Source organism: Rhinichthys klamathensis, unplaced genomic scaffold, assembly GCF_029890125.1.
Source record: "Rhinichthys klamathensis goyatoka isolate OS25496 unplaced genomic scaffold, OSU_Roscu_1.1 h1tg000069l_1, whole genome shotgun sequence".
Classification (NCBI taxonomy): domain Eukaryota; kingdom Metazoa; phylum Chordata; class Actinopteri; order Cypriniformes; family Leuciscidae; genus Rhinichthys; species Rhinichthys klamathensis.
Genome location: NW_026606612.1, coordinates 1,937,961 through 2,082,139, shown reverse-complemented (window position 1 = coordinate 2,082,139; position 144,179 = coordinate 1,937,961). Strand labels below are relative to the sequence as shown.

General features: G+C 38.2%; 2 protein-coding genes across 4 annotated transcripts; one reads left to right on the top strand and one right to left on the bottom strand.

The window, feature by feature from the left end:
• Positions 1 to 13,691: 13,691 nt before the first annotated feature.
• On the top strand, positions 13,692 to 52,050 carry rnf24 (ring finger protein 24). 3 transcript variants are annotated; one of them, XM_056250506.1, is made up of 7 exons: positions 13,692 to 14,087; positions 16,696 to 16,749; positions 37,479 to 37,628; positions 42,932 to 42,974; positions 43,171 to 43,212; positions 48,699 to 48,778; positions 51,579 to 52,050. In XM_056250506.1, exons 2-7 carry the CDS (start codon positions 16,733 to 16,735, stop codon positions 51,718 to 51,720), a joined length of 474 nt encoding a protein of 157 aa, XP_056106481.1. In that variant the 5' UTR covers positions 13,692 to 14,087; positions 16,696 to 16,732; the 3' UTR covers positions 51,721 to 52,050. The 3 variants fall into 3 exon arrangements, with proteins under 3 accessions (XP_056106481.1, XP_056106482.1, XP_056106483.1); XM_056250507.1 differs by lacking the exon at positions 16,696 to 16,749; XM_056250508.1 differs by lacking the exons at positions 13,692 to 14,087; positions 16,696 to 16,749 and adding an exon at positions 21,321 to 21,500.
• A 25,124-nt stretch (positions 52,051 to 77,174) lies between these two features.
• On the bottom strand, positions 77,175 to 143,597 carry fbxo41 (F-box protein 41). The gene is made up of 13 exons (XM_056250505.1): positions 143,473 to 143,597; positions 129,369 to 130,356; positions 117,900 to 118,107; positions 114,250 to 114,323; positions 108,172 to 108,527; positions 91,041 to 91,276; positions 89,497 to 89,612; positions 88,249 to 88,401; positions 87,038 to 87,133; positions 86,705 to 86,823; positions 84,993 to 85,151; positions 82,806 to 82,921; positions 77,175 to 78,014 (listed from the first exon to the last, which is right to left on the bottom strand). The coding sequence occupies exons 2-13, from the start codon at positions 130,085 to 130,087 to the stop codon at positions 77,952 to 77,954; spliced, it is 2,415 nt and encodes an 804-aa protein (XP_056106480.1). The 5' UTR covers positions 130,088 to 130,356; positions 143,473 to 143,597; the 3' UTR covers positions 77,175 to 77,951.
• Positions 143,598 to 144,179: the final 582 nt, after the last annotated feature.

Genomic DNA, 144,179 nt, shown 5'->3' with positions numbered 1-144,179 from the left:
CAATTCAGAGGCTGCATCCTTCCAAGGTATTGGACTTCAAAGGCATTGGACTTCAAAGGCCACGCCTTCGAAGGTCAGACCGAGTGTTGTTAAATGCTCTAGCATACAAAAGATTGTTCTTGTTGCGTAGCAACTGTGACAGCTGCTGTTGATGAGTTACAGTAACGTTTGTTCGGGACTTTTTTGAAAGTTATATCAAACTAAAACAAAACAGGGTTCACAAACTGTCTAAATATGTTCACCATGGTCCATTTCTGTATATAATAAAGAGCATAAACTATAATCTCATCTTAGTAGGATACTGTATGTCAACATTTGTACCACTTTAAAGTTTTTATTTTTACATTTGTATCATTAGATATTTGAGTAAGCTGAAACTCAATACTTGCGTTTAAAAGTGTAATTCAGCAATTTCTCTGAAAAAAATCCTGTCGTCACTGGCATGAATTCTGGAGTAGGCAAGGATCCGCATTTGAAGGAGCCTTCGAATTGGGACAGCCTTCGTCGCGCACGGTGACGCAAACTGCCTTCGAATGCGGCCTTCGTAAGATGCAGCCTCTGAATTGGAACGCGGCTACGTCACAATAGGGAAGAAAAGACTCTCTCAACTTCCGTTTCATGCTGACTTTAAAGGAAATTTGTGTAATTCTTAATGTTAAAATATGTATACACATTTTAGCTTTAATGGGTTAGTTCACCCAAAAGTGAATCATTATTCAACTATTTTTGTCTGTATAGCTACATTAAAAGTCAATGGTTTTAAAAATAACAGTAACACTTTACAATAAGGTATAATTTGTTAACATTAGAGAATGTATTATACCTAATAATGAGCAAATCATTTGTTACAGTATTTATTAATCTTTGTTAATAAAAATGCAATTGTTCTTTGTTTGTTTATGATAGTTCACAGTGCATTAACTAATGTTAACAAAGACAACTTGATTTTAATAATGTATATTAAGTAGATGTTGAAATTAACATCAACTAAGATTAATAAATTCTGTAGAAGTATTGTTCATTCTTAGTTCATGTTACCTAAAGTAGGTAACTAATGTTAACTAATGAAACCTTATTGTAAAGTGATACCAAAATAACATTGGACTCCAATAATTTCCCTAAAAAAAAAAAAAAAAAAACTTATTTTTTCTTCTACAGAATAGAGAAAGATTTGGAGTCACATGAGGTTGAGATCATGACAGAATTTGTAAACTATCTAGGCTCTAAAGAACACAAACAGAGTCTGGATTTAGTGGATTCATGTTTAAAGAACATTTTCTCTGGGAGATTTTACTCATTCTTTTTTCATTATATGTATAATCTTACAAAAGAGTGAAAATACATTGGCCAAATTCCAGTGGGTTTCATTTTAATTCCAGTTTTTCAAAGAAGAAAACCATATAAGTTCCATAGTTTTTGGTGGTGTTTTCGCGGAGATATTAGCAGAAAACCATCGGGCGCGCTGCAAAATTGCGGACGCCGGTGACGTCACGATCTCAGAAGAAAATCGCTCGTATCTCTGGAACGCAAAGACCCAGAGAGCTCAAATTCGGGGGAGGAGGTCCCAGGGGAACCCTTGCCCGAACGCTAGAGTGCCGGGCCTCGGGGATGCCCCCTACCGGATCGCCGTTCGCTGGGACCCCCGATTTCGAACGGCTATAACTCGGGGAGCCGGGCGAGTTGGACCTCGGGGGTGAGCTCGTTCGAAAGGCCCCGTCCAGCACTACGAACGATTAGAGTCTTGGGAATATTGATCAAAGATTGACTGAGATATAAGCCGAAAAACGTGCGCCTTTAACCGGACGTAACTCCCTGACCGTCTACAATAGACTGTATATAAGGAGAGAGGCTCGGGAGCGCGCATGCACTAGTCCACTAAATCCGTTGGATTTCGCGGTAAATCCGACCCGGAGACTTCACATAGAAATAGGAATACTGGCCTTCAGAGGTAATAGCAAAACTCGACAAGTGGATCATTTTAATGTGTGATTACAACCCCTTCACACACAGGCAATAAAAAAAGGATTCATTTTAGTAGAAAAGTTACATAGAGCACCTTTAATTTTAAAACATTATCCCTAAAATAGCCAGTGTTATCCACATAAAATAGCCTAATACAAAATAATTTTACCAGTGTGTCAGTGTGACCATATTATTTTAGATTTGATGGTGGGACCCCCTGCATTTACTTATTATGATCTAAGACAAAAACCTACTGGTCCTTTTTCCAGTAATGAATTTCAGTGTGTTTGGTTTTGGTGGGGCTGGTCTCAGACCAGTGCATATTAACCACACATAATGACTTCACATTGTCATTCATATTTTCCTAACAGACCTCTCTGTCACACAGCAGATGGGTCAACAGCTGTGCATCTCACAGATAACGTGCTGTTATTCTCCCGCCAGCCAAGATTTACAAACAGTTTAGATGACAGAGGAAAGAACACTGCAGATGTACAGGTTATAATTCACTGGAACTTATTTTCAGTCCCAAAGTTCGAGTGAATTTTGAAAGAAAAGAAAAAACAAGCAGGGCGGCAAGCAGGGCGGCAAGCAGGGCGTGGCCGAAAGCTGTGGGAATGGAGCGAGGCCGGTGTTGTGTAATATTCAGTTCCTGCGAAAAACCGTTCTGGGTGCAGTATACTGTACAAATAATATTCATGATATTTCCCCCTATTGTTGGCATGTCCTTGAGACAACGCACAAACGTGTGGAACTGAAAACTTTTAGTGCACGCTCCTCAAAACGCAACTTGTTTTAATGTATTATTTCAAATTTCAATGTTAAGCAGTCCACATACATATTCAAAACAATGCATAGTTTGTGTAATAAATAAATTATCTGAGCTGTTTTGCCCGATTGATTACAGACATTCAGATAGACACAGCAGAGCAAACAATGAGCGGATAATAGTTGTCAATACAGATGACTACTGCAGTGTGTCAACAACAATGCCTGAAATAAACCTCTGCAAATGTATATGTAGCCTAATACACAGTATATACTGTAGCCTGGTGCGAGTATTCTGTGCCATTCTTAATTTTTGATTATTTTGCATGTAGCCAGTGTTTTCCAGCCTCCAAAGCCCCATCAGTAATGGTCAAGTTCCTTTTATCAGCACCAAACCTCACGTTTTTCTGTTTTCTCATATTATATCATATAAATGTGCCGTAAATGCACATTTTGTTTCTGTCACAAATTTTTGTTTAATTTGTTTAAAGCTTTAACAAAGCAACATCAAAATCTACATACACCTGTTTGGGAATCAATATAGTCTCCAAGAATGAATAGATGCTGTATTTTGCTCATATATATATATATATATATATATATATATATATATATATATATATATATATATATATATATATATATATATATATACACACACATTCACTGAAGTCAGTTGGCACCAAAATTGGTTGTACTGGTACCTATATGTTCTTCAGAATATCTTGTTTTTGTGTTCCACAAAAGAAAATCAGTAATACTGGTTTTGAATGGGTGAGTAAATGATGACTGGGTTTTTTTGGGTTGGACTATCCCTTTAATCTATTATAATCAATTAGTACTTGGAGACCAGCCACACGCAAGGACCCTCTACTTTCATTTTGTTTTATGGGTTTATTTGTGGATTAAAGTTACGTTGAACGTTCGCTGGGTTCGCCCTCCTCCTTGCCTGAATTTTAAACCTTGTTACACAAAATTTATGCTAAACATTTTTGGTTTGTATATTAAATATTCTGCTTAGCCTATATTGTGAAGTCATATTTAATATCATATAGTTGTATGGAAATTTTAAACCAAAAGAAACAATAGTAAATGATGATGGAATTGCATTAAATAGGCTACTTTATAGACTAGAACACAATAGAACAACAGTGGATTTAACATCAAAATTCTATATAAAAATGTATGTTAAAATTTATGTTTTTAATGTAACCTTCTCACTTTAAATACTTTGGTCAGTAGGCTACAAGAATAATTTATGCAATTTTACATTATTTATTTGAAATAGTTAAAAGAGCAGTTTCATGTCTTGTATTGTTCAACTGGTCGAGGCTGATATGGGATTTAGAGAGTAATAAGTAATGTGATACTTTTAAAAGAGTCATTAGTACAGTAATCTAATTACACTGTTGAAGATGTCATTAGTAGCTATAATTAATTACTAGTAACTTACCCAAAATAATTATGTAATCAGATTCCAAAAATTAAGCACTTGTAATTAGATTGTATTATGTTTTAAAATTATCCTAATTACATTTTAATTGATATGATTACATACAGTATGTTGATTGATTGTCCCCAAATCTTTTTTATCTTTTTCATTTTACTTTAAAGAAAGCCTAGTCAAACTTGTCAAGTGGCTAATTTCATGGATTCATAAGGTACTGTAAGTTGATGGCCTAAGACACGAAACGAGCAGTTTGTGTGAGAAACTGAGAAAAAATTGGTGTTCCCTCAAATAGTGCCCTATTTAAAGTCTCTATGAAAAGTTTTTTGGCTTTTAGTATGAATATGTTAGCCTTACTGTTATCTATAAGCTAGTGTCCTCCAAAACAATAACAAAATTAGCATTTAGAAGAACAAACCCAACGTTGAAAATGAAAATCAGGTTGATGTCAGAATCCAACATCAGATTGAAGTCAATCTCCAACGTTGGACAGACGTGTTAAGGCGAGACACTACAGATGAATAGGGTCATTTTTTTAACTAGCAGATATCACCATGAAACTTTCCCAGTTGATTATCTACATTAAGATGAGAAAAAAATGTATTACAAGTTTTCTGTAATTTAATGTTTAAATATGCGAATTACGCATTATCTAATTAAATATGCACTAATTTGCATATATTTCAAAAAATGAAATCTGAGTAGGCTATTGAAAAAAGCCAGGTTCAAAAAATTTTTTTCATTGTGTTCACATATTAGATGGGAAAAAATTACAGTGGGATTTATGGATATCTACTTTTGTTATCCTGTAAATCAGAATATACTGTCAATAGCCTTAAAACAATTATTTTTGCCATGTTTTTTGGAATAATTTGTTATATAAATCAGGCTAGGAATAATATATTTACAAATCCCTCAGTAAATGTCTTCATAATATAACTAGGTACAAGACTGGAAAGTTTGCTGTATATAGGGTGAATTGCCCTAATGTGGGACACTGCCTAATGTGGGACACCTAATGTCTAGTGTTTGTAGGTCCCCCATAAATACATGAATGACAGTGAAACTATGGGTTAGACAAAGCTGTGGTGTCATGTGATCAAAATCACATGACCTATCAAATGTCCAATCATATTTGAGGGTGGAGCAATCATCAAACAGGAGACACCTTGTGTGAAAACCATCCAAAGGTTAATGACATAGAGTTTTAACAAATTTGATGTTAAGGAGTTAAATAGATTTTAAACAAAGCAATCCTGCTACTTTCTAGCCTAATATGCTTATGAAATGTTTGTCCATCAAAAAATAGTGTAACTTTATTTGTATAAACTCTATATTTTATATTTTTTTTATCAAATTTCCCAGTGTCCCACATTAGGAAATGTGGTTTCCAAATCCGGGACAGCATGATCAGCCTAATGTGGGACAGTACTTCAATGAGTCAAAAATGTGTGGTGGGGCGTGGTTTAAAATTTTTTTTTTTAATGTAATACAAATATTAATAATGTTTATATTAGACAAGTCTTAACTAAAGAAAAAAATGTTTCACCTAAGGCATTGATGAAATGGAAACAGGATTTTCATGACCTTTTTTCAGAATCTGTGGTCAGATATTAATAAATATGTAATTCCTAATAAATAAGTCAAAGAAACTCACTTTAAAATAATAAATAGATATTATCCATGTAATGATTTTATCAGTAAGTTTAAAGAAGGGGTTTCTATGCTGTTTTTGTAAAGAGGAAACAGAAACAATTGTACATTTATTTTTTAGTTGTAATTATACCAAATTATTTTGGTCCAAAGTTTCTCTGTTTATTTTTTAGGTGTTTTACAAATTCATCACGATAACTGATATAATGGTCTTGTTTATGGATTGTGATACTGGTTTACTGGAAATGGATAAAACAACTAAAAAAAATGTTATTTTACATGTTTCATCCATTCATAACCAAGAAAATTAATAACTAAGATTTAAGAGAGAATCTAAAATAAAATAAGATTTTACTATTCTACATGTATCAGTATCAATGTGATTTGTTTGGTCTTTTATCATAGATTTTTCAGTGTCCCATATTGGGGAAACAACTGTCCCACATTAGGAAGCTGCAGATTATTTCAGACAACTTGCAATAAGAGCACTAATATGTCTATAATATCTCTTATGAATGGGTTATCAGAATTTTCTCTTTTGATTTGATTAGGACATATACTGGGGTTTTTAAAATGGTAGGCTATTGGGTGTGGATTTAATGTTTTGGTTAGGCTACACATCGCAATATGTCACAGAAGTCTGAAGTGCAAAAAATGTCCCACATTAGGGCAATTCACCCTAGGTGCTACCGAAGTGGAGATTTCGGACTTGGAGTATGAGAGAAAGGTCATTTTGAGAAAACGGGCTTTAAGATTTAGCATCAGCCCATGAGATTGCCCTTTTACTTTCACGATTGGTTGCTGATAAAAAGGAAATTACCATATTTGGATCCGACAACATTATACAGGCGAGAGAGAGCTTTAACGGTGTTTGATGACAGGGTGCAGATCGCGATTGCGGATCAGAGGGATCATTTAGATCGCCAACTTTTAAAGAATTTATGAGAAATCTACAGACGCAAACAGACAAAGTGTCGTAAAATAAAGACCTAAATGTCTGAAAGAAGACATGTTATTGAAGACAAATATCCCAAAATCTCAAAATTGACCAGTGAAAAAAAAAAACTATGTTTTTGCCTGCCGTGTCTCGCCTTAAAATGAAAATCAGGTTGACGTCAGAAACCAACATGAGACGGGTTCTGACGTCAACACGAAATGCAACCATTGCAACCAAAATCATCCACTGACTGACGTTACTAGGACCTTGACAGAAATGTAGTGGAGTAAAAAGTATGATATTTGTCTTTTAAATGTAGTGAAGTTAAAGTAAAAATTTTCCAGAAAAAAATAATACTTAAGTAAAGTACAGATACTCAAAAAGTGTACTTAAGTACAGTAGCTACTCAAGTGACTGTACTTTGTTACTGTCCACCTCTGCCTGACTGTAGGCTAATAATGCAATGTAGGCCTACACGCAAACTCTGTGAATTATAGAAAGATTGACAGCAGTTAACACTGTTGTAGAAGTCAAAGAGCTCAGTGTTCACATCTCTTCATTAGCAAAAGAGGCCATGATGATGTGTTATGCAACTGTTCTCTAGCTGTAAGTAATGCCACGGGCTCGACTGTGAGAAGTCTGGAGTGAAGTGTACTCTAACTGCTATTACTTGAGGGTTATTAAAATGGCATCTTCTTTTAACGGTGCATTGAAAAGGACCCCGTCTTTGCATGCATTCCACAGAGTGCTTTAGCATTGCCTGTGACTAACGAAGTGAAAATGACAGCTGTCTGTGCACCTGTTTAACCACAATGAGTATTCGTTATAGTAATTTCATTTTTCAGCCATACTTTTTTGCAACACCAACAGATTTTTCAAGTAAAGATCAAAAAAAAAAAAAAAAAGCATACCTATAGAGAGAACCAATAAAATAAAGTTTGAGGCAACTGAAGTATAATTTTGGCTTTTATGATTTTCAAATAGGGTAAAATAATTTAGTGGTTTAACCTAATACTATCACATTTGAGAATTACTACAAATATAAGTTTCTTATTTTACCATGGTGTTCTATGAAAAGTGCTTAGAATAATTTTTCTCCAATAGATGGTTGAGCATGTAGAAAGTATCCTTGCAACTGTTAAAAGAGTAAAATCTCCTCTAGTCATTGCAGTTATGAAGACATCTGCTGCCTGTGATTGCTTGTGTAGGAACATGTGAATAATGTCTGTTTTATTTTCTACAGAAACCATGGAAACTTCATACATCTTCTCTAGCTCCTGAAAGAGAAATTCAGACTTTCTCGGGTGGATCATTACCATCAGTGCAGCTCCCAATGAGATGAAAATGGACAGTGTGTGTGTTATCTGTCAAGACATTACCATTATAGGCAAAACACTACCCAGTTATATCAAATATTATGGGGATCCCATCTTGTATAGAATTCATAGCCACGAAGTGTATTTTGCTGCCACCTAGAGGATACATAGATGTAGAACAGAAATGAGAAAGCATGTAACGGAGACAGTTCTTTATTGGTGATATATATATTCAACAAACAGATGACTTTAGTCTAAAAATATTTTATTAACAGATGAAGTACTGTATAGGATACAGGTCTTTTATCACAATGAAGGCATTTATTGTACCACATTAATCAACTTATTTTAAGACTGTTACTTACCAAATAAATCTATAAAAAGATGTGAAGTTACATATTATTCTGTGTAACAAGAAAGAGACTGCAGAGTGATACGAGAGACAAATTTAGAGATTCAGCCAAAAAGAAAAATTCTTTCATCATTTACTCACCCTCATGTTTGTTTGTTTTGTTGTTTTTTGACAACGTAAGTCAATGGTCACCTAAACTGTTTGGTTACCAGCAGGGGCGTCACTAGGATTTTCATTTTAGGGGGGCTAAGCCCCCAATATGATTTTTAAACAAATTATAAAAAAAGGTAACACTTTAGTTTAGGATCTAAAGATCACTATTAACCATTTTCATTACGATGCAAAGGCACGGTTTTATAATAACTGTGGTCCCAAATGTGAGGCAGGGCAAATAGGGGGGTTCGGGGTCTCCCCGAGAAAATTTTGATTTCTCTGATCTACATATGTGCATTTTAAGATGTTCTGAAGGCCAAAAAACTTGGATAGTGGGCAGCTGACAATTTTTCTCTCCTCATCAGCAGCATCACTTTTTTTCTCTTTGTTTTTCTCTTGCCCTGTCTCTTCCCCTCCTAAAGCTGAGCTTTGACTGATATAGGCTTTTCATTTTTGTCTGTCAGTGAAGAAAGTAAACATAGGGTCAACTGATAGGTTGATTTTGCCTATGAATCATTTTCTCAGACGCGTTTATTTACTGAAAGCTACTAAAGGTAATTAAGTTTATTAAATGCATTCACAATATGTAGGCTACACATTTATTATTGATCTTATGCCTAATACAGGGCCGTAGACAGGGCTTTATAATCACAGAGGTCCTAAATTTGAGATTGGTAGGGGGGTAAAAAATTTTATTTCTGATATGTGCATTTCAAGACGTTTGAAGACCAAAAAAAAGGATAAGAAATAGCTTTAAAACCATGTCAGTGGGCAGATTATTTGTCAATACCTGCTCTCTTCTCATCTCCATCACTCTTCCTTTTTTTCTCAGTCACTTTAAGTTCCTCCCTTTCTCTTCCCCTCCTAAAGCTGAGCTTTTTTAATTTACTAAAGGCTACAATTTGTATTATATTCTCAATATGTACACATTCATTATTAATCTTGTGCCTAACATGATGAAACTAATTTGTTAATGTTTCTTGTAAACTAATTATTACATTACATGAGTTACATGAGTGTATAGGCCTATTTTCAGTTCAAAATGGCGAAATTAGACAAAACTATATTAGTTTGCCTGATTATTTTTTGTCATTCGTTTAACATTTATGACCTAAAAAAAGTAAAATATGAAATGTTAAGTTTAGCTACTTACATCTTATTTCGCACTTGACCGTACGCGTCGAGTCCATAGACTGTAAAAAATGGTCGTGTCGCACTGTTAAAATTCGCGCTCAGCAGCGTCTGTGAACATAAAGCCCGCCTACTTTGATTTGATTGGTTGTCTCTGACATTGACGAGCAGTGACAGACCAATGAGGCTCAGATGAACACACAAATGAACACACACACCCTGTCCTCTGTTTCTGACGTGCTCTCTGCACGGCGCAGCTGTGGATTGAGAACGTGCTGAATCTGATTATATCAAGACTGAAGCGAACACGAATTTGTGTAGCCTACATTAATCTCACATTTTTAGGGGGGCTTGGCAGAAGTTTAGGGGGGCTGAAGCCCCCCTAAAAAGGGCCTAGTGACGCCCCTGGTTACCAGCATTCTTTAAAATATTTGTGTTCCACAGAAGATAGACATTTTGTAAACAGTTGACAGTAAAGGGCGAGTAAATTCAACTGGAATCGGTAAATGTTCACTGTCCTCACCCTGCAGCACTGGTGTTCCACAGGGATCAGTGTTTGGACCCCTGTTGTTCTCCATCTGCAACTCCGTTAACCATTTTCTTAAGATTCTAACAACACTATTAGAATTTCTGAGTGTCTATCTGACAAATCAAACTGGATTATCTTCCTCAAGCTTCATTTTGACTTGATTGTGCTTCATTTCGTCTCAGCCATGACCTCTGTCAAGTCTCATCTTGGTTAAAGTTCAGTTATTGCCTTCAGGTGGTAAATCACATTCACAATAACTGTTAGAACAGCTGATGCTCAAAACAACAAACAAAAATTACACTGGGGTGTGTTTGTTGTGTCAATTTATCTTTAGATAATCATATTTAGCAAATAAACACAGTGATTAGAACTTTAACCCATTGATGCTAAGATTTTTTCCAGAGATTCCTTAATTAGAATGGCATCTTTCATTTAAAATGTTATGCTGTTCAGTGTATTTTTCTTGAAAGATGATATAAATATGGCAACTTTAGTTTGACACAATCTGTTGGTTACACTACTGTTCAAAAAAGGTTTAGTTTTTTGAGAAATTAATACTTTTATTCAGCAAAAATGATCAAAAGTGACAGTAAAGACGTAAAAAATGCTAAAAAAGATTTCTGTAAAAAAAAATCCGTTTTTTTAACTTTCTATTTATCAAAGATTCTTGAAAAAACTGTATCATGGTCTCCACAAAAATATTAAGCAGCACACCTCTTCAATATTGATAATAATAAGAAATATTTACTGAGCACCAAATATGCACCAGCATAATAACGATTAAAGGATCACATGACAAGGAAGACTACAGTAATAGCTGCTAAAAATTCAACTTTGTCATTATGAGAATCAATAACTCTCAAAAATAGAAAACAGGTATTTTAAATTGTAATAATATTTCACATTATTACGGTTATACTTTATTTTTTGATCAAATAAATGCAGCCTTGGTGAGCAGAAGATAATTTTTTTCAAAAACATTTAAAAATATTTCCAACCCCAAACATTTGAATGGTAGTAAAAACCTATACAAATTTCAAACCTCCTGCATAGATTGAGATGGTGTTTTGTCTTTAATGATTATGTGATGTGCGTAAAATAGCATGGACATTTAGTTCTTAATCTGAAGGCTACACTAAGAGTTGTGGCAGATACTATGTTATCCAACAACAACAAAAAAGATTTTGGAATAAACTTTTAGACAAAATCAAGTTTTGTCACTGAGGTGGTACCATTTCCAAAGGTACAAGTTTTGTACCTTATTTAAAGAGTGTAAATTAGAGTGCAAATACCTAATACACACCATTTAAGGTGTAAGGGTGTATATACCTTCCTAAAGTGTACACATTAGGCTACCAAATTGGGAACTGCCCTAGTGAGCGCTTTTGTGCTCAGTGTAATAGCAACTTGCAAACACGAGAGGGCGTTCACATACAAATCAGCATGCTGAACTTTGATTACAGCTTCTTCTATGGTGACCATGGAAATAGACTATAGATAAAGCTCCCTGTTGTCTCACAATAATGTCCTGCTGTCTGTTCATTTGCCCAAAAAATTATTCATAGAACTTTACACATCCTTTATATAAAAAAATCAAGAGGACGAGTTCATCATGCAGTGGCCTCTTTACACGATTCAGCTTCACAAATGTGGATTGCATAAGTGGATGTTTCAAAGGATTCCTAGAATTCCGATCACAAGGTTCAATGGATCCTTTTTCTGTAAACTTAATCATCAGTCTTTGACTGACACTCTACTGTGTTTGCTGTGTTGCAAATCACAAGCTATGAAAAAAGAACGCCACAGCAAGTGCTTGAACATTTTGTAATTTGAATCGCATTGTGAAATCAGCACTTATGTGTAAAATCACGAGACATTGCGGCTTTATGCAATTAATCTCTACACACTGAATGGAGATGTTAATTAACAGATCAAATAAGGAAATCAATGTGCACTTTTGACTATTGGGATGACTCAAAACATCTTAATAATCTCAATGGAAAGAGAAACACCCAACAAACCTCATATGTACGCCTCTTTTTAAATATTAAAAGACAAGCATATAAAATGATTTTGAGCACTGCGTGTTAAGGGGACATAAATGCTTTTAGAACATGCTTAAGCATTGTGGTATCAGAATGTTTTGGACAATGAATAGGATCACGAAAACAGTTAAGATGATAAAAGCTTAAAATTACTCAGAGATGATAGCTGTTTAGAGTAAGGATTGAATATGGGGCATAAAGATTTGGTTTGTTTACATGCCTGTGGTTGTCAAAGGTTAAAATCACTTTAAGTCATTCCAGAGGTCTGTATACCATAGGCCTATACTGTAATACTTCATTGGTTTATACCATGGATAATGCTTCCTGCCTCCTTGCGCCCTTTATACCCCACATGTCACTTGATTCAGTGCCAGTCTAGCGCCCGGTGTGTCATCCTCAATAGGGCTTTGTAAGCGCTGCCACCCTGGTCTCTCGACCCATCCCCAGGCAGCTATTCATGGGTTCCCATGATTCCGCTCAGTTGGCTCTAGTACAATATGTGTCTGTCAGTGGCACCTCATCGGCATGCACTGGCACACACACACACACACACACACACACACACACACACACACACACACACACACACACACACACACACACACACACACACGCTGTCTCAACCAAGTGTGCCCACTCACTGTGCTTTTAGAGACGGTTGAGTCCAAAACGGTTTGCACATGGGCACTGTTTTGAACTCTCTCTGCCCTAGATTCATCAAATATTTTCTATTGCTATATATTCATATCTAAATGCCAATTCATATATGAAACATTTTCATGTTAATTATAAATACAGAGAAAAAGAAAAAAGATTATATATTATACACCTAATATATTATATTATAACATATCATATCATATCATATCAAATGATATGAAATTATATGATATTATTATCTATTCTTCAAACTGCTTATCCGATAGGGTTGCGACACGATAATATTGTATTGTATTGGATTGTATTATATTATATTATGTTATATTATATTATATTACATTATATTATATTGTATTGTATATTGTATTATTATTATATTATATTATTGTATTTTATTATTATATTTTATTATATTATTATATTAAATTATATTATTAAATTATATTATATTATTATATTATATTATCCATTTTCCAAAATGCTTATCGGGTGAATGTAGGGTCTAGCCTATTATATATTTTATATTATAAGCAGTATAAACACACTACACTGGACAAAAAGGAATAGCTGGATCTCAGGAGGATATAATGTCCATACAGTCTATGTAAGGAGGTTCAGCAATCAGCAGGCAGGAGCTACGTATGCATCTGCCCCTCCCTCTCTGAAAGCATCCGCATCGCTCCCCACGCACACACACACACACACACACACACACACTGCCCCTCTCTCTCTCTCTCTGTGATGAAGGAGGAGGAGGGACCTGCTCGTGTCGTGAGCTACGTGCTGCTGAATTCACATCCACCACTAAAAATCTCAATCTACCACCCCATGCAGACGCATTTCAGGAGCGCACACACTTCACTACAGCCTCAAGCCACCTGGGAAGAGATTCGAGTTTTACAAGCATCTGTGAACTTACAGCCTACGATGCTAGTGTTTATATGATTACTGATTTGTTAATATCGCGCTCGAATTACTGCAGATTAAAAGACGTGGTTGGTTTATTTATGGTCGGTTGTTAGAAAAAGGTTGGAGCTGTAGCTATTACATTGAGGAGGCGCTGAATTTGAGCTCTTTGCTCATCTGTTTGGGATTGTGATCGAGCAGGAGGGAGGAGTGGCGGAGAAACGGCTGGTAAGTCTATACTACACCACATGAACAAATATGTTATGCATTATCATAAACAGACATTCTTCCTTGGCATTATTTATTCCTCGAGTGCACTGATTAAAGCGCGAGACCTAAACTGAAGATTGCAATACATAAACTGATGTCCTGTAACGTTATATGTCCGGTTCCTTAACGATTTGTTCTATTGAGTCGGATCCTTATAATGATTCGGTTGAGCCGTTTCACAATCGTTCTGAACGGTCCGTGCGGCTCACTCTTGAATCAACTCGCCGACTCATTGAAGCGCGAAACGCCTCTTTCGAACATGTCAGATTCGTAATCCGATATAGTAGCCTATGTTAAAGAATTTGGGAGAAAGCGACAACTATGAAAGTTACTTTTAAAGTTGAATATTACATTTGAATTGTACTGGATATATTTTACCAAGCAACAAGAGTCGACTTTAATAAAAAATCACTTTATCTAAGAATGAATAAACCTATCAGTTAAGAGATTAAATTATATTAGACACTAAAATTAGTAGTTTAATGGAATGCAAATCGCATTTAAATTCAACATGAAATGTATGTTAGGTTAATTACTATGGAACCCTAGGGCGTACTAAATTACAAGCCTGCCTACTAGTTTAAGTAGGCTAGTTGGCTATTAATAAAATGTAACAGCAATAAACGGTAATATGTGTTTACACAATACTTTACTGAAACATAGCCTACATGTTAGGGACCATGGGATGACTGACTACGTCATAACGTAAAGAACGCTGAATCCCTTTTAACTGATTCTTTGAAACGAACCGTTTGAACGAATCGATTCGCAGAAATGATTAGGACTTGCCATTAATGTTGCAGAATGGCTTGTGAGCTAATGTAAGTTTTTTTTAGTGTTTAATGGAGGTTATAGACGTATAATGTTTATGTTAATTACAATTAGACATGTGGTTTCGCTTCTACTTTCATTTCTCTGTATCTCAGATGGCAGAGACACCGCCTACTATCAGACGAATACAATTAACCGGAGGAATAGCCTACATCCTGAAATGGTTTAACTAATCGAATGCAATTCAAAACCACTCTGCCTCTGAATTTCAGCAGCACTTTCTTGAGGCCTTTTATCGGCTGTGTGTCTGTCTGACACTGCGGCGAGCGCTTTTCTGCTGAATGCTCGTTCATTCATTTGTGTTGTCAAACTTCTCGACGTCATAATGATAACAGAAAGCGCGTGGCGTGAGCAGAATGTTCTAGGCGCGTGCTGGCCTGACCCCAGCTGTTTGTTGTCCTCCACGTGCTGCTGTTACACAATGTAAACACAATAGTAATCGGTGCACTTTATCATGAACTCCAGCGCTGGAGAATTTTTAGTTATGCTGCATTGACACTTTATTTCATTTTGCCTCGAGATATTTTAAATGACAAATAGGCCAAGATAAAAAAAGTAGCCTAAATTAAAAAAATGCATAGGCTACGTCTATCCGACGTTAAACCTGTATTTTGGGGTTTACTTTCTTTTAACTTAGTTTTAGTAGTTTTTTAGGGATGAACTTATGTCCATATTATATTTGTCCTATAGTCATGGAAAATTATTGCATGTTATTATTTGTATTTAACATTAATTTATTTCAAACGTCCATGACCCTATCAGAACAGACCTGCAACCCATTTTGGGTTGTGGACCACCACAATTTTGGATTGTGAACTACTTATTTTCCACTTATTTTTAAACTTTAGATGAACCTAAGAGCTCCAAGGAACAGAATTCTTCTTAATTTGTCATGACGAGAAGACATTCATTTACTTTAATTGCATCTCACATCATCAAGCAGACAGGTCTGGTCTCTGGTGTAATACTGAGCTTTGCATGCTGTTTTTCAGTCTAGCAAGGCTGAACGAAATGTACGGCATGTAATAAGAACTAATCAGGAACTTGTTTTTGTGCACAATGTCTAGAGATGTCAATTTGCCTTATGCCATCCTGGCTGCTTGGTACTAGACAATGAAAATAACAGCCCCCTATGGTGAAGAGGTCAACAGTGTGGCCTTATGTGGAGCAGTACTACAAAACTATAAACATTTGCCCACAGCTCACTGTTAAAAACAGTTTATTCAAGGGCAACTGACCCTTTTCACTCTGTCTGTGTTCAGATACAAGTTTATTCATATTTCAACATGCTGATGTTTAAAACCAAATTGATAATTTCTGATGTTTTTGCTTTGTACAATGCTTGTATGTTACTATATGCTTATATGACTAACAAATATTCAGCTTTGCTAATATAACTTTGAGGTTACTTAACATGCAAATGAGCTGCTGAACTGATATTAGCCTGTCTTCGAGTCGTACATGAATCTTATGAATAGTTTTACACATGCCAGACATGACTCATGGGTCATTTGTGGGAACTGTAGTTAATTCCAAGTCTAATTATTGCTTTCTAATGATAAGTCTGGAAATTGCTTTATTCAGGTAGAATATGTGGAAAGTAAACGCATCATAATGAAGCGATTCGTCATCAGCTGGATTTGCATGTTTGTTCCCCTCAATACTCTTTTATGTAAAAAAAAAGATTACATAACTTTCAAAGACACCGATGTGAATTAGTCATCATGTTTTACAGGCTCCTGAATTCTGAATCCTGCCTAAAATCCACAAAGATGATATATCTGCCAGTGTAAGTGTAAACATAATGCTTTACAACATATTTGATAGCTGAGTTGTCTGGTCATCTAAGGTTAATTGATTCTAAAGGAAATAAAACTGTCTCTCATATGAATGATCACTTATAGCTGAGATCGCTCGCCTACGTAATGTCTTATATCAAAAGTCTTTTTAATGAACAGTTGCTCCAGTATTTCCGGTATGTTTTTGTAGATCTTTGAAAGAAAATCACTCTCTGGTGATTTAGAAATGCTGATTTTGTAGCAAAAGATACTTGTGTAATAATAACACTGTACCTGTGTGCTTATTTGTGTATACATGACCACATGATGAACAGAAGATAAGAAATAAGACCAAAAGGAAGACTAGGGCAAAACAAAATTGTTTATGAGAAAGCCCTGTGGGGAATGTCATCTGAGAGGGTAAATTAGGGGCAACAGCTGCTGGTGTCACTTCTACAACTTGTTTGTACCATCTCATGTTACCATTTAAGCTCACAAGACAGGACACTTGCCCTCTTAGTTCATTTAAGGATCATCAGATCCCTCATAAAAGCAAATTCAGATCTGTTCTCATTCTCAAGTCAGTAGAACAAGCCAGATTGCACTTTCAGCACAGCAGAGCATTAGAGAGAATTATTGCAAGATAAGCTATTTGTTTGCATGTACAGTTTTAATTCTGGACATATAAATCTTCTCTCTTCTAGTGCTTAGTCAACTCGGCAATACATATTACCTTTCACCCTGAAATGAAAATTATGTCATCGTTTACTCACCCTCATATTGTTTCCACACCCATATGACATTTTTTATCTGTGGAGCCGATACCGACATTGTTTTTCCTTTTGTGCTGGTTGACATAAAGTCATGTGGGTTTGGTTTTTCGGTAACACTTTACTTGAAGGGGTGTGCATAAGACTGACATGACACCTTCATAATTCACATGACACCTGTATTGGTTTATGTCAAGTTGTCAAAACATTTTCAATTATAATGACATAATTGAGTGAATGACACTTAATGACAGTTGTCACAAACATGCATAAAACCTCCTTCATATTAATGATATGTGTCATGTCATGATTATGAATGTCATGTCAGTCTTATGCACACCCCTTCAAGTAAAGTGTTACCGGTTTTTCTACTCTGTCCTGTCTAATCCCTCACCTGCAGCTCTGCTTCTGCCTAAAGTGGATTAATTAGTTGTTGGACTAACACCATTGCCCTGGATTAAACACTGTATCAGGGGGCTTTCACACTGGTCCAAATGTGATTGTTCCCAGTGTTGTGCTGAATTCTGACCCCCACCAGGTTATAACCCCCCTGACTGAGGGTACGTTTACATGACAACAATGTACTAAAAACGTAAAAGGTTTTCATTTGCTTTTTCGCGTACTGCGAAAATGACAGGCCAGTTTTGTAAAGAAAAATCTACACGCCTATTAGACCTTATTCAAAGTAGCGCCATGACATGTATAAAGCGAGGCTGTGCGGGATAGACTTACCGTGTTTTCAAGGACATCCACTGAAAAAAGCTGTTTAAAACTCCATCACTTTTAATTTTCTACTTTTTGTCAACTGAAATTCCTAGGAAAGATATTTTTGCAGTATTAATTGTCAGCAGAACAACCCAAAATCAACCCTCATTAAATAACAGTACAACTCACTGAAGAGATGTATGTCCATCTCTCGTAGCCTCGCTTTCATTCCCGTTAAAAATCAAAGATGGCGCTGCTGTGAATAAGGTCTATAGACTGAACATGTAATACGCATTCGCATGACGTCACTGTTTTCACAAATTCACGCTTTTGTAGATTACATGGAGACGATAACGGTATCGTTTTCAAAAACTTGCATTTTATACCCAGTTTTCAAAAGATTGTTTTTTCAGGCCCCCAAAACGCCATTGTCTAGTAAATGAACAGCCTAAATGCATAAAAAGTTTTCCTTTTCAGTTAAGAACGGTGTCATGTAAACAGCCCCTCGGTCCCTATAGGTTGGTTTAGGATTAGGTGTGGGGCTGGCTACTAGGGTATGGATTAGGCAACCAGGTAGCAGCCTCAACGAGGGGGGTAATAATTGACAGGTAGCTAGTTAAAATTCGACACAACACCGAAAGCCCCCGCAGCGTTGGTCTGGTTTCACGCTCACTTGATTCTATTGAACCCTGGTGCATTTGCGTTCATCCTACGTCATCACAAAAGTGCATGGCGCATGATATAAAACAGAACACATGTGAGAGGAGTTAATCTGTTCAGTGACAGTTTATCAGCATCCCTCCACCACCCCATCTCCTCACTTCTAGTTCTAACAACCGGGGGGAGTACTCAGGGTTCGGGCCAAATTCCGAACTCGGAGCCCTCCCACCGCACAGCCCTCTAAATACACACAAGCTTTACTATAATCTAATTATATGTAAGTGTGAACTCGTGAAATGCATTTTGTTGAAGTAATGATGTCGCCATCGTCTAAAACTTACAAGCAGGTTACTTTACTTCCTGAACAAGTGTGCACCAGAGTCCCATTGCTTTCACAACATTCACGCGAATCCCACCACAGATCCAGTGCATCCGAGCTCAAACCACCTCCTACTTTTGGGTCCGGTACCACGGTGCGCTCCCAGGTCCGCATGACAGCTTACACATTACCAATTTCTCATGCGAACCGTTTTGAACTAGACTGCCAGTGTGAAAGTAATCTCACTGTCCACAAATACTGCTTAATATTTGTTTTTGTGAAAACCATGATTCGTCTCTTTAGGATTCTTTGATGAATACAAAGTTTAAAAGGACTGCCACTTTTGATTCATTTAATGTGTCCTTTGCTGATATAAAAGTAAAATATACAAATAAAAGTATTAATTCCTTAAAATCTCTCTTATACCAAAATATTGAATGGTATTATATTCTGTGTAACTTTGTGGCAAAGGTTTCTTTTACAAGCAATGTCCACATTAATAGGATGACATGTACATGTACATACATTCTGTATGTGTTGTGTGGTTAATTTTTGTTAGTAACAAATTGCAAGGTATCTTGATTAATCTCAAGCTTTGTGAGTTTTCAACTCTGTAAGTTAGAGTTGCTCAAAGGCCCTGTTTACAACTTGTATTAAGATGTGTTTTGGTCGATCAAATCACAAGTGGACGGCGCTAAATACACGTATAAACGGGGTCTAAAACTTCACGAGTTCTCACTTACATCAAATTAAACAGAGTAAGGAATATGCGTATTTCGCGGGCTGTCCGGGGGGAGGGCTCCGAGCTCGGAATATTTGCCCGAACCCTGAGTACTCCCCCCGGATGTTGCAAGAGTTGTTAAGACTAGAAGTGAGGAGATGCTGTTAAACTGTCAATGTACGGAGGTAAGTCTGCTGTATACCTCTTAAGTCGTTCATTGGGTTGATTAACTAAATGTGCTCCACTCGTGTCTAATTAGCTTTGATTATCTGATTGTGCTCCACATGTGTTTAATTAGGTTTAATTATCTGAACGTGCTCCTCCTGAACTTTGTTAATAAAACATCATGTTTTGAGCTTGTCCACTTTCGACCACTTTGAGGTAGTCGAAAATGCATTAGACCGGATTGCTTTCGTAGTGCGTTCGAACAGCCGCAAAAGAGCGCCTACTCTCCACCTTCTGACCTAATGCACAAATGTCATGGGAAGCGCTGGCCAGAATTTAAACTTTGTCGGCTGAAGATATTTGATTTGAAGATTAAAAAAAAACATATCAAGCACAATGTTCTCTCACCATTCCTGATTTCTAACTTGCAATCTCGGCGTTCGCCATATTATTGCGCCTATCAGAGCAGGAGCGAAAGCTGCTGTTCTCCATTTGTTTTTCCGTCATCTCCAGTTGCATTCATATGTAAATTGAGTGAGATTATTTCGACCGAAAGATCTGTTAAAGCCCATACATTTAACCGCCAATAGACCCTCCCCTCAAACGAAATCAGGACAGAAGTGGTTGAAAGTGGACAAAAGATACAGATTAAAAAACACCAGATGTGAACGGAAATGTGTCTGTCTCGTCTTGTAGTTGTAGTTGTGATCCGATCGACAAAAAATGCATCTTAATACCAGGTTTAAACATGGCCAAAGAAGCGCCATCATTTTGGAAAGGGAAAAATAGTTAAAGAGTAGATTTATAGAAAAGTGTTTGTTTATGCTGATGTTAGAAGTCACCGTCTGACTATCTATTATTTTCCTGAGCTGAAGCCTTTTGAAAACAAGCTTTGTAATTTCAAGGTTTTTTGTTTTTGTTTTTTTGGGCCATAATTGTGATTTTGACTGCTACTTTTGACAGTTCTGCAAGACCATCAAATCTTGTTAGGTACTATATGTAAGAAGAGATGCTAAACTCATGACCACATAATATCTCACTAACCTGGCACAGACACTGTCAGGACCCACACCACTCCCCTTACGAAGCTGGAGGCCTTCTAGTTTTGTTGTAATATTAAGTTTCAAATGTGCAACTGGGATAGCCAGGGCTCAAGGCTCAGTGGAAATTTCCACTTCAGATTCAGACAGCAGCCTTTGTTCTGGTGCAGGGGCTTGCCACAAGCTGCTGGAAATTGGCTTGGGACTTTGTTGTGAAAGAGTGCAAACAGAGCTTTTTCCAGACACGAAAAATAGACAAATGATGATAAAAAAGAAAACAATCTAAAAATTGGTCTCAACTTCTGGCAAAGCATGTTCCTGTTTTATAGGTCTCCAGTGAATAGAAGGATATTGAGCAATTCAACTTTCTCAGCCCTTAACGGTCAGTAGACTATACTTTTTTTTCATTCTTTTTTTTACGCAGAATCATGTGCATTGCATAATAATTTTGCTTTCCAACGCCCCTTTTTACTGGGATCACTGGGATGATGGGATCAGGGATTTTAATTATCCAAAACAATATTCCTAATATAGCCCTCACCATGTTTGGAGTCCAGGTGTTTGTTAAAAGGGAACGATTACCCAATTCTGCTCAGTAGGGGCATGTTGACAGGAAAAAAAAACACTGTTTTACAGTTCTGAAGCCTTGAGATATTGAGCTCCTTCTTTGATGGTGGGGGGTAACAACCACCCTCCCTATGATGGAAGATTACCAGAAGTACTCTGTGTGGAGTCGTCTTTCAGCTTGAGCGTGTTCCCATGAGGAAATAGGAGTTTTAGCTATAGGCATAGGTGGGTTATAAAAGCAAGTATTCATGAGTGTGGCATATCGATTTTTATGGGAGTTACACAAGTTTGTCATGTTGTCGAAGGGTGGTGTCATTATGAGTAGTAGAGTTATATTTGTCTTGTTTTGTTAAATGGATTTTACTGTCTTAAACAGTTTACGTAGCGGAAAAATTATATAGTTATATATTTTTGTTACAAAAGTAATCTAATATCTGTCTTCCTAATAGTTTAGGAAATTATAGGTACACTCTTGGTTTGATGCAAAAAAAAGCTAGATGGCCACAGTATACTGATTTTTGCCCAAATCTAAGATTCACAAGTATCCTACATAGAAGGCAATACCAAAATGCACTTTGAAAAGGAAACTTTTCTAGAAAGTTCGCTTTGGCAGGCTTTTTCGAAATCCCAAAATTTACTCCAGACGAACTTCGTTTTGGTCTGATTTGGTTTGAAATGACGTCACATCAGTTCTTTCTTGGATTTATCTTGAAGTATGTATCCAGTATGTCCAATATTTGTCTTGAGCTATGCATACGCATGAGTATTGCACTATTAGCTTAGTGACATGCTGATGTCAAACTCTATTGGAATCAATTGTGAGTTGAGTGTTTCCTGTGAATAACATGTGAAGAGCGCTATTGGTGTGACATGCAAAGCACTTATTTTGATCTTGCAAGGCAGTTAGGATGCTGCCTTAGGTTTAAATGTTGACATTTTAATGTGATTTATATATAATACGTTTGGGCCACTCAATGGATGTGTGAAATATCTGCATTAAAGTATGCCACTGGGTCCTTAGCTACCAGACAACGTAAGAGAGGTCATTATAAAGGTGTGTACTGATGGTCTGCTTCACTAGGTTTCTCTGCATCACTGGCTATGCAAACACTAGCAATCAGTAGTGTGCATAGAGTGTGTAATTATAGTTCTCTTTACAGCAATAAATGCTTTCTTTTGCGTCTGTGTTAAGCGTCAAAGTGAGATATGACTCATGAGCACATTTGAAAGTAAAGTTAAAATCAGGAAGTTGCATATCCTTAGAGTGTATGGAGAATTGGCTTGGTAGCTTAAAGACAGAGAAAGAGAAAGTATCTTATATTCTATTCCCAAAATACCCTGGGCTTTTTTTTTACTCTCTTACTGGTAACAAACATGGAAATTTACTTAGGTTTTGTAAAAAGTAAAAATTTGCAGCTTTTATATTTAGGATGACCTTGAGCATAGTGAAGACTTTTCCAGAAAACAGTTATATGATTGTGGTCAAACATATATATATATATATATATATATATATATATATATATATATTTATATATATATATATTTAATGGAATTGGAATTGATGTTTTCTAGTATTCAGGCCGTTGACTGCACAATATATTTTTAATCTTCGTACATAAAACTCATGGATCAAATTCTAAACCCCGTATTACATTTAAAGTTAGAAGCCTCCTCAACTTTTCTCTTTTTACAGAACTCTGAAACGAAACTGTATATTTAATGCTAGATTATTTAAAACCACTGCTGCCTTGAGTGAACCTTACATACATTTTCCCCAGACATATGTCATGGGTGCACTGAAAGTGTCACTATGTCGATTTAGCATTGGATAAATACCAGTTGTGACCTACAGATGTGAATGAGGACCAGACAGATACTTTGACTTTGACACAAGGCCTGCATTGACTTCAGCTGGGAGAATTCAATGTATGCGATGAACGCATTTTTTCCCACTCTGCTGGTGGGTTGTGCTCGCTTGGACAGATTGGTTGGTGGTTAAGCAGGCTTTTCCTCTGCTGTCTGGCATACTGTATTGTATCTGTATCTCCTCTCCTGTGAAAGTCAGGAAGAGTGGTAGACAAAAAGCACCTTGGAGAAACTTAACAGCCGTGCAAAATATGAAAAGACAATGCAGAAAAACAGAGCGCATGTGGCGGAAGACCAAACTTGTAGTCCATTATAACATCTACAAAGACACCATCCATGCTTTCAATATGGAACTAGGCAAAGCTAGACAGACTTTCTTCTCAAATATTATAAACAGCAACTTAAACAACACACGCACTCTTTTTGCTACTGTAGAGAGACTGACAAACCCCCCAAGCCAGATTCCCAGTGAAATGCTCTCAGACAGCAAGTGCAGTGAGTTTGCTTCGTTCTTCTCTGAGAAAATCAATAATATCAGAAAGGTGATCAGCACATCATTGAGCTGCACTGGGGTCAGACAGATCAGACCACAACCTGAGAAAGCAGCTACTATGGCTGATTTTGATGAAATTGATGGCAAAATTTTAAAAGAAACCGTACAGCACCTTAAAACATCAACCTGCGCCCTTGACGCACTTCCCACATCTTTCTTCAAAAGTGTGTTAAACTGTTTAGAAGCTGATCTCCTAGAAGTGGTAAATGCCTCACTTATCTCTGGGAATTTTCCAAACTCCCTGAAAACTGCAGTTGTCAAGCCCCTCCTGAAAAAGAGCAATCTGGATAAGACCATATTAAGCAACTATAGACCGATCTCAAATCTTCCTTTCATAGGCAAGATCATTGAAAAAGTTGTCTTCAATCAGCTGAACAAATTCTTAATCTCGAATGGATACTTTGACAATTTTCAATCTGGTTTCAGATCGCATCACAGCAAAGAGACAGCGCTCATAAAGATAATAAATGATATTCGCTTAAACACTGATAACAGCAAATTATCAGTGCTGGTACTACTCGACCTCAGTGCTGCATTTGACACTGTCGATCACGACATACTTCTTGACAGGCTGGAAAACTGGGTGGGGCTTTCTGGGATAGTCCTAAAATGGTTCAGGTCATACTTAGAAGGGAGAGGTTATTATGTGAGTATAGGAGACCATAAGTCTGAGTGGACATCCATGACATGCGGAGTCCCTCAAGGCTCAATTCTTGGGCCACTTCAACCTGTACATGCTCCCAATGAGCCAAATAATGAGAAAGAACCGAATCTCTTACCACAGCTATGCAGACGACACACAGCTCTACTTAGCCCTATCGCCTAACGACTACAGCCCCATTGACTCCCTGTGCCAATGCATTGAGGAAGTAAACAATTGGATGTGCCAAAACTTTCTTCAGTTAAACAAAGACAAAACTGAAGTCATTGCGTTTGGCAACAAAGATGAAGTTCTCAAGGTGAATGCATACCTTGACGCTAGGGGTCTAACAACTAAACATCAAGTGAGGAATCTGGGTGTGTCTCTAGAGTCAGACCTTAGTTTCAGTAGTCATATCAAATCAATAACTAAATCAGCATACTATCATCTGAAAAATATTGCAAGAATTAGATGCTTTGTTTCCAGTCAAGACTTAGAGAAACTTGTGCATGCTTTCATCACTAGCAGGGTGGATTATTGTAATGGACTCCTCACTGGCCTCCCTAAAAAGACCATAAGACAGTTGCAGCTCATACAGAACGCTGCTGCCAGGATTCTGAGCAGAACCAGAAAATATGAACACATCACACCAGTCCTCAGGTCTTTACACTGGCTCCCAGTTACATTTAGGATTGATTTTAAAGTATTATTACTGGTATATAAATCATTTAATGGCCTAGGACCTAAATACATTGCAGATATGCTCACTGAATATAAACCTAACAGATCACTCAGATCATTAGGATCACATCAGCTAGAAATACCAAGGGTTCGCTCTAAGCATGGTGAGTCTGCTTTTAGCTACTATGCCAGCCGCAGCTGGAACCAGCTTCCAGAAGAGATCAGATGTGCTCCTACAGTAGTCACATTCAAATCCAGACTCAAAACACATCTGTTTAGCTATGCATTTACTGAATGAGCACTGTGCCACTGTGTCCGACTGTTTGTACTGTATTTTATTTAATTTTTATTCTAAACTGCTTTAATTATTCTTATTTCTTTTGATTATTTTAATCTCTTTATTCTTAACTGTTTTAATTATTCCTATTTCTTTTGATTTTTTTTATGTAAAGCACTTTGAATTGCCATTGTGTATGAAATGTGCTATATAAATAAACTTGCCTTGCCTTGCCTTGCCTATTGTTCACATCGGGGCACAGTAGGTTTGGAATTACGATTAGAGCTTAGCAATGCACATCAATTGGAATGTGACATTTTGCCCTATGATCTTATGTAATAATGATAAAGTGGAATATAAAGTCCTATAATATAAAAATAAAGTGGATATCCTTTATCATTTAATTCTCTCTTCTGGCAATATTATTTTACTCAGAGATATTTGGTTAAAGACTTGTTCATTGTTACGTTGTTTACAATTAAATTATTACTTACAAATTGTTCAATTGTTCTATTATTTGTATTATTCATTTTATTTTTTACTTATAAATAAAATAATTTTGATTCATCACTTCTCCGTCTGACTGGATCTCACTGCATTACTCTCCAATATTGTTTTCGAGTAGCAATCATAAATATATTTACCAATGTTGTGAGAAAGTCATCTTGTGGCTTCCGGTTAAATTCAGGATTGATTTTAAAGTTCTCTTGTTTGTCTACAAGGCCCTATCAGGCCTTGCCCCCCAGTACATCAGTGATCTTATTATTCCCTACTCTCCTTCTAGAGTTCTCAGGTCCTCCAATCAACGGCTTTTAAAGGTCCCTCATTGTCATTTAAAATCAAAAGGAGATTGTGCTTTTTCCGTGGTAGGTCCCAAACTCTGGAATAGTCTCCCAACCACGTGAGGTCAGCTCCATCAATTGCCACTTTTTAAAAACTTATTTATTTTCTCTAGCTTTTGAATAAGTTATGTTTGTTTTGTTGTATGATTTTAATGTTATCATTTTTGTAAAGCACTTTGGGGCAACGTCTGTTGTTTGAAAATGTGCTATATAAATAAAGTAGCTTGCTTGCTTGCTTGTGGGAATAGTTTTTGTTTTTCTTTAACAAGGGTCCTTTAAGTACTTTGTTATAGTTCAAGTGTTATAGTTTGTTATAGTTTACTAATTCCAGACTATTGAGCCTCTTTTGATACTTCTCACTCCTTGGTTTACCCTGAAGCTGAAAGGAAATAAAGTAGATGGCGAATAGGGCCCTATAGAGTAGGTTTTGTTGCTTTGTTTTATTAAAACCAAAAAGTGCTTTACTTCTTAAGTGCACATGGTTCACTGTAAGTGAATCATTGTGTATAGTCAGAACCCTCTTTTAAGCTTAAGAGCCTTCTTTTTATAACCCATCTCAGTATATCAAGGATTGTAAAACGCAACAAATTTCGAATAAGTAAGGGCCACTCCAGTTTTACTCTGCACTTCCTCTCAGCTCTGAGAGTGACTCAATGCGCTATTGAAATGCTTTTCCTCCTCAGTGGAGGTAAAAATACCATTTGGCAGTGTTGTAACGGCAAGCTGAGCATTGCAGAATGACCTTGTCGGGTCAGTTTGGTGACATAATGGGAAGTAGGGGTGAAAAGGGACTTGATATTGCACCCTGTGGTATAGAAGATCAAAAAAAGAAGCTGTTAAGTTTTACTTCCCTTCTTTTTGGATGGTTGCAATGGCCTGACAGACACTTCAAAAAACCCCTTTGAATTTTGGGTTGTTTTCCACAGCAGGACAGTGGCTCCGGGATAACATTTGGTGTCTGAGACTCTCTTGCCCAGCAGAAGTTGGTGTGTGAAACTGTCACTCCGGTATACAAGGAGGTTTCCTTCACGGTGTCCCTGTTGCGACCTCTGCAAGCTTTCCCTCTTCTCACTTTTGAGAAGTTGACATGCTTTTAAACCATCTGACCGGCTCACTATTGGAGATTCCCTTTGCAGACAAGGGTTCATGAAAGTTACAAAACCTTCTTACTTTGGCCATCGAGAATGAGACAGGAAGGAAAGATGTCTACTGCTCATTTAAGAAACATTTTCTTTGAATCACAGGATCACATTTGGGGAAAAGCTGTGTGCGAGAGCCAGTTTTGTTTTGAATGGGTTTTTCTTTTTTCTTGCTGGAACAAACTCATACCAAAGCAAAATTGGACAAGGAAAGCAGCAGCGCAGACAATACGTGCAGAAATTAGTTTGAAACCCTGTCGGATGAAAAAAATACTGTAACTACATTCATTAAATTGTTTTATTACCTCAGTTTGCAACGTAAAAAAGTAACTGTGTGTTTGAAACAGCAGCAGATATTTGCATTTACTGGATAAATCATATTTATTTATACTGATGACAAAAATGGAATTACAGTATTTGAACTCATAAATTGCTTATTTTGCTTTTCAGTGTCTCAGTGATGAGACGTTTTCAACAATACATGACAAACGACTGTCTGATCTGTATGATGCTTTTACCAATTCCCAATTGATTATTATGATCATATTTCAAGTAAAGTAAAAGTATCGGCCATTTAATCGGTCACAACGAGCTGTTGATTATTGGTTATTATTGATATTGGCCCAGAATTTCAACATCAGTTCATACCTAATGATTGTGGTGGATTTTTTTAACCTATCCAAAACCATTTGTGTCCTCAGTTTGCCCTCATTATGGTTGATAAACACAAATTTAACTTGGAATGCTGTGATTGTTAACTGGGGTGAAATTGATGTTTTAACAAATGCATACTTTGTCTCCTTGTCTCTGAGCAGCTCACTGTAGCCCGACTTTGACCCTTCTTTAAATTTGAGGCAAACCAATTAGAAGTAGTTGAAACCGTTTTTGCTCACTTATTATCAGCAATGAATACCTTAGCTGATACTGAGAATCTTCATTTTTAGCTCTCTATTTGTTTGTCCAGGTTAATGTTTCACCAGTCAAAACAGATACGTTGGTGCAAATTTTCACTACAGTTCTGTAAGATATTTTATCAGAAATATCCTGGAGACCTCAAACATTTCAACAGTAGTGTATACTTTTTCTCATGGTACTAGATACTTTGCCCAGTTGGGCTGTATAATGACTGCAGTGTTTTGTTGAATATGTTACAGAGGCTGCTGTTTTGGGTTATTTGGATGTTTAAAAAAAAAAAAAATTATTGGAAGAGCTGGTTAAAAGTTATATTCTTTTTGTTTGTTTAAAAAAAGTGAAAATTTGTGTTAGCAAGTAATCATTCAGCAACATTAAAATGAATAAATTCCTTCTTTTCCCAAATGACACTTAGTGCCAAGTGACACTTAAAAGAAAGAAAAGTAATTGCCTGCAGCCAGCGGAGCCTCTCCCAGTCTTGAACCCAACCCCCTCATTCTTTTAATATATAGGTCCTTCCAGATTCTTTTCCGTGTCCTGAACTTGTGGAGTTTTCCAAAGGACATGTATCATTGTGTTTGAGGCATTAAAATGTCAATAAGCCTGTATGTTTGGGTTATGTGACATAAACCGGGCCACTATAGCTGAGACGATTAATGCTTGTAAAGCAAGATAAGAGCAGTGAACCGTATTTTGCCACAGAGGCAAAATGGCATCATGGACTCGACAGATTCAAACCTCCAACCTAGCCAATAAAACAGTACTGTTTACTATTAGGCCTACTTACTGGTAAGAGTGAGGGATGTTGTTATTGAAATAACAGAGTTTGTGTTAAGCCAGCTGATCATTGATTTTCTGTTTGGATATTTACCCTCATCTGTCAAAAAGCTTTGCATGCTGTAATGGACACAGACAGGAAAGTAAACTTTCTGTTTGTGGTCAGCAAGAATCTGGGTGAAAGTGGGAGCGCTTCTGAATGTGTCAAAGGCCCTCACATTCAGACAGGTTCAGGACATCAAATGTTTATAGGGAGAGTAAAGCTCCAAGTATGTCTGTGAGAACAAAGTATGATGGATAACACCCAGCTGTGTTGTGCTGTTAGGTCACACAGTGGTTCTCTACCCCCTCCCCTCCCCCTCCCCTCCCCTCCCCCTCCCCCCCCCCCCCCCCCCCCCTTGTTTATACACACAGTCTCACATGTGGCATTACTTGAGTTTTATCCTAAAAGGCATGCCCAGACATGCCCGTATTAGGGGGAGTAACATCCTGAATGCCCAGTGAAATCTCTTACTCTATAAACAAAGACCCATGCACACACTACACACATTTTTGTTCTTAAATAGTGGTGGCGATCTGCTATTGAGCCCAGTTGTTCTTAAATCAAGATTTTATTTAGTAAGTAGTATCATATTATCTATTATCCATTATTTAGTTCCCATACTTTGAGCAGTTTGCTACTTTCAATTCTATTAAAGTGGTAATTTTTTTTTTTACTTGTAGGCCATGCTTGTTGTTTTATACTGAGTTTATGATATTTTCTTCTGTATCTCCTAACCCTACCCCTAAAGCTCACAAAACCCATTTGCCAATTTAATTTTAAGGGAAGGCAGTGTAATACTAATACTAAAAAACGAATACTAATACTCCATTACTTAACTAATACTAATACTTAATAGATATTACTAGAACCCCCTGTTGATCAATACATTAAAACAATTGTTCTCTTACGAGAGTATCTCTCGTACTGCGTAATAGCTTACGCTAGGGGAAAACCTCTTTTCCACGAGATATTGAAGCCAAAAATTATGCTTAATTTTTTATTAATGTAAAACGCTTTGCAGCAGCAAGCAGACACAGGCGATACAGCTCGCGCGCCTATTGGCTGCTCTTGCGGCAAATGCAGCAGCCTATCGAGAGAGACTCTGCGTGACGTAATGACCAATGGGGGCAACTCGCGCCCATATCGTCACGTCCCGCCAGAAAGGGCGTGGTCTCACTCTATAAATATGCTCGTTAGGCTGGTACAAGCTGATTTTCATCTCTTCAGCGAAGCACACGCATCGCTGGATCCGGAGTGAGAAGCCGCGCCGTCGAAGCAAGCTTTTCAGCGGGACGAGCTCTGGAGTCGCTGGCCTCGCCGCCTTCAACTGCCGTACCTGCTGCGCTTTCCGGCGTTCTATATCCTTTTATATCACTTTGTATCCTTACTCTGCTGAGAGTGTTTGCTTGCTTACTTGACGCGACTCACACTTCTCATCACAAAAGAGCTGCGTCTTTTTAAAGATGCCATCCTGTGGCTCGTGCCGCGCCCCACTCAGCGACGGGGACCGTCACGTCATCTGTGTGTCCTGCCTGGGTGATGATCACGCGGCCATCGCGCTCGCTGACGGCGGATGCCCTCATTGCGAGCTTTTGCCTATGGTGACTCTGAGGACTCGCCTGGCATCATTCTCCGAGCCTTCACCACAGCCCGCCGTGGTGCCGCGCCGCAAGAAGCGCCGCGCCCAGCGCGCTCCCGAACTCTCTCCAGCCCGCCAAAGCTCGCCGGTTCGCCCGCCAGCTTCGCCGGCTTCGCTCGAGTCGCTCACTGACGGACAACGGCCGCCGCCTGCCGCCGCGTCCGTCCACGAGTTCGACGAACCCACCGAGGCTTGTTCTCTTCTGGCATCTGATAGCGAGGATTGGGCGAGCTCCGTGGACCTCCCCTCCGCTAGCGTTTCCTGCCAAACCACTGGTAAGAGAGCCGGCATTGAGACTGAGCTGATGCGTCTGCTCTCTCAGGCCGTGGAAAGCATCGGCCTCGACTGGGAGGCGCCCGCGCAACCGCCGCGCGAGTCGTCAGGGAAACGGGCCAGCATCAAGACCGCGAGCCCTAAAACCGCGGCTAGCTTTCTTTACGTTATAAGAAATCTACCCCGCCCCCCATGGGCGTGCGTCACCGGCAAATGAGAAAAGAGTGTGTTTTAGTCCCCGCCGAGGCCGGACTAATCTCCATTTCTCAAACATTTCTCAGCTCCTAGTTTGAGCGGCTGAAAATGTCTTTATTGCAGCAATGAGCCTGTTGTATAACACGCACACCTGCATACAAACGCCGACACACAGAAAACTGTGATGACGCTCTCTTATCTGCTTGCGCTAATGTAGTTCTCCCTGTGGCCCAGTGGCAGAACCCGAAGCCTTCGCGCGAGAGACCCGTGTTTGATCCCGGCTCTCGCAGCAGATAAAAATTTAGTCTCGCCGTGGCCAGACTTCCACTGAAACTTTTCGATCGTTCAGTTCCAGAAAATGCGACTGTTCCAGTGTATTTTGCAGTAAACAAGCTGGTTCCACGGCCCGCTTGCCTGCACATAAAGGCCGTTTCCACGGCGACCCAGAAAAATCATGTAATCATTGTATTTCTGGTTTTCCGGCCACAGCCGATGGTGTTATAAGTGTAATAAAATGCTCACAGCCCAGTGTTCATTTCTACACACAAACACAGCCCGCCACGGTACAGGGCTTGCACAAATGAAATCGACGCATGTCAATTGTGCATTAAATGTAGTGAATGTGCCCACAACCCAGTGGCCACAAACACTACCACGGTTTCTGTAAAACGAAACCAACACAAGTTTTCCTAGCCTCCTAGGAAATCGACGGTGTTTCAGTCTCGCCGTGGCCAGACTTCCACTGAAATTTTCGCTCGTTCAGTTCCAGAAAATGTGACTGTTCCAGTGTATTTTGCAGTAAGCAAGCCAGTACCATGCCCGCTTGCCTGCACACAAATGCTGTTTCCACGGCGACCCAGATAAATCACATAAACGGTGTATTTTCTGGTATTCCGGCCACAGCCGATGGTGTTATGAGTGTATTGAAAATGCCCACAACCCAGGGCTCATTTCTACACACAAACACAGCCCGCAAAGTTGCAGGGCTCGCACAAACAAAATCGCCTCATGTCGATTGTGCACTAAATGTAGTGAATGTGCCTACGTCTCAGTGCCCACAAACACTACACACCACATGTCCCACGGGTTCTGTAAAAACGAAACCAAGACGCATTCAGTCAGCTCAGGCCGACGGTGTTTTTCAGTGCAGTAAATGTGCCCGCTGTCCTGCGCCCACATTCACTCACAGACATGTTAAGCCCCACGGGGCTCACCCCGCTCTCTCTCCCTCAGCAAACTGCTATAAGGGTTTTGAGCGCGATCGGCGCGCCCCCGCCTCACACACTGTAAACACAGTGTCTGCGTTACAGCACGCCGGAGCTCCCTTGCCGTCACTATGTCTCGGCCAGAGCCCAGATCTCATTCTACCCCTAGCTATTCACGCGAAAGTGTGGGCACAGCTTCCTGGGGTATCAGAATGGGTGCTGAACACTATAAAAAGAGGCTATTCGCTACAGTTCGCTCGACGTCCCCGCCGTTATACGGCGCGCGTCGAGACGACGGTGAAAACGAAGTATCTCATCTACTTCGAGCCGAGATAGCGAAACTACTGAGCAAAGGTGCTATAGAACCTTTATCTCAAGCTCAGAGCAAAGGGGGCCTACACAGCAGATATTTTCTGGTACCGAAAAAAGATGGAGGTCTCAGACCCATTTTAGATCTGCGACAGCTGAACAGAGCGCTTGTGAAACGCCAGTTCAGAATGCTTACGACCAGGAAAATCCTCGCGCAAGTGCGCCACGGGGACTGGTTTATGTCAATAGATCTGAAAGACGCCTATTTCCAAATACAAATAGCGTCCCATCACAGGCGATTCTTGAGATTCGCTTTCGAGGGCCAGGCATATCAATACACAGTCCTGCCGTTCGGCCTGTCCTTAGCACCTCGTACATTCACGAAGTGCATGGACGCGGCGCTCGCACCCCTGAGAATTCAGGGCATGCGAGTCCTGAACTACTTGGACGATTGGCCGATTCTAGCTCGATCACGATCGGAGCTCATAGAACACAGGGCCACATTACTCGAGCACCTCGAGGAGCTGGGCCTCACAGTCAATTGGGCGAAGAGCTCACTGTATCCCAGTCAGAAAATTTCCTTTCTGGGAACAGTGTTAGACTCGCTATCCATGACGGCACGCCTGTCACCAGAGCGCGGACTAAATATTCAGCGCGTCGCAAAATCCTTCCGCCACGGCTCGATAGTTCCGCTCAAAAGGTTTCAGAAAATGCTGGGGCTGATGGCCTCAGCGGCCTCTGTACTCCAGTTGGGCTTGCTTCACATGCGCCCACTGCAGATGTGACTGAAAGCGCGGGTTCCACCCAGGGCATGGACAGCGGGTCTGTTTCGCCTCAGGGTCGACCTACAGTGTGTTTCAGCTCTGGAACCTTGGAAAATAACCGACTGGTATCAGTCAGGTGTGAGTCTGGGGACCGCTTCGAGTGTGAAGGTGGTGTCTACGGACGCCTCCACCTCGGGGTGGGGAGCGCTGCTCGAGGGCAGACCGCTAGCTGGCCTGTGGTCAGAACGGGAAAAGCTCCTTCACATAAACTGCTTGGAGATGATAGCAGTCGACAAAGCGCTACGGCGTTTTTGTCCCCAGGTAACAGGCCACCACGTCTTGGTCCGGTCGGACAACATGTCAGTGGTGGCATACATAAATCGCCAGGGCGGCGTCAGGTCACGAAACCTTCACAGGCTGACGGAACGCCTCCTGGTCTGGGCTCAGCACAACCTGCTCTCACTGAGAGCAGCGCACGTGCCTGGTCACCTGAACAATGTTCCAGCAGGGGAGTGGTCGCTGCACCCGCAGACGGTCCAGCTGCTGTGGAAAACATTCGGCAGAGCACAGGTGGACCTTTTCGCGTCCCACGAAAACGCTCATTGCCCGAAGTCTTTCTCGAAAAGCAAGGACGCGCTGGCTCATGTTTGGCCCCGCTGCCCCCTATATGCTTTTCCTCCTGTCTCGCTCCTGCCTCAGGTGTTGGAACGAATCAGGGAAAACGGATGCCCAGTGCTGCTCGTAGCTTCGCTCTGGACAAACCAGACGTGGTTCCCTGCCCTGATGCAGCTGACCAGCACTGCCCCATGGCCTGTACCATTGAGGAGAGACCTCCTCTCTCAGGCGGAGGGCTCGATTTGGCACCCTCGCCCGGAGCTGTGGTCCCTGCACGCATGGGCCATTAACGGGTACCCGCTAGCCTCCCAGAAGGAGTGTTAAACACGATCGCGCAGGCTAGAGCTCCGTGTACCAGGCGGCTCTACTCCTCGAAATGGTCTGTTTTCTCTGCATGGTGTCAAGCCCAGAGTTTTTCACCTGTGGAATGTGGGGTTTCGGAAGTGCTTTCCTTCCTTCAAGAGCTACTGGATAAGGGCAGGACCCCATCCACGCTCAAAGTATATGTGGCGGCCATAGCAACATTTGCAAAACCGGTGTCTGGCCAGTCGCTGGGGAAGAACGACTTAGTTGTGCGTTTCCTTAGGGGAGCTCGGAGGCTAAACCCTCCCAGGCCCCCTTCAGTCCCGACGTGGGACCTTTCCATGGTCCTGGAGGCCATGAAAGGCGCCCCGTTCGAGCCAATCCAGCTGGTGGACATGAAACACCTGTCGTTCGAAACAGTGTTTCTCATGGCTCTCGCTTCAGTGAAGCGCATAGGGGACTTGCAGGCGCTTTCAGTAAGCGCGTCATGTATGGAGTTTGGGACTAATGACTCAAAGGTCATTCTCAAACCTAAGCACGGGTATGTGCTGAAATCCCTCAATACACCGTTTAGGGCCCAGGCAATTTCCCTGTCCGCCCTTCCGGTTCTCAATGAGGAGGAGGACGCGAGTCTCCTTTGCCCCGTCAGGGCATTAAGAGCTTATGTGTCGCGCTCGTCTGTTTTCAGACAGACTGAGCAGCTTTTCGTTTTGTTTGGCGGGCGCTCCAAGGGACTTGCCGCCTCAAAACAGAGCCTATCCAGATGGATAGTGGATGCCATTGCGCTCGCTTACACTGCAAAGGGCCTGCAGTGCCCCTTGGGTGTCAGAGCGCACTCCACGAGAGGTGTGGCCTCTTCGTGGGCATGGTCTAGCGGGGTTTCCCTGCAAGATATCTGTACGGCTGCGGGCTGGGCCTCGCCGTCTACATTTATGAAATACTATAACCTGGAGGTACCCGCCTTACAAGCTAAGCTTTTGGCGGTCAAAAAATTCAGTGCTATCTGCCCCGCTGTGCGGCCCAGATGCTGAGTTTACTGCATGAGTGTTGACACACGTATGGCCACCCAGATCAGGCTGAAAGCTTTCACCCTGGCTGCGCGTTTTATTGTCATATGATAGCCCCGCTGGGTGCTATTTTATAAGGAATGACGCTTCCAGCCTCTCTTCCTCCACTCTATGTGAGTTTATGGTGATTATGCACTATATGAGCCCTGGGCTTCGGCCCCTGGGACTTTGGTGTTGGATCCCTGTACGCACGGCGTGTTGCATTGTGTTCCCCTAGCGTAAGCTATTACGCAGTACGAGAGATACTCTCGTAAGAGAACGTACTCGGTTACTAACGTAACCTCGGTTCTCTCTAGAGAGGGAACGAGTACTGCTTATCTTGCCGTGCTTGGAATACGCTCTGGTTCGCTTCGGCGATGAAAACCAGCTTGTACCAGCCTAACGAGCATATTTATAGAGTGAGACCACGCCCTTTCTGGCGGGACGTGACGATATGGGCGCGAGTTGCCCCCATTGGTCATTACGTCACGCAGAGTCTCTCTCGATAGGCTGCTGCATTTGCCGCAAGAGCAGCCAATAGGCGCGCGAGCTGTATCGCCTGTGTCTGCTTGCTGCTGCAAAGCGTTTTACATTAATAAAAAATTAAGGATAATTTTTGGCTTCAATATCTCGTGGAAAAGAGGTTTTCCCCTAGCGTAAGCTATTACGCAGTACTCGTTCCCTCTCTAGAGAGAACCGAGGTTACGTTAGTAACCGAGTACGTTTTGTATTGCAATTTGTCTGGAATTTAATTAGATAATGAAATTAGTCATTGTCTAATTAAATACATGCACTAATTTGCATACATTTTCAGAACAGAAATCTAAACATGGAAAAATGCAAGCTCAAAATTCTTGATTATTATTATTATTTAATTTTTTTTTTATTGTAATATTTTACTGATGGGATTTTGAATAGCTCCTTTTATCACTCCATACATAATGAAACTACTGTTAACAGCCAGAAAAAAAAAAATTAGGAATAAAATTTGAAAAATAATTCAGGTGTATTATCTGTTTTTTAAATAATGTTGGAAAAAAGCAGTGGCATTCTGTTTTGTTTTACTTTCGTTTAATGTAATGTCATTTTGTTTCGTTTTTTTTAATAAATTTAAATTAAAATTCTAATTTTCCAAAATCCTTTCTAGTGTGACTGCACCCACGCCATTTCTGAATTTAAGTTTTGGCAAGAAAAGTTGTTCATCTTTCTGTTAGCAATTTTAAGGGTTTATTTTGAGTTATTTTTCCAGTCAGAAAATGAATGTATTAAATATAAAAAACATGCTCGTAACAGACCAAATCAAAGCTGAGCTGACTCTCAGTAGATTAGTTAACACTAATTTCCCACAGATAGACAGTGTGGGTATTGCTTAATGGCTCCTGCAGGACCAATGTTCTCAAGCTCTCTCACTGGAAAATTACATGCACTGCCCAATGCACAATTTAAGGCATTAATGAATTTATTCATTGGTTTGTTGTTGGGTATAATATGCAGTTGTTGTGTAAACAGTTTAGAAATCAAGAGAATTTGATGAGAACATACGTATGAGAACATATGCTTATACGTGCATCGGCAGAAAGGGTGATTATTTTCCTTTGCGATTTGAGGTGGACTAATGGTCTGCTAGCATTTACACTAGCATTTAGTGTTGTGATCAATGAGCCACTCTCTGATGTTTCTTTGTCTCTCTTCCCTTTCGTTCTCTGACCAGGTTATCCATGACCTCAGATTTACAGCATTACACTTTCAGGATGCCGAATATAGGGTTTCAGAACCTTCCCCTCAATATCTACATTGTTGTCTTTGGGACTGCCATTTTCGTCTTCATCCTCAGTCTACTCTTCTGCTGCTACCTGATTCGGTAAGACCACCTGGCTCTTCTATGTGTGCGACAGCAGAATGTGTTTGAACAAGCCTCAGAATGCCATACATTTGCTTATTTATCCTCTTCAGTCGGTTACAGGGTTTGAACGTCTTGATCTAATCCCTAAACATTCAGGCTACAAAACGGAACTGTTGTAATTAAACACCTAACACAATTAAGTGTAATTTGCATCATGATTTGTTAGGAAATTCTTGAAAAACGCAATCAACCCAGAATGTGCAAGTGGGTGTTGTTGGAACCATGGTGCACTGATGTTTATCTAGACAACTGTTGAATGCACCAATGCCCAAAGGTAAAATGGAAAATGGAAGGGAGTTTAAGAGACTTCTATGAGAGGATAGAGGAGGGCTGACAGATGATGGTGGAACAGAGAAGTTCCCTTTCATCTTCACACCGTATCCATTCCATGTGGGGCAGCTTTTATCATGCTCACTTTGAAGGCTGAACCAACTCTGAATTTCAGAGCCATGCTTTAATTATTAGTGGCTGCCCAATAAAGAGGTAGGGATAAATGAGCAACTTCATTGAATTCCTCAATATATAATAGGGATGTTCAATTTTTGTCTTAGCCTTGTTAAGCCATGGGTTCCCTCAGGAAATTTGGATTTAGTTTTGGATTTATGAGTAAAATAAGGTCTCCGGTTAACATTTGCTTGAAGAGACTTTCCTGATTTGATTTACGACATAAATTACACACAGTCATACTGTAATGGAAATTTGTTTAAACTATAAATTCCATTGGGAGCCCTCGGAAAATTAGCCTTCAAGGTTGGTCTGCAAACCATGTCTTTATGACGTGCATGAACAGCTCCACTGCAATGCAGCATTCCTTAAAAAAACAATTTATCAGGACAACAAGGCGACTGTATGGCATTTTGAAGAAAGATCCTGATTACTTGTGCCTGAAATGGTTTTTATGTGCGTGTTCGATGCACTAACAAAGCTTTTAATGAAGAGTGAGAAGGTCAAACAGCACAGTTTGGAGAAGCTAAGAGAGCTACTGACTTGATAATCTGAATTGAAAATAAAAGCTCCCCTGTGTGGATTTGGCTTGTAGTTTCCATGTAAATGGATGTAAAGCTTTTTATTTGCACATTAACTGAATCTAAAGCTGCTTAGCTGCACAATCCCGAATCAATGCATTTTCGACATCTACCGTACTTTGTCTCTCAAACTTCCCTTATGGTTTGAGTGAACTTTACAGGAGCTGCTCAATAACTTGAAGGACATTGGTTAACTTTTCTAGTGAGAATGAACCTGGTAATGATAAAACAACCAAACTGACCACTGATGCTTTAAGAAACTCTCCATTCTCCATGAGCTACAGAGCTGCTGTTGTCCAGTCAAATTTGCTATGTGGACATTCTTAGCAGCAGAGATACTGTAGCTTTAACGTGCAATCTGTTAGGATTGAATTAAGAATCTGTTACTTAAGACAGTGAGAACCAGCAGCTCTCATCCAAATTCAGCCTAACCAGTGGGGGAGATGGACCCCCTTACTGTATTTTCAAATGTGTATATGTATTGGTAGCCTTTTATAGTCTTATATTATTAATCTCAACAATGAAAACACTGGATTCTTGAATGAAAAACTGAGAAAAAAAGAGTTTGTATTTAGCCCAGATTCCAGACTTCTGAAGTCTCCCTTGCATTAGATCACAAATATTCATAACTTCCTCATTGAATTAACCAGCAAGCATTTGTTATGCCCCCATTACAAAAACACGCATACAATTGCCCTGAAAACTATTTGGACACTTTAGGCACACTTAAAATTCATTAACATCATTGCATTAAATAACAAAACGTCAAAATAACTTGCATTTGTTTTAGATGACTGCACAAGCACGTTTTTCACAAAGATATGTTTGTTAGGTACAGTAGGGCCACTGTACATCTGAAAACCAGCAGACGAGAATGGAAATGACAACAATTGCAATTTCAGCAAGTACCAAAATAGTAGGCTACCATTCTACCTAGCTGCATTTTTCATTATATTTTTAGCAAGCTATTTTTCACCTCGACATATACCTTCAGCATCATTGAAACAATAGGCAAGAGGCTGGAGTGCTTGTTCTCAGTATTTTACATTTAACAATTGCTTTTGACAGGATGGAGACGTCCCTACTGAGACCAATATATGCTGTGTTTTGAATGCTGGTCTCCAGCATTGGATATCTGTGAGCTTGTGTAACCAACAGGCTTCTTACTGGACTAGTTCAGCCAAAAAATGGAAATGAAATAAAATTCTGTCATTTATTCAAACTTTTGTTGACAAATACTCAGGCTGATCGGGTCAGTCTGACCTGGCCGACTATATAGACTTAAATGTCAGCCTTATCTACTAAACGGGCTTTAAAAGATTTGGAATATAATTGTATGGACCACAAGTAAGATACTTTTTGGAACACTTTACAATAAGGTTTAATTTGTTAACATTAGTTAACGCACTGTAAACTAACATGAACCATTTTTATTAACTAACATTAATAAAGGTTAATAAATGCTGTAATAATATACAGTATTGCTCATTGTTAGTTCAAATGAGTTAATGCATTAACAAATTAAACCTTATTGTTAAGTGTTACCATACTTTTATAGTTTGAAAACTCGAACGCTCCAGTCCCATGTCATTTTAAATGCATGCAATGAAAAAGACGACCAGCACATTATTCAAAAACTTTTCCTTGTGTTCCATGTGGAGAAAAAAGTAAGTTGTATGGGTTATGAAATTATAATAGGGAGTAAATAATGACAGAATTTTCCCTTATGGGTGAAACTATTCCTTCAGCTAACTTAACCAACTAGTTTTGGCTACACCAGTCCACCAGCTAGACAAGCACGAAGTTGGTCTTCCCAGCAGGGATTTTAGTGTAAAACATGCTTTCGTTTTAAAATCGTGATGAAATGATTGAGATCTGTGCAGATGGTCTCTTGACCTCTTTAGTTGTCGATTTAAACCGCTATTTTATCATGAACATCAAAGACTTGAATCAAGGACCACCAGATTGTAGAGTCGTGCGACTGTGGATTTTCAATGTGAAAGATGTGGGAGTCGTGAGCTCAAGTGGACCTGTGAAGGACGTCGTGATTCTGAGCAAACACACGCAGTCGCACGTAGCAGCCATGCACCAGCTCCGACACACAAATGTGAAATGCCCCTGTGACTGGCAAACACACACTTAGAGAAGAAAAGGGGTGGGTGGGTGGGTGTTTGTCTGGCACATGGGAAGAAAATCGAAATTCACACACACACGTCTGAGATTGAGCACGTTAATAGCTGTACCAGTTATATTACAATGCAGGGAAATGGTCACAAGGTGGTTTTCAACCTGATGAATTGTAACGCCTGCCTAATGGTGCGTTATAAATCATGACTGCCTGTAGTTTGTCAAACAACAGTTCATCTTGACCTAGCCCACCTCAGGTCAGGAACTAGACTCAAAGATGACTACACGAATTTAGCAACATAAATATCTTGATATTTTGCAATCCTTTCCGGTTTTGATCATACTTTTGCTTTGAAGAATGAATAGTCCACGATGACTTCTTTCATCCAGCCACGACAGACTTTAGGGGCCGTTCACACAGAACACATTTTTTTTTGCATTCCACTGCGCTTGATGGACGTGTTGCACTTGTGTAGTTAGCAATATCTTCAGCATGACACAGCATTCTAAAAACGCAGCGCTTAAGTTAAAAAATTCAACTTAAAAAAAAAAAAAGTCTCTCTAGACCTTTTAAACACAAACACTGTTCTGTGATAATGGCCTTTTAGACATGAACATTAGTGGTTTGTTTTTGCATTTTGATGAGTATAAATCACAAAAATGCCCTGAAGTACCCATAAATCACTCTTCCTCACCTCTAAATTCCTCCAAAGGGAGTATCTGCTCCTTTACCTGCTGGTCTCTTTCGGAATGTCAGTTTCTCTATTTTTTTTTTCACATCCAACTCTCTTTTCCCTTGAGACTTTTCTGAATAAATCTTATCTTTAATGAACTATATTAATTTCTGGATGTGATTGTAAGATACTGCAGTATTGTATGTTGTGTTCACTTGTGCCTTTCCTTTGTACAGGAAGTAATATTGGTCAGGTCTGAAATGTTGTTTGTTGTTGTTGCTAAATTAATTGTCATAGCTTCCACTGAATTTAAATATGAAGGGTTTCAGAAAAACAAACAATCATAAAAGGCCTAGATGAATGTCTTTTAAAGCTACTATTACTGGACTATTACTAATGTTCTAACAACCCTACGGACATAAAATAAACTTGAGGCTAAACATAGTGTATAGCGTTTGCTGGTTTTCCTTAAATAGCTTTTTTCTTACACTAGAGACTCTTCCATCATGCCTGACACATTCCAGTTATTTTCCATCAAGGTTCCTCTCTCTCTCTCTCTCTCTCTCTCTCTCTCTCTCTCTCTCTCTCTCTCTCTCTCTCTCTCTCTCTCTCTCTCTCTCTCTCTCTCTGTGTCACACACACTTGCTCAAGATCAAAATAGTGTTAAATGTAGACTGTCTAATGCTTGGCTGCCTCCATTTCTTGAGTTCATGCCAGGAGTATCTGTATATAGTTCTTTTAAAGGGTCTGGCACCGGTCTGACAGTCACACTCGGTAAAGCATTGCAGCGGTGTGAGTGGGTAATGCCTGGGCAGTTTGGTTCAGACAGGCTGTTAAAGTCTGGTCAAGCTTAATGAGACAATACAAGACCTAAATCACCCTGAAAGACTCTAAAGATAGTTTAAACATACCCAAGGCAGCTCAAAGCACCGCTAGAACTGGACGCAGACAATGTCAAAGGAAGAGGAAGTTATTTTTTTAATAAAAAGCAGGTTGATTTTGTGATTAAGATCAAATGTAGTGGATAAAATGTATACTTTGGTGGCATCCAGTGAAAAATGAAACTTAGCAACACATCAAAATACACGTTATATGAAATATGTGGTGAATCATTTTTTTTAATTCAAAGCTTTTTAAATGATCAGCACAGCTAAAGTTATGCCTTATTGGGACTGAAAGCTACAATTTGTCAAATTGTGACTGAAAAAAAAGATTCAGGCATGGATTGACCATATACAAACCCAGAAGCACAATGCATTTTTCACACCCAACAAAACCCATTGGAATTTAAAATGGTCTGTGTTTAGTATCATGGTTTAACTCAATGACTTTGGCCTTTGTTTGTATATAGTTTGGTATCATGATTGTCTCTCCAACACAGGTTTTTGAAAATGTTGTCACCCTCTGAACTAAAACAAAGATGTCTTTTGCCTAGGTTACGGCACCAGGCACACAAAGAGCTCTATGCATACAAGCAGGTAAGCTGCTATTCAAACACTTTACTCTATTGTATAAATGTACATTATTTACTGCATGATTCAAAGTGGGTGTGAACGTGAGGGTTTCGGTTACTTTTTCATGCAATTTCAAACGTTTCGGCTATAGTCTCCAAATTGTGATTGAGTCTTACTCCAAGTATATCAATTACTAATTAAGTTATTTTTTCGTTTACAGGTTATTCAAAAGGAAAAAGTCAAAGAATTAAACTTGCATGAGGTAGGAGTTCCCCCTTTTATCCAGCTGTGCAGAATTTTTTTCTATAATATATATTTTTTTGTGGCCAATCATTTACTAGATGTTTCAGGCAAGAGGTTAAATATGTGCTGATATGTGGCATATGAGATTTAAAGGACGTCTTTGAGTTTCACTCTCTTCATGTTTAATAATAGCATGAGCGTATGACGTTTAACCTTCACCAGTTCGTACATGACCACTATCATTTTGCTAGTGCTAATAGGACAGACTGACTTCATATGTGAGTGCTAATGAAATGGTAGCGACAATATTGAGGTGTAAGGACACCAATGCTCTTGTTGAAAGCTCAAACTCTCCTGGAATTTGCTGAAGCCCTTCTTTCCCCCTTTCGGTCTCTTATAAGAGCTCATTATCAAAGAACAGTTTCTACTTTTAGGTTATATTTTTAGCATCCTGGCTAAAGCTGGATATTCAAGCAGCTATTTTAACCAAACAGTAATATTTCTCTTCTGGCTGTGGATGTGCATGGATACCATGTAATCTTTAAGCAAAACAATGACAGCATTGTGTTGTGCTGAACTGAGTTATGTTTTGTTGGAAGGATCATCCTCGTGTCACGTCTGGCTTTTTTTTTCTTTTTTTTTTTTCTTTTTGCATTTGATACAACAGCACAGCAATTGCAAGTTGTATGCATGGTGCAAGTTTGTTCAACAACAACTCTGTTCAACATTTTATCTGGGTAAAGAACACAAAGTTCTCTCAGCCACTGTATTTTTATCCAAAGAAGTGCTAGAAATGTCATTAATATTAACAGCGCTGTCAGTGATTTAATATTAGTAATTTCTTTTTAAATGTTGCCTGAAAATTGTTAGCACTGCCCAAGAAGTGCCAAGCAAATGTCATCCACACTTGTAAGCACAGGTTTTTTTTAATGGTATTCTACATGTTTTTTTGTTTTTTGTTTTTTACTTTCTGTGCCAGCAGTCATGACACTCATTTGTCAGACTCAATGTTTTATAGTTGATATTGACTTTTTTCACGAATAGCTTTTGGGAAACACTTTCATCCATGAGTCTGATACTTGCTTTTCCCGCCCCCCAAAGATGTTACCATTTCCACATTTGCAGGTGTTTCCATCTAGGGCTGAAAGATATATAGAAATGATCGAAAAATCGCAAATGTACAGTACATAACCCGATATAGGTAACACTGTAGTTTAGAGTCCAATTTCACTATTAACTAGTTGCTTATTAGCATTCATATTTCTAGGATCTTGGCTGTTTATAAGTACTAATAAAGCACATATCCATGCCTTATTCTACATCCCTTAATCCTACCTAATTCCTACCCAATACCTAAACTTAACAACTACCTTACTAACTATTATTAAGCAGTAATTAGGAATTTATTGTGGCAAGATGTAGTTAATAGTTAGTTAATAGTGAGAATTGGACCCTAATCTAAAGTGTGACCGCAATATGCAACTAATTTTATTTAAAATAAAATATAAAATACAGGCATAAAATACATTTCAGGCATTATGTCTCAGTTTCAGTTTTTTATATTGATGATGAAAATAAAAATATTAACAGTAATAACACTGAGCCTTCCTGTAGCTCAAACAGTAGAGCATTACAAGTACCAAGGTCATGGGTTCGATTCCCAACAAGAACTGATAAGAATGTAAATGTGTTCCTTGAAATGGATAAAAGTAAATGTAAATGAGATTTGTCAACCAATCTTGCAATGTTTCATAGGGCATTTGTGAAACTGAAAATACATTTCTATAACTTTCCCCACGTATGTACTGGTAATTCGGGATTGTACTTGCATATGTGCTCAGACAGGAAGGGGTGGGGGCTACAAGCTGATTGGTCTCTCCATTCTGTGCACACAAAAACAATGTTATGATTGTATGCCACAGGCATGGGAGTTTTTCTCTAGCATAGTTAGAGGTTACAAACATTTAGCATAGCATTTCACAATTAGTGTTTACCCCTGAGCAACATGAAATAATTGGTTCTGAAATATCATAAACTGACATATTACTGTGTTTAAAGACAAAAATGAGAATTCTGCCTTAATTTTTTTCACCCTCGTGTTGTTCCAAACCTGCTAAGTCATACTTTATTTTAGGTGGCCTTAACTATCTACTAACATTAAAAAATACCTACAAGACTATGGTTTTACTGTGTAACTAACTACATGTTGTTCTGGAAAATTCCCACATTTACTGCTAATGAGTTTGAGGTATGGTTAGGTTTAGGGATAAGTGTAAGGATCATGGGGGTTAGAGTTAGGTTCTGGGGTAAGGGTTTGGGTGTTAATGTAATGTTAAAAGCTAATTAAATGTACTTTACCATATGTAAATAATACGGATATCGGGTAACCCTTTATTTTACAGTGTCCTTGTTACATATGTTACATGTACTTACCATAGTAATAACAGTAAATTATGCATAATTACATGCAACTAACCCTCAACCAAATCCTAATCCTACCCTAACCCTTTAGTAAGTACATGTTGTTTATTAATATTACTCAGTACTTAAATGTATAGTTACACTGTAACAATGACACCTTAAAATAAAATGGAACCGTATATTGTATAAAATGGTTAAGTACAGTACATAGTTGTTAAAGGCTTTAGTTCATCCAAAAATGACAGCTCATTTTTTTAAACAACGTCTTTACTACCTTTGCAATAACGTTGCTGTCTATGGGGGATCAGAAAAAGCTCTCGGATTTCATCAAAAATATATTAATTTGTGTTCCGAAGATGAACGAAGGTCTTACAGGTTTGGAACGACATGAGGGTGAGTAAATAATGACAGAATTTTCATTTTTGGCCCACCGACAAATAAATACACTTTCTTCTTGATGGTGAGAAAATGATGACAGAATAACATTTTTTGGCTGAACAATCCCTTTAACTAGATTCACTTCACTAGATCCTACATTGAATTAAGGAGTGTCCGGCCACAGCATGTGGCGTCGGCTTTTAAGTTCAAGCCCCCATGAGTTAGAAAGGTGATCTGTCTGACTTCATGAGCAGAATTATACACCCTCACACTCTATCAACTGTCCTTGATCTTACATAAGATACAGGGAACTTCAGCGTGAGACGAGTGAATATAATCTCATCTCTCGAAACATTAAGTACTCTGATAATATACAGACAGACAAATTGTACGGTAGAGCTTATGCACTGATGATTGATATGCAAACACGCTGGTGCAGAAAACTAGCATATGCGCCAGACAGTTGCCAAGATATGGATCCTCAGATGGCAACCAGTGAGAACAGCATGGACATAAATATCACAGCGTCAGTGAGAAAGATATATTGTGCGTAATTCCACCGCAGTGAAACAGTCGTATATAAAACTTGTTTTATAATACTTGCTCGTAGATGCAGCTCTCTAGGTGAGAGATCAAACAGACGAGAGCGGCAGCGTGAAACGGACTGAGCAATGCTTATGAAGGTTTATTTCTGTTCGTTAAAAAAGACACCGGGGAGTCACGTTTGAACTGCAGAGGTGGTCCTTTCAATTCAGAAGCCTAGCAGAGGGAAGAAAATAGAGGGCCAGGATGTTAATAAAATAAAAAGACATTATGGTTCAATGGCATACCATCACTGTAATGCACTATTCTGATAGGAAGGACACTGGCCTGGTTGGATGATCGATTATAAACAGATTGGCCTTGCTTGGAGTATAAAACAGTAGGGAAGTAAAGGCAGTGTTTGTTTTGTTTTTTTGTTGAATGCAGCTACATGTTTTGTGTTATGAAGAGACATTCACACATGGGCGTATTCTGTCCCTTGCTGGCCCCGTTAATGCCATTCTTTCCTGACAAAACCCAACAGTGTGTATTCAACAGACAATTTCTTATTCTCGCAGTCTCGCTCATCTCAAACACAGAACCATTGTGTCTCGATAATTCGCTGACCACCCCCTGGTCAGGGTCAATGACACCTAAAGCACTAGGACTCTATCTTGTTTTATGATACACACACAGAACAGTAAATATCTGTTGTGACAGACACCCATGTGCCCAGGCACATTTGTCCGAAACCCCTTTTGTTCTCTTACAATTACTAGTTGTGCATTTCCCTGCTCCCTTATTTGCTGTCAGCAAGGTTAATGAAATATTTAATTTGTGCAGAGTTCTGAAAAGATGTCCTAGATAATCTGTTTTAACTTTCACTAGCATTATGAATTATTCCAACAAGGTATTATAACGCATTTAAATTGTGAATAATATCGGATGTTAATTTAGTTTTATGATATAATTTGTTACTTGAAGTGTCTTAACCCTGTAGTCAGGATTTTATTTTATTGGTAACACTTAACAACAAGGTTTATTAGTTAATGTATTAACTAACATGAACTAACAACGAGCAATACATTTGTTATTTGTTATTTATTAATCTTTGTTAATGTTAGTTGTAATACTTTGTTTATTGAGATACAACAGCTTATGCCAGTATAATACAACAATAACGTAAATTAAAAGGTTGGATCTCTTTTACATAATAAAAAATAATAATAATAATGAAAATAAACAAATAGTAATAATAAATAACAAAAAAAACAAAAAAATAAAATAAAAAAGAATATGTTTACATGTATTTGTTAATGTTAGTTAATAAAAACACAGCTGTTCATTGTTTGTTCATGTTAGTTCACAGTGCATTAACTAATGTTAACTAATGTTTGTTTTTTTAGTAAAATGTCACACCATTTTGAGAATACTTAAAACGTTTTTTTTTTTTAAATACTTAGGTTATATTGTTTTATTTTTAGGTTATATTATTGGTTTCTAAAGCATTTTTTTAATATACTGCTTTGTTACCTGACTGCAACGCAATGTTGTAAAATGTTGTGACTTCATATATTTTATGCTTTTTTGGAATCCATAACATAATTTTTATGCACATTTCCAGCATTGTTTGCATCAGTTAAGCACTGGTTTAATCTGTTTACCCTGAATCTCCCTGCCTCGCCTTTTCGGCTTTACCTCATTTCACTTTGTTATTTTCTTTAATTTTAATGACTACTTTATCAAACTAGCTAGTAGCCCTCAGCTTTATATCTTTTGCCTACCTCTAGATTACATCACCATTTGATTACGTCCAATTGTTCACAGAATTCAACTGTCTGATGTGACAGGTCGTTTATCAAAGTGTTTAGCTTGGCTTTTACAGAACCAGGTCTAGATTTTTTTCCCCCCCTAGATGAAATGCCATATCTGCACCCCGACCTGGCAAACGTCACTGCTAGATTACAAAGGAAACTTCTTGAGTGTAGACCATTTCCTGAATAAATACAGCATTGCAACATGTCTTCCTGTCTCACTGATCTTTGAAGGTGATAACATCCATTACTTGTCATGGCATGTTGAGACAAGTGTATTTTATGGAAGTGTTGTCTTCTTTGAAGACAAAATGTTTATATTTAAACATTTTATCTGTGTTCATTGGAATTTATTGTTTTCTCTCTCCAGATTTGTGCGGTGTGTTTGGAGGAATTCAAGCAGAAAGATGAGTTGGGAATCTGCCCGTGTAAACATGCCTTTCACAGAAAGTGAGTGCCCTGGCATATGTTGCTTTCTAAAACAGGAAAATGTCCGCACCACTGGCAGCTCCAAACAAAGTTTTGCAGTCTGATTCTATTCTAATAACATTATAATTGGATTACCTGTTTGACGAACAGTGGCAGACAGGTCGTTTTGGACACTTGAAAAAGCCATTCTGATTCTGCTAGTGGCATAGATGACATCAATTACGCCCTTAAAACATTACCCTAAATACAAATTTGCAATGTTACATGCCATGGTTTCAAGAGTGCTGGATAACTGTGCTCTGAAATTGATCTAGTTGAAATGTGTCTGATTCACCCATCTTCTCATTCGCCCCTTTGTGAAACATTTGCACTGGGCTGTATGTCAGTAAATGCCAAAGTAAATGTCAGAGTAATGCTTGGACACTTATCAGAGGGGTTGGGAGCTCTTTGTTCTTTTTAAACATTTCAACATTTTAGTTTGCCTCTCTAGGAACCCAGACAAATTTTAGAGCATAAATGGTTCATTGAAGTGAAGTCAACTCGTATATGAAATGCTTGTATGTATATATTTATGTAAAATTGATGCACCTCTTGATGGAAATAACATCACAACATTTATCCATACATTTTTGGTCACGATCTTGTATTGAGTCAAGCACTCTGTAAAGTCTCCTCCAGCACAACCCAAAGACTTTCAATGAATATAAGGTCTGGACTCAAGAGTTGGCAATTCTTGTGTGAAAATGATTCTTCATGCTCCGTCCAACTTGAGCCTGATGAATCTTGACATTGTCATCGTGGAATCTGGCCATGATGTGTTTTCCTACATGGTTGTTAAGAAATGAAAAGATACACACTCCATCAATTAGGGTCAGAAGAACTGTTGCCATACATATGGGCCTACAGTAACATGCTAGAAACATCATAATCACTGCAATAATGATCCAGTCATAGACTCTTAAAGTCCCTGTAAAGGCAATTTCAAAAAAAAATTCTAAACACATTATAAATGTTAGAAATGTATTGCTAAAACATATTACAGAGACTGTGAACTGTGAAGTACTGAATTGTGGAGTTAGACCGTTAAACAGTTTTTCACCATTGCTATTTTCCGGATTTTCTGGGCGGGGCTAAAACAGGGCTCGATGACGCACTGGAGCCCTTGAGCTCCTGGACACGCCCCTACTTGATGACGCACTGGAGTAGCTGAGGCTTGCCGCTCCTAACAATATTATAGAGCACATTCACATCAGTTTGCCGCTCAATCGCGAGTTACTGTCAGTACTATTATTAGTAACACAGCCTACAGATTGCTGGCTACTAGCTATGCCTTCGTCACGGAAATGCGTACTACCTGGATACGATCACCGGATCACGTACAAAACAGATCGGTGTCCTTGTTTAAATTTCCGAAAAACGATTACATCAAGAAGAAGTGGATTAATTTTGTGAAGAGCCACCTTGATGGAGAGCTGAGGATCACCGCCAAAACCCGGTGATCATTTTACACGGGATAGTTTTATAAACTTTCGTCAGAGATAACTGTCTGGGATTCACTGATAATCCGCTGTTACTGGTGAATGGGGCCGAACCGCCTCCCGCCTCAGCCTTCATCCTCCCGTCGCGCCGACAACTGGTGCCATCATCGGCAGTGCGTGCCCACCGTGCGAGCATCCATTCCGGCTGTAGAGTTGAGTGTGGCGACGGCAGCTTTCCCGCGAGTGGGCGTGGTTTCAGCGCAGCCAGTGGACACGCCCCCAGCGTTTGAGAGCAGAGATTACTGCTCATTTTTTCAAGATTTTGATAGCTTATTTTATGTACTTGCTGGCTTTTTTTATCATTCAAATTTGGCTGGGTGACTAATAACAAATTTTTCTGTGGTGTGACAAACTCAAAACACATACTTAATTTTGACTTTACAGGGACTTTAATTATTTGCCTATTTAAATCCAAACTGCGACTTTTTTTTTTCCGGGCAGTGTAATATAAACATGTTTACACCTATACCAGCAAAATGATCTGCCATTTAAAAAGAAAATTGTATTACTTAGTCTGTACCAAATGATGCGAACGCACAAAGATATAAAGCCACAACATTCTGCTTCGAGGAATGAATACACAGTGTCGGACTTATAGTGAAGTTTAAAAGCCTTTCCTTTCGACTCACGAAGATATCGCCAGTTTTTTCTGCTTCAATGTTAAGAATTCCAAGAGCTGACAACCTTGGTTCACTCATGGTTGTATAGTCTATACAATATGTATGTGTGTGTGTATATATATATATATAAAATGCTATATTGTTATATGTATTATTATTATTTAGGCTACTGTTAATAATTAATATTAATAATGTTAATAGTTAATCATTTTATGCATTAGAAGCTCGTAGTGTCATAGTTATGCCACAAGGGTGTTGTGATCAAATCAAATCCCTAAAAATCCCTGCTGTCAGTGGTTAAATGTAGACTTCTGTATCATAGATCTGTTTGTGTACCTAATGGGACCAACACGGCCTAAAATAGAACTGTGCTTACAGTGAATAATTCATCAGAAAAATGCCAACATCTCACTCAGACAAACCCTAGATTCAGTCTCACATTCCACATGGGCTTCCTGCAAGGAGACGCCCAGCTTCGCCAACACAGCCAGCCATGAGATATCAAATGAGATCACTTTTGACTTGCTACCAGTATTAGTTCGGGTTAGTGGAGCCTGTTTGTAGTGGGCAGTTTCACATACTCTGCTGTGATCTGGGAAATTTTAAGCATAATGTTATCTAGTTTGCCTTTCATCTTCCGCATTGTCTCTGTGTCTCTCTCAGGTGCCTTATCAAATGGTTGGAGGTGAGGAAGGTATGCCCGCTGTGCAACATGCCAGTCTTGCAGCTGGCGCAGCAGCAGAGCATGTCCGAGCCTGTGCCCCCAACACAGCAGCCTCTGCCCGGGGTGGAGAACCTGGTGTAGCCCCTCCTCTTTATCCTAAAAATATGACCACCACTACCTTCACACTCCCTCCTGTACAGGTACACGCTCATATCCAAGGACAGACCGCAGGATCTGTGCCCGGAGCCACAGTGACCTCTGACCTGCATATGTTCCTTTCCTGCCTTGGTGGCTTTATAACGGATTTTTTTCCAAATTACAATAATAGATGATTTACTCCATCCGTCTTATTTGGGTTTAGCTTTCTTTCCTGTGGGATAATGAAGAAGAGTTTTACATGGCCAAGTCATGTTTAATGTAACCGTTCCACACCAAAGCACTTTTTTTGAGGACACCAGTGAGAGGCAAAAAGTACAAGGACTAAAAAAAAAATAACATTAAAAACAAAAAACTACTTTTTTAACCGTTTTTTTTTTAACAAGCACTTTACACAAAACTCAAACTTAGTTGCTTGTGGTAGTAGCAAGATCTTGTTTTATATTTTATGATTTAAAACATTTTTTAGTTGATGTACACAGAGCCACAGAGCAAACCATTGGTATTATTTTCATTAGAGAGGGTTATGTTTATACTGTATATTAAAGGGACAGCAGCTCTCCAATGTGTATATGTTTGTTTGTTTGTGTTGTGACGGTCAGTAGAATGGCTGTATTGGTAGATATGGTTCGCTGCGACCTTTAGCTGGTGCCCAAAACAAATGTGAATGCAGTTTGTGTTATAATGGTTGGGATGTGACCCAGCAGTATTTGATCTGTGTTCTGTGGACGCCTTTATATTTGACATGCTTTTTTAACTGAGGACTGTGTTAAATACACACAAACACACACACACACACACTTCTGTAGCTTTGAGTTCAAGGCTGTATTTGATGAGAATATTAAAGTAACTAAAAAGTGCAAAAGAAAAAAACACTATTGTCACTCTTAGGGTGTGTTCACAGTCACACTTGGCATGTTTGGTTCGATTAAAATGAACCCTGGTGCGATTGCTCTGTTAGTGCGGTCCATTTGAATAAGTGTCATCTGGACCCTGGTGCGCACCAAAAAAGCAGACCGAGACCGCTGAAAAGATGGGTATCGGTCTGCTTCCAAACCAACTCTGGTGCGGTTCGAATGAAATATGAACACAGCACAGACCAGACATGTAAACGAACCAAAAACGGGACATGATGTCACAAGATAAATGCTTAAAGGGATACTCCACCCAAAAATGAAAATTCTGTCATCATTTACTCACCCTCAAGTTGTTGCAAACCTGTATGAGTTTCTTTCTTCTGCTGAACAAAAAGGAAGATATTTTGAAGAACGATTGGAACCAAACGGTTGTTTGGCACCATTGACTTCCATAGTAGAAAAAAAAAATACTATGGAAGTCAATGGTGCCAAAGTTCCAATCGTTCTTCAAAATATCTTCCTTTGTGTTCAGCAGAAGAATTTTTGGGTGGAGGATCCCTTTAAGCATACCTATTTTTTCAGGTAAATATACGCAATAAAAGCCTACCAATCAGGTTGTGAACGTATCGCTTTGCCTTTAGGTTCGGTGTTTAAATGCCAATGTGAATGCTAAACGGACCAGGACTAAATGTTTTCTGTTGGAAATGTTGGTCCGGACCAAACAAACCAAGCGAACACCCTTAAACGTGATCAGATATTCTAAATAATTAAGATTTTCCCACCCAGTCTAAATAACGTGACAATTATATACAGTAAATAATACCTTTAATTTTGTAAGTAGCTTGCAGACCCCCTGCAATATGTATGATGTCGGCCCACACTTTGGGAACTGCTGCCATAAACCCCTCCTGTTTCCACTAACTGTTCATAGTTGAAGCATTAGTCAGTTTCTGGCTTCAGTTTCCCCATCCAGTCTTTTTTCAGCTGCAGAGTTCTGCAGATGTGTTATAGAGTTAATGAAAATAGTTGCAAATTTAAACTCAACAAAATGTCCCAAAGATAGTGTTTTGTCTTTCATGATTTATGATTGCATAAATCGCCCAGGTTTTATTCCCCAGGATGTATTATTTTTTCTTAGTTATCACGTGTCTCCCAGGAAAGCTGTGGCTCTATGCAAAGCAGCAAGTGTGTGTGTGTGTGTGTGCGTGCGTACGCACTTGGCTTCAAGCCCTAAATCTGTCTCCAACGAATATTAATAAACGTAATGACGCTCTTGTGAGGCAAATCAAACTAGACATGCTACAGAAACAAACTTAGATCTGACCAGAAGTCACTGAAATTGGAGAATGTCCTCAGTACAGACCCAGCTGATATACACAGTCTAGTTTAGTATCATTCCAGCATCTTTCAGCATGTCAGTGAATCAGTCCAACACTTTGTAACACAGAATCCTTAGCCATTAAGATCAATGAGTAGCAGGGTCGATACAGTCAGCAGGATGGGGCGTTCTTTGGAAGCTCTGGCTCTATCTTGCTCTATAGTACTTTTTTTCTTCTTCTTCTTTTTCATCCCACTAACCTCATTGGGTCAGCTGTGCCCTCCATGTTAAGGCAGTCTAGAAAAATATGTATAATATTACATACGGACTGGCCACAACTCTAGAAATGATGCCAAATGTAGAAACATTTTGTTGCTGAGTAGAATTACATACGGACTGGCCACAACTCTAGAAATGATGCCAAATGTAGAAACATTTTGTTGCTGAGTAGAATTATATGACACAAGTAATGTTTTATATAAACCCAAACTAAATCTGCATTGGTTTTATTTAACGTGCTATCTGGTCATGGATTGAATGTTGTAATTCATTGCCAAGCAAAATGCCCAACATGTTCTGCGGTGTGTATTTGTGTTTTTGAAAGGCTAGATTCAGACTGTGAATTAAGTTAAGTTTATTTAATAAGATTTTATTTTTTATTTATTTCTTTCAATTTTTTTCCTGCATTTGCTGAGTGTGTGAAGAATCTCTTGTGCATATTATCTAAAAAGAAAAAAATATAACAAAAAAAAAAATAAGGCTTTTTTTATATATATATACTTCTTTTGGTTTGCTCTGATACTTTGTCTTAACTTAAGGTAAAACACTGAGGATTTCCTTTAGATTTGTAATTCCTTATCGACAAATAGCATTCAATTGTGAGTCCTAAATTAGGATCTCTCCTTCATCTCTTTGGCGTTTGTAACACGGCAGGTCTTAAAGTGTCACTCTGATCACTAATGTATACATATAGAGAGCTGTGGTTCAACTGTGTCATTATAATGTGAAAGTAGTTGATTGTGTCTAAAAATCGAGTTGCGTCGCTGCACTTTTCATATTCTTCCATTTTGGTGGTATTGGTGCCTCTCCATTGAGGCAGAACTGAAATGGGGCAAAACAATATTCGTATTTATTGTGTGCTAAGGTTTAAAACCCATAACAGCTAAATAGTATGTTCTAACAGCTCTAATTTAGTGATAATGCAGATTAGGCAAAGAAAGGCTTTGTTGACATTGTTTAAAGCAATTTCGAAATCCAAAATCGCTCTGAAAACATATCTAGAAAGTCAAATTAGCACGTTTATTCAGGAGGTAGTCCTCAAGCAGATTGGGAATGTTAAGTGATGGGCTACATTTTTGCTCAGCATATTCAAACTAATGTTTGTTTGTTTTTTACTGATCATTACTGAGAGTGCCATATCTGGTTGACCAATTGTATTTTGAAAAGACAAAATTAGGATTTCAGTTGCAACTTTACAACTTGTGTTTGTTCCCGGCAGGCTTTTTAGACTAGATGACATTATATTGTGAGAAAAGATTGTTGAAAAGAGATTGACAGTTTTCTGTTGCAAAGTAGCAGTTTTTTCATAGAATGTGGTCAAGAGTTGCTAACTTGCTAAGGCACATAATGTAATTCAAACATTGTATTAAATTCTTTTTAGATACATGATTATTATTCAAACTTAACTGCCAATTTATCAACCCTTCCAAAGTCATTGTGAACCACCATGGAACTTCCTCCTTCCCCACACCACTCTTTTGCTTCATTCTGAGATGACCTATATGGCCCCACCCCTCACCATTGTGACCTCACAGATGTAAGCATAAGCCCCGCCCCTTCCCAACACAGTCTTGTTTTAACACTGCTAATGTTTGTGAATCTCACAAACATGTTTGTATAAGTAAGAATTCTGCAGCAGAATATTTTCTGTATAGTATTTGTAAACTATATTTTTGTATATTTAATCAACATTTTGAAGAAAATAAAAAAATGCAAAGATGCTTTTTTGTGCTAATTTTGTGTTATATTCATTAAAATATGTTGCATGTGACTGACTTGAATTGTAAATAAAGTTGCCAAGTTTTTGAAATAAAGAATATTTGTTGTCTTTTAAGTTTGAAAAACATATTTCTTCAAGATCTGCACTGTAGCATTACAATACATGTAGATTGGGGGATAGTGGGGTAAGCTGTGCCACCTTTTTACCAATTTTATTTCTTGGTAAATGTATTCTTACCAATTTATTTCAACGCACCCTTCTCTCTGAAGTCTAGCCAACAGGATATATATATATATATAGTGCTGGGAAGTAATCAGATTACAAAAATGAAGTACTTGTAATTAAATATTACGGTTTGAAATACTCGTAATCAGATTAGTTACTTTTTGTATTGATTACATGATTACATGTTATTCTCACAATGGCAGTAAATTATTCATAATTCTCATAATTCATGATTCTCCCTATTACTACTTTATCTTTTCAATTTTCCTTTCTAATAAAGCCTACTGCTTATAAACGTTTAGAAGGACTTCCAGGTTTGTGGAATCGCACACACAGATCAGCCACTAGTCATGTGCCTATCGCTGAAAACTGAGACCCACACAGCAAATGATCACTGGATTTACAGAAATCATTTCACTTTTAAGAAGTGTTTTTTTCAACATTGCATATCTAATCAGCTCCCGACGAACACATTCATTATTTGAATTATCATTCAGTGAGTCATTACTGTCTTTGGAAGGCTTTTGTCTTTCAAACAATGTACAAATTCATATTTACATGGAATGCAGGAATTCCTCAACTTTTTTGTAAGCTGACCCTCTTTGACCTGAAGTAGGCTACCCCTTAGATTTTAAGTTAAATAAGTTAGGTCAAATATAAAATTAAGTCAATAATAATAAGTTCACGGTTCTCTGAGGTCGGTTAATGGTCAAGACATGCAGGTAAACAAATAAAAGATTTTATCTTGTTTTGGAAATTGTTTTATTTTGATGGTTTTTATTTTAAAATTATTTATTTAAAGGTGCATTGCGCTAGTCTCTGAGTTTTTGCAGAACTATGCCCCCTCTGGCGACAAGCGAAACTGCAACCAGAGGTGTGCACGCTCATGGACCACACGAACACGCACGCTTGCACGAGCTGTTCATACCCAAAGGAGCATCAGCCGCACAAATCTTTTGTTTAGTCATAATGTCTTCAGAGGTAATAAAGTTATAAATCTGCAAGTCATTTTAAATATATGAAAGGAAAGGCATTTGAGTAAATTATACACTTATGTGTGAGGGGAAAACGGGGGTAGTAGAAAACTTCGGTTTTGGTTTCCATCTATCTCCATGTTGAACTGTTTTATGTGTTTACTGTATCCACTTATGATTGTATTATTATGGAAACACGTTCATGAACCCTTTTATCAAGAAAAAAGCCAACTGAGGATCCCATTTGAGCCCTAGAGCAGACCGGAGATCTCTCCATTTGTTGAAAGCCTTCCCGATGTTGACTCTCGTCTTATTCCGACGCCTGTCTGACTTTTGGTGGCACTAGACAAACGTTTTCTTTTCTTTGTCTTACGTGGAGTTTGCGTTGGGGTTCGGAATGAACTACAAGCCGGTCTCTTTGAATCCATCTTCTACTTTTGTCGAAAGTTGACTAAAGTTTTGTCGCTCAAGTTGTCTTCGCTGATATGGAGAATGGCGGCGCCGGCGAATACACAAACCTGCCAGACATAGCCAGTTGAGCGTGAACGCGCGTGACGTCACGCCCAGTCTCAAATTCCATCCCGAATCCCTCTTATTTATTTTCCTGTACAGGATTAGAGGCAATCGCAGTGATCAGAGAAGGGCTCATTCAGCCCATCAGGCAATTGTTTAAGCATGGGTTAGAAAAACGGGTATTTTTAACATGAAATTTAATTAAAAGCTTTTTATTTCCATTTCTTTTCATTCACCCTCTGCAGTTTCATCACGATCCACAGTCTGGGAAACCCTGACACAATGTAATATTTAATGCAATTCATGTTTTTGATAATAAAGCATTGAATATATGTTCTTTCTCTTTGTATCTTTATATCAACATGACAATATGTACAATATTATCCTATTCAAATCTAAACGAGTTACAGTAGGTCAAAAGTAGGCCTAATCTAAAAGTACAGTAATCAACAAGTAGGCCAATTATATACCTTAAGTGTGTAATGTAATGGATTATGTTAGTAATTACAATTTTTGTCATGTAATTTGGAATCAGTAACCGACTACAATTTGTAAGTAATCTACTCAGCACTATATACATCTCTGGGACGCACACGTTCACACATGCACTTAAGGATATGCAAGAAACATCTGGTCCTATTCTGTGTTCTGAAGCTCTATGTGCAGTAGCTACCTTATATAATCATTCTCTTGCATCAAATTTAATAGGGGGGTTAGAAAATAATTAGATTTTAGGCCTATTCCTCACCCCAATAGCCTATTGTTACAAAAAGACCCCTTGCTATGTGGTTGCAACTTTTGCACTGGCAAGTACCCCTCACATTTTATTCTGAAAATGTAAGTAGACCTATCTAGTTACTAAATTGAGTAAACTTTGTCCAAAAGGCCAATAACTTGGTATGTTTATTCTGCACTCCAGCCATACTGACCCACTAACTTCACTCTTCAGGGTGTTTAGCAAGTGCTCATCAAACACAACAATTCCCTCAGATAAAGAGCTTGTCTACTGTACACAAATAAATACATGCAGTATCAGTTTCTTTTCTAAGTGGAAATTCCTCCTTAGAACTTGTATTTGTATCACACACAAAACTCAACCCCGTTGTGAGTGATAAAACAAGGTTTATATGTAAACAGTTATGTAGCTATATTACACTAGGTGTAACTAATAACCCTGAATCATTTACTAAAGCAATTCGAAATGACACTGAAGTCTACAGACCACGTTATTTTCTGCTCGCCTAAACTGTGCACTACTGGCCTCTGGTGGACACTGATAAGAATGCACATAAAAACAGGACAATACACAATGATGCTCAGTACACGACAAAATGTGAAACATTTGTTGACAATGAGCTGGTCCAAATATAATAATAGTACTTAACCTCTTGTCGCACTTAATCTCTTGTTGCATGTTATTTACATTTATACTTTAACACTCAATGAAAAATCATACGTATTCGTTTTTTTACCCTTGTATGTTGGGAGTGAATTTACAAAGTCTGTACTTGTAACAACTGAAAATTGGCACCAAAAGTAAATTAATAAATAAAAATCAAATTTTAAAAATAATTGGTAACACTTTGAGGTTTCAATTGGTAACACTAGTTAACTACTTTAGATAGCTAACACAAAATAACAATGAAACACATCTTATTAGAAGTTAATGCTCATTTCAAAATTGACTAATTAGGCCTACGTAAAATTTAAATCAAAAGTTATATCTGTTAAATGGATCTGACTCACTGAGCTAACATGAACAAACAATAAACTGTTATATTTTGATTGACTAACGTTCACCATGATTCATATAGCCTACGGTAACAAACGTTACACATTTTTAAACTTAAAACATGTTCGACCTAAAACATGTAAACAATTTGGATATGGACTAAAAGCACCTTCATCTAACAATAAAAAAAAACTTTCTTCTAGCCTGGTCATCCCACACCCCTTCCCGTAGATATAGGCCTCCCAGAGAGCAACATAGTGTCGGCCCAGATGTGGGTGTCTGGGCTATTAATTCTTGTTAATGAGGGCCCTGACACTCCAGAGATCATTGATCATTGATCAGGATCAGATCACTGCTCAAGGTATCAAGGTACTGGAGCGCCCCTCACCTTGAAGATGTGATGCCTTTTTTGGATCGTCACGAAGACACCTACAGTGAGGACATAGTGCAGCTTTCTGCAGGCAACGCACTATAATTATTATTAAATATTATGCAATATTTTCTCTTCTCTAGGCATTCTTGTCGTTACATATAGTTTTGAAAGTTTTTAAGTATAGACAGATTAGTTGTTAATAAAAACCTGTCGCATCACACCTGGTTTGGAAATGTCAACACTGAGTCCTAAATTGAAGCCCAATTGTTTTGAATAAAATACCACCAAATATGTTTTTGCATGCTAATGGATACATTGAAAACATGCAGTAGTATTTCAACTCTGCTTTTCTATCAGGCACAGAAGATTACTGCCCCCCTGAGGTCATAACTGAGGGCAGGACCATGGGAAATCTGCAACTGTGGTAACTGGGAATTCTCCTATTCACAATGGTGTGTGGACGCTTTCCAGAAAGCAATGAGAATGTGTTACCTGTTGTGTTTACTAGAGCTCCGTTCATCAAAAATATTTGAACCTACACATGCACTTCAATTATTGAAGACTAGGGGTCATTAAAGGTCCAGTGTGTGATTTTTGGCGACATCTAGCGGTTCGGTTGCGAGTTTACACTAAGGGCTCAGCCCCAGCCCACCGCTCACCCCTCCCTTTCGAAGAAGCTACGGTGGCTAAAACGGGACAAACATCGTCGACTGAAGCCCCGTTCACACTACACGCGACCAAGCGACGCGATACCATTCATTTCAATGGGGAGCTGGCGATTTCCGGCGACACGCGCGACAGCGACCGTTGGCGACCGGATGGGGCGTGTCTGGCGACGCGACAAAGTTGAGATCTGTTTAACTTTATGCAAATGAGGAGCGACTTTCGGGAGCGACAACCAATAGGAGCGGAGCGCGTATGATCCTTCTCCACATCATTGGATGTCATTCATAAAGGCAACCCGTAGTGGGAACTCCCACTAGCGACCTCATCGCCAGCCACTGGCGACATGCAGCGACAAAGTCGCTTGTAGTGTGAACGGGGCTGACAGCAGAGAATAGCCAGCATAAACCAAGTTTCTGTACCACAGTCCATTATAAACCACATCATGGATAAAGTTTCAGGTGAGGATCAAGGGTCTCGTCTTAATACATAATATAATGATAGTAATCAGCTGATTGTCTCACGAACGTAACCAGCACATTCTCCCCACATAGCAAACCCATAATACAGCGAGGGAGAAGAACCACATGAAAATATGCAACTATATATTTTTTATACATCAAAAACTCAATTGATGGAGGCTCAATGAACCCTGTTGGTGGTGTACCATTGAGCCTAATCAAAAATGCCCCTAACTGAAGAATCATCATAATGTGAGTATGTAGTATTTAATTATTACTTGATTGAATCATGTTTTTGGTTAATATTTCCTTTTTTAGATCAAAATGTAGTGGAACATTATCTTCAGCAGAGCCTCATTCAAGTGGCCTTTAAGTCCAGCCATCTGCAACTCTTAAGCGGTATCAGTTCAGCAGAATACTTGGCCAGGGAGGACTAACAACCTCCAACTAACAATCATAAAAATGATCTTCTAGCCTGGTCATCCCGCATCCCATCCATTAGAGGTTGGCCTGTTAATCCTGGTAAATGGGGACCCTAAAGTTCCAGCTGCTGACTACTACATGATAGTCTTGGAGCTCCCCAGACAGCAACATAGTGTTGGCCCAGATCCGGCCCGCATCTGGAACATTTGGATTCCACACGCACCAGAGGTCTCATTTATAAAGCGTGCGTACGCACAAAACGGGGCTGGAAACGTACGTACGCCAGTTTCCACGCAAAGGTTGTGATCTATAAAAAACAAACTTGACGGGAGAATGTGCGCACCTTTAAGCACCCTGCTGAAAAAAACAATAGAAACCATTACAGAATTCCTAATGGTTTTAATGGTTATAAAGAGAACTGTATTGGTTTTAATGGAAACTGTAATGGTCCTAGTGGGTCTCTATTGGTAATTTACTTTTTTCTATTGGTGGCATATTTTGTCTATTTGTCTGTATTGGTTTTAATGGAAACTGTAATGGTCCTAGTAGGTCTCTATTGGTGATTTCCTTTCTTCTATTGGTGGCATGTTTTTTCTATTGGATACCATTAAGGACCAATAGAACACCTTTGGCAACTTATAGGTTGCATGTTGGTATCTACTGGACACCAGTATGAACCATTAAGTCTCCAACAAATTGTGTGTTTTCTTTGGTTTTATGATATTAATATATAATTTGTTTGTCACTGATTTCCTGGACTGTTCCTGTTTAAGTGACAACTTTCGCAGTAGAACTGAAATTCTATTTCCTCACAACTGTTTTTAAACACTGTTAAAAACAGTGTTAAAAACACTGTTAAAAAAGATACTTGGATCGAGGTACAACCTCTTGCCCAAACAAATTATTGATCAACTGCAGTAAATCATGAAACTCAACCAGTTATTTTATGCTTTGCTGCATGGCTCATAATCATTAGCATGGCCTAAGCTTTTGTGGTAGTTCCTGTGGCAGTCAAAGCAGTGTCCATGTCAGGCTGTAGGTCAATCACTGACAGGGAATCAGTAGTGTTCTGCTTCATGCTGCCTGTCCTATGGTCTCTCTCAGACTCTGACTCTGTTCCACTGCATGCCTTTAAAAAAGCAACATCTCTGTTTAAGGTATGGTTGTGTGTAGGTCTGCTCATACACATATTCACGTAGGTTCTAGTTATATATATATATATATATATATATATATATATATAGGATAATGTCACAAATAATGTATTTTATAATATTTAAATGTATCTTTGTTTGAACACTACTGTTTAACAACAGTACACAATATGTAGCACACTGCTACAAGCTATTCAAAATGCTTTTCTTAAAGTCTTTAAATAACCTTTTAAAAATAGGCTCTACAAAAAATAAAATGACAAAGAAATATGAAACTTATGACCACTGTCTCACCTGTTTCACTGTAATACTTTTATTTAACAGGTATATGTTGTGTGAAGACTTTTATTTTGATATCCGATGAGAATTCTTCTCCTTTTCTCTGGGTTTTAATTTATTTATTTATTTATTTATTTGTCTATTAAAAATCAAAAGTTATTCTTCAATAAGTATGTCAGACTTTGCTGGATCACCTCCGCCGTATGTAGGCTACTAAAGTTTTTCTTTTTCTTTTTTAATAATCAAATTTATTCAAATAATCGGGACAATCCTACTGGATAATAAACTTGATAGCCTCACGTTACCGTTTACATTGGCTGTTTGGCTCTCTTCCTCGTCAACATCAACACCTGGCCTCCCTGCTGAAAAATCCAGCTAAAACCAACCTAAGCTGGTTGGCTGGTTTAAGATGGAAGTAGCTGGTTTTAGTTGGTCTCCCAGCCTGGCCAAGCTGATGAACATCATATATATATATTAGGGCTGTCAAATGATTAATCGTGATTAATCACATCCAAAATAAAAGTTTTTTTTTACATAATATATGTGGGTGCACTGTGTATAATTATTATATATATATATATATATATATATATATATATATATATATATATATATATATATATATATATATATATATATATATAAATACACACACATGCTTGTATATATTTAATAAATATTTTCATGTATATACTGTATATAGATTTATATATAATTTATATTATATATAAATATAAATATTTTATATATACAAAATAATTATACACAGTGCACCCACATATATTATGTAAAAAAAAAACTTTTATTTTGGATGTGATTAATCGTGATTAATCATTTGACAGCCCTAATATATATATATATAATAATTATTGGAACCCAGATTTTTTTGTTGTTGTTGCCATTTAGTTATATAATATAACGCAATTATTAGTATTGTAACAAAACCTGGCATATAAACTGGGTTCTGGCATTTTGCACATGAATGGGTCATAGAATTACACAATGAGTTTAAAATTCATGATTTAATATTAATGGTATTTTAAATGATGTTATATATTTTAATTCTAGATGTTTATTTAAGTTCTGCGTGACTTTTAAGTGTTTTAATGCGCGTGCGCGTAAACATTCGAGTCGCATTCAAACACTGGAGCGAGCGCGCTGCGCGAGAGCAGATGGAAACGGGGAAGAAACGTCATCAACTGACAAACAGCAAAACTCGCGTCTCTCGCTTTTGTTTTCACTGCTTTCAGGTGAGTTTAGTCAACAAATTCACACAAATAATACATACAAACATCCCTGACACCTTTATTACGTGTAATTGACACGCTTCTGTTGAACATTTACTTTATAGAAATGGTTTTGTGTCTTCAAAAAAGTCCGTTAGCATCTCAACCGTTTTCAGAAGAGTTAACGTTAGGCCTAACGTTAATTTACGTTAAGTTAAGGCTAATTGGTGCTTTTGTTTATGAAAATTTGTGGTTTTAACCACATCTTTGTGTAGATAAGAATTTTTGATAGTTTTGTTTTGCTGGTAATTTGTCAATGGGTGATTGTTAGTATGCTAATTTATTTAACCTAATAGTATGCACATACTGTTAATCAGTGACGTCACTTACAAATAGTGATAAAAAAAAAAAGTGATTTCAGGAGCATCAGAAAAAAAACCTCTACAACAAAGGGTAAATTATTGATTAATCATGATACTTATTTCATATGCATTTATTTCACAATACATTATCTTAAGAATTATATATATATATATAATATAAATTCTTTTATTTTATTTTTTTATTTATATCCCCAATGCAATATCAGGGGGTAAAGATACCATTAGAGTTCTTAAACTTATCGCTATGCTCTTGTTATCAGATGAGACATAATCCCCAGCGTTTGGCCCTGTGATTCTTCAGGACAAGACCTTGATCCCATCTACACTCAGTACATGAAGAAGGTGAGTTTCACAATAGCTGCCACTATCACAAATCAAGAGACCGAACACAACAGGCTTTCATCCATATGAACACACCCATATGTAGGCATGGGTACTGAAACCCGGTATTAAATGGGTCCTGGGGCCAAATTATGGAAGACCGCAGTACAGTGGCGTAGGCAGAAATTGTATTTTGGGTGGGCCAGTGAAAATGTGAGTGGGCCTATAGTTTTTCATAGAAAAAAATGACTTCAGTAATAATTAACCTTAGAGAGTAGAAAAATTAATAGACAAACTGCAAAAACAGTTACACCTTTATATTCGGCAAATCATCATGTTCAACCAACAGAGTTTAATAAAGGTTGGACAAACCAGTGTAGACAATAACCTGTCTATTTTATTCAGGCTAGTCAGCAGTGCAAAGACAGTTCACCCGAAAATAAAGTAAGCTAAAATAATAATATCACAGTTAGATCGGCGGGTAAACCCGCGTCAGGCTGATCGGGAGAGAGGGAGCAAGAAGCAGCCGCCACCAGCACCTGACTAGCCTTCTTGTGGGTTAATGAGTCTGAAGAACTGGGCTGTGTGGACTCGGTAGATGAAGGCAGTGGCGTGTCTTCTTCTGTGAGTTTTCCTGTCGGAACCCCCAGCAACCATAGCAACCAATAACGTTCCGGAGAGAGGCTTTCTACAACTTGCTTCGACAGTTCCATTTTATTCGGAAAACAAATTAAACACACACAGCAGTCAACAATAAATCAGGTATATATTAATATATTTTCTTAAATACATTTGAATAAAAATAAACTAAAAATGTATTTTTATCAAACTTGCCTGGGCGGGCCAGTGAGTAATGTGGGCGGGCCAGTGCCGCCCTGGCCCAATACTGGCTACGCCCCTGCCGCAGTATCGATAAGCTTGGACATTATCAGTTCTGCTGACGGTACTGAAGAAATTACACGCACTATTTATTAAATATATTGTCTCAATTTTCCTTCATGATTTATTTTCAGACATCATGAGAATTATGTTATACTTGGTATTTTAACGTGACATGTTATAACAAGAATATCTATGGCAAGAGCTCTATTCAGTCGCTGCTTTCTTTTCCTCGTGATCCTTTTCTTTTCTTTTTTCCCCTTTGCAATCTGCTGTAAGAGTATGAAAAAGGACAACATATGCTGCACATTTGTGGTCTGTTCTCCCGAATTTAATTTACGATATATTCCTTGGAGCTTGGAGAGTATTCACTTAAACACAGTTTATGTCTTAAGTTTAAGCTTGTTGAATAATATGTCAAAAGAAATGCAATGGTCAGGATTATTGAGGGCATTTTTCTATGACAGCAGACACATGAGATGATGGCTGAAGTGAGTCAGTGAAGGAGAAGATCAAGATCTGGAGGAGGACATGCAGTTTACACTTCAGGAGAAAGACACAGATGAGCTCCAGGGCAGATTCAGCAATCATAAAGGTGAGTTCAGTGTTTCCATGCTTAAGTGACAAAGCAGGTACATTATGTGTTATTTACAGTGATGATTTTACTTGTTTTATTATTATAAGGTAATATTAAAGGTTAAAAATGACCCACGGTAAAAGACCTGCACGATATTGAAAAAAACTGATATTGCAATATTTAATTTTTTCTGCAATATATATAGTGCAATATTTCAATAAAAACTATTTCACCAAATGATTAAATAGCTCTATTTGAAAATTAGTGGTGTGATTTTGTAGGGGTTTGCATCTGCATAGAAAATAATAAATTGCAAGCATAGGTAAAAAAAAATTAACAAAGATGTGAAATAAATATGCCTCATATATAGGGCTGCAACTAACGATTATTTTGATAATCGATTAATTGGGCGATTATTTCTTCGATTAATCGGATAAAAATTTCAATCTGATTTTTTGTTTATTATAACTAAATAAAACCCTAAATCAGGGTTGTGGCGAGCAGGACGAGGCCGAGGGACGTGAGAGATGCGAGACCGGTGCGTCTCACAGGTGTCGTTCATCATCACTCACGCCACCGGCCTCATGCCGCTCTCTCACGTCCCTCGGCCTCGTCCTGCTCGCCACAAGGGTATTTATGTGTAAAAGTGTACTTTAAAAAGTGCAAAAGCCACACATTGAGTTTTACTAAAATCAATATTTGCTTTGTTTTTAATGATAATTACTGATGGCAAGTTGACAACCATGATTAATGTAAAATTAATTAAATTATATCCAACATATGTTTTAACACAATTTTTGTTAAAACAAATGTACACAAACATGTTGTTCAGATGTGAAGAAATAAACTAAAAACATCTCAAATATATAATTCATTTAAGTTTTATTTAAAATTAATTGAATTATAAGAATAATTGATAAAATAAATATAGAAAGACTGAAAACAAGCGTGTGAACGTAGAGCCGCAGTAGATCGCCTTTGAAAAACAATTAAAACTTAATAGTAGACAAATGCTATAAAAAGAGAACGGAATGGTACGCAGCAAGCTAACAGGCTTGATTAAAAGGACAGGAAAAATTATGCATTAGTGCACAAGCATTCGCTGAAAACCACTGAGTACAGTGACTAAAACAATCTTTTACTGCTGCTGTTATTAACTGCCTTTAATTTAGTGCTTCACGTTGTAAACACAGTTTTAATTTAAAGGGATACTCCACTTTTTTTGGAAATAGGCTCATTTTACAACTCCCCCAGAGTTAAACTGTTGAGTTTTACCGTTTTTGAATCCATTCAGCCGATCTCCGGTTCTGACGGTACCACTTTTAGCATAGCTTAGCATACGTTATTGAAGTGGACAAGACCATTAGAATTTCTCATTAAAAAATTACCAAAGTGTTTCGATATTTTTCCTATTTAAAACTTGACTCTTCTGTAGTTACATCGTGCACTAAGACCGACGGAAAATGTAAAGTTGCGATTTTCTAGGCTGATATGGCTAGGAACTATACTCTCATTCCTGCGTAATAATCAAGAAACTTCACTGCCGTACCATGAGTGCAGCAGGCGTAATGATATGACGCAGCGCCTGAAAATAGGCTACCTTCCGTCAACACAACGGAACTATTTTCAGGCGCTGCGTCATATCATTACGCCTGCTGCACTCATGGTACGGCAGTGAAGTTTCTTGATTATTACGCAGGAATGAGAGTATAGTTCCTAGCCATATCAGCCTAGAAAATCGCAACTTTACATTTTCCGTCGGTCTTAGTGCACGATGTAACTACAGAAGAGTCAAGTTTTAAATAGGAAAAATATCGAAACACTTTGGTCATTTTTTAATGAGAAATGCTAATGGTCTTGTCCACTTCAATAACGTATGCTAAGCTATGCTAAAAGTGGTACCGTCAGAACCGGAGATCGGCTGAATGGATTCAAAAACGGTAAAACTCAACAGTTTAACTCTGGGGGAGTTGTAAAATGAGCCTATTTCCAAAAAAAGTGGAGTATCCCTTTAACCTATTTCTGCGGTAGCACTATTTTAATCCATCACTTATGTTGCGAGCGAACTGATTGCGCAACCTGATGCTCGAGGCAAAATACACACATCCCAAGTCTCCCGGAAGTTCCGGGAGTCTCCCGCATATTGATAGCGGCTCCCTGATGCCCGCAAATTAGTTCAAACTCCCGGAATCTAGAGTGCGCAAGAGCGCGCATGCGAGACAGAAGACACTGTGCTCCAAACATATAGACTGTAAAAAATATCTCGGTCTCTGCGCGCACAGCAGATCGGCGAAGGGAGAGAGACCTTGCGTGAAGCGCAAGCGCACATGAAGCGCAGCGCATGTAAGACAGAGAGCATCATGATTGGCCTGTTTCAACCAATCACCAGTAAACGCACCCCGTGACGTAAGTAGACCAACTAATCGATAATGACACATTCGTTGACAACTATTTTAATAATCGATTTTAATCGATTAAATCGATTAGTTGTTTCAGCCCTACTCATATATTCCAGGTAAGTATAACAGCATTACAGAAATTGAGTAATCAACTGTAAAATAACACGGCATAGTCTTTACATAGCCTGACTTCACAGAGGCCTATACTGCAATATCACTACCACAGATGGGTATGAATGATAAAACTATGTTCATGGCTTTAATGCATCACATAATATGCATGTTTATTATGTCAGGTTGTGTGTGTCTTACACCCGTTTTATGAGGACACAGTTTTATGGGGACATCATAAGAACATGTTCCTGATGTTTAACTTGACTAGAGAATCTCAGTGTGTTGTGTTAGTTTGACAGAATCCTGGTCTATGAGGACACCGTTTTACGGGGACACACATATGGAATATTAGGAGGATCGATACTGATAACCAATGTTCCCTCTAATTTTTTTTCTTGCTGAGCAAAACTTTTTTCTTTTGGGCGGACATTTTTCGCCACCTGAGCAAAAATATTCTTTATACCTGACCTGTACAGCATACGTAAACACAATGGTTTCAACATTCAGTTGTAACTTTTAACTTGAATGTGCCATTTCTATTTTATTTGACCCTTGATGTAACTTATTGGTATTAAATCATATTTTCGAAAAACAAGCTTCTTAACAAATTAAGAAGTCACTAAATGAAGCACATTTTAGGTTACCTGATATTTTTTTACAGTGCTGTTAACTGTACAGTCTTTACCAAGAAATCCTATGAAAAATAATTTACAAAATCTTCTGAAGGACAGTTCAATTCTTTACAATAATAGAATATAGTATAAAAGAAAAGTAAGCTGTTACACCGAGATGGTTTGGGAAAACCATAAAGTGTTTTTGACAGTCAATTAATTGTGTACAGGAAGCATTAAACCATCAAAGTTAAATGATTGTTTATTGCTTATGAATTTCCAATATATTTTTTAGCAGGGGGTTTCAAACTTTTCAATGGCAAGGAGCCCTAAACAATACCCTTGTGAGATTCTTTATTTAGGCTTATAATATAATAAAATATAGGCATAATATAAAAAAAACGAATTGAAGTATTTGAAGTGATATAATATATCAGTTTAAATGCTTAAATTTGTTAACATATTATATTATTATGAAAACAAAGCATTTAAATAGATCTAATAGCTAAATATTTTCAAGAAAAATGAATATAATATAATCTTTTATAATCTAACCATCCCAGAAACTCCCCCACAGACAAAAACATCTATTTAAACTATGTATTTTGAATTTGCACGCGGGTGGGTGTGTAATTGTTACCGTTCTGTGTCCATAACCGTTATTTCCACCACTTTAATCAAACCACTCTTCTTTAAAACATTATGATTTTATTTTATTTCACATGTCTATGCGTTTCTCGTTGCCTCACGTATTGAGCTATTTGGTCCGCACACACGACTCACTGCCAATCACACGTGCTCACATCATTCTCTTTCTATGAAACCTGTAAACTGCATTCACCAGTTTTCTCTCTATAGCGGTTGACCAGAGCACTGCAATTATTTCTCACTTAAACTACAATCAAATGGATTTCCCCACACGTTTCGCGTCAGTCCTCTGTGTGTCATTTTATTATTTTCTGCGCGGCCGCCGCTTAGAAGTGCGCGGCCGAGGCATCAGAAGTGCGCGGCCGCGCACGCGCGCAGCTTAGAGGGAACATTGCTGATAACCCATAATTTACAGCTCATTGTGGCTAATACCAATATCGAAAACTATTTTTGCTTGTTAGATTAAATATAATCATTGAAGTTGGTAAAAAATAGTAACCTCTGTTGAAATTGGCTTTCAATTTGACTAAAATTAGTATTTATTTGTCTTTTTTATTTATATTTTTATTTGCTGCTCTTTTTTTTTCAGATGATAACTGAGAATAATCAGATGAAACCTGAACAAGATACAGCAACTCTAAAGGTATCTAAGAAGTTAATGTAATAATTGAGTTATTCCTTAAAGAATAGCAGATTTCAGTGTTCCTCAGAAACAGATTATTTGCCACAGTTATCAGTCACTGAATTATGAATTAGGATTGTGTGTGTAAGTCAGTGAGTCACAATCACTTACTGTACATCTAGCACAGGCACAATGTCTCGTATCACTCTAATACATACACACACTTGAACTCAGAGTGCCGTCCAAATGTATCTAGTTACCAGTGTCCCAGTAAAACAGTGTCCTCATAGACCAGGATTCTGTCAAACTAACACAACACACTGATAAAACAGTTGATAATTCCGTGAATAACTGCAATTGCAGATTTCGAACAGAGATGGCGACAAATAGGAAAAACTGCAGGCTGCAGCTTTAAAGAGTAACCCTTAAACCAACTTTGTTTAGTTAAAGGGATAGTTCGGCCAAAAATGATATTTAACACATGCATTACTCACCCTGAAGCCGTTCGAGATTCATATGTCAATCTTGTTTCAGACGAACACATTTTCAGTTATTTTAGAAAATGTCTTAGACCCTTCAGTGGATATAATGTGAAGCAATGGGGTCCACCTCCTTCAAGTCCCAAAATGTGCATACATCCTTCACAAAAGTAATCAATCCGGCTCCAGGGGGATAAACGAAGGCCTTCTGAGGGTAATCCGTGCGGTTTTGTCGTAAAAATATACATATTTAAAACTTTATTAATGAAAATATCTGACTTCCGGCAACGATCGACGCGCGTTCACGGGTGATGGAACTCTTCACGGAAATCCTGAGTGTAGTTTTGTTTTGCTCTGCACTCTGGCTGCGCAGGCGCGTTCTTTCTAGGTCACGACGGTTCCTACGCTACGTCCTACCTCGTACGCCGACTTCCTTCACCCGTGAATGCGCGTCGATCGTTGCCGGAAGTCAGATATTTCCATTTATAAAGTTTTAAATATGTATATTTTTACGACAAAACCGCACGGATTACCCTCAGAAGGCCAATTTTACACCAATGTCTTATTCTACATATTAATGTTTTTTTTTTTTTTTTTTTTTTTTTTTGGGATCTATGACATGGAGTCATGATACTCACAGAAAAATGGGTATCAAAGTATGCCCAAACATGTTGGATGAATATATTTAAATATATAATGTATGGATAATCTTATGTACTGGTAATGTGGTTTAAGAGGTACATTGTCCTAATGAATTCTCCTTCTTTTTGCAGGTCTAATCAGTCAGCCCAAGTGAAGCCACACAATGTAAAAGAATAACTGAATCAAATAATAAAAATGTAATATTAATGTTTTGTGTCAATGTTTATTTCCAGCTGGGTTGAGTAAAAAAGCAGGTCTTAATACTATCATTTTTATTTCAGGTGCAAATTCTTCATTCTTTGCAAAACAAAACCTGAGCTGTAAGCTATTGAAAAGTTGGTGTGAAGTTTATATCAATTGTGTTTAATAGTAGTTATAATTCAAATTAATTTATTAAAATCTATAATTAATGTCCTAATTATTAACAGCTAAAAGCATTAAACCTACAAATCTTAACCAATACAAAACTGTAATGGAAACCATTAAATATGTGCAAATCAAGACCAATATAAATTTGTATTGAAACCATCAGAACCAATACAAAACTGTAATGGAAACCATTAAATATGTGCAATTCAAGACCAATACAAATTTGTAATGAAACCATCAGAACCAATACAAAACTGTAATGGAAACCATTAAAATACAGACCCAATACAAATTTGTAATGGAAACCCTTAAAACCAATAAATCCTAATGGAATATGGCCCAAAACACACTACGTAATGGACTCCACTTGGTAATGGTTTTAATGGTTAACGGCTGGTGGTTTGTAATGGTTTTGTAGTGGAAACCATTAGGAATTCTGTAATGGTTTCTATTGTTTTTTTCAGCAGGGCAAACTTTGAGCACGTTTTGGAGACGGAGCAGTTTGGCGACACCGATGGTGAGCTGGAGCTAAATGTCTTTTTGGTCACTTTTAGACCGACATTCTAAAGAAAATCATACATACAGTATACAGAAAGATAATAAAAATATAATTTCACTCACCATTACAATCTTCATTCTAATCATAAATACAGTGTTCTGTGAAAAATGTTCACAATAACAGTTTAAATAAATAAAACTATGTTTTACTTCTGATATAAACATTTAGATTAAATATGCCATTCTGATGAATGGAGTTAGACACTTAAATTACATGAAATCATTACTGAGAAGTTACAACATTTTTTTATATTCAATGAATAGAAATATTTGTTGTGGATGCAATGCTTTCAAACACTTTCCCTCTGTCATGCTGTGTTTTAATGTGTTAACTACAGAGATAATTGCTTGTCATGATAGTAGCAGATTGTCTGAGAAAATAGTTTCGTGCAAATAATGCACAACAAGGTCTATCTGTTTCCATTAAAAATATAAATCAATTAAAAATACTCTTTGGCCAGTGGAAAAGATTGAGAAAAACTTTCTCTGAAATGTATTTTACACTATTTGATTTATTTATTCAAAAACAAGGCAAGGATATGGGCTACTAAATTATTTTTTATTAATGTAACTAATGTGACGGCACATCCGTATTTCATATTTTCCAAATGTCTTGTACCGTTAAACATATGTTATCACGTGGATGAATAATCATATGCAAATGATATGCAGATGAGGATATGCATAGTAAAACTAGGCGTTGTAAGCTCCATATATGGTTATTTCGGGGAGGAGACGCAAGTGCGCACATTCTTCCGCTGACTGGGATTTATAAAGTGAATTCTGCGCAGGTTCTGGCGTACGCACGGTTTTATAAGTCAGAATATTTGTTTGCGTACGTCATTTTTGGCTTTCGGATGCACGTACACTTTTAGTAAGGATTCTACGCACAGTTTTATAAATGAGACCCCAGATGTGGACCGAGACTATGTTGCTGTCTGGGGCAGATCTGGGGAACTATGTTAGGCGCTTTGGAGGAACCCTCGATGAGTTTGTTGTATATATACACAACATTAAACTGACAGGTGAAGTGAAAAACATTGATTATATCGTTACAACAGCACCTGTCAAAGGGTGGGTTATATTAGGCATCAAGAGAACAGCTCTTGAGATCCATGTGTTAGAAGCAAAAAAATGGGCAAGCGAGATCTGAGGGACTTTGACGGGGTCAGATCATCTCCAAAACAGCAAGTCATGTGGGGTGTTCCTAGTATGCAGTGGTTAGTAATACAAAGACCTCTTCACACATTATGAGTATATGTATCAGGTTTTTATTATAACTTATAGAATATGCCTGGAACAAAATGGCATGAACTTTGGAATGTAAACAATTCCATCACACTCTTATAATCAGCTTTTCGCAAACTGGGATAACCCGTCGAAAAGACAATAATGCTATTAAGCAGGCCACAACAATACAACAAATAAATAAAAAAAATAATAAAAAAAAGGTCTGCAGTTGGTTGTTCCCACAGTCAAGAAAAGAGTTTTTCAATAAATATTCAACTTTGGGTGATGAATTGCCTTTTTGTGCAACAGCAGAGGATGTGCAGGGTATTCATTAAAAAACATCAATGCAATCTGTTGGTATAAAAAAAAGCAACACAATTTAATTAATGTTGCCAGAAGATGTTTGAGGTAATACATGAAAGCAGTTTAGACAGATGGGCATAAAATACAATCATTCAAACGAGAGCCTAAGAGGTAATGACAATGACTAAAGAACACGACGGCACAAAGCTGAACATCGAAGAAGCCATATATCAGTATCACCAAATCAAGGAATGAAGTCCACATTAATGGATAGAGAAGCAGAAATAAAATGAAACAGGCATTAAGATGTAGCCTATATAAATTGTTATGTATTCATTCCAGGGCTGTGGAGTTTGAATATGGCTATTTAGACTGTGAATGCCGTTTTTGTCTCACACCATGTCGTTATTTTACTGCAGACGATTCCGCAAAACGTAATGGAACAAAAATGCTGATAATACTCCTCTAATAAATGATCTGTTTGTAGATTTGTCCTTTTTTGACAAACTTTTAATAGGTAATTGATTTGATGGTTACAATTACAGCTACACATGAATTGTCACAACATCTGGAACCTAACAATAGCTAACACCACTATAACTGATTCTTTCAAGTACTGTAGTTCTGTTCAGGGGTACAAAAACAATGGTTATGCTTACATAAAAGTTATATTAATCTTTCTGGCTGCTTTATTTTCTGATAAAGTGGCATTCTGTGATCGATCCCATTTTCTTCCCTCCAAGTAACAATCATTTTCTAAATCTGTTAGTATGAATTCCAGTTTCGGGTTGGTCATATGGTTTAGAATATTTCAAATTTCAAATTCAAAGTGCTCACACTATTAACCCGGCACGTCATCACTTTCACCACTTACTGAAATCAAAGCAAATCAATTAGAAATAAAAACATGATTGAATGTTTTTACATGACCAAGCATTGATATTTATATATATATATATATTAATATTAATATTTATTTTTTACTGTATATTGCAGGTTAATGCTATGCATTAAATAAGACCACTGCAAGGGTTTCATAAAAAGTCACTAAAACTATTTAACTGACCGATCACATGATGAATGGAAAGCTGATAGTCTTCCAGTGCAAAGCTTAGGAAAAGAGGAATTGCACATGATTAATATGAAACCAACCAACACAGAGCACTGGAAGTGCTCTGATAAAAAAAAAGTGCATTACATATGTCAGATTCTTTAAAAAGGCTTGACGTTAAACAAAATAGAACATCAACAGCTTAATACTAAACATTAGCGGTTACTTTTTTATCATAATAATGGTGCAACGGTTGCTCAGTCTAAAAATGAAAGGCAGCAAGCAGTAATCCAGAGCACTCAGATCTAATAACATCTACAGCAGAACAGTTGAAAAGGCAACATGATATATAATGCTTTAGCACAAACATGCCATCATCATAGACATCTCTTTTTATAGAAATAAATAGTTGAAATAAACTGTACTCTGTGTTTAAATTATATTTCCATCTCTATAGGACTCTGATACACATTCAATATAAAGCATCTATCATACACAGCATACTGCAAATTCGATACCTTTGAACTCTGGAAGTCACCACACGGGAAACCATTTGCAGGCGGATACCCGTTAAACGCTTCAGGTTATCTCTTTCTTGGTTATATTTCAAATATGTACACCGTTTTGTAATTCCTTTCCTATAGAAACAACATATACACACAGTTTTTTTTTTTAAGTCTTTAGAAGACAAGAGTGCCAGCACACTCGAAAAGTCATTGTGTGGGGTTGTGGGTAGGTTGCCCTATCCCACCTCAGAAACTTCTTTCTTGAAGATGGTCTTGCAGTTTCCATTGCCTCTTTTTGAACAGCCACCCTGAAGTAACCTTAGGCAGTTCATGTGAATACTCCTCTCATGCTAATTCAAGCCCTGTAATGCGTTTTAAGACAGGAAGTAGAACGCTGCACCGTAGAAGTGCTCGCCTTGACTAAAGCACTTAGAGTAGACCGTTTAGACCGTGTGATTTCAGCTCGGAGGCTGGCCAAGGGGAGCAGAAATGCCTGATGGGTAAGTGGTACAGCACCGAGAGCGGTCAAGACCATTACTTGCATCAGTATTATTGCATCAGCATGTTTAAAAAAAAAAAAAGAAACTTGATGAGAATGGCATATTCTAGTTTCTTTGTATGATTGACTTCTAGCTAAAACCATTTAAGTGCTCTAACATTCATTTCCAGACTTTCCTAACCATTGAGATGAATGTTCCAACAGAAAGCAAAACCTGACATGTCATGCGATCTACTCAAAAGTGCACAAAAACATAACTGGAAATAAACCTTTTCTCTTTGAAAAACTAAAATGTTAACTTCTCAATGCTGGCCTTGACAAAACACGGCTATGAATATTAAATTCAATCTCAGCTGTGCAGAATCATTTAACATTTTCTAGTCTGACTGCACCAGCCTTATATGGCTATTGTTAAATTACTTTTACATTTTAAAGGTCAAAGCCAAAACCTAACCCACACACTTCCGAAGTCCAGTTCTTATAGATTCTTTGAAGAACCTAAAGTGACACCTGTATATATTTGTTTTCACCCCTTCTATACAATTGTGCAGTGTGTACATTCAGAACTCAGAATCCAAATTCTCCATTCAGTGGTGTCTACCTTTAGAACATGGACAGTACCATCTGAAATCAACAGAGCAGATGGGGAAGTGATCTATTCAGCCCCACCAGCCTGAGTTCCATAAAATTTCATCAGAAGTTTGAACGGTAAGAGATGGAGACGTTGATATCTGAGGTGAAACAGTAGGTGTAGATTGGGGCGACAGCACCATGAGCATGTCTCTATCCCTTACTACGTGAATTTGCTCTTCAATTCCCTTTAGATAAGTGCACACCTTGTAGGGTATGACTTAAGACCTTTTAGGCTCCACTGATTCACTAATGGCACATTGGGAATGACCAAAATTCAACCTCGAAAACAAAATGTCGAAGCTATGGATGGCACATTATGGAGAAGGCATTGGAAATCAGTCTGGAACAACAGATCCAATGATGAGAAATAATCTCTTGCCAGAGAGACCCTGGTCATGGAAATACGGCTAAAGGACTGGAGGGTCTGACACGAATGAGGCAGCGGAGCTTGCGTTTATTGGCTTCTTCGTTTGGTCTGAACTCGTACTTATGGACACAAGATAGCTGCAAGTAATAGTAGTTTCTATGGAGACATCCCCTAGATCCCCTAAAGAAGGGTCTCGGTAAGCCATGTTTGAAGCTGGTGATCATGTTATGTTGAAACTGTCCAAGAAATATGGCTGGCCGAAGCATCCAGACGACTAATGAACTAATGCGTCTCTTTGCTGAACATCGGGGAAGCAATTGAGCTGATCACACAAACACACACTCCCCCATTAATAACTTACCCATGTGCATTTTAAATTTGTGCTGTTTGGATTTCACATTGATTGTATGTTTCAGGTCAATCTGGAATATGAGACTGTTCCCTCCTGCAGCTCTGTGCTCTGAAGAGAGACGTCATGTTCTCCGAGATCTCATTAAAGTTTAGTGCGTTTGGCAAGTAGGAGAAAAATCCTTAGTCTGTAATCGTAACTGGTTTTGAATTGGGTCTGACTGTTGGAACGGGATCCAAGGCAAGTAATCATGCCTTCTCGTAGAGTTTGTTACGTATTATCTTTATAATCTCCACTATTTAGTTGCGTCGTGTCAAAGCTAACAGATGGCGCCCGTCTTGGTGTGGTAGACTGGTGTTTAGAGTTCAAACTGAAGCGGAAGTGTTTGATTCTTCCTCGTTTCATCAAGGAGAGAGTGACTCGATCAGGTTGAATTATTCGGTGAACCTTCGTGTGGCTCTGGCCTCGACACAGCAGAGTTAGCATAAGCCATCTGCTTTCACATGGAGGATTTTGGAGAACCCAGGTCTTTTCTTGAGTGCCTGAGAGAAGGCAGCAGAAAGGATATGAATGAACAGGTGTTATATTTCTGGAAATATGAATGTTGTAAAAATTGTAATGGTTCAAAACGTCTAGGGCTATGAACGTAACCCTGGTTCCTTGAGAGGGAAAGAGATGCTGGGTCATGATGTCATGACGCTTTGGGAATGCCCCCAGCGTGACCAGTGCCTGAAGCACGTGTGCAAACATGCCAATTTAAATTGGCCACGGTAGAGGATGAGCGTCCATAAAATACGTCATCAGCTTCAGGTTGTCTGAAGTAAGACGCAGTAGGTATGCCTGGAGTAAGGCAGGGAGATGCAGCATCTCGTAGTACATCTTGGTATTCAAGCACAACAGACAAATGGTCTTACTGAAGGCCGCAAAAGCTGATGACTTATTGTATGGGCGCTCCTTTTATAGCCCATACCAGTGCACCAAGTGACGTCATCCTCTACTGTGGCCAATTAAATTGGCGTGTTTGCACACGTGCTTCAGGCACCGGTCACACTGGGTGTGTTCCCAAAGTGTCATGACATCATGACGCAGAGTTCAAAGTTCACTACAGAAGATGGTAAAAATTAACAAAATTACAAAGAGTATTAGTTGGTTTGATTTTGCGGGACATTTCAGGATATCAACTAACATAAAAAACAACAACAACGATAGTGTTGTTATTGTTAATAGAACGTCTCGGTTATGTATGTAACCCTCGTTCCCTGAGTAGGGAACGGAGACGTTCCGTCGAATGATGACGAAATGGGGTTTCGCTTAGAAAGCCTATCAACTTCGGGTATATTACAAAACGAGCCAATGGCAAAGAAATTAATTTTGAATAGAGTGACTTCGCCCCACCTCGTGGGTATATAAGGAAGTACGCTGGCAATATGCAGATATGCTACTTGCTGAGGAGCCAAGACTGAACTCAGGCTGTTCCAGCGGTACAGCGAAAGTGGCAGGGACACGTAACGTCTCCGTTCCCTACTCAGGGAACGAGGGTTACATACGTAACCGAGACGTTCCCTTTCGTAGTCACTTCGAGTTACGTCGAATGACGACGAAATGGGGTTCCCAGTCTTATCACGCCACCCCGGCTGTCTTCCAGTGCCCTGCGTAAGTCTGAGCTCCCTGTCGTGAGACTAGCACGGACGAAGGACTCCTACTTAACACAGGAATACCAAGGTACACTGGGAGCATATCTCAGTGGAAATATGCAATTATTGCCTGCCCGAAGGGAGGGGACTTACAGAATACACATATGACCCAGAGGGGCTGCGAGAAACACTGGGGTGTCCAGCCAGCAGGGTAGAATGTTTCAACCCCAGGAGTGGCAAGGTGGCTTGCCAAGGGAAAGACACATGCTCGGAGAGGCTTACAGTGGAAATACACATGTGGGGGTCACCAGTGGGGAACCAAGCACACGGAGGCACCTAGCCAATGCGAAAAAGGCTAGCTCACCGGGAAAGCTCACCTGAGGAATATATCGCAAGTATCCAGTCCCTAGAGTGGAATGGCGAGCAAGCGAAGACACCTAAGCGGGTCCTAGCACCGGCTGGTTGAAGCGAGTACATGGGAGGACACTGGCTCCACCCGGAGATTGTAGAATCTGGCGAATGTGTTGAGTGTCGCCCAGCCTGCAGCTCTGCAGATGTCTGTTAGCGAGGCACCATGCGCTAGATCCCAAGAGGAAGCCACACTCCGGGTGGAGTGAGCTTTCACGCCAAGGGGGCACGGTCGACCTTGCTGCTGGTATGCCAAAGCAATGGCGTCCACTATCCAGTGAGACAGCCTCTGCTTGGAGAGAGCCTTTCCCTTCAGCTTCCCACCATAACAAACAAAGAGCTGGTCTGAGGTCCTGAAACACTGCGTTCTGTCTACGCAAGCACGGAGGTCGCGTACTGGATAGAGCAATGCCAAGGCTGGGTCTGCCTCCTCCAGGGGGAGCACTTGCAGGTTCACCACCTGATCTCGAAAGGGAGTGGTGGGAACCTTGGGCACACAGAGATGTTCTTGAGTCAGTTCTTTGGAGAAGAGGTTCTCCCCCGGCCCTCCACCGGGGGAAGGAGTGGCCCTGCAACCACTTCCTGAAAGAACTGCAACCCATCTCTGAGCTGCCCGTAACGGGAGCGCCACATCGCCTGGCGTTTGGCAGACTGCGGGACTGGTACGGGCTGGGGCGCCTTCCTGCGACCACCTCCACGGTGCGGCGCGGTGCTGCTGGGGGCGGAAGTCGCAGGAGGGCGCGTTCGGCGGCAAGCGGACCGATGCGTCTGAGCCGGCGGCTGGGTGGCAGCAGCTGGCCGCGGGGTCAGAACATGTTTGGTAGCCTCAGTCTGCTTCTGGGCGGCCGAGAACTGTTGGGCAGAGTCCTCGACCGCGCCGCCGAAGAGGCCAGCCTGGGATATGGGGGAGTTGAGGAAGCGGGTTCGCTCAGCCTCGCGCATATCAACCAGGTTAACGTGACACAGGGAGCGTGCGGTCACCTTCGTCGCGGTGGAAGAGGCCGCTGAGCAGTCGCAAAAAGTCAAAGGAGACTCCCACGATCTCATGACCTCTTCATGCACATCCCGGTAGAAAGGATTTGGGCTCGCCTCCCCCAAAAACCAATCATCAGCCTTGAGTGCTCGGGACATGGGACAAGCCCGATACTCGCGGCGGCCCGGGAAAGCATAGCTGTCAACTCTGGATCAGACTCGTTATGCTAGCACACCCAAGAGTGGCAGCACAGATGAGCCCTCATCTCCAGAGGACTCCAGCTCACCTTGTGATGCGGCGATAGACATGATTTCATCAGCCGGGGAACCGAATGAGATGCCGGGCCTCGAGGATATTTTGTCGGTTTAGTTCCACACCAGACGCCTCAGGTCACCCTGGCCACCAGCCAAAGTATTCTCTCGCGAGGAGAAAATAGATCGGGGTGTGGATGAGGGGACTCTCGCTCTATTGAGCTCATCGAGTCTTGACCGTTACATTGCGATGGTCATGTTCACGCTGGGAGAACATGACGCATCAACGAATGCTGTCTGAGCGTGATCGAAGCCCAAACACGTCAAAACAGCGTTCGTGCCCATCAGCTGACTCTATCAGACTACCGCACTCAAAAATACACGGGCAGATCGTCTTTAAAAAGACGTGCCGTGTGCACGTCTTTTTGTGAGAGAAAAGCTCGCAGCAGTGCTGAAGCGCCCAGGGAGAAACACACACGCTGTTCAGTTCAGCTCGCTGGAACTCGCCAAGAGGAGTTCTTGGCTCCGAAGCAAAAACATATCTGCATTTTGCCAGCGTACTTCCTTATATACCCACGAGGTGGGGCGGAGTCACGCTATGCAAAATCCGCAGACCCATGGCATTTCTTTGCCATTGGCTCGTTTTGTAATACTCGAAGTTGATAGGCTTTCTAAGCGAAACCCCATTTCGTCGTCATTCAACGTAACTCGAAGTGACTACGAAAGGGAACTAAAGCTACTAAAAATTTATTTCGGTAATTGAAATAACCTGAAAAATTTGTAAATGTAATTCATTTGTAAATGGAAATGATGCTGAAATAAAATAAAATACAAACATTAGATAAAATACTTCAACTTGAAATATTTAACTAATAAAGAGGACACAAATGTATTAAATAAAAAGAAAATATAAAGATAAAAGCTTATTCAAAATATGATTAAATACTACAATAGTAAATAAACAACACAAAAACAACACTGAACAATGCGAAAGTAACTTGCAATTTTATGTTTCAACCACAGCTGGCGATAGAGAGGCCAAAGTTCCATAGTGCATTGTTAAATTTAAATTACAATTACAATTCCACATTATGCTGCAACATCAATACAAATCAAACTGAACTGGAATTTAAAAGACATTCGAAAACGGATGACGAAAGCGGCTTGTAAATGTACTATTCTATTTTATTTTCGTTGACGTCTGTAATGAACTGCTTGCTTTGTTTCTAAATTTAACAATGCACTATGGAACGTTGGCCTCTCTATATGTGGTTGAACAATGTGAAAGTAACTTGCAATTTTGTTTCAGTGTTATTGTAAGTATCTTTGGATAAAAAGAGGTAACATGCATGTCAACGAAGCATTTAAGAGACATAATTTGATATTTTAAAATATCTCTGGATGATCATAATCTGAGCTTGAATTTTGATGGGTTCAACTGATCATCTGTTAAAGGGTACTTTGATTTTATTTATTTTTATTTTAAATGAACAAACCACATGGAGGAGCCAAATCACTGAGATGATATTGATCTGAACATTTATGGACACTATAAATCTGCTTCCACACTGAGGTGGAAATAAACCGTGGGCAGAATCTGAACAAGTACAAAATATTTTTGAGCCTCTTATGAAAATGATATACGATGAGCAATGCCCTCTGTCATCTACAGCAGCCCGTTTCGGCACAGCTTGTGTAAGATATCCTGCAAGTAACTTAAACAGGAGTTTTAATGTGGGTGGGTGTAACCCCACTTCCACTTCCTCTCCCAGCTTATCTAGAGTCAGAACAGAGAAGAGGCAGCTTCCTGCATCCTCAAAGCAGGCAAATGGATGAGATGAATCACTTGCATTTGACTCATGGTTCTTCAACACGGCAGCTGTGAGAGGTTCTTCTGCTTTCACTTACTCATCTTAAACGCTGTCTCAGACACAGGAAACCCCATGGCCTAAGACTGAATTACTACTGAACAGCTTTTGCTGGTAATTTTAGTCTGGCAGATGGATGGGTCAAATTTTTGATGTCCTCAGATGTCTCAAAGACTTATTTATGGCGATGATTCCATACCTGCAGCTTGTTCACCATTTCGTCAAAGAGTTTTCTGGCCTCAGGGCTGTTGGGGTCTTCAAAGTAATCTTCTATACCGATCTGGACTACAATAGATTTCAGGTTACGACACACACCTGTGAAGAGGGCGAAGCAGGCAGTGAGTAAGGGAGCGAGGTTAGAGGGCCATTTTACAGGAAGTGTGGGAGTATTGCATCTCATTCATAGCTCCAAATCTAAAGATACTACCAAATCGGAATTTACGATCATGGAGTTTTCCTACAACTTTATGGACACTTTATAAGTCTCATTTGAAGTTAATTTCAAATACAGGAGAATATTCATTAGTATCTTGATTTTATTTAAGTGCCCCTATTATACTTTTTCGAATATTACCTTTCAATGTGAAGTGTAATATAGCGGTTTGTGAATGTAAAAGGTCTGCAAAGTTTTAAAGATCGAAGTGCGAACTTTGACCCGCCCTCAAACACCGTAGTTGTAGCTGAGGCCTGGAAGAGTTTGGTTGGTGTTGTCGACATGTTGGGAAGGCGCTATTTTCAGCGCTGCGAATCCACTTCCAAAGGATGAGGACTCGCGCTGGAATTGATATGGAGAAACCGAGGCCAACGTTCATATCACTGTGTATCAAGCACTGAAGAAGCTCCGGAGCTGCGTTTCGTTTCTGACAATTGACCAATCACAACAGACTGGGCCATCTGACCAATCACAGCAGAGTAGGGTCATGGGAAGGAGGGGTTTAGAGAAATTCTTCAAACAAACCATTTTCAGACTCAGGGTTCCAGACTGCGACCAAATTGGTCGCATATGCGACGATTTTTTGAGAATGTGCGAGTTAAAATGTTATGTGGTCGCATTTGTGCGAGTGGACGCTTGAGCAACAGAACGCCGTTGTATCAGCTGCTGCAGTCCGTAACTTATGTTCAAAATGAACGAGTAGGCTACATCATGAATCCATTTTCCAAACCGTGTTTTTGACTTATTCTGAATCACTACGGTACGCCTATAATAAGTGTTTATATTCGGACTATTTTATCCTGGGGTCGTCTCGGCTGCGGAGTAGCCCAGTGCCTGCGTGACTCGCCTTAGACATTAACGGAGAGAAGTTCCGTCTACAATGTTCTTCCGCAAGACACGTGCAGTTTCTGGTTTATTTATTGACGAACGTAGATGTCACGCGCATTGCACACTGATGGTTAAACGCGCCAATTACAAATTCACGAATTAAAGCATATAAAAATAGTCTCACGAAACACAGAGCCCCTTCCTCCTACGTCTTTTCAGCGGTTATATTTTAAAAGGAAATTATTATAAAATGCAGAAGGTAAGGAGTGTGAGATTTCTGCTTTTTGTTACAACTATAAACTTTGATAACGAAAAATATGTATCAGTTTATTATAATACTCTAATCTTTTAAAATGTAATGCATACATTTGAATGTTTAATGATTTTTAAAATATAGAAAGATGATAATAGACAGAAAGATAGATAGATAGATAGATAGATAGATAGATAGATAGATAGATAGATAGATAGATAGATAGATAGATAGATAGATAGATAGATAGAATATGATTCAAATGTAAATAGATAGATTGTATATAATTCAAATGTAAAATGCTTAAAATTACAGATTAAAATTACTGTCCAAAATCCATGAAAATCCTGAAATTTGCCAATGATAATTAATATATTACAGGTATTTATGCTGCAACCCAGAAAGCCTTTGCTAGCCTTGGTCCATTAAAACCACTATTCATCAGCATGCATTGATTAATCCCATGGCATGTAGCAAAAAAAAAAAAAAAAAAGGTGCGACCAAATCATATGCTGGTGCGACCAACTGAGAAAGTTGATAGCACCAGTGCAACCAGTGGAGAAGTTAGTCTGGAGCCCTGAGACTCTTTGAGAAATTAGGTGATTCTGCAATGTGTATTATGAGAAAATTAAAGTGTTTTTTTTTACCTTGGATGCATGTGAATCTGTTGTACGAGACCTCCAAATCCAAATTAGGAACCTTAATAATAGGGGCACTTTAAATGCATGATTTAATAGCTCTTCTTTTGACATCAGGCTTTCATTTGGTTGATACTTGGTTTAGATGTAACCATGCACAAATAGAACTACTGTTCACTAAAATACTAAACAATAATAATGAATCAGAATCTGAATCAGTGAGTGTGGACTCACTATTGAAGTGAAGCAGGGCTTTAGGAGTAACAGGTGTGGAGGTGAGCACCAGCATCTCCAGACCCTTCAGTCCCTCTCGGCACATCTCAGCAGCCACTTCCTGATTTATCTCACTGACGTGGTCCAACTCAAGCACCTGCAGCCGCATGCAGTTCCTTGCTGAAGATATACACACACAAAGATAGTTATTACAGTCTTTGTGGAGAACGCACACAACAAAGAATGTCTATTGCCACACTGGTAGACGGCTGCATTACTGATGATGTTTAAGGAATAGTTCACCCAAAATGATGAATATTCTATTCACCATAAAAAAGGCTACATACTACATGAGAATTATGTTTAGGTGGGCACGAGAAGAGAAAAACATGCCTAATATAGTGCACATGTAATATGAACACATTGCATGCGTTTAAAGTGCTTTGTCATTTTGAAATAACTGTAAGATGGTTTGAGAAAAACAAGTAAAATTACAAATTCAAAAACCATTCTGTTTTTCTTCCTGATTCAGTCTTCTGAGTGCTCTATGTAAAGTTCATATGAAACCTTGTGATTTAGAAAGGTCAAAACCATTATATGTAGATGAAATGGTACAGTAAAGTGGGTTAAAAACAGAACGCATAACATAAAATGTCTCTTTCCTTCTTCAAAACATTTATTTATAGTACAATATGCCTCCAGAAGCATGTTAAAAGTGTCATTCCCGGTGTCACTTTGTCCCAGTTTTCAATGTGAATAACAAGTTCTTGTCTATGCTAGATAGATAATAGGGTTGAGTGATGTTGCCTCGCAATGCTGATCTGATCTGTAATGCTGATCTGTATGGTTAGTATAATAATTATTTTTTAGGGATCAGAGCAGAGCCCTAAATCCAAAGCATAAGTATTTTACAAAGATATACGTTTAAAATGACTATATATACATGCAGTATGTGAATATATATATACTCTATATGGCTACATTTGATCAAAAATACAGTAAAAACAGTTTCATTGTGTATAACTGTATTCTATTTTCATATATTTTTTACATGTATTCCTGTGATCAAAGCTGAATTTTCTGCATCATTACTCCAGTCTTCAGTATCACAAGATCCTTCAGAAATCATTCTATTATGCTAAACATTTCTTATTATTAATATCAATGTTGAAAGCAGTTGCTCTGCTTAATATTTTTGTGGAAACTGTGATGTATTTTTTCATGATTCTTAATGAATAGAAAGTTTTACCAAATTCTGACGTTTATCTATGTTATTTACTGCACTAAAGCATAAAAATACCATAAAATGTTTGCAGACATGTAGGAAAAATGCTATATTCAAATTATTGCCCCCTGCCAATTTACCCAATAGTAGTTCGACACCCTGGGTTGCCAGTTCTTGGAAAACACAGTGATGGTAACCAGCAAACGAACTGGGTCTGAGATCACAAATTCTACCAGACGGGAATAAAAACATTGCAAATGTATACATTAGCGGATCAACTTATACTGTAAGACTTTCCATTGTCAATTATGCTCGTTTCTGTCAAGTGTCCTCAATATGGCGACCCGCGTAAGCGTCCAGTCTGAGGAGGTGGAGCGGGGAAAAATTTGGACTACAGAACCCAGTTCAACCGCTAGTTTTCAATATTACACCTTTAGTGCACTTTTAATCAATTTAATGTGTCCTTGCTGAATTAAAGTATTAATTAAGAAAAATAATTCTCGCTCACCCAAAGAAGCCAATCCCTGTATGCCACAGCCAGCCCCGCCCACACCCAAAGCTCGCAGGTGTGGCCAGCATCTGCCAATGGTCTGCAAGCACCTGTTACTGAAGCGTGCTGGCTGCTGACTGCACAAAGACAATTTACATTTGAAATTATTTACATTAAACTTTAAAAAAGAAATTCTAATGCCAAATACTTAAATGAAATACTCAAAAAATGAAAGTAAATGCTGCATTTAAATGTATATCATATTTAAGCTATCAAGCCATGTAGAACAACTACTTGTAACAAAAATCTACAAATTTCTTTGAAACAAATTACGGTGCATTTCGATCTTACCATGGATGCAAAGGCGCCACCTGTAGTGAGATGATGTCTCTGCAACCAGCTCCTAATGCCCAGATAACCTCCTGTCCAACAGGGTCAGTCGCACTCCTAAAACATCAGCAATATCTGAGTTTTTTTCTCTCTGCCTATGCAAAGCCTGTTTTGACCTGCCAACAGGAACTAAGCAACCAAATACATTAATTAACATGTTTATTTCTACTCTTGCCTGCACTGCCCTTTGGAGATAATTATAAAAGCTTTCTGGCTAATATATGTATGAATTTTATTGGCTCGAAGTCAAAACCACGAAAGTACGGGGAGAAAAAAATATGAGATGCACGGAAAATTTCGATTTCAATGCATTTATGTTTGCTCACAAAACTACGGTGTTCCTCGAGAAACTCCGCATTCACCCACAAAACTTCTGTGATGGAAATAATATGAGGTGGGAGGAAAAGCTATATTTCAGTGCTTCTGCAAGTGAGAGAATACAAATGCTTTGCAAGTGAACACTATTTTTTTTGTGAGCAAATGCAAAAGTTTGTTGGAGGAACGCAATACTTTTGCGAGAGAACCCAAACATTTTGTGAGCAAATTGAAATACCATTTTTCCTCCCATCTCATATTTTTGTCCTATCACCATGTCCCCCCATGTACTTTTGTGGTTTTGACTGTGTGTGTGCTTATAAAAGTCGTACATATGTTAGCCAGAAAACTTTTTTAATTATCTCCAAGGGCAGTACAGGTCAGAGTAAAAATAAACATGTTAATTCATGTATTTGGTTGCTTAGTTCAAGAACACAAAAGCATTGAAATATAATTGTTCCTCCCATCTATTTGTTTTAAGATCACCATATCCCTTTAGGGGTTCTGTACAAAAGTGAGTATCGTATAAGAGAAAACTCATTGTTGTGACCTTATGCCCTTAGTTAAGCTCAATTATATGCAAGTGAAGTCTACAGGTCATTGCAAAATAAAAGAATTTTTGCATCCTTAATACATCATCCAATTAACGACAGCCATGATATGATTATGCTGATTACTGAATAACTATAATAACAATAGACTCTAATGAATAACAAAATAAATATTTGAATTTTTCATTACAGGTGGGCCTATGTAGTAAATGTGTCTCCTATGTACAGTGGTCATTTATACAGTTAAATTTGTACACTAAAAGGATATGTGGTGGTATACTAAACAGTGCTCCCTTGTGGACCAACCTGTATGTGACAGCCTGTAGTGCCCTGCAATAACAGCTCGCCAACCACAGAGAGCGATCAGTCAACAGATTTGGACAATGAGACACCTTCAGGATGAGCAGATTACTGCCGGTAGCTTTCAACAAAGCCTCCAAACCCTCCTCAAGACAGCCACTAAACAAAAAAGAAAGAATCTATTAATACTTCAGTTCATGACTACAGTCACCAGACGTCCTAATAAAGTTAAGACAGTCCTGATTTTATTATCCTGGGGTGCCATTTGCCGCAATAATTATTATTATCTTTCATTTGACGGCTGTTAACAAATGTTTTATGAATGGTTTGTCTCGTATAGGATATTTTAACATCAAAAACAGTCTTCCTGCTTTACATTAGCTGATCAACTTATACTGCAAGACTTTCCATTGTCAATTACGCTCGTTTCTGTCAAGTGTCCTCAATCTGGCGACCCGCGTGAGCGGATGAGGAGCAAATGAAAATTCTGTCATTATTTACTCCCCCTCATGTCATTACAAACCCGCAAAACTTTAGTTCATCTTCAGAACACTAATGAAGATATTTGAATTAATTCTGAGAGATTTCTGTCCCTCCATTGCCAGTCTACACAACTACCACTTTGACGCTTCAAAAAGTTCATAAAGAGATCGTAAAACTAATCCATATAAACTGAGGGGTTTAGTCCAAATTTTCTGATGAGACACAATCGCTTTACATGATTTAAGCTTTTATTCAAATATTAACATTGATCAGCGAATATAAACAGAAGGTCTCTCAGATTTCATTCAAATATCTTTATTTGTGTTCCAAAGATGAACGAAAATCAGGTTAAGGGTTACGAAAGACGGGTTTGAAAGGACATGAGGGTGAGTAAATAATGACACTTATGACAGAATTTCCATTTTTTGGGTGAACTAACCCTTTCAATCCACCAAATATTCAAATTCGGACGATTTTCTTTCATGAGGTTTTCGACTGGCACTCTGGTTGAGGTGGTTTAGCAGAACAATTAACAGGCAGCTCATTCTGTTCCCTTCTCACGCTGGATCTCTGAACAAGCACTTCACAAGTGTCAGACTGTGTGAGCGAGTGAGTGTGTATCTGTTTGGTGTGAAAGAGTGATGAGAGGATCAGGGAAGAGTGCAGAAGGTAATAAAGAGGAGGTGTGGAGCTGTGGGAAGGCAGTAGCCACACAAACAGCAGGGTCAGTATGGTACAGTAAACAGCAGGCGCAGAGGGAGACCGTGTTACCGTGTGCTCTTCAGATATTCCTCCTTTGTTTCCTTTTTCCCCCTCTGCCGGGGTTTGAGGTTCTGGAGGATGAGGGAATGCGTCTGTGTGCACCACTGAGACACAGTGCACAAGAACTAAACAAACATAGTGAGAGACAAGAGTTAGAGAGCTTGGCCTTTTTCAGGACTTTCAGCAGTCACAAAATACGTGGGCAGCAGATCATTTATGCTACGCTGTTATACATCACATTCAAGGTGCACATCACATCGGCGTATACGACAGCGTGTTCCAGGTCCTGCCAATATCCAGCAACTTCGCACAGCCATTGAAGAGGAGTGGAACAACATTCCACAGGCCACAATCAACAACGTTTTTTTTTATACAGTAAAACTGCACATTTTAGAGTGGCCTTTTATTGTGGCTAGCCTAAGGCACACCTGTGCAATAATCATGCTGTCTAATCAGCATCTTGATATGCCACACCTGTGAGGTGGATGGATTATCTAGGCAAATGAGAAGTGCTCACTTACACAGATTTAGACAGATTTGTGAACAATATTTGAGAGAAATAGGCCTTTTATGTACATAGAAAAAGTCTTCGATTATGAAAAATGGGGGCAAAAACTAAAGTTTTGCGTTTTAATTTTGTTCAGTGTATATAAAGATGAATATTTTTAGCTAAATGTGTAAAAAAAACTATTTATAGATTTTCTATTAAATCTATAAAAAAAAATTCCCTGTGCCCCTAATATCTTTCTATACTATTAAATATTTTTTTAATATTCCTTTTACAAAAAAGCCAGTTCCTTAATGACATTCCTGAATTAACTTCACATGGAAACCCTTGCGTCAGCTAACTCTCAATCCTTTACTGAGCAATGGCCATCTATAGTTCTTTTCTTCCTTTAAAACTTTACTTTTTTAACTAAAATACAGCACAACCATATTATTATTTTTATTTAGTTAACAATTAGTTCAAAATGTACTGCTGTATTTTAGGAAGGACCCTTTTACTTTGAAGTTGTTAGTCTACTGATGGCTTAATCCAAAAGCATTTCTGCAAAATAGATTAAGTTATTTTAACAATAATGTCTTAAACATTTAAGACAGACTTACCATTAGCTCCAAGGTTATTATAAGTAATAATATAACATACATTTTTCACAAGAAGTTTAGGAATTAAATGCATGTTTTAATGCCATGTAATAGTGTTAGAGCATAATATACAGAAGAAGAAAAACAACATTGAAAAAGGGAAATCTAGACAGATTTCATTTCAACATTCACAGTGAAAATTAATTAATAGTTCATTCATTCATTAGCAGTTGATCAATTTGAATCCAATTCCATTATAATGCTGTAATGTTGTCAGAGCTGATTGGTTTGGCTCAAGGCTTAGATATCTTTATTGAAGAATTTTCTGAAATGGCCACAAAGAAAATAAATAAGAAATATATACTTTATATATTATATATTCAGGCTCCTAAAAAAAGTGGGCGGTCAGTGCCCAAATGTAACAGGAGCACTACTGTAAGCATGTTAGTGTGAATGGTGTTAAAAACCTTTGAGGAGATGCGAGCGTTCTCCAGCAGAACTCTGGTCCAAACCGCTGGGTGACGAGCCACAAACTTCCAATCCCGGCACACCTCGGCCGCCCGCAGGAGTGTCTTCGTATCCAGGTAGGTAAAGATACAGAAGAGAGCGGCACGCATCTTCAGCACCTCAGGACTGATCACCTCGTTGAATTTAGAGGGGCTTTTCTCATGGCGGCAATGCTTGTATCCCCCTTCAGAACGACCTGGTGACAGGAAGAATAAGAGATCAAGGAAGACTTGCTTGACAGCTGTAGTCACCATTCAGCTTCCCTGCATATAAAGAGCAGACATTTAGCAATTAGAAAATCACATGGTTTTCATAACACATAAGAATAGGAAAAATATATATATATTTTTTCATTTTGGGGTGAATTTAACTGGCTCCATGTATGTCCATATGGTGGCGCCACAGTCAAATAAAAAGGACAGTTATGAGCCTCTGTTCACTTGTCTCAATGCCTCCCACAGGTTCTGAACATCTTCCAAAATCATACCATCAGCAGGCCATTTCTATCTCACAGCTCCAGTTCGACAGACTCAGGTCTCCTGAGTCATCCACAATTTATTGAAAATCTAACGAGATTGAGATTGAAGAAACGGGTTTTGGCAGCTTTCGCCTACATGTTTAAGACACTCGGAATCTATAAAGCAAAAATCTGCCAGAAGTTCTGACTCAAAGAGGCTCTCAAATCTAATGGTGCTAACAGAATGGAGCTTGACCTTCTCCTGGCCGTGGCATGGGTTTGATGTGTACTGAATGCATACAGTTAAATACAAAGGCTAGCAATGGAGGATTCTCTTGGGATAAACTAACCATGACTGCTGGTCCAAAACCCAAACATCAACTAGCAGTAAGATGGGAAAAGATGACTCTGGATCAGTGGATGCAGGCAAGTTCATCCCACATTGTTTGCTGCAGAGAAAAATGTCTTGATTTCTGAAATTATTACAGTTTTTAATTTTTAATTAACAAAATGAATAACATAGAGTTAGTGGAATAAAGGGTACTACATTATATTAGTATTTAAAATGTGTTCATCTAAATGTGTAAAAAAGAAGAAGAAATAATCCATTAAATAATACAAATATAAAATAATAATTAAAGCTGCAAGCAGCATTTAGCGGTGTTCAAGCAGTTAAGGCCTTTAAGGCCGTTAAGCACAAAAGCATCAAAAGACATTAAGTTTTATTAAGCATACATTTAACCACTGACATAATAGATGGAAAACACCATTTAAAGCCAATACAGGCAATTTACCATAGGAAATATATAGTTTTAAAGCTTTTTAACAGTTATAGCGCCACCTATGGTCCAATCTCCATAAAACTTTGCATGCTTGTTAATGATGTTATGTCACATATGCTCATCAATTTTTGTCAAGTTCTGAGTTTTCATTTATGATTTATAGGCTTTTGAGTGTATTTTGACACGCCCCTTTTCTAAATGACCCTGTTACAGTGAACCAAAGGGCAAAGTTCAACTTTTTTTTGATAATTATTGATCTAGAGAGTCCAGAGAATTGTCCTAGACTGGTCTGGTTTTGATCGGGCGAAAAACCAGGGACTAGTTCGCAAAAGTAGGTTTTTAACATATTCGTGAATATTTAATGAACAATTTGATTGACAGCAATGATTCTAGAGGCAAAGTTGTTCACCATGAGGAGATCTATCAAATGATATGCATTTTGGGGGGATGTGTACAACACCACGTGATTACAGAGCCGTAAAACTCGTTAGCGCCAACTAGTGGGCGATTTCTTTCAAAACTCTTACAGACCTCTTAGGCCATGAGTCGAACATGCCCATCGAGTTTCGTTCCGATTGGCCTCTGTTAACCTCGTCTCAAATTCATTGGTCAATGGCGGCCATGTTTTTTGAGATACGTCAATGTCCTCATAGACATACATGGGGCCTTGGACCAAGACACTGCATACCAATTTTCAAGTCAATCGAACTAACGGTCAGTCCTTTATATGTTTTTTTCATGTTATAGCGCCACCTAGTGTTCGATCATCGCGATTTTTTTACTGTGACCTCAGATTGAACTCATGCACACGTGTACCAAGTTTGGTGAGCCTATCTAATTTACTTCTGGAGTTATAGCCATTTTAGAAAAATAGGCTCCTCCCACAACGTTATTTTTGCGCCCCCTAGCGACCGGAAATCGAAATTTCAACTTTTTTTCGATTATAATTTATGTTCAGACTCCACAGAACATTTGTGCACTGGTTTGGTTCCGATCGGGCAAAAAATCAGGGACTAGTTTGCAAAAGTCGTTTTTTGACAAAATTCAAAATGGCGGAAAATTTATCATGACGCAAATGAAATCGGAGATATACGTTTTTTAAGTCAGGAGTCCAGCTTTCCAATGATATAAGACACTTGAGTCTACGACTTACGGTCTAGGAGTTATGAGCAGTTTTGCGCAATTGGTTGCTATAGCGCCACCTATAGGCCAATCGGGCTCATAATTTGATAAGCTCTCCTCGATTTTTGTACTACCATCTGACAAAGTTTCAAGTCTCTAGCATTTACGGTTTGGGCTGCACGATGCGTTTTACGGCGGAAGAATAATAATAAAAATTAAAGCTGCAAGCAGCATTTAGCGGTGTTCAAGCAGTTAAGGCCTTTAACGCCGTTGAGCACAAAAGCATTAGAAGACATTAAGTTGTATGTAGCAAGCATTTAACCACTGAGATCATAGATAGAATAGACCATGTTTTAGCATGATTTACCATGATATACCCCATTTCAGTGTGATTTTTCATTATTTACAATGTTCCAGTATGATTTACCATGAATCTAGCATGATTTACCATAGTTTACCATGATATACCAAGTTCTAGTATGATTCACCATGATTTATCCTGTTCTAGCATGATTTACCACAATTGAACGTATTCTAGTATGATTTAATATGATTCTAGCATGATTTACCATGTTATAGGATGATTTACCATGATATACCACATTCTAGAATGATTTACCGCAGGATTGTAGCATGATTTGCCATGATACACCATGTAATAGTATTGTTTACAATGATTTACCATGTTTCTATCGTGATTTACCATGAGGCACCATATTGCTGCATTAATGTGAAGTGTCAATAAAAATGAAGTGATAAACTTTGACAAAATATGATTGTGTTATAATAGTTAACATGGAAAAACTGGTTTGCTTTAGTGCAGAATACTGGTGAAAATCAAGTGTGTCAAAATGAAAGTGAGCCAATAAGTGGTCTTCTACTGCCCTCTGCTGGTCACTCTACTTATTAATAAAGTGTTTTCACAAGTGCTTTTGCATTCATATGCAGACATGTGCTTACACACACACACACACACACATGGGATATGTTATTGTGAAAATCTCTTTTAATGGTGTATAAGCATGCATTTCACATATTTCTTTGTGATGTAATAATATAAAACTATATTAAAACTAATAAAAAAATAGCTTTAAGCGTTTGTTTGTTAGCCAATGCTGAAAGCTGATAAAAAAGATTAAAAATGTCGGTAACACTTTACAATAAGGTTCATTTATTAAACATTAGTTAATGTATTAATTAACATGAACTAACCATGAGCAATACATTTGTTACTGTTTTTGTTCATCTTTGTTAACACTAGAACGGCCACGACGGTCATTTTGACCGTTTTGAATTTTATATCTGCAATAACTTTGTTGAAAAAAAAAAAAAATCCTGCTGGTACCTGACTTTTCCTAAAAGTGTCTGTATTTTCATTTAAAATGTTTTTAATATAAATTACACATAAGGCAAACAAACAAATTAACATATTTACCTATTTCGGCCATAGACGGTCATATTGACCGCACTGAATTTTGCGGTATTCTTTTGTTACATTTCTCGCGGTTGACCTTTGTCTATTAGGAAATAATCAGAAGATTCAATTGCAAAATGACAGATATGTTTATTGAGAGCTGGTCAGATGCTGGGAGAGTTAAGGTGTGCAAATGTCCGGTATGAAGCCCTTGGCAGCACAGGGACACTGGAGTGAGTGCTGAACCAGGAGTGCTGAACACGGGATGACACACGGAAAACGGATACAGGCAGGGAACAAACACGCAGGAAAAATCCACAACGATCTGACAAAGGGCCTTTCTCAATCTGTGTTCTTGTCTGTACTTGTGTCCTTGTGTTCTTGTGAAACGTCATCTTTTGTGGCCCAAGTACTGTCCCAATACACAAGTTTGCATTTTGGCAAGAACAGTTAAAAATCCCGGATGTGTTCTTGACACGCCCATTTTACCGAGGATGCATCGGCTGGTAACTTGTGTGAACTTGACGGGAGAAATATCCCAGCATTCAATTCGGCATTCGAGGAAGGAGAGGCAGGTCAATACAGTATTTCGTTTTTCTACAATTACGTACACTATTTCATCACTAAATTCACTTCTGAGAACATTTGATGCGAGAAATCAACTGTGTAGATTTCAAATATTGGCATTTTACGAAAATGTATGGCTAATCGAAAATGTGCTCAAACGTTTTCGGAAGTGAGAATCTCCATAAGCGCCTGCGGGTGTAACGTTAGCTATCGAGCCAACCGGCCAGTTTGCTCACAGACTCGTTTTTCCCCACAGCCAAGAGACCATTGCAGCCTGGCTGTTATCGTCAATAATTCTCGTTATGTTTGGGTACTGCAGACGGCGTCTGTGCGGGGGTATTATTGCGCAATACCAGCAAGAACACATCGTCTCAAACTGTCAGCAGCGTTCTGTGTGCTCGTCACCTTGTGAGTTCATTCTTCCAAGAACAACTAGCAAGAGCGTTCTCCCCAAGAACACAAGTCTGTTCTTTGCATTCTTGGTTTTGAGAAACACCCTAGGCGAGAACAGTAACACTGAAAAGGGTCGAATCGCTGATCAGTTGCAGCTGGCGCCTTGATCAGAGCGCACGTGCTGATCAGCTGCATTGATCAGCGACCACGCACACACACACACAACAAGACGAGAAAGGAGACAGCGAATTCATAAACCGTGACATTGTCTCTCTCACTGTCAAAAGAATATCTATATAAGATACTTTTAGTTGTTATTATCTTGTTCTGAGTTATGTTGAAGGGATATGGAAATATAGCTCTGTTGTGAATAGGCCCTATGCGATAATTACGGGCTACTGATATTATTATTTATAAATGTATAATTAAACTTTTTTAAATGTACAGTTTGGTGTTGTTTTGTTTTTAAAAGATATCCTAACACAACAAATGCATTAATCTCTCAATTGGGTATTTATCATTAAAGATATAGAGTTTGCAATCTAACGGTCAAAATGACCGCTTGTGGCAGTTCTAGTAGTTATGGAATTCTGGCACTTCTAGTGTTAACGTTAGTTAATACAAATCCAGCTGTTCATTGTTAGTTCAGGCAAAGAACGTATATTGACAAGAAGTGAAAGCCAAAAGAACGTTCCATTGCAACACCAGCGCCCAGCAGCAGCCCTACGCGTCCGCCATTTTGGGGTGAAAGCGACTCGGCAGTCATATATTATACATATATTTAGTCCAGTGCAGAGGTCATTTTTAGGTTGAAATAATTAGGTGATTATTTTAATTCACAACAGTTAACGTTATATCCGTTAAAAAGAAGTTGCTACTAGGCTTTTCCCCCACAGAGACAGGGAAGTTCAAGGATTTAATTAATTATATTAATCTCTACATTAAGTGTGACAGGTAAGAAGAATAAAGTGATGTAAGTTCATAAAGTTATAACGTTAGACCGTTTCCCAGGAGGTACACATAACCTTACATACAAAAATAAGTCCAATGAAATAAACGAATTCAGCAAATAAATGTAATTGTACTAAAATGTAAATGTTGGACAATAAATATATAACAGCAATAGAATAGCTTTACACTACAGTAAACTGTTTTTTTGCAGTACTATTTTATATTAATTTTCTTCTTCAGAACCGGTGCCCAGTTAACCAATTCCCTGGAACCGTTAGTATGCCTGCTTAACGATTCCGCTTATCGGTTCCGCTCGTTGCAAATGTGTCATGACGTCACACACGCGCTGCGTTATTTTGATTCAGAACGCATCAAACATAACATCGAGGCAGAAGCGCTCGTTTGGTTATATTTCACGCGAAAAGACGACAATATATGAGGTGCCGTCTAGGGCTTAAATCAAACTTCATTCACGCACACATATATGAAACACTTGCATATACACGTATACTAAGTAGTCAAACATACATGTATACTGCTGAATGCTCAAACAAATACATATGAAATGCACAGCGACACACCTAAAGTCGCTCACGCATACATGCAAACTCTACACACACGAGATGCGCGAAACTCTCCAGGCACATACTCATATGAGACGCGCGCGCGCACACACAAACTCATATGAGACGCGCGCGCACACACAAACTCTGCACGCACATACTCATATGAGACGCGCGCGCGCACACACAAACTCTGCACGCACATACTCATATGAGACGCGCGCGCGCACACACAAACTCATATGAGACGCGCGCGCACACACAAACTCTCCACACACATACTCATATGAGACGCGAGCACACACACACTCAAACTCGCGCACATGCTCAATGAGAGTATGACGGCGCCTCATAACAATATGGTCACTTGCTGCAACACCTGTAAAATTTCCATTTCGTCAAAGGGGGGGGGGGGGGGGGGGACCTCCAATATGCAGAAACATTTGGCCACACATCATGAACAGACTTTAGTCCCATGAAACTTAAACTGGAATGTCACTGTTTCTGTCACTGCGACTTCACGAACGGGTGAACACGCGCACGCACACACACACACACATCACTTTTGAAGTAAAATTGAGGATGCAGTGCATGTAATGCATCGAGATATCAAATTGAACTGAATCGATGACATGATAATCGGAATCGAACCGAACCGTGAGACCATTGTAGGTTCACACCCCTAATACTCTGTGCTGTGTCAGCGAGTTAATGATAATTAACAAACAAAATAAGTTATAAGTTCAATAAGTTAATACAAACAAACAAATTTGTACTTATTCCCTCACCCAATGAGAATCGATAAGAGAATCGATAAGGAATCGAATCGATAAGCAATATCGATAATGGAATCGGAATCGTTAAATTCTTATCAATTCCCATCCCTAATCAAGTGTGTCAAAATGAAAGTGAGCCAATAAGTGGTCTTCTACTGCCCTCTGCTGGTCACACAAGTGCTTTTCCATTCATATGTAGACATATGCTTACACACACACACACGGGATATGTTATTGTGAAAATCTCTTTTAATGGTGTATAAGCATGCATTTAACATATTTCTTTGTGATGTAATAATATAAAACTATATTTAAAATAATAAAAAAATAGCTTTAAGCGTTTGTTTGTTAGCCAATGCTGAAAGCTGATAACAAAGATTAAAAATGTCGGTAACACTTTACAATAAGGTTCATTTATTAAACAGTAGTTAATGTATTAATTAACATGAACCATGAGCAATACATTTGTTACTGTTTTTGTTCATCTTTGTTAACATTAGTTAATACAAATCCAGCTGTTCATTGTTAGTTCAGGTTAGTTCACAGTGCATTAACTAATGTTAACAAGATTTTAATAAAGTATTTGTAAATGTTGAAATTAACATTAACAAAGATTAACAAGCTGAAGGAGTATTGTTCATTCTTAGTTAATGTTAACTACATTAGTTAACATTAACTAAGAATTCGTCGCGGGGGGCGTTCCCGAGCCCCGCGACGATAGATTTGGATCAAGAACCCCGAGAGAACCTTACCATCAAAATTTGAGCGTGCAGAGACTTTCTGTTTTCGAGTTATGAGTGAATTTGTACTTGGGGGGCGTGGCCCAACGTTATACTTTCGTTTTCAGCCTTCCTGTGACACAATTGTAAATAGTAATAAATAAAATAAATAAATGCAGTCCATAATACTCCAATAGATGAATTTGGACAAAATGTGATTGTAAATGTTAAAATAATGATTTAATAAAGTCTACATTTCAATTATATATAACAATATTAGGGAGTAGTATGATGAAATGACAGCAGGGGGCAGTAAAATACCACTTATTGGCTGTTATAGCCATCCAAAATCTTATAGCCATCCAATTTACACTATTATAGCCATTCAAATGAAGAAATTATACCTTTTCTGATAATTATTGATCTAGAGAGTCCAGATAATTGTACTGCACTGGTTTTAAACATTAAGATATGACAATTTTACAATCATAGATGGAAAAGGCCATTTACAGCCAATACAGGCAATTGACCATAGGAAATGCATGGTTTTAAAGCTTTTCAACAGTTATAGCGCCACCTATTGTCCGATCTCCATGAAACTTTGCATGCTTCTTCACCATGGTATGACACATATGCTCATCAATTTTTGTCAAGTTCTGAGTTTTTATTTATGATTTATAGGCTTTTGAGTGTATTTTGACACGCCCCTTTTCTAAATGACCCTATTATAGCCATACGAAAAATGCAAAAGTTCAACTTTTTTTCGATAATTATTGATCTAGAGAGTCCAGAGAATTGACCTAGACTGGTTTGGTTCCGATCGGGCGAAAAACCAGGGACTAGTTCGCAAAAGTAGGTTTTTAACATATTCGTGAATATTTAATGAACGATTTGATTGACAGCAATGGTTCTAGAGGCAAAGTTGTTTAGCATGAGGAGATCTATCAAATGATATGCATATTGTGGGGATGTGTGCAACACCACGTGATTACAGAGCCGTAAAACTCGTTAGCTCCAACTAGTGGCCGATTTCTTTCAAAACTCTTACAGACCTCTTGGGCCATGAGTCGAACATGCCCATCGAGTTTCGTTCCGATCGGCCTTCGTTAACCTCGTCTCATAGGTGCTCAAATTCATTGGCCAATGGCGGCCATGTTTTTTGAGTTACGCCAATTTCCTCATACACATACATGGGGCCTTGGACCAAGACACTGCATACCAATTTTCAAGTCAATCGGACTAACGGTCAGGTGGTCATAGCCCTTTTTATGTTTTTTTAATGTTATAGCGCCAACTAGTGTTCGATCGTCGCGATCTTTTTACTGTGACCTCAGACTGTCCTCATACACATGTCTCTTGAGTTTGATGAAGATATCTCATTTACTTTTCGAGTTATAGCCATTTTAGTAAAATAGGCTCCTCCCACAACGATCATTTTACTCCCCCTAGCGACCGTGAATCGAAAATTCAACTTTTTTTCAATAATTATTGATATTCAGACTCCAGAGAACATGTATGCATTTTTTTTATTTTGATCGGGCGAAAAACCAGGGACTAGTTCGCAAAATTAGGTTTTTGACAAAATTCAAAATGGCGGAAAAATTTGCATACCGGAAATGAAATCGGAGATATACGTTTTTTACTTCAGGCCTCCAGCTTTCCAATGATATAAGACACTTGAGTCTACGACTTACGGTTTAGGAGTTATGAGCAGTTTCGCGCAATTGATCGCTATAGCGCCACCTATGGGCCAATCGGGCTCATAATTTGATAACCTCTCCTCGATTTTTGTACTACCATCTGACAAAGTTTCAACTCTCCAGCACTTACGGTTTGGGCTGCACGATGCGTTTTACAGGAGAATAATAATAATAATAATAATAATAATAATAAAAATCAGTACAAATACAATAGGTTTTCAGCACTTCGTGCTTGAACACCTAATTAAAGCTGCAAGCAGCATTTAGCGGTGTTCAAGCAGTTAAGGCCTTTAAGGCCGTTAAACACATAAGCATTTAAGACATTAATTTTATTTAGCATACATTTAACCACTGACATAATAGATGGAAAACACCATTTACAGCCAATACAGGCAATTTACCATAGGAAATATATGGTTTTAAAGCTTTTTAACAGTTATAGCGCCACCTATGGTCCGATCTCCATGAAACTTTGCATGCTTCCTCACCATGGTATGACACATATGCTCATCAATTTTTGTGAAGTTCTGAGTTTTTATTTATGATTTATAGGCTTTTGAGTGTGTTTTGACACGCCCCTTTTTATAAATGATCCTGTTATAATAAACCAAATGGCAAATTTCAACTTTTTTTCAATAATTATTGATCTAGAGAGTCCAGAGAATTGTCCTACACTGGTCTGGTTCCGATCGGGCAAAAAACCAGGGACTAGTTCGCAAAAGTAGGTTTTTAACATATTCGTAAATATTTAATGAACGATTTGATTGACAGCAATGGTTCTAGAGGCAAAGTTGTTCACCATGAGGAGATCTATCAAATGATATGCATTTTGGGGGGATGTGTGCAACACCACGTGATTACAGAGCCGTAAAACTCGTTAGCGCCAACTAGTGGCCGATTTCTTTCAAAACTCTTACAGACCTCTTGGGCCATGAGATGAACATGCCCATCGAGTTTCGTTCCGATTGGCCTTCGTTAACCTTGTCTCATAGGTGCTTAAATTTCATTGGTCGATGGTGGCCATGTTTTTTGAGATACGCCAATATCCTTTTATACATACATGGTACCTTGGACCAAGACACTGCATACCAAATTTCGAGTCAATCGGACTAACGGTCAGGTGGCCACACCCCCTTTTATGTTTTTTTAATGTTATAGCGCCACCTAGTGTTTGATCGTCGCGATTTTTTTACTGTGACCTCAAATTGAGCTCTTACATAGCTGTACCGAGTTTGGTAAAAATATCTCATTTCGTTCACGAGTTATAGCCATTTTAGTAAAATAGGCTCCGCCTCCTGCGAACGTTTTGACGCCCCTTAGTGACAGTGAATCGAAATTTCAACTTTTTTTCAATAATTATTGATATTCAGACTCCAGAGAACATTTCTGCACTGGTTTGGTTCTGATCGGGCAAAAAACCTAGGACTAGTTCGCAAAAGTAGGTTTTGGATAAAACCGGAAATAGCGAAAAAATTTGCATACCGGAAATGAAATCCTTGAGGCCTTTTTTGTTCGGCTTGAGCCAAGGATTCCAATGATATAAGACACTTGAGGCTGGGACAAAGGGTTATTGAGATTTAAGGAAAATAGTACCATTTTTTTGTTTTTTGCGCTATAGCGCCACCTATGGGCCAATCGGGCTCATAATTTGATAACCTCTCCTCGATTTTTGTACTACCTACTGGCAAAGTTTCAGAGCTCCAGCATTTACGGTTTGGGCTGCACGATGCGTTTTAGGGGAAAATAATAATAATAATAATAAAAATCCTTACAATTACAATAGGTTTTCAGCACTTCGTGCTTGAACACCTAATAATAAAAATCAGTACAGATACAATAGGTTTTCAGCACTTCGTGCTTGAACACCTAATTAACAAACAGGTGTTTTTTAATGGCATTTAATCTCTAAACAAGTCTGCGCTTAAATGGTGGGATGGGAAAATATGACTTTATTAGGGGATGCAGGCAACTTCATCCCAATCCATATACAAATGCAACAATATTCTTTTTTTTAAAATAAGAACACAGCATAATTATAAATTATATAATTATAAATTATACTACTATTAAACATTTATTTGTATACAAATATTTTATAAAATGATCCATCAAATAATGAAAAATATATAAATGAATATAAAATATATTCTTTTAAAATACATTAATATCCGCATTTAAACTCTAAACGAGTCTGCACTTAAAGGTATAGTTCACCCAAAAATGAAAATTCTGTCATTATTTACTCACCCTCAAGTTGATCCAAACCAGTATGAGTTTTTTTTTCTTCTGTTGAACACAAAAAAAGATATTTTGAAGAATTTCGGAAACCAAACAGTCGATGGGCCCCATTGACTTCCATAGTATTTCTTCTCCATACCATCAACTGTTTGCTTACCCATATTCTTCAAAATAACTTATTTTGTGTTCAGCAGAAAAAAGAAACGTATACAAGTTTGGAACAACATGAGGGAGAGTAAATGACGACGGAATTTTCATTTTTGGGTGAACTATCCCTTTAAATATTGGAATGGGAAAAGATTATTGTTTTTTATCAATTGATGCAGGCAACTTGATCCCACATCGTTTGCTCCAGAGAAAAATGTTCTGAAATTATAACACATTTTTAAATGTTTATTAACTGTTCTTATTAATAAAAAAATGAAACAAATGGCACAATAATAACTATTTTTAAATAAAAAATATGTACTGAACTGACATCCAAATGTGTAAAAAATATTTTATAAAAGAATATAAAAATAATACCAATTATATAAAATAATGATTTATTTTTTTAATTAATTACATTCATTTCCTTATTTAAACATAAAACAAGTGTGTACTTAAACAAATTCACAGAATACATCCCTTGAACTCTCAGTTAGAACTTCCAAATACTTTTTCAGGTTGGCGCTGACATTTTTTGCCATGGATGGCATATGATGTGGTTCAAATATAGGATTTCATGTTGGCTTCAGTCACGATAAAATATCTTCTTACTTGTATATAATTATAATTAACTCCCTTAAAATGATCATTATGATGTGAGCAGGCCTACTGGTGCCCCCTACAGATTGATAATTACATTTCTGCCACAGCTGAACAAAGTAGAGGTGACACGATCGACATGCTGCTTAATAACCATAGTATGCATCTTTGAAGAAATCATCTAGCTAGTCACGACTGTTTTCCTGTCACAAATTAGTCATTCAACCACATCACGCAGGTGGTGGTGTAATAACCTCTTTTAATTAATCCGTTTGAGATTGAATAATGTTAAGATTTTTTTGCTATAAATTACAGACATGGCATCTGAGGACTAATTCTCATTTTTCTTAGTTATTTTGCCTTATTTCCAGAATCAATGCTAGGCTCATTCTTACGTAACTAGAGCACGTACTCAAAACGGTGCTTTAAATCTCTTGACAAACTAAGAGACGTAAATTACATTTGAATCAAATAGTAATAAAAGATATAGATTGTACTAAATGTCAGCTTGCTTATTTTGCTCAAGATAAGGATTTATTAAGCCCACATAAAAACAAGAAACTATGCTTCTTATGGAAGTAAAATAATCCCAAATGTTTTTGAAACAAAAAGCCTGTTGAATTGTACTACTTGAAAAAAATATGCATTGCATTAACCCTGCTTGTATTTTAATGCATTGTATTTTTAGGGCTTGTATTTTTATAGGCTGAAATTTAGCATGGTTGAATATTTAAGCTGTGAATATTTCAAATCAAAACATTTCAAACACATTTTCATTAGTAAAATTTCAATAATCCATATTCACCTTTCATATTTCATTTCCCAAATATTCAAACTGATTAAAAATACAACCTATAATATTCAACAGGCGGTTTTCGGTCCATTTTATTTCGCTTTGCAAATTCGCTTCCACAAATTCAGTGGTTCAAATTCGACAGTAAATTCAACGTTGACATCCAGGAGCTGCAGGAAAAGCAGTAGATTACCGAGCATAATCTCCATCTGCTGTTAGTCGACCACACCAGCAGGGGGTGCAAGCGCGTGTTGTTGACGAAGACCAGAGCAACAGTTAGCGCAAGCCATTCATTCATAAAAACTCAGCATGCATTATGTTTTTTGTGACGATTATCTGGGTCAGTATATATGCGGAAAAGATGATAAAGGCACAAAAGCTGTTTTTATGTTTCATTCATTGTTACTTTCCCTGTGTAGCCTTATGTTATCAGCCTTTTCTACAGTGAACGGGATTATAATCTGTTTCCCTCAATACATCATCATACTCAAAGATTCCCCGAATTCCGTCAGGACAAAGCGCTTAACGTAGCTTAATGGACTACAGTGATATAAAAGACCAAACTCGCACCTTATTTGGAAAGTATGTATTGTACATGTACTGCATTAGATTAAACTGGGAAGTAGCACTTTCATTTTGTTGTTCTATATTGTTAGTTTAACTAGTCGCTTTGGATAAAAGTGCCAGCTAAAAGACTAAATGTAAAATTGGGTTGACATTCGCACATTTAGGGACCGTCTCTAAACTAACAAGTCCTATAGGCCTAAACGTTTCTAACTTCAATAGCAAACTTCAATCTATTTGAATAAATTGCGCATTATGCCTGAGCCTGACACCTACATGAACACTTTACAGTTGGTTTTATGACTGTAAGTCGTTCTTTTCAAATGGTATTTAAGTTAGAAACGTGTATACCAATTTCGAATGTAACTTTAGAGACGGTCCCTAAATGTGCGAATGTCCTATGTCAAACCAAATTTATGCCAGTATATCACTGGGAAACGCTCAGCATTAAACTTTGCTCGTTAAATTCATATTCTGAGTCCATCTGCTAGCCTGCGAGTTTGGTCTTTTATGTCCATTAAGCTACGTTAAGCGTTTTATATGTCCAGCAGGGGAATCCTGACATATTGAGGGAAACCAAACCCTAGTACTGCATGCAGCACATCGCTGCAATATAAGGTTAAGGCAACTAAACAACCAAGAGAAATATGTCAAATGTAACACTGGATCTGTACATCCGCATCGGGGGAATAACATTATCGTTCATGGTAGAGAAAGATGCATGTAGGCTACACAGGAAAAGTAATCGTGAACACACTGAATTTCACATAAAACAGACGTCATAATAATCACAAATACACTTACATTTTTGTAAATAAGTTTTTATGAATGAATGGCTTGCACTAACTGTTGCTCTGGTCATCGTCAACAACACGCGCTTGCACCCCCTGCTGGTGTGGTCGACTAACAGCAGATGGAGATTATGCTCGGTAATCTACTACTTTTCCTGCAGCTCCTGGATGTCAATGTTGAATTTACTGTCGAATTTGAACCACTGAATTTGTGGAAGCGAATTTGCAAAGCGAAATAAAATGGACCGAAAACCGCCTGTTGAATATTATAGGTTGTATTTTTAATCAGTTTGAATATTTGGGATATGAAATATGAAAGGTGAATATGGATTATTGAAATTTTACTAATGAAAATGTGTTTGAAATGATTTGATTTGAAATATTCACAGCTTAAATATTCAACCATGCTAAATTTCAGCCTATAAAAATGCAAGCCCTAAAAATACAATGCATTAAAATACAAGCAGGGTTAATGCAATGCATATTTTTTTCAAGTAGTACAATTCAACAGGCTTTTTGTTTCAAAAACATTTGGGATTATTTTACTTCCATAGCTTCTAACCACAGCTCGAGAGCTGTAGTTTGCGAATGTTCGTTGGAACTATAGTCCAGTCATTTTAAGCCAAAATGGGGGTCAACCTTGAACAAATTGCAACAGAAGCAAACTCAACTGATTTTGTATCCTCAATATGTCCTGAGTAAGGAAAAAAAAAGCCCCGAAGAATCCCATTAGGGGAAAGTTTAGAAAAAGACCCAAATATATCCCATTCATACGCCTATTCATTCTTTTTCTCACGTGAAAAGGTTAAAAATTTGAACCTTTAGATATCATCATGAAAATCACTGGCTTGATTACTTACATCAAGACAAACACAAAATGTATTACAAGTATTTTTAAATAGTTTGATAACATGGACAAATGGTGCATAATCTAATTACATATGTGCTAATTTGCATAAATACCCAAACAGATCTAAACATTGGGTATATAGCAGGTGAAAATGTCTTGTAGAATTTTGTTGACATATAACAGTAAACTATTTAATATTAGGGTCTGAATGGAACCCATCTAGGCTACCCATGAACATTAATGCAGAAATAAGTACTTCAGAAACCAGCCTTTATTAATTATTATGGCAGAGATGGGGTTTGGGGCTGGGTCAGTGGGACTGTTTCTGGGGGATGAGTCTGAGGGAAGAACAGGAGACATGGGTAAGGAGAATGCAGAAGACAAAAGGTAGGTGAAATAAAAAGTGTCTGGATCAAAAAATCTAATTACGTACAAAATGCACTCAATGCCCAAACCCCATCTCTGCAACAATAATTAATAAAGGCTGGTTTCTAAAGTACTTATTGCTGCATTAATGTTCATGGGTAGCCTAAATGGGTTCCACTCAGACCTTAACATTAAGTCTTTTACTGTTATATGTCAACAAGATTCAAAAAAACATTTTCACCTGCTATACCCAATGTTTAGATCTGTTTGGGTAATTATGCAAATTAGCTAATTACGTAATTATATTATGCACCGTTTGTCCATGTTAACAAACAATTAAAAAAAACTTGTAATACATTTTTTGTTTGTCTTGATGTAAGTAATCAACTCAGTGATTTTCATGATGGTATCTAAAGGTTAAAATTGTTACCCTTTTTCACGTGAGAAAAAGATATATATGGGATATATATATATTTTTTTTATACAGTTTTTTCTAAACTTTCCCCAAATGGGATTCTTCTGGGCTTTTTTTTCCCTTACTCAGGACATATTGAGGATACAAAATCAGTTGAGTTTGCTTCTGTTGCAATTTGTTCAACCTTTTTTCATAAAATGACTGGACTACTATGGTTTCGGGAAACACAGACTCTTTGAACTACGCTGAAAACAACGGAAATTGCGACCAAAGTTGGCTAACGATGCTTTTGGGAAACGCACCCCTGAACAGCATAAATGAGCCTTAATCAATGTGTCATGGCCTTAAGCCACACTCTGAATGTGGTGTGATTATGTATGGGAGCATATATAGACTATTGGTTACTCATTTCGCTCTTCCCACAATGACCTGGAGTCAGTAGGTGGAAAACTGTGCTCATTACTCCATGACACATGCTCTCTACTGCTCTCTGGCCTGTGTTCCTGACGGCAGTTTGTTCATATGACCTCATTTCTCTCAGCCGGCGTCCTGGTCCTCTGACCTGACTATACCTGACCATTATTTGGAGAGTGGCCATGGCCCTGACAAACCGCTCTACAAACTGTTAACTCACAAACACACATACTGTTAAAGGACATTTGCAACCATGGCAGCATTTGCTACAGAGCTAGCCAGTTTCTGCCCCAAATTATGTTTTAAATAAATTACAAGCAGAAAATTACATTCACATTTATGCATTTGGAATTGGGTTCCCTGAGAAATGAACCATGCTCTTCCACCAACATTTAAAAAAAATACAAAATATTAAGCCCCAGGACAAGTTTCTATACGCTCGTCCAGCCCACGCAGGTCAATGACGCACCTGTAGCTAGTCTGTATCCTCCACGGTTACCCCCGTGCTCTGCTCTCCTGTCTTGCTCCCACATTTCGGCCTCAGACTCTGTGGTGCGGGATCCTACGTCAGACACGTCGCCCTCCTCTCCCTCCGTGCTGTTCCGGTATGGCCGACGCTGCCAGTTCTGGATGGCCTGTTTGCGGAGACCCCAGCTCCGGGAAGCACCTGTCCTTTCGTATGCTCCTCCTCCGCCTCCCTCCCCAAGTCGGCACTGGACGTGGTAGTATTGAGCATCAGGGCAGTCCTCCAGAGCATGGAGGTCCACACTGTCACTGTCGTAACCTCCTGAACCCTGGGACACAGACTTTCCTCGTCCTGATGCACTGTTTAACAAAACCACAAAAGGGAAGCATGGAGCAAAACAGTCAGGCACAATGTTGTGGTCAGGGCCGGCGCTAGCCATTTGGGTGCCCTAAGCACCTTTGGGTGCCCTGTGTGTGTATTTATATACAAAATAATTATACACAGTACACACATATATCATGTAGACACAAACTTTTATTTTTGGATGCGATTAATCTTTTCCCAGCCCTAATAATTTGACAACTCTGTGAATATGAAAATATACAAACACTGAGATTGTGGGGTTTTTTTGTTTTGTTTTTTCTAATTGCAGTTTCACCAACAGATGTCGCCCTTGGGCCTTGGCCTATGAACCTCTTGAAAATGAACGCATTATCCGCATAAAACAACAACGAAAAAACGTATCTAAGCGGTCTTCCTTTTCTTCTCAAACAAACTAACTGCATCTTAAACAGCCCAAGTTTCAAAATTATCCGGGGGAGAAAGCCCCGGACCCCCGTTAAAATAAAAGATTCAACATGCAGGGCTAAAAAAGCCCCGGATCATTTCATTTGCACTACTAGCGACGCCCCCTGGACATGCATACACGACGCAAGGGCGCCCGCGCTACAAAACTAACATTTTTATTTAAAAAATTGTCTTACCTGCAAAGCGACGCGCGAGTATCATCCCGCTGTCTATTCTTTTTCCTTTTTTCGCCCCCGACTCTTGGTGCCTTTCCGAGGCCATGTCTGAGATCGGTGTCTGCCAAATTTGACATTGATTGAGGCATAATCGAACAGACCACTGGGAGGTGGGGAAGGGGGGGCACCAGAGGGAGACGAAAAAGGAGATTCACCTTTTTCTCGACTAATTTGGTCTAGGCCTATATTACTTTTGTATTGCTTTTGTATATTAACATGGTTTAGACATATTTTATTTGTTATTTATACTAGTAGCCTATTGTGATGATTTTTCACGACCCAGATTTTTTGGTGCCCCCCCAAGCACTTGGTGCCCTACGCGCAGCGCGTGATGTGCGTGTGCGGAGCGCCGGCCCTGGTTGTGGTTAATTTGCAGGAATTCATGAAAGGAATTACGGAAGTGGAAGTGGTGACCACACATAGAAACATTCCAAAATAAAAGTTTGCATGTTTTGATGTCCACATGTTTGTGGCTGTAGCATTTCTAGCGCTATTTGCAGGCATTTGTTATAATACATAGGCCCTATGATACATTTTGCTAGTTTCTGGCTTTTAAAGGGAATGGGAGATGAGACTCTGATTGGTTTATTGCACGCTTTGCACCCATTGTATGGGTCGAGAATCGAGATCCACCAGTTGAAAACCATTGCTTTAGGATACAGGGTTTGTGTTCAGAGTGTGTAAAAAAGAACAGTGAGAGTTAACCAGGAAATATGATCAGATCTGTCTAGACAGACTTCCTATAATACACACACCCACTAATTTAGAAATGAGAGACTCTGCGAACTCTATTATTTTTAAGCCTGAATGAGTAATGGGTTATTTCCTTAATTGCACATACAATAGTGACTCTCGGTTGTTTTCTATCAAAACACTCCTCAGAGGATTCTGTTCAACACCAAGTGGTGGGTACACAACACTAAATCAACACTTTTAGGGGTGTCATGCACTTTTTCTTTTCTTTTCTTTTTTTGATTAGCCACCAGTATCAATCCTGGTGCACACATCACCAAAAGAAAAAACAAACATTTTAACTCACCTACCAGTAGCTCTTATAAGAGCTAATTAGCATACCTTTATATTGTATAGAAAAGAGCCGCTTTGACATTTTAAGTTTGATAGTTGAGCGCAAATTATCTGAAGAAGCTGTGACTCAATTGGCCGACTAAATTTAGTCAATGCCAATGTCAATGCATTATTCCTGATTCCTTTTTACCTTCAAGACATATACAACTTCATTTCAGTTTAATTGAGTATGACACTTCTGAACACATCCACTGCACAAGAACTCTCCTTAATCATTACAAGAGAAATCACTCAGGGAACAGTTAGGGCATATGCATGGGATTGTGGGTAAGGATAAGGAATGTTCTCCTCCAAGGCTTAACAGGGACAGAATTTCCACTGGGGATTCCAGCCAGACATTTAGTCACTCTCCAGATGTTACAATTCAAAAGCCAACACTGAGACTTAAAGAGATGCTGTGCTACTGCAGCCAATAGTGACTGTAGGCTCCGCTGTAGGCAACTGACTACAATGACAGGCTTACTTTTCTATTTTACAGTGGGCTGAAGAGCAAACAACCCACTAGAAATCAAGCTGGGACACATTAAAACTGCTTACACAGTAGAAATGTGTAATGCATGGCTGGCTATGGCAGAGATATCAAAAGCCATTCATTTGTTCAAAAGCAAAGGCTAAAAAGAATGTATATGTAAAGTTTCTGACATAAAAAAAATTTAATTCAGAAGAACTTTAAGGCATAGTGCAGTCTCTGTATTGTATTATTGGTTTCGTAATGTTTCAGCACCCCTTACTTCAAATGCATTTTTGTGCCTTTTATTTGAAGCCAAAAATAGAGATGCTGAAAAAACAGAGGGATGCGATGGCTAAAGACGTCTGCCTCTGAAGTCAACCTTAAGCAGATTTACAAACTCTATTTGCAAAATGGACTGCTGAGGACCGTAGGGCCAGGGATAGGCTTAAAGGAATAGTTGACCCATTACTTACTCACCCTCAACTTGTTCCAAACCTGTATGAGTTTCTTTGTTCTGATAAACACAAAGGAATATATTTTGAATACCGGTAATGTCGGTAACCAGATGGGTGCCGTCAACTGTCTGGTTACCGACATTACCGGTATTCAAAATATATTCCTTTGTGTTTATCAGAACAAAGAAACTCATACATGTTTGGAACAAGTTGAGGGTGAGTAAATGATGACAAATATGTAATATGTAAACAAACAATTTATATATTGCTTTTAAAAACACATTTTTTAATGTCTATAGTGCTTTACTCATCTGCCACAAAAATGTAATGTATTTGAATTATCTTTATGTCAGATTTTCTCTTTATGAATTAGCATATTATTACATTACAATTATTGTTAAACAATAATAAGAACCCTAGTTATAATGACAGAATATTAATGAGGAGTATATACACAACTGTTCAAAAGTTTGTTTGTTTTTTTAAGGTTTTGAAAGAAGTCTCTTATTCTCATAAAGACTGGATTTATTTGATCAAAAATACAGCTGTTTTCTATTTGAATATATTTTCAAATGTATTTTATTCCTGTGATGCATAGCTGAATTTTCAGCATCCAAATTAGAGATCAGTCTAATGTGCTGATTTGGTTCTCAAGAAAAAGTTATTCTTATTATCAATGTTGAAAACAGCTGTGCTGAAATATTTTTGTGGAAACAAAAATAACATCATTTATTTGAAATACAAATCTTTTGTAATAATATAAAAGTCTTTACTGTCACTATTCATTTCTTACAGTTCCCACACTTTTTAGTTTATATGCCACTTGTTTATTTAATGTCTTTATAAGTGACTCAGATGGATGATGGTGGTTATGCCATAATGAAGGAACAGCAGTGATCATTTCAATCCGCTCCCGTCTGATTCAGTAGGAAGACCTGTGGAGTCTGTGATGTCAATTTAGGGACAGCAGACTCCGGGCAAACCCACGCTCCTTCCTTCCCTCAGACCACCAAATGATTCAAACGCACGCACATAACAGATGGACGTTACTGTCTCACTCACAGATCAGAAACTAGTTAAACGAACAGCCGCACAAAGTTATGGTATTTTACAGGGAATCACATAAATGGACGACGACCTAAAAATAAAAACAAGAGTAATATGTTTGTGATGCATATTAGTTATGTGCTTATTGACTAGTTGAGACAATCTCACTAGATTAAAATCTTTTAAAAAATGGTTCACAAAATGTTAGTCTTATTAAACAACAGTTTTTTTTATAAAACTGAAATCAATATATATTGTCATGTGTTCTATGCTGCGTTAACGCCATGTCCTAATTACCATAAATAAAGTTCTGTATGCTTTCAAAATGCTTTTGCGGTACTTTGATGTCATACACTGATCGATCTGCACAGCGCCGCTTCAAGTCGAACGCACCTTAAATCTGCAGTGGTCAGGTGATACAAGCCTTAGCTCTCAGAAAATGTTTTAGTTTACACGTTGTAACTACAAGTTCTACAAGCATGTGAAGGCTTGTTACGGTTCAGAATTATCGCACCTCTAGTTTGGACTTTGAGCAATGTTCTCAGTTCAGTTTCCAGTGTTTTCTTTGTTCATGCTCTTCTGTTGCCATGGTTTTTGATTTGCCCTCATGTGTCTCACCTGTGTCTTGTTAATTATCTTGTTTAGTCCCTAGTGTTTCTGTGTATAGTCCTCAGTTTCAGTTGTTCTTTGTCCGTTATTGTCTATTTTAGTGGTTGTTCTCTCCGTGTTTCTTGAGAAGTTCATATGCCTAAAAATGAACCCTGACACACAAAAAAAAATTACATTAATTTCCATTAAAACTTGATTTAATTTATAAAGAAAATTGAATTATTTTATTTTATTTCATGTAATTTTTTTGGTGATCTATCCCTTATAGTTTTAGGTTTCACTATTGCGGGGACATTTGGTATCCACTCTGTAGGCAAAACCTGACCTGACACTTACATGCTTTCAATACAACACAAAAAAAGCAAGACTATACAAGGAAGCAGAGTTTAAACTAATGTTTTCACCGCTATCCTTCTAGAGCCTTGGGTACTGGTTGTTTTCGGCCTTGTCCTTTATGGCACTTTAGTTTTCCACACACAGCTCTCACATATCTTCTGCATGGCTGAGAGATTACAGACTGGTTTAACCCTGAGGCAAATGCAACAATCTAGTGATTTTCCCTAGACACATCCCAAACCAGGCTGACTCCAACATACCCATGGGCTCACAGCAGATAAAAGACATAAACTTGCTGCTCTGCCGAATTTAAGATATATCTGCAAAATGGCTGGTGCCAAATCTTAGATCTAATACTTCAAAGTTTGAAGCAAAACTACACTTCCATCGAGCTTAGCACCATATTTTGCAACGCAGAAGTAAGCTATTTTCTGTGAATGTTTCATCAGTCGCTATAGGTAAATATCTCCAATTTGAAGCCAAAAATAGAGATTTGAATACAAGATATGAATACAACACAATATATGGCAATACAAGAAAAGAATGAAAAGCAGCATAATGGACCATTTTACATTACAGCTAAAATAACTAGAAGTGGATGAGATCGGAAGCCTCTACAAGTTCAAGTTACAAACTGCCCTTTACGTTAAAAATAAGGTAAATAGAACAGACATTTTGGCAACAAGTGACTGTCTTTATGAGTCACTGAATCAGTCATTCAACCGATTAATTCAGGGATAAAACACAACTACATTGACACTATTGTGAAGTATTCCATTGTTCTCTAGGACTAGATAGAACCTGACCAAAAAAAAAAAATCAAATGACTAGTGTTTGCATAATATTTAAAATTAAATGAATTGCATAATATGCAGATTAATTAATAAATACACAAAAATGATTTAATTATATTATTTATTTTCAATTTTTTAAAGTTAGTGATATTATTAAATTATGAACAAATTAATAAACAAGTATAAAAATGCATAATAACTGTAAGAAAATGTGGCTGATGAGAAAACATTCATATATTTGTGAAGTCATGCAGGCAGAATTCTGCTGTCCCGAGACTTACGCAGTGCTGGGGGAGGAACGTCGATCGGACACTTGGTACATTCCCCTGGATGGCCCAGAGATACTGGAATTTCTCTATGAGAGAAAGAGTGAGAAATCAATTGAGAGTGTGTGTATGAGAGAGAAAGATGCTCCAAAATGTCCCTGAACACATCTGAGATACTGCAGCTCAACATCAGCAGATAAATATAAATAGAATCAAAGTAGATAGAGAGGTATAGGGTAGAAAAACTAAGAGCTGCCTCAGAGAGATAGAGTACATGGGACAAACATGTCATATTTACGTCAGAACTTTATCGACGAGATTACCACTAACATGCTTTAGCGTCACTATTCATGCTTTATGAGGACTAGGTTTAGTCTGGGTCAACACTAATAATATGTTTCAAAACTCTCTGAGTACAAAATAACAGCAGGTTGCTTTGCATCACTGATTACTCATTTTGCTAATTACTAATTTGTCATTTAGCTACTTTTATGCAAATTGGCTTGCCGTACACTAATTACATGGGCAATCCCCCTGGTGCAACCTGCGGTTTTGTGCCTTGCTGAAAGACTCAACCAGGCCAAATAATTGGTGAAATTACACCAAACCGTTTCCTGACAATCATACTCACCTGATCGATTGTGTCAGTTTAACAAACCCACTGAAAGCCTTGTCAAAGGGTAATGCACATTTCTTGCTTTCTAATTTTTAGAGAAAATATAATCTAAAATCGTGTTTATTTAATTTCAGCCATTCTATGTAAATTAAACATTTTGGTAACACTTTACAAAAAGGTTCATTAGTTAACATTAGTTAATGCATTAACTAACACAACCAAAACATTTGTTACAGTATTTATTCATCTTTGTTAATGTTAGTTAATAAAAATACAGCTGTTCATTGTTTGTTCATGTTAGTTCACAGTGCATTAACTAATGTTAACAAATACAACCAATTTTAATAACATATAAGTAAATGTTGAAATTAATATTAACTAAGATTAATAAATGCTGAAGTATTGTTCATTCCTAGTTCATGTTAACTAAGGTAGTTCATTAATGTTAACTAATGGACGTTGCTGTAAAGTGTTACCAACATTTTAATAACAATTACATTTAAGGGCTTATTCACAATTGTAGGATCTAAAAAAGCCGTGAAATATGCTCTTTTTTTCTTGTTTTTATGGTTTTATGGTGAAAACAGCCTGGCCTACATTGATTTCCCTGTTAAATTCGGAAAATAGTACTTCAGGTGTTTTAGAAAAAAAGCGTCCTGCTCTAAAAAACCATATCGATCAACTACTAATGACTTTTATTCCTCAGACGTAGGTATTAGACTCACCAATCTCATGCAGGAAATAGGAAAACTGTGCCTTTAAATAACTGCTCTAGCTGGTTAGGTGATACACCAGAGGAAATATGGGCCAAGCAAGGTGCCATAGTGCTGACAGGCCACACAAACATTCACAAACACACACTGGGCGCAGTGCCCGCAGAAATGGGGCAGAAAGGAAAAGCAGCACTATTGATTTCACGAGCAATGCACAGCAAAAAAGGCTGGCCGGGATTGTGGGAAATGCTTGAGACGTGAACAAGAAATCTGCATCTTTTTCCTTCTTGCTTGCTTTCCCTCGGTCTTTCCTGTTGTCATAACCTTGCACAGTGCATGTCTATGCTCTAATTTAGGCCAAATGTCCTGAATCACAGCATGCATGCTCCTGAAACACTGTTCCCTTCTTCTGACATCACTGAGAGTACTTCCTCTCCAGATAGTAGGAGACTGGAAGGCTGTGGCTGGCATTTGGGAACACAGGCTGTGTGTGAACTCAAGCTGAGTCAACAACAGTACTGTATGCAATACAATATGAGTGAATGACAAATGTAGATTGCTGTTTCCATGGTGACGAAGGGGTCCCCAATGATGTCAGAGCAGGGTGAGGTGTTAGGGTGTTGCCTGAATGTGCCATCCACAGTCAATAAGAAGCCCAAAAATGGCAGTGTGAGTAACTGTGGCGTGCACACATACACACTGAATTTTGCACAATACTGACATATATACAATTTTTCAACACTGTAAAAGGTTCTCTGGAGCTTCACAAACCAAAGGTAAGCATTGATGAGTATTTAGAAAGAGACATTTCCTGAGTGTTGCATTAAGATTTATTTTTTCTCACAGAAAATGGCAGACAGAACTGCAACCATGACAAAGCACTTTGGCAATTTCAACCGCCTACCCTCAAACTGTTAAAAAAGACCATGCATAATTCTCTAAATGATTCTCCAAAAAATTATTTCCTCACCATGCCCTGGCTCTAAGTGACAGTTTTTTTTTCTGGATGTGGTGGTAAATGTCACTGTGGCCACAAGAAAAAGTATAAAAGCCTTAATCTAACAAAAAGCCTTAACGTTTTTTTGAGTGTATGTACTTGTTATGATAATGCTAATAATAGGATAATATATTTGGCTGATTACATAACTATCTCTTTGACTCTTGCAAATCTTTCTACACATATACAGCACCATTCAAAAGTTTGGTGTCGGTACTTTTTAATGTTTTTGAAATTAGCCTCTTTTATCACACCAAGGCTGAATTTATTTGCATGGCTGCCGTCGCCCGTCGGTGTATGAATGAGTGAGTGAATGGGTGAATGTGAGGCAAATTGTAAAGCGCTTTGGTGGCCATTGGGTCTGTGAAAGCGCTATATAAATGCAGTCCATTTACCATTTACCATTTGATAAAAAAATTCAGTAAAATCTGTTCTATTGTGAAATATTATTACAATTTAAATGACACTTTTCTATTTTAATATATTCCAAAAATTGAATTTATTCCAGCGATGGCTGAAGCTGAATTACTCCAGCCTTTAGTCACATGATCCTTCAGAAATCATTTGAATATGCTGATTTGGTGCTCAAGAAACATTTCTTATTATTATCATCAATGTTGAAAAACAGTTGTTCTGTTTAATAATTTTGTGGAAACCATGATACATATTTTCCCAGTGTTCCTTGATGAAAAGTCTTTACTGTTACTTTCGATCAACTTAAAAGTGCCTTAAAAGTACTTCATAAATTAAAGTACTTTATAAAAATATGAGACTGACTTCTAAATTTCAAGCCAATTTCATACTTATTTAAGCTTTGTATTTGTACAATAATTATTAATTTTTAATTCACATGTAATTCGTCGTCAAATGTGAAGGTAAATGTGAAAACCCAATGACTTTTATAATTACTCTCCAGGATTGCACCTTGGGCACATATACTTATAAAGATAGTTGTCTTTCCTTTTTTCACCTATGCTGTCTTAAAATGGTGCCTCCATAGGCAGCTTACTATGTTTAAGAGCAGAGAAAATAATTTCTACCTTTTCAAATGTAGGCCTAGTTCCTATAGTTGCATCACACTGACATCCATGACCACGAAATTCACACTTTGCAATCAATATATTGATTTGAGTTTTTAACAGCTTTTTAGGATCAAATTGAATGGTTATTCTATGTAGATATCGAAACAGCTAGTGATTCAAAATGATGGATTTTCCATTGATAAAAAGCCCAGTCACATCAAAATATGCTTAAATGACTACAAATACAGATGCAATCTCTGAATCTCTGATCGTTCCAATGCCGAGTTTTCTTTAGTCTCTTTCTCTAGTTACCGTACCTGTCGTCCATTATGTTTGGATCCTTGCAGACTGCAGTGTCCCAGGCTGCCGTTGGGGGTGGTGGCACAGCTGCTGATAATCTGGAGCTGTTTCTCAGCACGGTCGGCCCGGTCCAGCAGCTCCTCGATGAACTGCTGAAGACGCAGTTTAGCATTGGCTTCACGCGCAGCTGTTTCCTGCAGGAACTGATCGATCTGGGACACCTCTCTGGGTGAGGAGGAAATGAATGGAAAGGAGAAAGAAATGTGTGAGAGTTACTATTAGAGAAATAGCTTGTCACTTTGATCAATGTATTAAGGAGTATTGAGTGTGTAACTCTAAATATATGGCGGTTTAGTGTGGCGTATGTATGACTTTATGCACCCCTACCAACAGCGTTTCCTATATTCATATTATGCTCATTTACAGTCTTGATTTGGTTTTTGGGGTCTACTAGAATAGGTTTTCATGCTTGATATTCAAAAAACTAATTTATCACATATTTTACATTATTGCAGCACCTCTCTTTCCAGTCTGTTAGTTACGCATGAAGCCCCTCATTCCGAAAAGCGCAATGTGCTCTGATTGGTCAGCTGGATCAGTGTGCTGTGATTGGTCAATCACTTCGAATGTGTGTTTCGGAAATGTCACGCCCCTTACCATAACTGTGGGTTTCAACAACTACTAACCCAACTCAAGCAGGCCTCACCCCCTTTTTCTGCGTATGTCTTGGGTGATAATTATTTAAATGAGGTATCCCTTGTGACGTGTACGTTCCCGGAAGAAAACTCAAGACTACAATCGAGGCGTTTTTAGGAAGTACAGAAACAGTGCGCACTGATATATAGAATAACTCCCTTTGGAGTTGACTTTGTGCTTTGTAACTTTGCAGATCTTCTTAATGCCCAAACAGCAAACATTACACACTAAAGAAAGTTGCAAATGTAAAAATGCATAACAGGTCCTCTTTAAAGGACTACAGGCCATCTAAATTTAAAGCGGTCACACCTTGGCAAATGGGAAAGGGGAATCTGATACCACCTTCTCCCTCTCATTTGTCCCTTTCTCATACTTGTTTATCTCCTCCAGAATTCTGCAAATCCCTGGAGTGTGCGTACAGCCAATGAAAGCACGACAACTGTTATCTCTGTGTAGGAAATGTCTCTGTACACATAAACACTGGCTTGCGCCTCTGTCGACACCATCACCTCAGCTATTCTAAGCTTCTCTCACACTCTTTGCAGATTCTCACACAGTTGGACTTTTCATATTCATACGCCAACAAAATCATATTTTGAGATAATGACATCTTGAGTATTTCATCAATATAGGTTGCAAACAACTCACGTCACAGGACAAAGGGAACATGCAATAGTTCCTGCGCTCAAGAAAGAAGCTTTAATTATCCACGAAAATTAAAAGCGGCATTTCATAAAGCAGGAAAATGAATGTGCGTAAATGTGATCTCGCTGCCATTTATGTAATTGTGTAATCTCAAATGATCTTTTAAGTAAATAACAATGATAAAGATCAGGCTCTATTCAATTATCATGTCAGACAGACTGTAGTCTGCAGTGCAGCCTTTTTATAATTCATGGATCTGGTGTACATCACATTAGTATTATTGTTTCCAGTATGTTTCACTAGTGCAACAATTAATCATCAGCAAATTAAGACTTATGTCATGATCAGTAGTGAAAAAATCAGGGACAAAAAGGCACAGTGAAAAAAAAAAGAGCAGAATTGAAATATGTTCTTTTCTTCTTATTGTTTTAAACATTTACAAGATTTTAAGGATTTATTAAAGGTGCAGTGAGCAATTTCTGAGAAATGCTGCTGAAAGTTGATCTGACCAAAGCACCAAAACACACCAGTAGCCAATCAGAAGTAAGGGGCGTATACACTCATTAGAGGGAAGGTGTCTGTTTGTGTTTGTGAATTTAGGGGCGGAGCTATCAAGATAGGGGTGTGATCCTTTTAGGTATATGGGCGTGTTAGTTTAGGTGATTTCAAATATAAAGTGTTTCTCAGAAATAGCTTACTGCACCTTTAATAGATGATCTAATGCTTTGAACAAGATAACTAAATTGAGTTGGAATCAGTGTTATTATGCTAATTAAAGCTAATAAACTACTAAAATTCATTTTCGGTGGTTAAAATACAGCTGAAATGAAATAAAATATAAATAAAATAAATAAAATAAAATAAAAAACAACTAAAATTAGAAATGTACCCTCTGCAAATAATTTAAATAAATATGTTTGAGTTGTACTAAAATTACAAAAACTGAAATAAAACAAATTAAAGCTATATTAAAATGAGAAAAAGCACATGAAATGGCTAAAACTTAAACTAAAAGAAAAAAAGAAAACTGAAAATATGAAATAAAAGCTGATTTGAAATATTAATACTATAATAGCAGTCCTCTGTAGGTATGTGGGTAAAATTACTGCTTGGAATAGATTTCAAGTCATGTGGATAATTTGTATGGTGCCTTTGTGTCCTTTTTGAAGCATGAAGGCTTCAGTCCCCATTTATTGTAACTTCATGGAAAAAGAACGTAAAAAAAGCAACCAGTATATTATTTTTTTAAATCTCCTTTTGTGTTACACAGAAGTCACATCAGTTTAAAATGACCTAGCCTAGGGGTGAATACTGAATAGCCTACATGTTCATGTTTTTGGCTGTACCGTTCCAATTCTATTCAAAAGTCAAACTACAGTTTTTCAGTATCTCGTGTAATCACTTCTTAATCGAGTGCTATCTCTTCATTCGCCTGCAGTATTCTTACTGTAGGTCAATAATGTTTGTAGGAAGTTAGGAACAGAGACAAACAGAGTACTAGACATAACAGTCAAGTCAACACAGTGTAAAGGAGACTAATTACAGGCCCAGTAATGTGGAGGCTGAGCAGAGCAGTGTGTGTTCGCTGTATGCTACACCACACGCACATCTGTACACATGATGTCTGCCTCTAACCCACACTGTATTGTATATTCAACTCCAGTAGTGACTTTTCAGTAATTAAAGGGCTGGCACCTAATTTCTTCGGTCAGCTTGATAAATCGGTTTACCTCTCAAGGGAAAGTATTTGTATTAATGACCCCATGGAATCAAAATTTCTGTTTTATGATTTTAGTCCATGTATATATCTGAGAATAATACTATTTATTAAGAAAAAAAACGTATGGATTTTAATAAAATAGTAGTCTTTCTCGATGCTAACTAGCAAAACCTTGACCACTTGAGCCCAAAGTATACTAGGAATTTTATTTTTTTAATTTCGATTTTTAAAAGCAGCAGTTACCCTCTGCTTATTCACCATGATAAAATGAATTAATAATGAATGTATGAATATATCAATACAAACTATTGACCACCAATATGTCTGAAAGAAAAACATAGTAGGTTTTCTGGGGTAAAGGCCTGTTCATGGCAAGACCGATAACCATAAAGATATAACTAGATCGAGTTGGTTAATGATAAGCACACGGCAATTTTGTTGTCTGTCGATTTAAATGCTCAAGCTCAAGGATGGATTCTGATTGGCTGTCATTGTTTTTATCGTCCATCGGCTGGAAAAAATGTGTTAAGTGATTCAACAGTATCGCTTCTTTGTTTTGTTGTTATCTTTATAGTTGTGGTGTGGACCCTGCTATTCTTAAAAAAAAAAAAAAAAAAAAAGAACTGGTAATTGCAAAAATATTGGTAATTCTCACTTTGTTTTTCACTAATCACTGACGCATCTGCCGCAAAAATATTTCAACGCATCCAAAACTCAAATCAGATCCGCAAATTCAGCATATGCAAATGACCACTCTTCATTGGAAATAAATGACTTCTGATCTGTCATTTGTCAGAGATAGTGGAAAGGCGGCTTAAAGGGAAAGTTCACCCAAAAATGACAAATATGATTTTCTTTCTTCTGCTGAACACAAAAGAACATATTTTAAAAAATGTCGTTAACCAAACAGGTTGATGGGCCCCATTGACTTCCATAGTATTTTGTTTTTTCATACTATGGAAGTAAATGGTCTTCAACTGTTTGGTTAACTTCAAAATATCTAAATATATTTGTGTTCAGCAGAAGAAAGAAATTCATACAGGGTTGACACAACTTGAAGGTGAGTAAATGATGACAGAAATTTATTTTTGGGTGAACTATCCCTTTAAAACTTTTCTAAACAGACAAAAGTTGTCAGACAAATTTAAAAAAGGCCAAATGGCGACTGATTGGCCTGGTCGATATGCAATATGTATAGGTTTAAAGAGAACGCAAGTGGCAGAATCAAGCAAGCACAATTAAATAACCAAAGCAACATGACATATTTTAGTATTTCTCCCGCAGTAATCAAAACTCTCCTAGTGTAGCTTACAGTCTTGGAACTGACTGAACCATCTTCACAGGGGAACATGAATACAAATTAAACCACCAGCCCAATAAGCTGATATCTAAATTACAATATGCTACCAGCAAAGCACGCTGAGCGAGGCAGCCTGGCTTTCAGATTCACACTGTGGAAACTCTAAATTCGGCTGTTAGAAAGTGCTCTAGTTTGCATCTGCTAATGAACTAATAGTTCTCCAATGTGCACAAACCTCTATAACCAAGAACAAATAACAATCGAATAATATCTCAACTCGAGGTCATCCTCATGGTTTAAACTGAAATGTAAGACAGAACTCAGTCTGAGTGAATCTGACAGTGTGTGATAACCTCTGTGCCGGGTTACTGCCACACAGCCCTTATCTAAAAGCAATGGATTAAAACTGCTCTGATGTGATGTTGCCGGTGTTGTGCAAGATACAGTCCTCCCAGAAACCAGTTTTGCTTGGACTCCAAAGGGGTAGCCGTTTCTAATGCCTGATCAAAAGCATATGCTGTTCTCATGATGTAGCTAATCAAAACAATCCAGTAATGCATTTGTAGCAGTGGTTATCAGACAGCAGCAGGTGATGTTTTTATTGCTGAGAGTAAGTCTGCCTTATCATTCAATATCAATTCCCCTATGGAGAAAATGCCTGGGAGTTTTACTTCCAGAACCAAACTGTTGCACTTTGGGGTCTGAGGGACCAGATTTTATGGTGGTGCTGCTCAACCTTGCAAGGCATCGGTGCAGCTGGCATAGTATGGCTTGGAATTCTAAAAAAGGAGGAATAGAATATTATTCAAAAGAAACCTTGATCTTTCAATGAATACAAACTGGTTTCTGAACTAGTTTCCATGGGAACAACTATTGGTTGGCTCTCAGATACAGTTGGTCTTCAGACAATAATGCTTTTGTATTGCTACAACAAAGAATGGATGAATAGTGCTCCGGGAGTTTTAAAGAACATTTTTACTTGTACAAATTTCATTCAGATTATATTCACAGAAGGTGAGATGACTAATACATGTGTTATGGAATATTGGTTGCATAATACAGAACGAAATGAAATGAGTAGATGCAATGAGTGAATATGAAAGTCAATATAAAAAATAAATCAATATATTTTCTATATTGCATGCAATATTTAAAAATGATATGATATAGTGCACAGTGTGCAACATATTTGTTAACTACATATGTGCAAAAATAAATAATGTGTTTTTTTAATAATAATAAAAAAAAACCTATGAACTAGAGATACTAACTATTTAACTAGTCAGTTGTTGGACAACAACATTTTAAATGTATAAGGCAAACAAATTAGCTAACAAGACTGCAGGAACATGAATTTTCAGAACTGAAGTAAATTCTCTACAACTTACAAAGAGCAATTTGAAAACATCCGCATTTTCTATTTACGTTTGCAATAAGCCAAAAAAAAAAGGCTGATGGATGCAGGCAGGGCATCGTGATCAAACAGATGATGTGGACTGGAAATAGGAGACATACATCTGACATTTAACATTCATCCACACTAATGCAGTGACAATTATTTCAAGTGCACTTAAAAATAGCAGTGAAGGGCTGATCAACAGCTCACGGTATTCAGAATAGTAAATTATTGTGTAAGGCTGTAAGCAACACACGGTCCCCAGACAATATGAATGATAATTAGATACAAGAAACAGACGAAACAAGAGTGGTTAATGAGATGAAATTAGAGGAGGGTAAAAACAGGCTCTTGGAATGCTTGGAACTATAAGATTATTAGCTTGACTAAATTGGTTTAGATCACAGTGCAGAGCTGTACATGCGATGTACTACATTCTATAGAGTAACTCGGCTGACCCTCATAAAAGTGGCAGGTTTATTTGTACATGCTACAAAATGCACAAAGATATGTCTAGATAATGCCAACAAGCTCACATCCTCAAATTGTGCCTGTCCTGTAATTGTGAGATCGGTAAGACAGGATAGGTCACAGAGAAAGACAGAGACGGCAGAAAGAGAACATTAGCAGAGATTTGTATGCAGGGAGGTGATTATATGAGCCCCCTTATGAACAGAATACTAAACACACACACACACACACAGAGTATATCGATCCGTCATTCACACTGCGCCCTCTTTAAGATGGATACCATGGTAGGGCTGCAAGATTTGTAGGGAAAAATTCTGAAAACAATTGCAAATGTGATTTAAAATGTGAATTTCTTCAAAAAACAAAATTAAGCTTCAGGTATGCTGTGCTTGTTAATAGCCAGGGCAGCATAATTTGGCCAAAATGTTGTGATAAAATGATAATACACATATTTATAATTATTAGAAAATAATATAAAACAAAATAATACTGTAATATTTCACTGCAGAATAAAAACAATTTAAGATTTTTTTAAAATGTAACAATTTTGAAATATATTTCAGAAAAATAATATAATGAATTTTATTTTACGATTCAACTGTAAAATTACAAATGTTGCTTTCCCAAATGCATGTTATAAGTGCAGTGCTCTCCGCAGTGATTCGTTCTGAAACAAACAACGCATATATTTGACTAAATCGCAGAAATGGTTTTATTTCGATGCATCACAGAGGGGCTCTGATTGCAGGACAGGTGATGAATTAATCACGATCCACAAACCTACGTTTGCATAATAATGCCTGCCATGGACATTGGTTCTATGAATATTCACATTTAAAACAGCTGAAAAGGACATTGTGACACAAATGAGTATCCAATGAATTCACACGATAAGCAAATAAGGAAAAAAATCAGCAAGTGAGAGAAGAAGCCAGTCCGCAGAAGAAGAAACAGAGATCAGACGGCGCTAACAAGATCGAGGTGACAGTGAGAGGGAAAAAAAGAGAGAATGGAAGAAGGGTATTGAGGGTCAAAAAACAGAGAGGTGAGAGAGAGAAAAGAGAAATGAGGCCTCTTTCTTTCTACCTGCCAGCAGTGCGTGACTGGTGTCTCAAGAAAGCTCTAATCCACAGGCAGCTGCAAATCAATCACAGCGGGTGTATATTTCAGATATAGTCCTGCTGAGAATATCCCACTCCACATGAGTCTCTAAACTCAGACCACTCCACAAGCTCAATTGGCCCTCTCTTTTGGACGTCTATATTCAGTGTATAGGAAACAAAAATCATTTTGGGAGAAGTGATATTTTATTTGAATCGGGGGAAGTTAAGACCCTTTGTGACCACTTATGGCTTTAACAAAGGAAAGTGTCATTTTACAGTAATTTTGTTCTTTACAACCAAGATACCAATAAAAAGCATTTACAGTTAATATTGTTATTATGTCATGCTACTCTGATACCTGAAAACTAAAGCAACAGCAACTGTCAGTGTATGTCATTTTCTTTTTGTTTGTTTTTTGTGAAAAAGAAAATCAAATGTTATGAAATGTAACCATCAAATGGGATTAAAAAGGCTTAGTGATATGCAACCTGCCCAAAATATTGAATTTTGTGGCTTCACACTGCTTAGCAATTATTATGGTTCATGAGCCCATATCATGCAATGAAATACACTAAGTTCAATCATGACAACTCTGGGCATGTTATTGAATATGGCAATGTTAATTAATGTATTGGTCTTGGCGGACTAGATCTGCTGCTGCTGATTATTGCTACCACTGCTGCAGAGCAAGTATGGGCTTGCTACTGCTAATATATACACAGACATCCTGCTGTGAGCATGTAAGATATGCTGCAGCTGCTGCATTAAAGCTGCTGTAGGTAACTTTTGTAAAAAAATATTTTTTACATATTTGTTAAAACTGTCATTATGTCCTGACAGTAGAATATGAGACGGATAATCTGTGAAAAAATCAAGCTCCTCTGGCTCCTCCCAGTGGTCCTATTGCCATTTGCAGAAATACACGCTCCCGGTCAGAAACAACCAATCAGAGCCAGGAGGAATGTCTTAGCCATGTCAATCACGCTCGTGTACGCGCTGATCACACCCCTCTCTTGCACAGCGCGAGCCGTCGTTCAAACTCAAGATTGCCGGCGTGCTGCAGCTGTGCTTATGACGGAGAAACAACCTAAACTGCCAATTCTCGAGTGACACCTGCTCAGAAAACAAAGAGGTAAAAGGAAAAAGACCGATGACGATAAACAAGCGAAAAATAAAAAATTACACAGAGCCCATTCAGGGCTCCAGACTAACTTTTCCACTGGTTGCACTGGTGCCACCAACTTTCTCAGTTGGTCGCACCAGCATATGATTTGGTCGCACCTTTTTTTTTTTTCTACATGCCATGGGATTAATCAATGCATGCTGATGAATAGTGGTTTTAATGGACCAAGGCTAGCAAAGGCTTTCTGGGTTGCAGCAGAAATACCTGTAATATATTAATTATCATTGCCAAATTTCTGGATTTTCATGGATTTTGGACACTAATTTTAATCTGTAATTTTAAGCATTTTACATTTGAATTATATACAATCTATCTATTTACATTTGAATCATATTCTATCTATCTATCTATCTATCTATCTATCTATCTATCTATCTATCTATCATCATCTTTCTATCTTTTAAAAATCATTAAACATTCAAATGTATGCATTACATTTTAAAAGATTAGAGTATTATAATAAACTGATACAGAATTTTCGTTATCAAAGTTTATAGTTGTAACTAAAAGCAGAAATCTCACACTCCTTACTTCTGCATTTTATAATAATTTCCTTTTCCTCTGTCGAGCGATCATGAGAGTAATCGCTCGACAGAGGAAAATATAACCGCTGAAAAGACGTAGGACAAAGAGGAAGGGGCTCTGTGTTTCGTGAGACCATTTTTATCATTTGTATATGCCTTAATTTGTGAATTCGTAATTGGCGCGTTTCACCATCAGTGTGCAATGCGCGTGACGTCTACGTTCGTCAATAAATAAACTGCACGTGTCTTGCGGAAGAACATTGTAATCGGAACTTCTCTCCGTTAATGTCTATGGCGAGTCACGCAGGCACTGGGCTACTCCGCAGCCGAGACGACCCCGGGATAAAATAGTCCGAATATAAACACTTATTATAGGCGTACCGTAGTGATTCAGAATAAGTCAAAAACACGGTTTGGAAAATGGATTCATGATGTAGCCTACTCGTTCATTTTGAACATAAGTTACGGACTGCAGCAGCTGATACAACGGCGTTCTGTTGCTCAAGCGTCCACTCGCACAAATGCGACCACATAACATTTTAACTCGCACATTCTCAAAAAATGGTCGCATATGCGACCAATTTGGTCGCAGTCTGGAACCCTGCCATTGATTCGGTGTCAATTAACTCTAGCCGCATAACATGTAGATAAAATGTCACGCATTCTGCTAAGCAACAATTGAAACCTGCTAATTCACTGGCTTGTCATGTTGCTGAAATAATGTACTAGCACACCTTATCTAGCATTATATATCGCTAGAATAATTACTTACATACTGTAACGTTAGTTACCGTTATATTAACGTTCTCTTACTAGCTATTTATAACTTATAGAAAGAGTGCAACGTTATAAAGTTACATGTATTGCAAAATACATAATGATTTGAGGACCAAGTTTGTAGTCAAAGTATGGGCAGGCCATAGTCAATGTAAAGCATATTGTTGACGTTTAGTCCCTATTAGTGAATGTGCCATATAACTTTTTATCCGCCGTTATCGGTGGCCCTGTTTACTAGCCTGCGCGTTCACGACAGGCTCCGCTGTGGAGGACGAGCTGTGGAGGGAGGGCTGTAGCGCAGCAGAGAGCAAGGGGGTGGGACCTGTAAGTTGTGCTTGTTCAAATTTTCAGGCTAAGTCAACGTTTTCTCAAAACTCCCTACTGCAGCTTTAATAGACATACATAAATTACATAGCAGATCTAGGCAGGTGGAGCTGGGGGAGGTGGAGGAGTTCAGAGGAACTCTGATAATGCGCTGCAGGACTAGATTACAGCGAAACGTGAAACAGACTATTTAAATGTTGAACAAGCAGTCTCATTGGCTGCAGGATCAGCAGAGACCAATGAGCTTGTGCCCTGCGATAATGATGCGATTGCTAGCGGATTGCATGTACAGGACCTATCAGCCTGTGCTCTCTATGGTTTCATGACTGAATACAATATTTATCTGATGGACTCCATTTATCAGTTTCTCTTTGTGTTACCTCCTTTATGGCAGTGAAATTTTACCATGGTAACATGAACATGTATTTGTGAGTTTCAGAAGGAGCTGCTACAAAGGAATAGAGATGCCAAGTTGGTGACAGTGCCATTATAACAGCAGAGGGGACTGGTGAAAGACACTGGCAAAAGACACTGGCAATTAGAGGCAATGGCCCATAGGGTGTTCGGTTTGTATCAGCTCTTAGACAGAGGCAATAAAAACATCTGCAGACCACAGGAGCGCAAGCCTTCAGAAAACAGCATTAAATAGGCCATATGCTGATATTTCATTTGGAGTCTTCTCTGGACTAATTCAAATTCAATACTGAATGCAATTCACAACATTTGACAAGTGATGCCTGGAACATCTGCAAAATAATACAAACCCTCTGGAAACACAAGATAGAGAGGAAAGAAATGCAAATACAGCTGAATTGAATGAAGGAGCAAACATTGATCAAATAAATGCTACCTTGCTGGGGATAAAACTTATTTTAAAGACTTTTAAAAGGTACAATACAAACTTTTAAACGGTAGTGTAGTGTTCTGCATTGTTATGTTTGTATCCAGCTAAGCTATACAAATGAACAAGTATTTGCTATGCCAATAAAACACATTAAACTGAAACAGCCATGAACATGAAAAGTCTGCCAGAAAGCAGATTAAATCAGACTGGAGACATACTACAGCGAAGCTGCAGTTGCTGGTCTTGTTCAATTGCCATGTCTAAATAAGGCTAACCCGTGGAGCTGTCAAAAAACGAAATCTAGCATTTCTTTTTTTGTGAAAGTCCTGCTTGCTCCACAAAGCAGTTTCTGTTTGAGAACCCTTGAGTGAATCAAGCATTTGAGCAAAAATTAGGTCCTAGCAGTCAAGCACATTTCTCATTTTTTTCTTTAAAGAATCAAAGCTACTTTTTCTGAATGTAAGAGGTTGCTCATGAAACAAGACAGGATGGTCGTAACTTACTGTTGTTTGTGTGAGAGCTCTTGCTCCTTATTAACCAGATCTTGCTTAAGGCTGGCCAGCATCTCCACTGACACGTCCACTTGCCGCGAAAGCTCTGTGGCCTTGTCCTCCAGGTCTTGTTTCTCCTGACAGAGCCTCTCACTCTCCAGCTTTGCCTTTTCCAGCTCCGAGCTTTTCCTCTCCAGCTCCGCCTGCAGACGCCCAACACGCGCCGAGATCTTTTGCTCCACCTCCTCCGACAACTTCTCGAGCCTCTCGTCCAGCTCGAGCCTCTCAAACGCTCGAGCTTTCAACCGAGCCAAGCCCTCCTCATAAGCCGCCTCCACCGCACTAGCCGCCACGTTAGCGGCCACCGCCACAGCATTGTTCCCTGTGGAGGACAAGGTGTCGCCGGAGCTCATGGCTGTCTTCACCAGGATCTCGCCCAGGGGAAACTCCACATTGGGCAGGTAGCAAGCAGTAGACGTGGGGGCAAGACCAAGCTCTTCGCCAGAACAGGGCAACTCGCGGTACGGAAAACGAGATTCGGCAGCGAGGGCTCCGTCGGCCACTAGGGGGAGCAGCGCAGCAGCGTCGCATACGCTGTTGGACTTCGACAGCACATACAGGGTCTCGTAGGTGTGGTTGTACTCCAGATGGGCGCGTAGAGAGGACAGACTTCGAAAGCGCTTGTGTTCCCCACAGCGAGGACAACGGTACGGCAGGTCCAAAGAGGCCATTCCACGCTCCCGTGGCTGCCACGATGGAGCAATCTGCTCACGCCACCAAGCGCTGCCAAGAGCAAGCAGGGACAGCGGCCGGGCACCACAGAGGAACACTCATCTCAGATCCGCTGGGATTGCTACAGGCTGAGCGAGGAACAGGGGGTCATCACACATGCTCCTTCTGAGTCACAATATCTTCAATTAGTTCTTTAGTAAGGTCTTGACTGCTGTTAGGCCTCTTTCTGGCACTTAATCGGTCTTCCTCAGGGTCAAAACCTTTTGTCCTAGTAAAAGAGGGAAAAGGAACAACACAAAAAAATTAACAAATATTACAAAAATGGTCACAAAAATGTCTTTCTGATTTTGATATTAAGCAAACTCAGTGCAGACATGGTTGCTACCTGACCAGTGGTGGAGGAAGTACTGAATCTCAGTACTTAAGTAAAAGTACAAATAACCAGAGACATATTTACTTTAGTAAAAGTAGAAGTACCACAATGCCAACCCTACTTAAGTAAAAAGTACCTGATTTTAAATGTACTTTAAGTATTAAAAGTAAAAGTACTTGCATAACAATTTATTCTCTTAATGTCTATATTCTAATGATTAATTTACAGTTAATTCTAACTCATTCAACCTAATACTCATATAATGATGTTCAATATGATGGAAAAGCAGTTATATTTTAAGTTTTTGTCACCATTTCTGAACAAGCTTGCAATTAGGCAATATACACATCAAGCTTACTATATACTGTGGTGGCAATTTTAATGATATTCATTGATCTTTAGTTAAATATAGGTGATTCAAAGAATGTCACATGTGTGTCTCTCACTTGTAGTGAGAGAAGATTCTGTTTATGTACCTGGGGAGGCAGAAGAGGGAGACACTCCAGAGAACAGACGAACAAGGACCTCTGACCTAGATGTCAGAAGGCCATTTGGTGCAGGGGAGCTTAGTGGGCCAACTAGTGACGTCTATGGAAAACTACTGGGAGGAAGGCTCTGGGGGGAAGAAGGCCTTGGAACTAAGATAAAAGATAGTTCAGTCTGTCTGGGGGTGTGTCACTCTTCTGCACAGGGTAACAACTGTGTATTAGACTGCTCCTATTCTTGCAAGAATAAATACTTCTATTTTATATAATTTGACTCTGAGTGTCTCTTACGCAGTGATGTTTGTTTGAGATGAATTTTTGCCACAACAATACCCTTACTATATACGGTATATATATATATATATATATAATATAAACATATATTATGTTAAAACGCCGTATATGACGGCGTTTGGCTGTAAACGCGATTCATTTATGGCGTAATTCTGAACCTCTTGGCTTGCCATACTAATCCTAACCAAACGTATAATACACACGCACCCCACATCACTACTAAACCTACCAATGCATTTCCTATGCATGTAAAAACTAATTTTCGCGTATAAATTGCACGATAAACACACTGCGTGCTATAGAGACGCATTTAGTGTGACCGGGTTGATATATCTATGGCAACCAAACTTCACTGGTGAGACAGAAACGTGCGACGAACGGACGGTCAGGATGACGTTTTGGCAGGGGAAAAACTGATCAGAAAATTTAACGAAAATGTAACAGAACGTTGTAGAAATGTAGTGGAGTAGAAAGTATAATAATTGCTGCAAAATGTAACGAAGTAAAAGTAAAAAGTATGCACTATTGATTCTACTTAAGTAAAGTACAGATACGTGAAAAATTTACTTAAGTAAAGTAACGAAGTATTTGTACTTCGTTACATTCCACCACTGTACCTGACACATCTAAAAAACTGATGTCAGCTCACTGGAGGCACACATTTATATTTGTGTATTGCAATTTACTGCAAAGATAGAATTAACCATGGGCTAAATATAAATCTGTTCCTGAACTGGAAAACATTCCTTTTGTCAATTCTTTCTAAATTCCACTACTCTGCATGCACGAAGTAGCAAAATGAACAGTTTTATACAGTGGTAAAATAACCACAGGACAATTTAAAGAATGAGTTGAGTAGTACATGATTTTAAGTTTTCTAATCTCTCAGAGTGGTTTCAGCCTCTAAGGAACTGAGAATTTACTCACATAGAGCTGCTTTAGCTGAATATGCATTTATATGCACTAATGGAAATTAACATACTCTGTCCGGGCCTCAATCAAGAAGAACTACACGGCCATTACTCAATGTATTGTTTGGCAATAGATCAAGGAACAGTCTCTTAACAACACTTAAACGAACAAGGAGGCACCTATTGTGTGAAATTAGTTGTAGTAGTTCACGTGCCATGATAGTTCATCTAACTATTCCCAAAGAGACACTTCATCAACATAAGACAAGTCTAAATGTGTAATGAATCCCCATTAGTGTTCCCCAGTCTTATAGCTGTTCCCTTTTCATTCCCATGATATTGTAAACAAAGCAGATAGCAATATGAAATGGAAATGATGAGTATTTATTCTACACACATGATCCTGAAATGAATTTCAGCCAAGGCTCCAGTGAATGAGAGAGTCTTATATTCATTCATAGGGGTTATACGAGCACAATTCCACAAAATGAATCCAAGATACTGAATCAAATAATCTGCCATGGCATGTCATGAGCAGTGCATTTAACAAGTAATATAATGGAGTACAACGGAAACTGCTAAATTGTCCAGAAATCTTGGCTCCGGAAGTTTATTTCTCATTTGTGTTCTTAATACAAATTTTTCATTAATTTTAAGCCTAGAACCAAACCAATCAACTGAGAGATGGATTACAAAATATATTTGATTCAAAGTTTTAAAAAAAGAAGTATTTGAGAATAGAACAAATACACAAACAATTGTGCACTTATAAAGGAATGAATGAGCAGTCATTCATAACCAAAGGAAACGAATCAGCAATGATACAATATAAAACTTTTAAAAATATATATATATATATAAAATATGCAATACCATTTAAAAGTCTGGGTCAGTAAGATTTTTTTTCAAAGAAAATACGTTTAATCTGCAAGGATGCATGAAGTGACAGTAAAGACTTTAACATTGTTACAAAAAAAATATTATGCAGCAAACATGTTGTCAACATTGATATTACTAAATGTTTCTCGAGTATCAAATCAGCATATTAGAATTATTTCTGAAGGATCATGTGAAAGTAATGATGCTGAATGTTCAGTTTTGTCAACACAGGAATGGATGAGCAGATGGACTGCATAGAGATCAGAAGTTTGAGATAAAAAAATTCATTGTATTATGAATTTACATCAGACAACACCCTACTGACAAATGATTTTTAACCACTAACCTGGTTTCCATTGCACAGGATGGTCTGTTATGATGGTTTTAGTCAGTTTGGGAAACATCCTAAACCTGCTTAAACCAGGTAAGAGCAGTAAAACACCTTAGCCTGGTTTACAACTATTTAAGTGACAAGTGCATACTCCAGGAAATTAGTCTGAGGTAATAAATGGAGTGTGATTTTATAAGGAGTGACATTGAGCTGGGTTGACTGGACTTGTGAACTATATCTCATTGTAGAAAACGTGAGAGGAGGAAAACAAATCTGACAACATGCTTAAACAATCATGTCAAAAGTAAACCTAGACCACATCTGCTGTCCTTGGCTCATCAAATCACGTTTGGTTACCTTAGTGGTGTTTCTATCCCACGGGGTACAAAACCTGGGCTCTTGCCCTGAGGGTGCTTGCTGATTTAAGGGCATCATCATTATAGCATCTTTTGTGACACACATTTTAAAGTGCAGAAATACAAGAGAATCCTCAATCTGGGCAATCAGATTCATTATGTGGATGTCTTCATATGTCATTCTGTCAGGAGTGCACATCATTATAGGTACATGGTATCCTTCTTTGTCTGTCCCTATTGTGCCACAAATGATCTCTGTATGGGTTTGTCTCTCTCTATAACCTCCTTCCTCTAGCTGAGGAGACAAAGAAAACATTTTCATTGCTAAGGGGGCTTGAAGACTCTCACATCTCAGATCTGAAATGGGATAACAAAAGACTTTTGATTAAGGCCTTCTTAGCAAGCATTAGCAGCAAAAACATAACTAAAACCATTAAAGGGCTCTTTTAACAGCAGCCATTTAAGACTGAGATATAGCCTGCTGCTATGAATGAGCGGCTATATCACGGTCATCATTCTTGCAATCAGCTCTGACCTTGATGACAGAGAGCCGTTTGAATCTTGCAGACAAACTGCTGCTTTCAAGATGGAGGTCCATTGTTGCCACGGATACAAGCTCAGAATGTGAAGCACAGTAATAAATGGATACAAACAAGCCAGCCGGTAATGATGAAACCTCAGAGAGAGGCAACAAGGAAAGAAGGATGGGGTGGATAAGTCAAAGAATGCAGGACGAATGCTGGAATGGACTGAGAAGAGAGTAAATGACAGCGGATTGGTTTGTGTGGAGATGGGCGGATGCAGAGAGCTCCAAGAGATTATGTTCCAATCATTGAACTAATGAGAATGTTGTGAATTAATAAATAAATACAGATTATGACATATATATATATTTGCATTAGGGATATATTGTTACCATATTGATTATTGGCTGATATTAGGATTTTTTTAAATTTATTATTTTACATTTAATTCTTTATTTTCATATTTAGATTGCCTTTACAGTCATCTAATGCTCACTTAGGGTATGGTATGTTCAAAAAGAAGAGGGTACATTTAGTCCTGGTTCAATTAGCGTTCACATTGTCATTCTTAACACTGAACATAAAGATTTTAAATAAAAAAAAAACATAAATAAATGCTTTTATGATGTATATTTTGCGACGGAACTTACTGAACTTACGAAACAACGCTGTGTGCTGGGTCAAATGCACTTGTTGTAGTTTGTTCATGTTCCTGCTTAATGTTACACTTTGGCTGTGTCCGAAATCACCCACCTTTACCCTATATAGGACACTATTTGAGGGGACAGCCATTTGTAGTTGAGTGCACTCATTCAATCCCACAATGCACCGCAATAACGAGTGTACAACCGATGTTAGCAAGAGAATACCCATAATGCACTGTGACGGTCGTGCCAAATTAATTCCCGTGTCACACCAGAAGATGACGCCCGCAGCTGAATCATCCATCTATCCATTTTCCAAACCGCTTGTTCAATGTAGCTACAGCGTAATATCATACAGGTATAAATTCATTTTTAATTGGTTATTAAATTGTTTAATTGTGGTTTATAGATAGTTTCCATGACAGAGTTCAAGATAAATCTTTTCATTACTACTGGAGCTCCCAGTTTGCGAAGTTTCAAATGATTATTAACCAGCAAGCACAACCCATGCAAAAGCTGCAACCCTTCCGGCACACTCAGTGTCCGAATTCACTCACTCCTTCAAGTGAACTATTAGTGGAGTAATTTAGGGAATAATGAATGAGGGTATAGGGGGTGATTTTGGACACAGCCTTTGTCTTTCAACCAATAAAAAGCCACACCCATTACAAATCTAAATCTCATTGGATCTCTTTCTCATGTTTAATGAACAAAGCACATGGACTGGAAGAGATTGAAGGAAAACAATAAAAAGTATGGCATCTAACGCATCATGGACATCGTGAAATTACATACAAATAACAAGGGTTTATTTTTAGTGTTCTGATTGGCTGCGATTACGTTCAAAACTTAATTTGTGAATGGAAAAAAAAATTGCTTGTTGCATCGTGACAGTTTTAGCATTTAACTAAAAAGGTTAATTCATATGCAAATCACGTGTCCACGTCATTGGGCATTATCATATCAGGTTATGGTGAGCAATGTTCTCTGTATTTTTATGCCACATCACATCAGTGCATTACATAATTTTCAGGATGACATCTTTGAATTCTAGTCATGGAATAGAAAGAGGCTTTGTCATTTCATCCGTTGAGCCAACACAATGACATTTATTTATATATTTGCTTTTTATATCTAGGAACATAAACTGAACAGTCATATTATTGTAAGCCTACATATTATGGCCAAAACATTTTTTTTATATGATCCTTGTTACCTAAACGTATATTGCATAATCTCAACACCATGGTATTTCATTGAACAGACAAATTGCCATATGTAGATCTATAACAGAATTCATTGTTAAGCATTATCTGTTGTGAAGGGTCATTTCACTATGGGTTGTTGTAGCGCTGTGCTGGGATTTACTTTCAAGGAAGTACCGTGTCTATTAACGAGTATAGAAACAGTAACGTCTTCAGCTAGTCAGCTTGAGACTCTTTCCATGTAAACTGGTTATATCTCTTAAGCTCAGTAGTGAATGTTTTGTGAGCAAAAGGATAATCGAAGCACAAACAAAACAATATTCTTCCGCAAAATGCATGCAGTTGTGTTTTTTTATCCTCTTTATCCTCTTCCTATGGAGGATCCTTTTCCCACTCTACAGATAAAGCGTTGTTGAAATCCGGTTCGCGTACCACGAAGTGATAAAATAAAATTCTCTATCAAATATATAGGCAAGACAAGTAGTTTGTTTAGGCATGGTTTGTTGGGAAATTACAAACCTGCGCGCACATATTCAAACGAATTTAACTATAGAATCAATTTTGAATGCGCATGTGAACGCCATCAGGTCACAGGTTCGCGTTTAAAGTCTGTTTAGAGAGAACGCCGTCGTCTTAGTGGCCCCTAATGTAATAACAAATGATAATTTTGCGGGAAGTGAATCAATCAAAACCAACTTTAGCTGGAAATAACATTATTCAAAAATCGCTATAAAGCCAAAACAATCTCTGTTACCGTAAATGGTATGTTAAAAACTGTAAAGCTGCTTTGAAACAATCTCCATTGTTAAAAGCGCTATATAAATGAAGATGACTTGACTTGACTTTTTTTAACCGCTAGAGGGACAAAAGTTACATAGTGAACCTTTAAAAAATTATTTTTTTCACGGGAAAAAAAATCTACAGAATTACTGCCCCCCTCCAAACTTATAGTTTAAATAAGGAATAAAAAAAAAGAAAGCTACTCGTCGAGCATTTTCATGGGGTTTATAAGGGAAATTTAAAGCTCAGCATGCGAATTTAGGGCACAAATTGTATACCTGAAGCCTCAATTTACATAATACATAATTCATAATACATATTCATGATCTTATAGTACACAATTCATTTAATCTAAATCAAACAACTTGTTCTGCCTCTGAAATAATTTTTTCTGATAGTGCCAATCTGTCTTATTTTTAAAATCAATTCAATCAATTTACAATTAATAAAATCAAGTACCCAGAAATGCATTACAGAAGGGTGAGTCGATCTCAAGTGGTCCAAAAATTTGTTAAGTTGGCTGTGTAGTCAGTTTTAATTTTCCTAATTTTTTAAGAGTGATTACCTCTACATATTGGTATTGCAAAGCCACCAGTTTTTTTTTTTTTAATTATTAATCTTGGTTTAACCACAACAGCAGTCTTTGTGTTATACAGGCATTTACGGAAACCTCAATATCTCAGGTAGGGATGGTCCAAGTTTCTTAGAACAAAAATGACCTCCTGAGCTCATTTGACTTCCACTGAACCCTTTGAAATGGACTAAATCAGAAGTAAACCGGCTGTCAATGCCATTTTAAGTATAGGCTTGAGGTCACTGTAGGAATATAACATGAAGGAGCATAGCCAGAAGAGCCAGATGGCATAGTAGCAGAATCAAGGACGAACTAATGCTCGGATGAAGCATGCAAACAAGATTCTAGAAGCTGCCTCAACAAAACTGAAGACAGTGAAGGCCAAGGCTGCTCAGGATGGCCAATTCCCAGAGATGGGACCAAGTCACACATGTGCAAGTCTCAAGTAAGTCTCAAGTCTTAACCTTCAAGTCTCAAGTAAGTCCCAAGTATTTTTTTCCTGGGCAAGTCAAGTCAAGTCAAGTCACAGGCTATGTCAAGTCAAGTCAAGTCAAGTCTTGTAGTAGGTCAAGTCAAGTCCAAGTCAAGTCACCTTATTATTGTAATTTTACCTGCAGAATTTGATCTATGGGCGTCAGTTTGGTTTGAAATGAACAGAGGCGCATTCGGAAGTGCATTTGGGAACAATGACGCATTCATTCACTTTTCTCTTTCACGCAGGTCATGTTTTGAAAGATGGTGTCCTGTAGTTTACTAATTTAAAGAAATAAAAATGTATACAAAAATGTGATGTCCGACTTCTTTTATGAAGAAGAAAGCCTTAAAGGGGTCATATAATGGTACATGCACTTTTACAAGTTGATTGTACTGAAATGTGTGTTGGCAGTGCCTGTACACAACCATCATATAATGATAAAAATCCATCCAGTGGTTTTGTTTTAATCTCCTTATACGTTTTCCCCTGCCTCAAATCGAGCCGTTCGAGCCTGTGACGTCACACGCTCGGAAGCCCCTCCCACGATTGTTGAATGACAGCCGAGTTTCAACACAGACCCGCCCTCGCTCGTGAGAGCGAGCTGTCAATCATAGTCTGCGCGGACCGGCGCGGTCATTGTTGATATGCTGGAGCACTGTCTGAGCAGAATGGCTCTAAGCGATTGTGGTGTTCTGTTCTTGGGTGTAATAACGAACACAGCAGTCATTTTAATGTTCCTAAATCCGAACCGCTGAAGACGCAGTGGCTGAGTTTGTTTTCGAAGGGAATATTCCCCACGAGCAACGTCAATGCTCTCATGTTTGCCCGAATCATTTCACACACCAGACTGCTTTATAAACGAGGGTGAGTATAAAGCTGGATTTGCTAAGTAGCTGCTCATGAAAAAAGATCGGTACCAGATATTCGTGTTCCTGCTTAATCTCCAGAAGAACTGAAGTGAGTGTAACGTTTTATTAAACTTTATATTAATATTTATATCTTTGCAAATCGCTAGCTGCACACTTCACAATGAATGCGTCTAAGGTTTACACTCAGGGTACATTACGGCATGTTTTCTATGTATGACGTTCTCAATATAATTCATAATTCCACGTTTATACTGAACAACGCGTTATGGTTATTGTGTTATTGTGTTACAAACGGTGTACGCACAGAACAGAGGGGCGGGGTGAGCGAATTATCATTTAAAGTCATATGCACTGAAACGGCGTGCTGAAAACAGAGCTGTTTTTGACCAAGTAAAATAAGTGTTTTCTTACAATACTAATGAGAATTTTTAATTAAAGTATATTACAAACTTTTAATTTAGACCCTAAAGAATCATATTAGCTTGTACAAAAATGGCATTATATGCCCCTTTTAAGTTTTCAAAAAGCATTAGACATATGACCCACTATTCTGCTTCGTGTAAGTTATTTATCAATGAATTCAAACGCGTTGGCTGGCGCTGAGCCAGAGACATACGCTCTCAGTGCTGTCATATATCACAACTGTTCAGTGTTTTCAACCACATCATTTTTATTTTAGGTTTCAGACATTTAAATACACATAACTACTAGCAAAAAATATATTTGTAGTTTGTAAAATATACACTGATGTCTATGGAAGCGTCAATAATAATCATTTCCATTATAATAAGACGCACGTTTTATTCATATCAGATACACATTGTGTAAGTAGCTTTACATTTTACCCTATTCTTCTCCCAGTTCACCGGTCACTTACTTTCATGTATTTCGTGAGAAGTTGAGAAATTGACGTGTTGTAAACTAACGTTAACATGGCACCGCCCATTCGCACATACAGCTCAACTAACGCGATCATTATAAAGGTGTTTAAACAACAAAACACATCCACTTACACATATTTGACAATCGGAATATCAGTGTTGCATGTTATAGCTAATACATTTGTGAACATTTTGAATAAAACAGGAAAAATGACATAAAAGCAGATTCATTCAGCGCTGTGTTGTGGTTGCGCTGTGTCACTTGACAAGCAATGATGCGTCACCATGAAACATTAAAGTGAGTGACAGGTTCTAAATAACGGTCGCCTAGAAAAACTCACGCTGGGGGATCAGTTAGAATAGTTTAAACTTACTTGTGAAAGGGTTAATGGCTACTTTAGCTATTACATTAGCTAACTACCAACTAACATTAACAAATTGACAAGCACTTACTGGGCAGAATGGCTCTTCAAATGACGGACGAAATTGGAGGTTGTCGTCTGGCTGTCCGCAATGTTAATGTTGTATGTCTTGCAAAGCGCTGTTCGTCTTTTGCCATCGTGTGAATAATTCTTGAAGCCGAAAGCAATGGGACTCGGTACCCCTCCGGCTGACATTTTGATGTGATATCTGATCTAAGTGGGCGTGGTGTGCGTAAGGTACGAGGTATGACTGATGATAGTGTCGTGATCAACTTTAAAACATTTTTTTATATATATTTTATATTCAAACTGAAAACATGATGTGATTAACACTCAAGTCATTCAAGTCATCGTGTCTCAAGTCAAGTCAAGTCCCGAGTCTTTAACTTCCAAGTCCGAGTCAAGTCTCAAGTATTTCATTTTATGTCAAGTCAAGTCACAAGTCATAAAAATAGCGACTCGAGTCGACTCGAGTCCAAGTCACCAAGTCACAAGTCCCCATGTCTGCCAATTCCAAAAGTTGAAGCCCTACAGGCGAAAGATTCGTCTGGCCCCTAGCGATCCATGGGATTTCACTGAGCCAATTATCCCTCATTACCCACAGCTCATCACATGCCACTAGTCAGGGAAGACATCCCAATAAAGCACTAAAGGCCCTCTCACACTTGCATTACTGTATCACTAGCTGATGCAGACCAATCGATTACCCAATGTTATTTTCCATACAGGTTAGCAAACATTCACATCCACTGAGTGCATCGTTTGTTGTGGTTCAGTTGTAAGGACACACACTAAAACAACACATTATTATTGTGTTAACAGATGCAATTAACAAACATAACTGCTGCATTATCTCGCCTCTGTGTGTTTTCCATTTAGATATTTGAGTTTAATCACCATCAGTATAGCCTGTGGTCAATCCTCTGTGCACTTTAAACACATTTACACTGCTCTCTGAAGCACATTGAAAAGAAGTGAGGGATTTACTTCAAGAACGATGTTCACTCACAAATTGCTAGTCAATTTCACAAATATCTGCGAAGAAATGCAAGTAAGACATTGAATTAAACATTAAATATTGAATTTGACTGAATGGAATAGTATTTTCTTGTACAACACTCCAATAATCTTCAAAGAACTTCAGAAAGAACATTTTTACAGAGTAGATTTGGTCGATTTGAACTGTTATGCAAATTTGTGTCACACAAAACTGGAATTACACTTTGTGCAGCTCTGCTTAAAAAACAATAATTATCCCATAATGTTTTCGCCAACCGAATTGATTCAATTGAGTTTGTCAGGCTTCCTAATCATCTAGCTAAAGGGGCAGAAATGAAATACTTTCATGATGACACTGTTTACTAATATTCATTTACAACGATCTGAATATGTGGTGTGCATTAAATGCAGTGTAACCGGAGTCTGAAAGGTTTTGTGATCTGATCACTGATTTAAATGCTTGTGACCCACATGGCATTTAGTGTAAGAGTTAATGCATCCTCACCAGAAATGGTTTTAAACTTTTTATAGGGCCGGCCTACTGACAAATGTGTCATTTAAAAAAAAGCACTCAAAGTCACTTTAGATAAGTGTGTCAAATCAGCAAATGCAATGTATAAACAAAGATTTAAAAGTACGTGATATTATTAAAATGTGTCTTTTTTTTATATGTTGCAGGACTAAACACATTTTTTTACACACGAGGACAACAATATCTGACCAAATAGCTCCCAAAAAACCCAGTCAAAACTCTACTTCCTACAACCAAAAATGACAAAATTCAATATCCTTACGAGGTCTTATAATGCTGATATTTTTAGATTTGTTTTGTTAATTTTAAAAAGCAACTTGTCACACATTTCCCCCGACAGAACACATGAAATCTGAGAAAATGTGACTGACTCCATACAGGAAGTAAACAAACCAGTATTGGGTATGCTTGAGATCAATAGCAGATCAGACACAGGGGACCACAAATGTCTGAAGCAGCAAAAAATACTATGTCTCATTGTCATTTTTCATTAACTCTTATTAATATCATGCAGTGCTAAAAGAGAGGCAGCGTTGACAAGCATGGACTTCTTTACAATAAGGGAAATTACATCTACACTGGCTCTCACAGTCTCACTCAATGTTTTTTTTTTCATCAGTCATTAAATAAGTACAATTAAACTGCATTTTAAGAATCAGACAGATAATCATTTAGACCAAGATTAAAAAAAAATACTTTTCTATTTGGTTCTTTATAACCAACAACCGACCATTTCTTGAGATTTCTCTTACGCCATTTAACAGAAACTATATTTACAGGATGAGTGTCTTTTTATATTTTTCTTTACATAATTAATCAAGTTTTTTTCAACCATGCATTTCCAAGTGACAATATTGAACAAACACAGAAATAAATTTGCATTAAGTGTTGCAAATTATGTTTTAATGTAGTCTAGCAAATACTTAGTAATTAATCAAATATAATCTTTAGTCATAACTTTAGTATGCCTTTGATTTTAATTGAAAATGGAAGGCATCAATAAAACTGAACTTTTTGATAAATTTTTTTCAGCTTAAGGCCTAAGTTACTAATGGCTATTTTCAATTTCAACCATAAAACGAAACATTGCAACAGCAGCCAGTCAGTGTATTTAGGGGAACTGTATTTTATCAAAACATAAGTAAAGGTAATTGTAAAAAGCAATCATCATGATTCATTATTACATAACGGATTGTAAGTAAAACTGCAAAAAAAAAAGTGTTGTTAAAGTAGCCTACTATAAACTATATTCACACTATCTGGAATCCTCCAGAAAAGGAAAAGAAAAAATGATGGCCATATTTACGTAGGCAGCTCACTAGGTTTTGAAACTCAACCTATCATTTCACAGGGGATCTCTTCCTAAATAATCAGGATTGCGCTCCGTGTCATTGACAGCTGATTCGGTCGTGGGCAAAATGTCATGTAAAATAAGGGTGGAGGCACTAAATAATCAGAAATGGAGCTCATGTTCTCGTTCTCATTCTCTCGGGTACGTAGATGTGAGAAATGATACCGCATGCGGCTCTCTTTTCATAACCGTGGAGATGCCACATTTTATGAGACCAATAATAATAATGCCTAACGCAATTAATGCATATCGATCATGGGCATATATTTGGAGGTATGTTACCTCGCTGCAAATTCGTGCCCGACGGTGCAACCACGGTTCAACAGATTTTCACCATTTTTCTCCAATAACGTAGGCTAGTCTCGGTCCAAATCCTTCTCCTCGCGCCCCTTACATGACCGCCGCTTGCTAATATCAACAATACCGATGCCTAGAAACACGCCGTTCCCATTGTCACCATCCAAAACATGTTACATGTGTCAGAAAGTGTGCCTCTCACCTCGCAGATCTGTGCCCATTTTCCGCCCGTGCCCAGCAGCCGCCGCTCCAGCAGGATGACGTCACGAGCGCCACTCTCTGCAGCAGAACGAGGACGAGCGCGAAGCGAACACGCGTCGCGTAGCGCAGGGAACTCATCAAAAGGGGCGTGTGTGACGCGTCGCTCACCGCAAAGAGCAGAACGCATGCCCTACTCGTCCTGCCTAGAGTCGGGTTTTAGTTGACTGTGATTCAGCTTCTTTTTTTTTTAAAAGCTGTAAGATAAAAAAGCCTTCATTGTGGATTTTTTTATCAGGCTGATGATGAAGGTGCACCACACAGTGTTGCTACATTTTATGTTTTGTAAATGTCGTCATATATCCTGGATGAGATGTTTTGAACTTTTTGATAGCAAAGACTGCCAAATGACTAAAATATAGGTAGCCTTCACTACCCAGCCAAAAATAAATAAATAAAATGATTTAAATACGCAAATGCTTAAGAGTCTATCATTATTGCAGTGATTATTATGTTTCTAGATTGTTATATGTTTGGCAAGTTTTATAACCCTAATTTATGGAGTGTGTATCTTTTCATTTTTTAAACAACATGTAGGAAAACACACCATATTCCAGGATGACAATGTACAGATTCATCAGGCTCAAATTGTGAAAGAATGGTTGGGGCGGAGCTTGAAGAATCATTTTCACACATGAATTGCCACCTCTG

Excerpts from the sequence above, each read along its gene's own strand:
- rnf24 (XM_056250506.1), top strand. Across the intron at positions 37,629-42,931 it reads TTCTGCTGCTACCTGATTCG|GTTACGGCACCAGGCACACA; the intron begins GTAAGACCACCT and ends TCTTTTGCCTAG. Across the intron at positions 43,213-48,698 it reads AAGAATTAAACTTGCATGAG|ATTTGTGCGGTGTGTTTGGA; the intron begins GTAGGAGTTCCC and ends TTCTCTCTCCAG.
- fbxo41 (XM_056250505.1), bottom strand. The coding sequence starts at position 130,087 with ATGGCCTCTTTGGACCTGCCGTACCGTTGTCCTCGCTGTGGGGAACAC. Across the intron at positions 108,528-114,249 it reads CGTTCCTCCCCCAGCACTGC|TGCATCAGGACGAGGAAAGT; the intron begins GTAAGTCTCGGG and ends TTTGTTAAACAG. Across the intron at positions 89,613-91,040 it reads ACGCTCGCATCTCCTCAAAG|TTCTTGTGCACTGTGTCTCA; the intron begins GTTTTTAACACC and ends ATGTTTGTTTAG.